We start from the raw sequence: 144,179 nt of genomic DNA, 5'->3' as shown, positions 1-144,179 counted from the left end.
TATTTATTTATTTATTTATTTATTTATTTATTTATTTATTTATTTATGATAGACATAGAGAGAGAGGCAGAGACACAGGAGGAGGGAGAAGCAGGCTCCATGCCGGGAGCCTGACGTGGGACTCGAGATTCCGGGACTCCAGGATTGGGGCCCTGGGCCAAAGGCAGGTGCCAAACCACTGAGCCACCCAGGGATCGCCTCTTGCTAGAGGTTTATCAATTTTATTGATCTTTTCAAAAAATCATTGTTCCCCTGATTTCTTTTTTTTTTACAATAAATTTATTTTTTATTGGTGTTCAGTGTGCCAACATACAGAATAACACCCAGTGCTCATCCCGTCAAGTGCCCCCCTCAGTGCCCGTCACCCATTCATCCCCACCCCCGCCCTCCTCCCCTTCCACCACCCCTAGTTCGTTTCCCAGAATTAATAGTCTTTATGTTCTGTCTCCCTTTCTGACATTTCCCACACATTTCTTCTCCCTCCTCTTATATTCCCTTTCACTATTATTTATATTCCCCAAATAAATGAGAGACCATATAATGTTTGTCCTTCTCCGACTGACTTACTTCACTCAGCCTAATACCCTCCAGTTCCATCCACGTTGAAGCAAATGGTGGGTATTTGTCGTTTCTAATGGCTGAGTAATATTCCATTGTATACATAGACCACATCTTCTTTATCCATTCATCTTTCAATGGACACCGAGGCTCCTTCCACAGTTTGGCTATTGTGGCCATTGCTGCTAGAAACATCGGGGTGCAGGTGTCCCGGCGTTTCATTGCATCTGAATATTTGGGGTAAATCCCCAGCAGTGCAATTGCTGGGTCGTAGGGCAGGTATATTTTTAACTGTTTGAGGAACCTCCACACAGTTTTCCAGAGTGGCTGCACCAGTTCACATTCCCACCAACAGTGTAAGAGGGTTCCCTTTTCTCCGCATCCTCTCCAACATTTGTGGTTTCCTGCCTTATTAATTTTCCCCATTCTCAGTGGTGTGAGGTGGTATCTCATTGTGGTTTTGATTTGTATTTCCCTGATGGCAAGTGATGCAGAGCATTTTCTCATGTGCATGTTGGCCGTGTCGATGTCTTCCTCTGTGAGATTTCTGTTCATGTCTTTTGCCCATTTCATGATTGGATTGTTTGTTTCTTTGCTGTTGAGTTTAAGAAGTTCTTTATAGATCTTGGAAACTAGCCCTTTATCTGATACATCATTTGCAAATATCTTCTCCCATTCTGTAGGTTGTCTTTCAGTTTTGTTGACTGTATCCTTTGCTGTGCAAAAGCTTCTTATCTTGATGAAGTCCCAATAGTTCATTTTTGCTTTTGTTTCCTTTGCTTTCGTGGGTGTATCTTGCAAGAAGTTACTGTGGCCGAGTTCAAAAAGGGTGTTCTTCTCTAGGATTTTGATGGAATCTTGTCTCACATTTAGATCTTTCATCCATTTTGAGTTTATCTTTGTGTATGGTGCAAGAGAGTGGTCTAGTTTCATTCTTCTGCATGTGGATGTCCAATTTTCCCAGCACCATTTATTGAAGAGACTTTCTTCCAGTGGATAGTCTTTCCTCCATTATTGAATATTAGTTGACCATAAAGTTGAGGGTCCACTTCTGGGTTCTCTATTCTGTTCCATTGATCTATGTGTCTGTTTTTGTGCCAGTACCACACTGTCTTGATGACCACAGCTTTGTAGTACAACCTGAAATCTGGCATTGTGATGCCCCCAGATATGGTTTTCTTTTTTAAAATTCCCTTGGCTATTCGGGGTCTTTTCTGATTCCACACAAATCTTAAAATAATTTGTTCTAACTCTCTGAAGAAAGTCCATGGTATTTTGATAGGGATTGCATTAAACGTGTAAATTGCCCTGGGTAACATTGACATTTTCACATTTTTAAATATGCCAATTCATGAGCATGGAATATTTTTCCATCTCTTTATGTCTTCCTCAACTTCTTTCAGAAGTGTTCTATAGTTTTTAGGGTATAGATCCTTTACCTCTTTGGTGAGGTTTATTCCTAGGTATCTTATGCTTTTGGGTGCAATTGTAAATGGGATTGACTCCTTAATTTCTCTTTCTTCAGTCTCATTGTTAGTGTATAGAAATGCCACTGATTTCTGGGCATTGATTTTGTATCCTGCCACGCTACCCAATTTGCTGTATGAGTTCTAGCAATCTTGGGGTGGAGACTTTTGGGTTTTCTATGTAGAGTATCATGTCATCGGCGAAGAGGGAGAGTTTGACTTCTTCTTTGCCAATTTGAATGCCTTTAATGTCTTTTTGTTGTCTGATTGCTGAGGCTAGGACTTCCAGTACTATGTTGAATAGCAGTGGTGAGAGTGGACATCCCTGTCTTGTTCCTGATCTTAGGGGAAAGGCTCCCAGTGCTTCCCCATTGAGAATGATATTTGCTGTGGGCTTTTCGTAGATGGCTTTTAAGATGTTGAGGAATGTTCCCTCTATCCCTACACTCTGAAGAGTTTTGATCAGGAATGGATGCTGTATTTTGTCAAATGCTTTCTCTGCATCTAATGAGAGGATCCTATGGTTCTTGGTTTTTCTCTTGCTAATATGATGAATCACATTGTTTGTTTTATGAGTGTTGAACCAGCCTTGTCTCCAGGGAATAAATCCTACATGGTCATGGTGAATAATTTTCTTAATGTATTGTTGGATCCTATTGGCTAGTATCTTGTTGAGAATTTTTGCATCCATGTTCATCAGGGATATTGGTCTGTAATTCTCCTTTTTGGTGGGGTCTTTGTCTGGTTTTGGAATTAAGGTGATGCTGGCCTCATAGAACGAATTTGGAAGTACTCCATCTCTTTCTATCTTTCCAAACAGCTTTAGGAGAATAGGTATGGTTTCTTCTTTAAACGTTTGATAGAATTCCCCTGGGAAGCCATCTGGCCCTGGACTCTTGTGTCTTGGGAGGTTTTTGATGACTGCTTCAACTTTCTCCCTGGTTATTGGCCTGTTCAGATTTTCTATTTCTTCCTGTTCCAGTTTTGGTAGTTTGTGGCTCTCCAGGAATGCGTCCATTTCTTCTAGATTGCCTAATTTATTGGCGTATAGCTGTTCATAATATGTTTTTAAAATCGTTTGTATTTCCTTGGTGTTGGTAGTGATCTCTCCTTTCTCATTCATGATTTTATTAATTTGAGTCTTCTCTCTCTTCTTTTTAATAAGGCTGGCTAATGGTTTGTTTATCTATCTTATTAATTCTTTCAAAGAACCAACTCCTGGTTCTGTTGATCTGTTCCACAGTTCTTCTGGTTTCAATTTCATTGAGTTCTGCTCGAATCATTATTAACTCTCTTCTTCTGCTGGGTGTAGGATCTATTTGCTGTTTTTTCTCTAGCTCCTTTATGTGTAAGGTTAGCTTTTGTATTTGAGTTCTTTCCAGTTTTTGAATGGATGCTTGTATTGCGATGTATTTCCCCCTCAGGACTGCTTTTGCTGCATCCCAAAGATTTTGAACGGTTGTATCTTCATTCTCATTAGTTTCCATGAATCTTTTAATTCTTCCTTAATTTCCTGGTTGATCCTTTCATCTTTTAGCAGGATGGTCCTTAACCTCCACGTGTTTGAGGTCCTTCCAAACTTCTTGTTGTGACTTAGTTCTAATTTCAAGGCATTATGGTCTGAGAATATGCAGGGGACGATCCCAATCTTTTGGTAGCGGTTCAGACCCGATTTGTGACCCAGTATGTGGTCTATTCTGGAGAAATTTCCATGTGCACTTGAGAAGAATGTGTATTCAGTTGATTTTGGATGTAAAGTTCTGTAGGTATCTGTGAAATCCATCTGGTCCAGTGTATCATTTAAAGCTCTCGTTTCTTTGGAGATGTTGTGCTTAGAAGACCTATTGAGTGTAGAAAGCACTAGATTGAAGTCACCACGTATAAGTGTATTATTATCTAAGTATTTCTTCACTTTGGTTATTAATTGATTGATATATTTGGCAGCTCCCACATTTGGGGCATATATATTGAGGATTGTTAAGTCCTCTTGTTGGATAGATCCTTTAAGTATGATATAGTGTCCCTCTTCATCTCTCCCTACAGACTTCGGGGTAAATTTTAGTTTATCAGATATGAGGATGGCGACCCCGGCTTTCTTTTGAGGACCATTTGAAGGTAAATGGTTCTCCAACCTTTTATTTTCAGGCTGTAGGTGTCCTTCTGTCTAAAATGAGTCTCTTGTAGACAACAAATAGATGGGTCCCCCAGTAACTCCGGAGCTCTCAGTCTGCAGGGCCTGGAGGCTCCGGGGCGGGGCCGCTGATCTGCTCAGCTCTGGGCAGGAGCGTCCTCGCTGTCCTGGGCCCTCCCGGCCTCTGCCTGTCCCGGGGGAGGCGGGATCCTGGGCTGTGTCCCGGCGCCCTGTGCTCCGGAGCCTGCGCTGGTGGATTCGCGCTCCCGCCCCGCAGCCCCCTCCGCGGAGCCGCCCCCGAGCCCCCCGAGCTGCTCCGGGTCCCGCCGTGCGCGCTGCAGCCCTTAGGGAGCTCGGCGCACTCTCCGGGGCGCGCAGTTGCTCTGTTACTGTCCCGGGGAGCCCGAGGGCACCCCCGCCCTCCTGGGTCCTGCTCCACCTCCCTGCGAGCCCCTTTCCCCCGGGAAGGTTGGTGCAGCTCCTGCTCCTCCGGGTCGGGGCTCTCCTGTCCTGGGGACACTCGCCCCGGCCTCAGCCCGGCTCCTCGCGGGGCCCCTCCCCCTTGGAGGCCTTTTGTTTCTTTATTTCTTTTTCCCCGTCTTCCTACCTTGATAGAAGCGTAAACTCTTCTCACTGTAGCGTTCCATCTGGTCTCTCTTTAAATCTTAGGCCGAATTCGTAGATTTTCAGGATGATTTGAAGGTTGTCTAGGCAATTTGGTGGGGACAGGTGACTTGGGGACCCTGCTCTTCCGCCATCCTGCCCCTCCTCCTGTTCCCCTGATTTCTGTATTATTCTTTTTTATTTCATTAATTTCCTGCTCTTACTTTTAATTTTTTTCCATTCACTTGCTTTGAATTTACTCTGCTCTTCTTTATCCAGGTGAGAGCATATTGATTTGAGACTTTATTTCTTTTCTAATGTATCCATTTAATGTTATAAGTTCCCTTTAGCTATACCCCATACTCTGACATATTTTCATTTTCTTTCAATTCAGTGCATTTTAAAAAATTTCCTTGAGGCTTCCATTTTGAAAAGAACCATGTAGAAATGTGTTGTTTAGTTTTCAAATGTTTGGGGGATTTTCTTGTTTTCTTTCTGCTGTTGATTTTTTAGTTTGTTGCCATAATGGCCAGAAAACATACTCTATATGATTTAAATTTTTTAAAATATTGAAGTTTAATGGCCCAGAATATGATCTTACCACATATTCCATTAGCACTTAAAAATAATGTGGTTTTTTGGTTGGGTGGAGTGTTCTATAAACGTTTATAAGATCTTGTTTGATGGTGCTGTTGACTTCCATATCTTTGCGATTTTCTGTCTAGTTTTTCTATCAATTATTGAAGAAGGGATGTTGAAGTTTCTAGTTATGATTGTAGATTTGTCTTTTTTTTTCCTTTCTTTTCTATTTGTTTTTGCTGCACATATTTTTCAGCTCTGTTATGTGGTGCAAGCACGTTTAGGATTAATATGTCTTCTGCGTGCATAATTTTATCTTTATACTATGTTCCTCCCTAACTCTGGTGAGGTTTCATTTGTTTCTTTTTGGCTCTGTTGTTCACATTATCTGATATTAATATAATCCTTTGTGCTTTTCTTTAATGTTTGTATGATAGAAATGTTTGCATCCTTTTACTTTCAACCCACCTGTATGTCTATATTTGAAATGAGTTCTTTTAGATACATAGTCATATTTTCAAGTCCACTCTGCCAAGATTACTTTTGTTTTTTGGATCATTTACATTTGATGTAATTATTGACATGTCTGCCATTTTTTTGCATTTGTTTTCTATTCTCTCTGTTTTTATTTTTAGTGTTTTATTTTTCTTGTCTTCCTGTGGGTCACTTGAAAGTTTTGTAGAATTCTGTTTTGGTTTATCTATAGTGTTTTTGAGAATATCTCTATGTATAACTTTTTAAGGTTGCTCTAGGTATTATATATACTTAACAGTCTACTGGTGTCTCCATTTAATCAATTCAAATGAATAACAAAAACTTACTCCTCTTTACATTCTTTTTTCTCCCCCATTATAATACAACTGTCTTAAATATTTACTCTATATATATTTAGAATCACATTAGAAAGTGGTATAATTTTTGTTTCAACAATCAAAAATATTTTAGGAAACCCTAGAGAAAAAAGTCTATTGTAGTTACTCATATTTTTGCTTACCATGTTCTTTCTTCCCATGTGATATTTCATGATTCCTTCTATTTTTTTTTAAAGATTTTATTTATTTATTCATGAGAGACACAGAAAGAGAGAGAGAGAGAGGCAGAGACACAGTCAGAAGCAGGCTCCATGCAGGAAACCCAATGTGGGACTCAATCCTGGGTCTCCGGGTTCATGCCCTGAGCCAAAGGCAGATGCTCAACCACTGAGCCACCCAGGTGTCCCCCTTCTATTGTTTTAAGTTTAGAGAACTTCTAGGGTCACTCACTTTTAGAGCAAGTTTGCTGGCGATAAATTCTATTAGTGTTCCTTCCTTAGCTTGATAATGTCTTGAGTTCCTCTTCATTCCTAAAGTGTATTTTTGCTATATCAAGAATTCTGGGTTGTCAGTTCTTTTCTTTCAGCACTTGAAAATTTGCCACTTCTTTCTGGCTTTCATGATTTTTGATGAGAAATGTGCTGTCTTTGGAATTTTCTTCTAAATAAAAGGTGTTATTTCTCCCTCACTGCTTTAAAGAATTTTTGCTTTGAATGTGCGGAAGTCTGACTTTAATGTGCTTTGGTAGGAAATTTTTTTTTTGGGGGGGGTTTATCCTCTTTGAAGTTCACTCAGCTTATTAAACTTAGGTTATGTCTTTTGCCAAATTTGAGAAGTTCCGGACATTATTTCTTTGAATACTTCTTTAGCCCTCCTTTTTCTTTTCCTTTTGGGATTCTAATGACAAGACTGTTGGATCTTTTGCTATATTCCCATAAGTTCCTGGAGCTCTGTTTGTTTTTCTTGGTCTATTGCTTTTCTGTTATTCAGACTGGCCATTTCTTTTGTTCTATCTTCGAGATCACGGATTCCTTCCTTCATCCTCTATATTTTGTGCCTATCCACTGATTTTTTAATTTATGTTAATGTATTTTTAGTTCTAAATTTTACATTTGGTTCTTTTAACAGACCTTATTTTTTAAGAGTAACTTTGGGTTCACAGAAAAATTGAGAAGAAAATACAAAGAGAACCTATATGTCCACAGACCCCCTACCCCACTACATGCATAGCCTTCTCCGTTATCCATATCACACCAGAATGGTACATTTGTTACAAGTGATGAACCTAACTGACACATTATTACTCAAAATCTATTGTTCAAATTAGAGTTCACTCTTGATATTGTACATTCTATAGGTTTGGACAAATGTATAATGACAAATATCCACCAATATAGTATCTTAGAGAATAGTTTCACTGTCTTCAAAGAATCATCTGTGCAGTTCTTTTTTATTTCTTGTATTTCTTTGATGAAGTTTTATTTTTCATTTGTTTCAAGACTATTTATAATTTTACATGAAGTATTGTGATGACTGCTTTAAAATATTGGATGGATGATTCTAATATCTCTATCATTTCAATGTTGGCATCTACTGATTATCTTCTTTTTCATTCAGTCTGAGATTATTCTGGTTCTTGGTAGAATATGATTTTCTCTTGAAATTTGAACGTTTCGGTATTATACTATGAGACTCTGGATTTTATTTAACCGTATGTTTTATCTGGCTTCCTTGAACACCATTCTGGTAGGCAAAGGGAGAGACACAAACTTATTACTGCCCAGTGGTGGTAGAAATCTAGATATTCACTCATACCTTCTGATAGACTGACAAGGGTGGAAATCTGGGCTCCCCACCCAATTTTTCTGTGGTAGGAGTGGGGGTAAGGTTATAGTTTTTTCTGTGATATTTGGTTGGAATGGAGCTGTTATTGCCTAAAAATGTTCTGTCTTGCTAGGCTGCCCTTTCTTTCTTGTTCCAGACTTTTGTTGGTACTTGTTTTGTCTGCACTGTTAGGGTATCCAGTTTGCCAACTCCTTCAGTTCTATATCTGGGATATATAAGCCAAAAATAAACTAAAAACCAAAAACCAAAAACACAGAGAACCCACCACCTGGTTGTTCAATAGATTCTGAATTCCCTTTTTTTTTTTTTTTTCTGAATTCCCTTTTTTAACCTATCTTTTTCTCTTCACCTTTCGGAGTCTTCTTTTGTTTTACATATAATGTCCAAGGTTTTTTGGTGTACCTAGCAGAAGAATAAGGACAAGTACATTCTATCCCATTTCCCTGGAAGTGGAATCTACTATTGAATTTTTGTCTTTAAATTTTCTTCTCTTCCTTTATGCCATGACTAGGGGTTCTCAGATCCTTAGCTCATAGCTTGCCTAGGTGGGAAGGCCAGATAATTTTCCCCCCGTTGGTCAGATAATTTTTATATGATGTTCAATTAACTGAGCAATAAACAAGTAATGACCTGATACGGCAAGGGCTGTTGTCCAATTTTGTGAAGGAAAAAGGAAAGTAGTTAGCCTTAAGTAGTGTTATTGGCCCAGTGCAAAGCTGTTCTGTGTGTATGAAGGTTAAAGGAAAGAAAGGGAATAATAAGGAATTATGCAGGATGCCTGGGTGGCTTGGTGACTGACCATCTGGCTTCTGCTCAGGGTGTGATCCTGGGGTTCGAGGATCGAGGATCGAGGATGGAGTCCCGCATCAGGCTCCCCATAGGGAGCCTGCTTCTCACTCCGCCTCTCTCTTTGTCTCTCATGAATAAATAAATAAATCTTTAAAAAAATAAAGTGTACAATAGATATTTGTCCATATACGTCTCTACATTAAGGAAGGAATGCTTGAACTGTGAACAATGCAAGTAAGTCTCTCATTTTCTCAAGAAATCATATTATTTAATCTAATTTATATATGAAACAGAAAATGAATTTTGTATTAAGAGTGTAATAATAATACAACAACTAGAAGATGAAAGGAAAGACAAGACAACTTCATACTTAAATATCTAAATTTCTGTTAAGTTCTTCCAGAATCAAATTAAGGTAATTAAAAGCTCTGATTTCATAGAAAAATACTTTGTGGAAAGTTACTTAAGTAATTTATATCCAAAATTACTTACTGTTAAAACAACTTAGTCAAGGCAAGAATAAACCCAGCTTAATTTATGTCAAAAAAGATGGATCCATAATTAACAGTTTACTATATTGCAATGAGATACCAATTAGAGGTATCTTAGCTCATGAAAATATTTAATACATAATAAACTGCCACACAGGTAAAACATGTAGCAACAAGTATAACATGGCACACTTTCTTTCTCTTTCTTTTGGCAGCAGAAAAAACTTGAAGAGGATGTGGTAACAGTATATACCATAAAAGATATAAGAGAAAGATTGCTAGATAGAGTCCCAACTGCTGAAAAAAGGCGGGGAAGTGCCAGAATTTTAAAAACAGCCACTAAATTTGATCTCTCTGTTGCTAAAGACACCTATGATGATGGTAAAGTCATTCCCTTTTCCTTCCAGAACCATAATTTGTTCAGGTATTTGTGAACCTGAGCCTCTGAGGAGTCATGGCCCCTCCCCCGGCCCCAGGGGGGTAACTCGTTGATCTACCTGGGGTAGTTCCATTGCCTTTTTTATGATCAGTGTAGGCATGGCCACGTGACATAATTCTGGCCAATGAGATATGTGGGGAGATCTTTTAGGGACCCCTCCAAAGTTTCCTTTGCTCTTAAAGAAGAGTTATGAGGGGAGAAGTGGTCTCTTTCTGCCTCTGGACATAAAGGTGTCCAAGTGAGATACCTGGAGCAGCAGCAGCCATCTCACCAGCCACCTGAGATGAAGCCAGCATGGATGATGCCACTGAGCCACTGGCCTCAGCACCACTATACCTTCATATGTTCTTATGTAAGGTGTTTATTTCATTATATTTAAGACATTTTGAGTTGAGTGTTCTGACCAGTTGACTCAGGCTCCAAAGCTACTTTTTTTAAATACAGGAGACTGTAGTTTATGCAACAAATAAATCAGCTATAGGCAGAGGAACCAGTAGACGATGAAAGAGAGAAGTATGTGATAGCCAGGGAGTATTAACACCAGGAAGCTCTTTCTTGGGGAAGGAATATTGTTTTGTTTTATTGCTTTTCAACTTTTAATTCTTTTAGAATCTCCTCTTCATTTATTCATCCATCCATCCATTCATCCATTCATTTATTGACTCACTCATCCACTATTCACTCAATATACATCAACACCAAGAAAGATCTTAGCTGTCATTCCAACATTCTAAGTGATTCTCAGAATATTCAAACTCTCTTTTTTTCTAAGCCCAGGAAAAAAGGACCATGGATGCATATTTTATTTTCTAAAATGATTTCCCCACATTTTTCTCCAGATCAAAGAAGGATATATTTTCTATTTTAAAAAAAGAATCTTCCTCTTGTTTTAATGGAGTATCTAACAATTTTACCTACATGCAACTGTTTTTGCAAGCTTTTAGCATTTACAGGATTTGCCTGTTAGGATTGCTGATGACCCTCTCATTTAGTTGTGTTCTTATGATGAATCTAATTCACACTCCACATAGCTTAAAAAGAAACACTACTTTGAACTAATATGATACATATTTATAGAAAATATATTTGTATGTAAAAAGTTTATGTTGGTTAAAAGAAGGAAATAAAAACTCTGTAAAATTCTCTAAAATCTTGCCATGAAAGGATGAACACCATTAAGATTTCAGTGTACATCCTAAGATTTTTACATACAGAGACACATATAAATATATACTTTTCTACCAATAGGCAATCTAAATATACATACTGTTTACCTGTTTTTTACTTGGTAAGTTGCAGACATTTAAAAATTATAGGGGCACCTACCTGGCTGGTTCAGTTGGAAAAGCATGCAACTCTTTTTTTTTTTTTTTTTTTTTTACTTATTTGAAAGACAGAATGGAGAGCAAGTGTGTGTGTGTGTGTGTGTGTGTGTGAGAGAGAGAGAGAGAGAGAGAGATTGAGAGAGAGAGAGATCAAGCAAGGGGAAGGGCAGAGGGAGAAGCTGATCAGGGAGCTGATGTGGGGCTGGATCCCAGAACTCTGGGATCATGATTTGAACCAAAGGCAGATGCTTAACCAACTGAGCCACACAGGCACCTTGAGCATGCAACTCTTGATCTCAGGTCATGAATTTGAGCCCCACATTGGGTGTAGAGATTACTTAAATAAAATAAAACTTAAAAAATTTAAAAATAAAAATTTGTGTATATAAGTATATATATGTATATAGTAAATACATATACTTCTTTATCATTTTCAGGGGTTGAGCATTAAATTTTAATTGATTCCCTGTTATTAGAAATTTAGGTTCCAATTTGTCACTATTATATAATTCAGATCCTTTTTATTTTTCTGACCTCATGTGTATACTCCTCCTCCTTGCTATCTGTGTGCCAACCACGATACTTTATTCATTTCTTAAACATTTTCTTTCTTCAACAAAAGTAACTGTAGGAGGGCAGAAACAGTGTTGTTCTCTTTTGTTCATCCCAGTAGCTCTCCATATTTACTAGCAGCATATAAACAGGGACTTCTCCATATGGTGTCATCACATGACAAGTAATGCACCTGAAATGTAGCTGTTAATATACTCTATTACCACACTGAGCTCAACCTTCAAATCACTGCATGAGCCTAAGGTTGCCTTAACTAACAACCCATGCTGCAATTGCTGATGAATATTGTTTTTGCTTTTCATGTGTTTTGCCACAGTTAATTAATTCTTATCTATCTCAGTAGTAAACTTACTTTTTTGGTAATCTACTAATTATGGGGGAAATATAAGCAATATTTTTGTGGATGTTAGTATAGTATCAGTTTATGTGTCACTCAGCTCCAACTAAATTAAGTGTAAGTTTTTGAATGACACCCTTATTTGTTGACTAAAAGTATAGGGAGAAGAAAGGCCACACTGGTTTTAAGTTGGTAACAATTTCACATTAAGTATCAATATAATAAAATTTGAATAATTGTGGAAATTCTCTTCGTAATTCCAATTTCTTCCCTCAATTATATCGGTATTAAATGTGAAATTATTTATATTACCAAGTTAATGTTATATTAAAATCTGGATATAATATTTGGGGTTCAGTGTGCCATCTTTCTTAGATGAGTCTCCAAGAGAATTATAACCCCCATATAGATTTTCATTCCAAAAGTCTGCTCTGTTGGTGATGGAAATATAATTGACAACATATAATGAACCCAAATATACCGTTTAACATGGATCATCCTCCAATTCTGTTTGAATGCAAGAGCCTTTATTACAGATTCATCTGGCTTTTTCAGAGGATCTGGAGTCACTGAAAGTGCTAAGCTGTGAGATTTAGGATCAGTTGATGCAGCCCTTTTAACTTCATTATATTCTAGTTCTTGAATGTAAACCATCTCTCTGAATTGGTGAAAACAGGAAAGATAAGCATACTATGATCCTTCTAGAATTCAAAACATGGATTCATACCTGGGATTTAATGCGGCACAGTTTTCAATTAATCTCCAACTAGAATCATAGCTTCATTTATTTCTTCTTGGCAAAAATCTCTTTGGTTGGTGAGTAATGCAAATTTCACTGAAAAGGCCAAATCCACCATGCACCAGGAAATTAGTCTCTTAATAGGTCAGAATATATGTAACTTTATCAAAGACAGTGGTTTTTTTGAAAAGATCTAGACAGATTCAAGGTGTTGGACTGGGTTACAGCTATCCTAGGAGGCAGTACTAGAGATACTACCAAAATATTAAATATGCAGTGGTAGGGATAATTAATAATTAGAGGAAATTAAAATTCCTTGTAAACAGTTTATAGATAACAATAAAAGGGAAATTTTATATACTTCTGAGTAATTACTACATCACTCTCAAATTATGAATTGCTATGTTTCTCCAAATGGATCTCTTCAGAAAGTTAACAAAGCAATATATGGAAAAAAATAAATAGAAAAAAAATTTTATGATGTCCCTACATCTCAGTCCCACTTGACATAAGAAATTTTAAGTTCTGACTTGTGTGTTGTAAATTGAGAAATATATTGTTTCTTTCACTGCCTCTATGGGTCCTGCATAAATTTCATTCTAACAGTGTATAAGTTATATCAAGATTGCTAACATGTATTATCTACTTTGCAAAACAAAGAAAAAGAGCTCACTGCATGACTAACATAAAGATCTAGGTTCTGCTATTAATTTTGCATGAAGCCACCTGCCATATGCATACAAATGGGAATATCTGCATTCCTCACATTGTTCAAATTGAATATATGTGAAACAGTAAATTTTGTAGCTGAATAGAGTTGACATACCTAGGTTTTATCTAGAGCTGGTACTACATTTTTTTTTAAATCTAGAAAAAGTTATGGTATTTAATTATATGCTATCGGCTGGTTGGATGATTTTGGCTGAATTAATTATTTCAATCAATTACCAGTAAATCTTATTAAATACCCATGTTAATTTGATTCTTTTACCTCAAGGAAGGGTTCTCTTTTAGCAAATTGTAAGATCAACTTAAATATATTAAATGCTCATTTAAGAATAGTGTAAGCAAGGGCACTTGGATGACTCAGTTGGTTAAGTGTCTGCCTTTGGCTTAGATCATGACCCCAGGGTCCTAGGATCAAGCCCCACATTTGGCTGCTGCTCAGCAGGGAGCCTGCTCCTCCCTCTGCCCCTCCCCCTGCTCATGCTTTCTCTCTCTCTGTATCAAATAAGTCAATAAGTAAAATCTAAACAAAACAAAACAAAAAGAATAGTGTGTTTCCATATACCTAGATGATACACATATCAACAAAATTGTCTATAGTGAATTCTTCAAACTATAAGGAGATAAAAACTACTGCTGCATGGATATAAACTGATATAAAAACTTAATGAGTTACTTAGTTATTTTAGAAGCTTAAAGTTTTGATCTTTACCTGGAATTTGTTTGGCCATTCTGAGCAGATGAATACTCAGAATCACAGCTCCATTTATCTGTTTATGACAAATTCTCCTCAGTTGGTGATTGACACAATGTCCACAGTCCATGGGAAACCCAGATCCATGATCCACTAGCGTTTAGTCTCTTTTGGGGTTTGGATATGATTTTAAACATAAATCACTCATGAAAGAACCATTAATAGCTTAGTCAAGAGATATCAAAGGATCATGGATCTTGTTGGGTAGATGTTTTCTCCTGACATAGTATTGGACCTTAAATACCAAAGGATTAGCTAAAGTGAGCTAGACAGAAAAAAAAGCACAAGGTATTGTTGGCAGAATAGAAAGTGACTTTTTTAATGGGAAGTAATGGGGAAAAATTTCCATTTCTTGAAAATTGATATATAAACTATATCTCATTACCTATAGGTCTAGCTAAAATGTACCATTGTTACTATTATAAATTCAAACCAACAATCATCTCCTGGTTCTATACAAATGGCTTTATGCAAAAGAGACTTGATTCCTATAATGATTCATATTTAGGTTCTATTGTCAGAACATGGCTGGGGAGCAATAACAATTTTGATGGTTTTCTACATTGCTTCTGATTCTATCCTACTTATGTATAAGCAAAGAAAGAAAGGTAATGTTTTATGTGATCTTTATTTCTGTTGCTCTCCTTACATATTTATTTTTCTGATCATTAACCACAAATACTAGTACAGAAATGGACTTAAAATTAAAGGTTATTTAACTTAGTCAAATAAAAAATTATGTTATTGAGGTATAAGTTTAATTTTAAAAATACATATTCAATATATTTTGGATTAATTTTCTCCCTAGTATTAAAACCTTTTTGTTGCTGTTGAAAATTGAATTTTTTGGAGTGCCTGGGTGGCTCAGTTAGCTAAGTGCCTGCCTTCAGCTCAGGTCATGATTCCAGGGTCCTGGGATTGAGTTCTGCATCAGGCTCCCTGCTCAGTGGGGAGTTGGCTTTTCCCTCTCCCTTTGCCCCTCCCCTCTGCTTACGCTCTTTCTCTTGTGCATGCTTTCTCTCTCTCAAATAAATAAGTTAAATCTTAAAAAATAATTACTTAAAAAATAAAATCGGATTTTTTCCTTTTATTATACTTTCATTATATGTTCCAACTGATTATTGCTTATATGCAGAAATACATTACACTTTTTTGTATTTTAATTTTTAGCAAGTCACAATATTGAATTATCTTATTGTTTCTAGTGGTTTTTAATTTGATTCCTTTGGTTTTGTAGATTTACAATGACATATCTAAAAAAAAATACTTTTCCTTGAGGAATTTTATGCCTCTAATTTATTTCACTTGACTATTTGCACATAGTAATTTCAGACACCAATCATCACAATTGGTGATTTAAGTAACATTTTTTTGTTTTAATTTTCTTCCTTGTATTTAAACTTTAGACAAAGAGAAAAATTTAAAAGCATCAAGAGAAAAAGAAAATCATCACATACAAGGGAACCCCCAAAAGACCTTCAGACTTCTCAGCAGGAACTTTTCAGGCCAGGAAAGAGTGAGATGATATATTCAAAGTGCTGGAAGAGGGAACCCTGGGTGGCGCAGCGGTTTGGCGCCTGCCTTTGGCCCAGGGTGCGATCCGGGACACCCTGGATCGAATCCCACGTCGGGGTCCCGGTGCATGGAGCCTGCTTCTCCCTCTGCCTGTGTCTCTGCCTCTCTCTCTGTGTGACTATCATAAATAAATAAAAATTAAAAAAAAAAAAAAAACGAAACAAAGTGCTGGAAGAAAAAAAAACTCTCAAAAAAGAATAGCTTACATAGCAAAGTGGTCCTTCAAAACTGAAGAAGAGATAAGACTCTCTGAGACAAACAAAAAAATGGGCATGTTTATGACCACTCAACCAGTTTTACAAGACATGCCAAAAGGAGTCCTAAAGCTGAAATATGAAACATATTGGTAAAGGTACATATAACATCAAATTTAGAATATTTTAATATTGTAATATGATGGTGTATTAATCACTTAACCATAGAATAAGAGTAAAAAAACAAAAATATCAAAAATAACTGCACTACAATAATTTGTTAATTGGACTTGAACTATACTTTAGACCAAATAGACCTAACAGACATAGAAGATTCGATCCAACAACATTCTCCAGGATAGATCATGTTACATCTTAGCAAATTTTAGAAGATTCAAACCATACCAAGTATCTTCTCTAACCACAATAGTATGAAACTAAAAATAACAGAATGAAAAATGGAGAATTCATAAATATATGTAATTTAAACAGCACACTCCTGAGCAACCAATGGCTCAAGAAGAAACTGAAAGGAAAATCATAGATATCTTGAATCAAATGAAAATGGAAACACTACATACCAAAACTTATAGATGCAGCAAAAGCTGATCTAAAAGTGAAGTTTAATATAGGCAATAAGTGCCTATATTAAAAAAGATCTCAAATCAACAACCTAATGTTAAACCTCTAGAAACTAGGAAAATTAGGAAAAGAAAAAGAAACTAAGCCCAAAGTTTGTAGAAGGAAGGTAACAACAAAGATTTTAAAAAAATAGAAAATATCAATGAAACTAAGAGTTTTTTTTAACAGATAAACAAAATAAACAATTTTAGCTGGACTAAGCAGGAAAAGATTAAAATGAAATTACAAAAAGGAGATATTACAACCGATACTGCAGAAATACAAAGGATTGTGAGAGAACATTATACTATGTGTAACTACGAATATTATACACCAACAAATTGGTTAACCTAGAAGAAAAGGAAAAATTACTGGAAACATACAACCTACTAAGACCAAATCAGAAGAAACAGAAAACCTGACCAGACCAATAACAAGTAAGGAGATTGTTATTTTTTGCATTTTTTTAATTGGGGTTCAATTTGCCAACATATAGTATAACACCCAGTGCTCATCCCATCAAATGCCCCCCTCAGTGCCCGTCACCCAGTCACCCCATCCTCCCGCCCACCTCCTTTTCCACTACACCTTGTTCGATTCCCAGAGTTAGGAGTCTCTCATGTTCCGTCACCCTCACTGATATTTCCCACTTATTTTCTCTCCTTTCCCCTATAATCCCTTTCACTATTTTTTTATATTCCCTGTATGAATGAAACCATATGTTTGTCCTTCTCCAATTGACTTCACTCAGCATAATACCCTCAAGTCCCATCCATGTTGAAGCAAATGGTGGGTATTCGTCATTTCTAATGGCTAATATTCCATTGTATATAGAGACCACATCTTCTTTATCCATTCATCTTTTGTTGGACACTGAGGCTCCTTCCACAGTGTGGCTATTGTGGACATTGCTGTTATAAACATTGCGGTGCAGGTGTCTTGGTCTTTCAGTGCTTCTGTATCTTTGGGGTAAGTCCCAGCAGTGCAATTGCTGGGTCATAGGGCAGGTCTATTTTTAACTCTTTGAGGAACCTCCACACAGTTCTCCAGAGTGGCTGCACCGGTTCATATTCCCACAAACAGTGCAAGAGGGTTCCCCTTTCTCCACATCCTCTCCAACATTTGTTGTTTCCTGTCTTGTTAATTTTCACCATTCTCACTGGTGTGAGGTGATATCTCATTGTGGTTTTGATTTGTATTTCCCTGATGGCAAGTGATGCAGAGTATTTTCTCATGTGCTTGTTGGCCATCTCTATGTCTTCTTTGGTGAGATTTCTGTTTGTCTCTTTTGCCCATTTCATGATTGGATTGTTTCTTTGCTGTTGAGTTTAATAAGCTCTTTATAGATCTTCGATACTAGTCCTTTATCTAATAGGTCATTTGCAAATATCTTCTCCCATTCTGTAGGTTGTCTTTTAGTTTTGTTGACTGTTTCTTTTGCTGTGCAGAAGTTTTTTATCATGATGAAGTCCCAATAGTTCATTTTTGCTTTTGTTTCCCTTGCCTTCATGGATGTATCTTGCAAGAAATTGCTGTGGCCAAATTCAAAAAGGGTGTTACCTGTGTTTTCCTCTAGAATTTTGATGAGTTCTTGTCTCAAATTTAGATCTTTCATGCATTTTGAGTTTATCTTTGTGTATGGTGTAAGAGAATGGTCTAGTTTCATTCTTCTGCACATGGCTGTCCAATTTTCCCAGCACCATTTATTGAAGTGGATAGTCTTTCTGCTTTGTCGAATATTAGTTGACCATAGAGATGAGGGCCCATTTCTGGGTTCTCTATTCTGTTCCATTGATCTATGTGTCTGTTTTTGTGCCAGTACCACTGCCTTGATGATCACAGCTTTGTAGTACAACTTGAAATCCGGCATTGTGATGCCCCCCGGCTTTGGTTTTCTTTTTCAATATTCCCCTGGCTATTTGGGGTCTTTTCTGATTCCACACAAATCTTAAGATGATTTGTTCCAACTCTCTGAAGAAAGTCCATGGTATTTTGTTAGGGATTGCACTGAACATGAAGCTTGCCCTGGGTAGCATAGACAAGTAAGGAGATTAAATCAGTAGCCAAAAACCTCCCAAGAAAGAAAAGCCCAAGACCAGATGATTTCACTGGTGAATTCTACCAAACACTTAAAAAAACTACTAATCCTCAAATTCTTCCAGAAAACTGAAGAGAAGGGAAGACTCCCAAATTCATACTACAAAGACAGCATTCCCCTCATATCAAAGCCAGATATGGACACTACAAGAAAAGAAAACCATAGGCTAATATCCCTGCTGAATACAGAAGCAAAAATTTTCACTAAAATACTTACAAAACAACAGTATACTAAAAGAATCATACATCATAATCAAGTGAGATTTATCCCTCTGATGCAAGGATGATTCAACACAGGCAAACCAATAAATATGATATGTTCACTAATAGAATGAAAGATAAGAAATCATCTTATGGTCATCTCAGCAGATGCAGAAAAATCATTTGACAAAATTCAACATCTTTTAAGGATTAAAACTCAACAAATTTAGTACACAAAAAACATATCTCAATGTGATAAAGGTCACATATGACAAGCTTACAAATATCATCATACTCAGTGGTGAAAGTAGAAAGCTGTTCTTCTAAGATTAGGGATAAGACAAAGGTCCTCACTTTCACCACTCTTATTCAACATAGTACTGGAATTCCTAGCCAGAGCAATTAGGTAAGAAACAGAAATAAAAGGCATCCAAGTTGGAAAGGAACCAAGGAATATTTCTGTTTGTGGATGATATGATCTTATATATGAAAGTCCTAAAGACTGCACCAAAAAACTGTCAGAACCTATAAATTCAGTAAAGTTGCAGGATACAGAATTAACATGCAAAAATCAGTTGCATGTCTATACACTAACAAAAAATTATCTTCAAAGGAAATAAAGAATATGATATCATTTATAGTGGCATCAAAAATAATAAAGCACCTAGGAATAAATTTAATCAAGGATGCAAAAGATCTACACAATGAAAACTATAAAACACTGATGAAAGTAATTGAAGATGATACAAATAAGTGAAAAATACTCTGTTCTGATGGATCTAAAGATCCATTAAAATATGCATTATACCAAAAATTATCTATAGATTGAATGAAATAAAAATGTTCTGATGGATCTAAAGATCCATTAAAATATGCATTATACCAAAAATTATCTATAGATTGAATGAAATAAAAATTCCAATGGCATTTTTTCACAAAATTTTTTTAAATACTAAAATATGTATGGAACCCCCAAAAAACCTCCAATAGCAAAAACAATCTTAAGAAAGAAGAACAGGGATCCCTGGGTGGTGCAGCGGTTTGGCGCCTGCCTTTGGCCCAGGGCGCGATCCTGGAGACCCGGGATCGAATCCCACATCGGGCCCCCGGTGCATGGAGCCTGCTTCTCCCTCTGCCTGTGTCTCTGCCTCTCTCTCTCTCTCTCTCTCTGTGACTATCATGAATAAATAAATAAAAATTAAAAAAAAAAAAAAGAAAGAAGAACAAAGCAGGAATCACACTTCCTGATTTGAAACTATATCACAAAACTATTGTAATCCAAACAGTATGGTACTGGAATAAAAACAGATGCACAGGCCATTGAAACAGTTTTGAGAGCCCAGAAAAATTCCATGCATATATGATCAATCAATATTTTGAAAGGGAACCAGGAATATGGCAATTAGGAAAGATTAGTCTCTTCAATAAATGGTGCTAGGAAAACTGGATATTCCCATGAAAGTAATATCTTACACCACACACAAAAATTAAAATTACAATTAAAATTCAATGTAAGATCTGATGTTACAAAACTCCTAGAATAAAACAGAGGGAAAAGCTCCTTGACATTGATCTGGGCAAATGCTTTTTAGATATGACACCAAAAGCACAAGTGAAAATAAGTGAAACTATATCAAACTAAAAGCTTCTGCACAGAAGAAAAATGAAATAAAATCAGTCAGTCAATAAATAAAATGAAACCAAAAGGTAATCCATAGAATGGGAAAAGATATTTACAAAACAGATAACTGATAAAGGATTAATATCCAAAATACATAAAGAACTCCTACAGCTCAATAGCAAAAAAACAAACAAAAAAACTACCAAAACCAAATAATCCAACTGAACAATGGGAGAGAACCTGAATATCTTCTTTTAACCTAAAGAACATATCCAAATGTCTAATAGGTACATGAAAAGATGCTGAACATCATTAATCTTGGGGAAATTAAAACCATAATGAGATATTACCTTATGCCTGTTAGAATGGCTAGTGTCAAAGACAAGAGATAACAAAGGTTGGTGAAGATGTGGAGTAAAGGGCACACTTGTGTTCTGTTGGTTGGTGTGTAAATTGGTGTAGCCACATGAAAAAACAGTATGGAAGTTCCTCAAACTATTAAAAATAGAACTACCATATTGTTGTGACTGTATTAAATTGACATTGTTAAGTAGAGCCCTGGTATGTCAGAATGTAAGCTATGGTTCAACGAAAGACCACAGGGAGTCAAGGTAGAGTAGTTTATTACTCATAGATTCCAGAAAACATACACAGCATGCATCAAGGAGGCCCCTTAGAGGTCAAGGCGCGGTGTAGGCAGATAGTGGTAGAGTCTAAGGCATATGCCTATATTAGGGTACTGGTCTAAGGCCAAATTGGTAAATACAAACCAGAAGAGTGGGGTTTTAGTAAGCTTTGCAGGGTTTTTCTCTAAGGAGCACACAAAGGGAAGGCCTCAGGAGGCAAGAGAGATTTTATCACAAGGGTCATTGAGGAAAGTCACATCAGGAACTTAACATTTATCTGCCAGCTGCTATCTGAGGCAGGCACTTGCATGAGAGACTAATGTCAGGTTAAGGCACTTGCGGTTGGCTTGCCCAAACAAAATGGATGCCCATGCAGTAATATCATGGAGTAGATTAGCTGAACTCTTGATACATGTTATTCAGTGATCCTAGTTCTGGATGGACATCCAAAGGAAATGAAATCACAATACCAAAGAAATCTCTGCACCCTCATGTTCACTGTAGCATTATTCACAATACTCAAGACATAGAAGCAACCTAAGTTACCAATGACGAAAGAATGATAGAGAAAATACCTACAATGGAATATTATTCAGCCATATAAAAGAAGGAAAGTCTGTCATTTGCAACATGGAATGACATTGAGGACAGACATTATGCTAAGTGAAATAAGTCAGGGAGAGAAAGACAAATATTGTTTGATCTCAGTTATATGTAGAGCCTAAGAAAGCCAACTCATAAAAACATACAGTAGAATGGTAGTTGCGAGGGGCTGGGTGTTAGAGAAATGAGATGTTGATCAAAAGGTACAATATTCTAGTTATAAGATGAATAAGTTTTGGGGATCTGCTGCACAGCATGATTATAGTTAGTAGTCTCAGTGCTGGATTACAGACTTGAAAGTTGCTAAGAGAATAACCAAACTTGTTCTCACCATTAAAAAAAAAAAAAAGGTAATTAAGTGAGGCAAAGGTGTGTTAACTAGTCTTTTTGTGATAATCATTTTGCAATGTATACATGTATCAATCACATTGTACATATTAAATTTACACAATGTTATAGGCCAACTCTATCTCAATAAAGCTAGGCTTAAAAAATATTAAAAGTAATTGATTTGTGATAAGGTACCAGGGGATCTGGGTGGGAGGACCACTTACTGTACTATATATCTTTTTATAAAAATTATTTTTTATATATTACATTTTCCAAAAAACCCTACTATATAAACATATAGTAGACAAAACAATGTTTTGTACATGAGTGACTGAAAAATGCTTTAACTCAGTGACTGTAATATTAAAGAAGAAAGTAGCATTTAAGCATATGAATAAAAATATCCTACTATTGTTTACTTTAAAAGTAGAGTTTAACAACAAAAAAAAAAACTTTCACAAGATCAGTGACCCCAAAAATAGATTTAAACATTTTTTCAAAAATAAGTTTCCCTAAATACCTCAGATTTAACTTCTCACAATTACCAGGTGAGTCTCCAATCAGTTGCAGGTTTATCAATCTCCTCCTGATAACAGTCCCTTAGGTTCATAATCACCACTATTTGCAGTCTCCAAAGATCCCAGATCTACCATCTCCTGGGGGTCAGTCTCCAGCCATATTTGAAAAATGGAGCCCTTATCAAAGTCAGTTTCTGGAGACCCCATCCATTGCTTTCTTGAAATCTCAAAGATCTTACAGCACTAGAATTAGTGGCCACCTTCCATTTCAATGGACAGAATCTGAAAAAAAAGAGATAAGCAATATGAGAAGGATGCCATCTAATTGATACCAGGGACTCATTATTTTTATGCAACCCAGTGTTGATGCTAATATTCTGGTATATACCATGAATAACAGGTGAAATAGTTACTTGGACACAACAATTTCTCCCTGAGCTCATTAAATAGGGGACTCATCTCTCTTCCTACCTTATTTTTCCCTTCAGAGAGAACCAATCAAGGAGACCAATGAAATCACTCAACTGCAGTTCACTCTTCTTATGAACTCCATCACTCTAGGTAGAACAAAGTTTCCAAATTGTTACAGGTCAGGTCAGATGCAATGTTTTGTAGGTTTAAGAGACTTCTGAATGGATGTGAAGCTCAAGAAGGGAGAAATAAAAGAAGAGGAATGTAGCAGGCACAAAGGTAAGGCAGTATATAAAAAATACCAAATTTTAGAAAAATAAAATTCAAATGATATCACCCAACATTGTGTTGAATATTAATTGTTTTGGAGAATAATGAAATTGAAAATGTTTCAGAGGAAGAAAGCATATAAACCAATAGAACTTCCTTCTCCATTGGCCCCCTGGGGGAAACTGGCATCTTTAGATCCAGGAACCGAAAAGCTTCTAGTACCTTCTTCCACTAGCCCTGGCACAATTACTTGCACTTCACAAAAAGTCAAAAGTTTTCTTTTCCTCTTAATGGTCACAGTTACATATTGCTCACTCATTCCCCTGGAGGTAAGCCTTTGTTTTACCAGGACCAAGGCAAAAATGGTCATACCTGAAAGGAAAATCATATTATGTTCATCTGTAATGCCCATGTGGTCATTCTGATTTAGGCTTCTTAATTCATGTGAAATAATGGTTGTCTTCCTGCTTTTATCAATATCTTTTTTACTTTGTTTCAATTTATGGGTAACAGAGAAACCATTCAGATTTGCTGTCAATAATATGAATCAATTTAAAAGGCTATCTTTGGGACACCTGGGTGGCTCAGTGGTTGAGCCTCTTCCTTTGACTCAGGTCATGATCCTGGGGTCCAGGGATCAAGTTCTGCATCAGGCTTCCTGCAGGGATCCTGTTTCTCCCTCTGCTCTGCCTCTCAATTTGTATCTCTCATGAATACGTAAAAAAAAATCTTAAAAAAAAAAAAAAAGGCTGTCTTCAAATGTAATTATTGATTGGTCTTTCACAAAGATCCTAAGTCTGTCACAGATTTTTCCAAGACGGTATGCTCATTGCTCATACTCTATTCTTGCTTCCAGTGCTATAAATCCTGTTGTACAAGGCTACACTCATCATCACGAACAAGATGCTTTTACTACTCTGTCTTGTTTACGACTTCCCAAAATGTTACCTACCATTCATCTAACTCATAAATTTTTAATTTTGTTTCAACACCAATTACATATTTTTAAGCCTCGTATACTGCCAGTTTCAGAAAAAGTGGCTATTTCCTTTCTAATATACTTTTGGACTTATTGCTATATATATATATATATATATATATATATATATATATATATATACACACACACACATATATGCACACAATTATATATATATAATTTCCTTCTTCAGGGGTCCCCTGAAGGGGTAGGGAGGATGGCATTCTCAAAACTGAGTTCCAAAGGTCTTCTAGCACCTTCTGCTGACCCGTGACCAATGATCTGCACTTCACAAACATCAGAAGCTTTATTCTCCTATTAATAATCATAGTCACTTGTCTTCCTTCCTTCCACAGCTGAAAGTCTTTGTTTCTCCAAGACTCAGGAAAGAAATGGTTGGCATCTGAAAGTAAAACTGCATTATCAAAAACAAAAACAAAAACAAAAACCCTGCATTATTACCATGGATAATCCTTAAATTTCAATATATTCACAGACCATCTGTCAAAAATACGTTTCAATGCAGAGTACTCTCAAAATACAGTTATTGGTTGTGTTTTTCCAGCAAGTTCATGGATCATCATATATTTTCAAGAAAAGTCTACTCATCTCTAACCCTTTCCTCTCTAACTTATAGATCTGTAAAGACTTCACTGCAAAAGAACTAATTCATAGTCAAATAACTACTTATGAACTTTCTGCACTTTTTTAAAAGAATTTATTTATTTATTCAAGACAGACAGAGAGAGAGAGAGAGGCAGAGACACAGGCAGAGGGAGAAGCAGGCTCCATGCAGGGAGCCCGATGCGGGACTCCATCCCGGGTCTCCAGGATCACGACCCGGGCCAAAATCGTCGCCAAACCGCTGGGCCACCTGGGCTGCCCCAACTTTCTGCACTTTTAATCTTGTTTATTGAGTTTACAGAATCCGTAGCTATTACTCATTTAGTCCTTGAAAGTTTCATCTGTTTTCAAAGCCAGGCATACATTTTTAAACCTCACTGAAAATCAATAACTGATAATATCAGCCACAGCTGTTACCAAACCTTTCTACTGTATACCACTATGACAGTTCTTATACATTTTATATCTTTAATTTTTTACACATTAACTTTATGCCATTAACTAAAGCTAGAGAAAAAGAATGCTTTATTCAGCTTTATAGCTTCTATTACTAGGACAGTATCTTAAACACAAGAGTTCAATAATATTGTAGAGAAAGTATCTATATTAATAAAACATCCAGGGACTGACTTTATTTTTAAAGATTTATTAATTTATTTTAGAGAGGGGTGGCAGAGGGAGAGACTCCTCAAGCAGACTCCCCACTGAGTGTGGAGCCCAATATATGGCTTGATCCCACAACCCTGAGATCACGACCTGAGCCTAAAATAAGAGTGGAACACTCAACTGACTGAGCCACCCAGGCCCCCCCCGAACCAATTTTAAATGTAACTTGAAGAAATTTATTTCTATGTAAACTCTAAAATTCACGTTTTTAGTTTTGCAAAACTCATACGTGTTTGAGTTTTCTGTTTTCATTTAAGATGAATGAATTTCAAGAATAAAATGTCATCTACAGTTGTTAAGATATTCCTTTCCTCTTGTACCAGGTACTTTCCAAGTGGAATCATGGCTTCACTGAGCATCTCATGAGAACAGTTTCTTGACTTGATAATCACCATCATTTCCACTGTCTCTGTGGATCTCAGATCTCCCATCTATCACGGTCAAACTCTCATATTTGAGTACAAGAATCTTTGTCAAAGTAATTTTCTGGAGACCTATCCATTGAATTCTCAAGGGACCCCAAGAGATTCTTGGTTCTAGACTGGTAACTGATTTTGATTTTGGTAGATCTGGATGTAAGCATATAAAAGATAACACAAAAAAAATTTCAGTTAAAAATGCAGACTTTGGGCAGCCTGGGTGGCTCAGCGGTTTAGCGCCGCTTTAGCCCAGGGTGTGATCCTGGAGACCCGGGATTGAGTCCCACGTCAGGCTCCCTGCCTGGAGCCTGCTTCTCCTTCTGCCCGTGTCTCTGCTTCTCTCTCTCTCTCTCTCTCATGAATAAATAAAATCTTTAAAAAATGCAGACTTCATGTCTATATGCCAGAACATAAGTAACGAATGACTCTGGTCACTACATATAGTATGACACTGAATTTGATACTCTGGAAACTGTCAAGAGTTGAACAGTAAGAGATATTCAGGACAGTTAGTTTGCAGGGGAAAGGCTGAGGGATGAACTGATAGCACCATCCAAACAGGTTTAGGGTATTTTTATCAATGGAACTATCTAAAATTAGTATAACAGAAATAGAATTAGAAGAAATGATTTCAATATACAAATATGAAAATTTAGGTCACCATGAAGAAAAATCCATTTTTTAAATTATGAGATCTAGCCTAAAAACATTGCAAATTTACCTTCTCTATACATATTCAAATAGAGGCTAGTGAGTATTTCTTGGAGATGGGGTAGAAAATTTCTTTACATTAGAAAGCCTGTTGAACTAGAACAACTGTAAGTATCCATATAACTTTAAAATTTGAAGATTTTTCAAATTCAGTTTTATTAAGGTTTAAATTTTAAATTGTTTTCAGTTTCTTGTAATATCGGTTATTGTAACTATTAAGTCACAAGTCTTAATTGATTTTTCACGTGAATTGACTGTGTTCTTTAATATGTAATTTTTTAAACAAAAAATCCTTCTGAAATGAAATTCTGAAAACCTTGAGATTCATATACATTATCTTGCTATTTAAAAGTAGGTCAATAAATCTTCAAATAATTTAACAAAAAAAATAGAAAATTCTTTGATGAGACTATATTTTCAAATCTTGGTATTTACCAAATACAAGATTCATTGTAAAACTTTGGTGTGTAGACAGATCCTTCCCTTCGGTATTTGACAAAACATAAACCTATAATCAGTAATGACTGTTTAAAGTTGAGAACTCATCAATAGGTCTATGAACTGGTTAGCTACTGAGGCAGTTACATATTCCATGTACAAGGTTATAGATTTTAATCTTGAAATCACACTGCCATAGTTCAATTCTTGGCTATACTATCATCTATTAATTAGGTGACCTTTGCTAAATTACTGAATCTTTATGTCTCAGGATCATAGATGTAAAATAAATTAATAATACTACCCTCCTCATAAGGTTATAGAGGGGATTAAATAAGTTAATATTTGTAAAGTACTAAGAAGTGTCTTGCACCTAATACAATATTAAGTGTTTTTAAAATAAAAATAAAATTAAAAAATAAAACTTCCTATTTGATACTAATGAAAAATATGTCAGCAGAAATTTTTAATGGGATTGGGATCATAGCAGTTGTTTTGCTCATATAGATCATATTTTACACTATCTTTATTTCACCCCATTAAGAACAGTTAATGAGGAGATCTGCATAAAAGACAGCTACCAATTGGTTGAGCAAGATGCCATAGGACGGTTCCACCTGAATCAAAGTGTTAAGGCTATCAAGTAATCGGTATGTTCCCTAAAATCATCATGTTATTTCTTTATAGAATATGATATGGATTAGGTTTTTAAATATCAAATTGCAAGCAGGCATTGGTGGTGTAGTGGTGAGCATAGCTGCCTTCCAAGCAGTTGACCCGGGTTCGATTCCTGGCCAATGCAGTGCCTCCCATGTACTCCCCCCTCCCCCCCAAAAAAAATCTAATTGCAGAAACTATTAAAACTCTTCAAATTAATTAGACAGAATCTCCACATTTAACTATTCACCTGACTGAAAATGACCTCTTTCCTTGTAAAACTGGCAGTTAGCAACTATCTAAAAGAGACAAATTATAGGGAGAAAATGCATATAATGTCATAATTAATAACAACAAATGCTAATATACTTTAAAACATTTTAACTATAATTTTTAAGGCTGTTTATGACTCACTGTTCATATTCATTGTAGAAAAACTGGAAAATACAGGAAAAATATAAAGAAGTGAAAACTTCACTCTAATACTACTCCTCAGAAAAAATAAACTTTAACATTTGGTAGATTTTTATGTATTTTCTTTCCTATGCATATTTTTCTCAGTTGAGATCATACTTGTGCCCAACTTTCCATAGGGCCTTTGTAATTTGAAATTATAATTATCTAGTTATTAATAATAATGATACAAACTTGTATAACTATTAGGCTACTGTAGTTTAGTCTATGAAGCACTATATTTTATCATCTTCCTTAATGTATCATTTGAATTGTATTTTTTTTTCTTTTTAAAATACTGCTGCAAAAAAATTACACTTGTATGGAAAGTTTTCTACCTGTATTTTGGATCCTTTCCCTACAGCAGATCCCCAGAAGTAGAAAAGTAGAATACTTCAGATTTTCGTTGTTACTCAGCTAAATAAATTTCATGTCACATGATTAATATTTCAATTGTACCTAATAAGAACCTCAAAATACATCTAATAGTTTTTATTATCATTTCAGCTTGCTATGTGAATTTTTTCTTTCTACTTAAGAATTCAGTTTCTCAGGTTGGAAGTAGATATGTTCACAGTCCAGTCAGACTCAATATCTGTTTTTAAATTATGCAGGAGATTAGATTTAATATTTCTACAAGTTTCTATTAATTTTTCAAAGAAAAAAAAGAAGCCTAAATAATGCCAGGCTGTGAAGAGAAGAAGTGAAATGCGTGATTGGGGCTCCCAAATATTTTCATTTGAATTATTTGGATAGATTACAATACTGACAAGGAAGTCAATAATTATAAAGATTAAAGGGAGGATAAACAGCATCATCCTTACCTTTATATTCACAATCAACAAAGCATTTCCTTTTTTTTTCAACATTTATTTATTTTAGAGAGAGAGTGTGTGAGCAGGAATAGGGGCTGAGGGAGAGGGAGAAGGAGAGAAGCAGACTCCTCACTGAGCACAGAGCCCTATTCGAGGCTCGATTGCACCACCCTGAGCCAAAAACATGAGTAAGATGCTGAATCGAGTAAGATGCTGAATCGACTGAGCCACTCAGGCACCCCAAAGCATTTCTTTTCTTTCTCTCTCTTTTTTTTTAAGATTTTATTTATTCATGAAAGACACAGAGAGAGAGAGAGAGAGAGAGAGAGAGGCAGAGACGCAGGCAGAAAGAGAAGCAGGCTCCATACAGGGAGCCTGATGTGGGACTTGATCCCAGGACTCCAGGATCATGCCCTAGGCCGAAGGCAGGCGCTATACCACTGAGCCACCCAGGGATTCCCACCCCAAAGTATTTCTTAAAAGAGCAATGTGCTCTCTTAACTGCAGTAAACAGCTTGGGCTTTAATTACATAAATGATTATATGAATGATTGCATCCACTTTGGCCCTCAAGTGGAATTTATGCAAGATTTCATATTCAACAAAAATGGGAAATGGGAAGAGTAATACATTTTGATCATAAAAATGTGACAATCTGGCTTCTCTTAATCAGTATGAAATCAGAGAATTCACCCATGAGATGGTGTCAGCTGTCATCATCCACTGCTAAGCAACCAATAAAAGCTTTAGAAAGTGTTTCATTCTCATCTCGGATCCTTTGAAAGAAGAGTAAGAACTTGATGTGAAACCTACGAGTGAGGAAACTACTTAACAACTTTCATTAGTTTATATGTAAATTAGCAAAACTGTGGACATCTCTAACTTGATCAAACCTACAAGGTATTTGGGGCAGAAATCAAAACTTCTGATTAGAAGTTTAAAAAAGGTAAAGAGCAAAACAAATTCCTTAAGAATTCAAGAAATTCAGGAAGTAATTGAGATATTTATGGAACATGATTCTTTTGAAAAATGAGGAGTATTGATGTTGCCTAAGGGTACAAACTTGGAATGAGTAGTTTATAAGCCCTAGAAATCTAAGGCAGAGTATAATGAATATGGACAAAAATATTGTGTTATAATAACAAACCTGCTAAGAGATTGGAACTTAAGTATTCCAACCACTAAATAAAAGGATAATTATGGAACATGATTAAGGTGCTAATTATCACAATGGCAACCACATTAGAATATATAAATGTATTAACATATTGTGTGCCTTAAATTTACACAAAATTATGTCAAATATATGTATAAAATGGCATTTTTGAAAAAAGTAAAGAAAATGGAGAGTAACAATTCCATTAGCAGAGGAAGAAAGCAAGTGATAGAGGGAAAGAATAAAGAAGTGGTATAAGGAAGATGCTTTGCCAGCCCCCTAACCAAGAGGTTAAGATCCAAATTCCATCCTTTGAAATGAGCTTTGTTGCTGACTTGAAAATGTTCCTTAATGAATTCCTAAAATTGCAAGCCAAAACAACACTTATATGTGAAACATACTGTGGTAAAGTAATTTCAAAAACAACTAACATTTGAATCACAAGTAATGTCAAGCTGCTCTATAAACTATACATGTTGTCAAAGGTAAACATGAGAAGTGGGATTGCCATTTTTACACAAATTTGCAACATATATTTTTTGAGCTCAAATTATAGTTCTAAGATAGCATTTCTTTTTCAATCTTGATGTAAGTGCAAAAGATATTTCCATATTTCAAATTCCATTTAATTATGCAATTGAGGAGTGTCCATTTATACTTCAATTGGAAGTGATGAATCTGCAATGTAGTGATTTGCTGAAAGGCAAAAAATGCCATCCAAATGATGAGTATGCTCAACTAAAATCATATGCTTGTTAGTTAACAATATGTAGTGGTATCTATGTGAAAAGCAAAGTTTCAAATATGAAATATGTAAAGTCTTAAAACACATTAACAGAGGAGCATTAGCTTGTATTTTGAGGAGAATATTAACTTTGAATCCCAAATAAGAAAAGGGTATCTTCCTTGCTCCAGAATTCCATTTTTCTCCTTACTGAACCTATACTACACCAGAATATTTTATTTTATTTTTTTTAAAAGATTTTATTTATTTATTCATGAGAGACACAGAGAGAGAGAGAGAGAGAGAGAGAGAGAGAGAGAGAGAGAGGCAGAGACACAGGCTAAGGGAGAAGCGGGCTCCATGCAGGGAGCCCAACACGGGACCCAAACCCAGGTCTTCAGGATAATGCCCTGGGCTGAAGGTGGTGCCAAACCGCTGAGCCAGCCGGGCTGCCCTACACCAGATATTTTAGTCAATTATTATTATATTATCTTTTGAATTTCATTAATACAAATTGTGGAAATTTACTTTCTCTCTTTTTATATAAGTATTTACATAGTATTCTTGACTTTGACTCTTATCCAGCTATCATAGCCTGAAATATATACTATCTGGACGTTCCCAGAAGTTTGTCAATCTGTGACATAAAATATTATCATTATATTGTAGTTTCTTATCAAGTATGTGCATTGGAGTATCTGAATGGCTTAGTCTGTAGAGCATGTGACTCTTGATCTCAAGGTTGTGAGTTCAAGTCCCAGGTTGGGCATGGAAACTACTTTAAAAAAAAGTATGTGCATTGATTCTAGTATTAAACACGAACATATTGCCAATCTAGTCATTGTCAAGGGATCGATAAGTTCTAGTGATTATTTTTCATTGTATTTCTTTGTATATTATTTCCCCCATTTTTCCTGATAAACAATAAATATGTTTACAACAAATAAATATGTAAACAACAAATTTTTACATTAAAAATGAAGGCATAATATTGATACAGGATAGAATAGAGATGCAGAAGCTTAAACAACTAGAATAGTAGAGAATAAAAGATACTTGAAGAAAATGTTGCAAATTTTATGATAAGTGGAAATTATATTTTGCTGTGGCAGAGCAATACAAAATATCTATCTTTTGTGTAAAGAAAAATAACATTTAGGGGCATCTAGCTGGCTCAGTCAGTTAAACGTCTGCCTTAGGCTCAGGTCATGATCTCAGGGTCCTGAGATCCAGCCCTGGGTCCAGACTCAGCAAGGAGTCTGCTTCTCTTTCCCTCTCCTTCTGCCCCCTCCCTCTTTCTCATTCTCTCTCTCTCACACACATAAATCTTTTAAAAAATGAAAGAGAAAGAAAAAAGAAAGTTATAATATTAAGAGACAATTTCAGCAAATACATAGTGATTTTGACAAGTTATTCCCTCCCAAAAGTTAAAAAGAATTGATAAAATTCGTCAGCTAGAACTAGAATTAAATGTGCAAAAATATTTTTAAAATAATTTTAAAAGAACCTAAGCTTTTAACTTTAGCCAACAATAAAATAGCTTGGTTCTTACACACACACACAAATAATTTTTAGATGGAGAAATGGGAAATATATTACTATTTCAATTATGAAAATTTGGTAGAAAATTATGAAGAAAGACTTTTAAAAGATATATCACAAAAAGTGAGAGATTTCAGTTAAGCTACAAAACAATCGTACATGAAATGCAAGACCTTTCTGTAACATCAAGGATCAACTGATTCAAACTTGTCTTTAGTCTCTTGTCTGTAGATGAGCAGTGTGATGTAAAACCATTGCCAAAGTAACATTTAATATGTATTTCTCAAAGGATATCCATATTTATGACGAAATATACTCAATTCATGGCCTAACAAATGGAACTAGTACCATAGATATTTTTGAATTTCATGTCAGCCCCAAAATTTTAGATATGAAACATTAGTTTCTGTCACAACAGGTGTTCCAATTTTGTTAAGCCAAAAGTCCTGATTTACTGAAATTTTAAAACAAGAAACATTCATCCCTTTCTGCTTTGTTTCTACCTGTGATACATAATGAAAATACATATGCCCCAGTATTCTAAAGCAAACTATGAACATTGCCATAGCATTTATTGAATTTAAAATCATTCGGGGAATATATGCAATGCAATGAGCCATCAAAAATTTTTGGAATCACTAAAATAAATAGAAAACAATTAATTTAATCATCTCGTGTTCTCTACCAGTGTTTGTTGGTTGAATTGTGGAAGAGTTGTACAAAGATTAACTGCATTGTCAATTCCAATTCAATATTTTCTTGAAAGAAAAGGAATGCTTGGCAAATATTTAAAATCCAAACATAAAACTTGGAAGTCTGATCTATATTTTCTTGCTGTTATATCACATTACATATGAATGAACTAAATTTGAAGCTACAAGAAAGGAAAAGCTTGTCTGTGAACCAGATATGTTCAAGAATATATGTTGCAATTAAGTCTCTGCATAATGAATCAATAATAATGATTTTACATATTATTTAACATGAATCAATATGAAGAAGCTTTAAACTGATTCACAGCATTACACAAATTGACCATAAAAACTACAAGAAATATTTGAAGGATACATTGTTGATATTAGGATATTTAGAGTTGATTTTCAATTTACTCAATATTCCTTTGAATTCAACTTTAATAATCATGGGTTAACAGAAGAGGTAGTGAATTTACTTAACTTGGATGGGAGTTTTGAAACCAATATGCTTCCTTTAAAGTTACATCAGTTTTTTAAAAAGATGAACAAGGGGATCCCTGGGTGGCTCAGCAGTTTGGCGCCTGCCTTTGGCCCAGGGCACGATCCTGGAATCCCGGGATAGAGTCCCATGTCAGGCTCCCGGCATGGAGCCTGCTTCTCCCTCCTCCTGTGTCTCTACCTCTCTCTCTTTCTCTATATCTATCATAAATAAATAAATAAATCTTAAAAAAAAAAGATGAACAAGTTTTGTCAATATAAATGTGCATAATAAAGGAAAAAAATTTGGTACTTGATTCAGTTATTGAAAAGCATTAATGTATATTTGGAACTTGGATTCATTAGCTAAATGAATCTAGCAACTGGTTACTTTGAAAGCCATATTTTCTTTCGTTACAGAAAAGAGCTAATTGAATCCAGAAATAAAACTATTTTGGGTTCCAACTGAGGTTCCTTAATAGCTTTATGTCCTTTGACAAGATTATTAACATCTTGTAAATAATCTAAGCCTATTTTGTAGAGCTGTTGTGGGAACCAAACAAAGTAGAACAGATACCGTGCTTAACACAGTGTTGGGCACATAGTAACCCCTAAATCTGTGGTTAATGATTAAAGCTGGAAATCAATAAGAAGCTAAAGTAAGGGGGTACTTGGGTGGCTCAGTTAAGGACCCAATTCTTGATTTTGGCTTAGGTCATGATCTCTAGGTCCTGGGATGGATCCTGGAATTGGGCTCCAGGTTCAGTAGGGAGTCTGCTTGTCCCTCTGCCCCTCTCCCTACTTACATGTGCACTCTCTCTTTCTCTCTCTCTCTCTCTCTCTCTCTCTCTCAAATAAATAAATAAAATATTTTAAAAAAAGAGAGAGAGAAGCTAAAGTAAGAAGTGATTGGAAGAATAAAAAGGAGGGAATGTATTCTTAGAAAGTTCAACTGGAGATGAGACATGAAGGTGAAGAAAAGAGGGAAAATGAGGATGGCTTAACTCTCAAATGTCTGCCCTGCAGGGAATAAGGACTAAGTTTAAATCTGGGGTGAAAATTCTGAGTTCAGTTTTAAACAGATCAATGATGGAGTGACTGGAAATTTAACAGGAGATGATGATTGGGTAAAAAACCTAGAGACAGAATCATGGTGAGGGGTGGTGGGTAATGTTTGTCTTTCTCTGACTGACTCACTCCTACTCTGCTGTCTTCCCCCAAAGTCTATTCCTCTCATTCTTTAACACATCTCTTTCTCCTGCTCTTTGACATGTCTCATCAATATTTTTTCTCCATGTGCCATCTTAATTCAAATTTTTATCACCTTATGTGGTTTCAAACAGCAGCCTTTGAACTGGTTTGCTAAGTCTCCTAACCTCAGCTTGATTTGTACACAGCTACCTGTACCACTTTTCAAAAACGTAATTAGATTAATCAAAACGAAATGCAATCAATATATATTTGATTTTACTAAAAATTTTTTTAGTGATTAACCGAAAATTTTTTTAGTGATTAACCAAAAACTTTTTTAGTGATTAACCAAAAAACCTGTCTCCTGTGGTATACATTAGAAGTTGTAAAATTCTTCAGCAAATACAATGAAACACTTCATAATATACATAAAAGTTACAGCTGCTCTTTGATAAGTCTCCTTAGATGATATTTAAAATTTGGATAGTTATGGGGTGGGGAGGGGGAGGGGCATGTTTTGAGTCCCACCATGGCTATCACACAGTTTCAGTTATTTAAAGTTTGCACCTGCCTTGCAACAGTATTCTCATTCCTAAAGAGATTAATATGCAGATCTGGCAGAGGACGGCAATATTAAGTGGAGACCAAATAACTTTGCCAACTACAGTTGATTATTCATCAGTTCCTAAACAGACTGATGTTGAAGAGTGGACTTCCTGGGATGAAGATGCCCCCACAAGTGTAAAGATTGAAGGAGGGAATGGGAATGTAGCAACACAACAAAATGCTTTGGAACAACTGGAACCTATTTTAAGGACATGACACCAACTATAAGGAAAACTCAGAAAAGAAGAAGAGAGAACCATTAAATTTTGGCATTCCAGATGGTAGTACAGGTTTCTCTAGTAGATTAGCAGCTACATAAGATATGCCTTTTATTCATCAATCTCCTGAATTAGGTGACTTAGATACTTGGCAGAAAAATACCAATGCATGGGAAGAAGAAGAAGATGCAGCCTGGCAAGTAGAAGAAGTTCTGAGGCAGGAGAAGATAGCAGACAGAGAATAGAGAGCAGCAGAACAACAGAGGAAGAAAATGGAGAAGGAGGCACAGCGGCTAATGAAAAAGGAACAGAACAAAATTGGCGTGAAGCTTTCATAACAGATGTTCTTCACGTGTCATCGTGCCAGTAGGAGAGATGTGAGCTCCACAACTCAAGCAGCATTTATATGGATATAAGAGTATTTTCAGAATACAAATACATTGCTTGATTTTTAATGCATTCATCAGACCATCTAGGACACCAGGATTCTCTCAGAGTACCTTGAGCTCTTAGTGATTGAGACTCAAAAAAAAAAAAAAAAAAAAAAAAAAGACCTACGAGTCAATTTTTTTTCAACATGCTCCAAGTGTAAGACAACTGTTTGCTGTAGAGAAATTATTACAAATGGAATATACCAGTACCTCTTCTAGTTAGTGTTTCTAGCTAAATATATGGGTGTAAATACTTTTATGGTGGGAAAGGACTCTGCTCTCTATAATGCTTTCTTTCATTTTGCATAATGATAAAATAAATAATTTTAAATACTCAAAAAATTTGGATAATCAGGCCACTTTAGTTTAAAATTATTTATGAGGAAAGCAATGAAATGAATGCCCTCAAATGCATACACATATCGTAGTCCCTGCTCTTACTTTTTAGCCCCTAATTGGTAGATCAGGAATCTGAGGAGTGTCACGTTATCAGGTGAAATCATGGGTGGGGGGTAGGGATGACTGGGTGATGGGCACTGAGGTGGACACTTGATGGGATGAGCACTGGGTGTTATTCTATATGTTGGCAAATTGAACACCAATAAAAAATAAATTTATAATAAAAAAATAATAAAATTAAATATAGACTTAAAAAATCAAAAATCAAAAAAAAAAAAAAAAACCCAACAACCTGAATTCCTTAATGGTCACGATAAAGTCTTTTCCTGTGCCTCTAGCACAGTCCCTCAGCTCCCACCATTAGAGACTAGGTTGGAGACAGAACACATATCCTCTAGAATACTTTTCCTCACTCCTCCCAGCAAAATTTATGATTCTTGTGCTTCCAAATACGTGTACTTTTTTCTTATTTCTGGTGTCACATTTATAAAACAGTTCAGTAAGTACTTGTTTTTACAGTATATAATGTTAAAGACACTGAGACCTGTGACTTTGTCTCCCTGGAGTCTAAGATAATGCTTGCCATATATGAGATGCACAATCACACTGTGTACATTACAATGCATTACAAGAATGATGGCCCCATCCCCTCTCCTCTCTTCTGTTCCTGTGAGTCAGTACCTGGGATCTTCTTGGCCGTGAACACTGCAGTGCAGTTTCCAACAATGGCATAGATCAATAAAGTATGATAACAATGACATTACTTTATTACCAAGAACTATTTTCCTTTCCCAAGCAGTGATTACAACAAAAGAGAGATAATAAAAATGATGAGATCCAAACTATAATCACAATTTCTCCCACAATTTTCTAAATAATTTGTTTCTAGATGGATAGACATATATTAAAGATTTATTTTTTAATATTCTATAGTTCTGTCTTTAAATATTCCAAAAGATTAAGTACTTAGATGTGTTGGGAATGTCAGGGATGAATTCCCTAGTGGAATATAAATTTGATAAATCATAGGATGGTCATATAACCTTTATCATCATGTCTTCAGGTATGTTTGTTTGTTTGTTTGTTTGTTTGTTTGTTTTTAGAGAGAGAGAGCACCACAGGGAGTGGGGGAGAGCGGCAAAGGGAGAGAATCTTAAGCAGGCTCTATGCCCAGTACAGAGCTGGACACAGGGCTTGATCTCACAACTCTGAGATCATGATCTGAGCCAAAATCAAGAGTCAGTAGCTTAATGAACTGGGCCACATAGGCACCTCTGCCTTTGACTTTTCAATAAGACTCTCATAATAAATACAGCTTTTTTTTTTTTTAATTTCATGAGAATATGTTTTCTGGGAAAACAGTAACAACAAAAACAAGAAAACAACCCAGCCGTACTGTATTGAGCACCCTCATCCCAGACCTGTGCAGATTTCATGACGTTACTTCTAATTACCCTCAACAACTGCATGGCCATAGTACCTCCACTGACTCCACTGATAAACAACAAGTCATCTTTAAAGATTTCCTATAAATAATCTGTCCATGAACAAACACCTAGTTGTTTTAGAGGAAATTTCCTTTTTTAAAAGATTTTATTTATTCATGAGAGACACAGAGACACAGGCAGAGGAGAACTAGGCTTCCCTGTGGGGAGCCCAATGTGGGACTTGATCCCAGGACCCCAAGATCATGACCTGAGGTGAATGCAGATGCTCAACCACTGAGCCACTGAGGTGCCCCTTAGAGGAAATTTCTTGAGTTAATATGCATCAATAGGATTCTTCATTATTTAGCTATGCCCCATTAAGTTCTGTTTTATCTAGGTGAGAAGATAGATGAGTGTTAAAGAACACTTGATTTTCATAGAGCTTCACTTGAGTAGAAGTGAAGCATACATACATACACACACCTGAATCAAATCAGGAAAGAATGCTATCTCCTGGTCATGAATACCTGTCCTCATTGGACTATCATAATACTAAGAAATTATTTTGTATTGCAAAATAAGCTGCTGAATGTTTGGGATTTGTTCAGTATCAATATTTGTAATGGGAAATGTTATTCACAGTTATGATTTATCATGAGGGTCATTTTGGAGGAAGAAGATATGTGCTAAGTTAGAAAGTACATTTGTGAATAATATTACCTAGGTAAACCAGATAAAAGAAGATAAGGAGAAGATAGAATGCTGAAAAACACTAGAATTTTAGAACAATGAGCAAAGATATAGAGATAGCAAAGGAGATTGCCCAAAAGTAGAGAATACAAACATGGTTATGAAAGGCAAAAGGATAAAGTTTCCAGAAAAAGACAATTGTTAACTATGCAAAATGCTATAGAGAGAGCAAACCAAAACATTCCATTCCCTTGCCCCTCAAGCACACATATCCTTCCTTTTCCCATGATTACATAGCTAAAGAGAAAAATAAGATTTTCGATGTGACTCTCTGAAATGTTCCATCTTTACCTTTATCTATTTTAAAAGATTAAGTATTTACTATGAAACTTGAAGTCAACCACAAGAAAAAATTTGTAAAGACCACAAATACAAGGAGGTTAAAAAACATCCTACTAAAGAATGAATGGGTTAACCAGAAAATTAAAGAAGAATTTAAATATACATGGAAGCAAATGAAAAGAAAAACACAACAGTCCAAAATCTTTGAGATGCAGTAAAGGCAGTCCTAAGAGGGAAGTGTATAACAATATAGGCCTACCTCAAGAAGCAAGAAAAGTCTCAAATACACAACCTAACCTTACACCTATAGGAGATGGAAAAAGAGCAACAAATAAAGCCTAATTCCAGTTGGAGAAAAGAAATAATAAAGATTAGAGAAGAAATAAATGATAAAGAATTTAAAAAAACAACAGAACAGATCAATGAAACTAGGAGCTGATTCTCTGAAAGAATTAACAAAATTGATAAACTTCTAGCCAGTCATATCAAAAAGAAAAGAGAAAGGACCCAAATAAATAAAATCATGAATGAAAAAGGAGAGATCACAACCAACACCCCAGAGATACAAACAATTATAAGACTATATTATGAGCAATTAAATGCCAACAAATTTGGCAATCTGGAAGAAATGGATAAATTCCTAGAAACATATAAACTACCAAAACTGAATCAGGAAGAAATAGAAAATCCAAACAGACTCATAACCTGCAAAGAATTGGAATCAGTAATCAAAACTCTCCCAGCAAATAAGAGTCCAGGGTTGGATGGCTCCTTACGGTAATTCTACCAAACATTTAAATAAGAATTAATACCTATTTTTCTGAAACTTTCCCATAAAATAGAAATGGAAGGATAACTTCCAAACTTATTCTAAAGGCCAGCATTACCTTGATTCCAAAACCAGACAAAGATCCCACTATAAAGGAGAATTACAGACCAATATCCTCTGAAGACTCTAGAACACTTATGAAAGAAATTGAAGAAGACACAAATAAATGGAAAAACAACCCATGCTCACAGATTGGAAGAACAAATACTGTTAAAGTGTCTATAGTACCCAAAGCGACTTACATAGTCAATGCAATCCCTATCAAAATAATACCAGTATTTTCACAGAGCTAGAATAAACAATTCTAACATCTGTATGGAACCAGAAAAGATCCTAAGTAGCCAAAGGAATGTTGAGAAAGAAAACCAAAACTGGAGGCATCACAATTCTGGACTTCAAGCTGTATTACAAAGCTGTAGTCATCAAGACAGTATGGTACTGACACAAAAACAGATACATAGATCAAAGGGACAGAATAGAGAACCCAGAAATGGACCCACAACTATATGGTCAACTAATCTTCAACAAAGCAGGAAATAATATCGAATGGAAAAAAAAAAAAACCTTCTCTTCAACAAATGCTATTGGGAAAATTGGACAACCACATGCAGAAGAATGAAACTGTACCACTTCCTTACACCATACACAAAAATTAATTCAAAATGGATGAAAGACCTAATTGTGAGACAGGAATCCATCAAAAAAATCCTAGAGGAGAACACAGGCAGCAACATCTTTGATCTCAGCCTCAGCAACTTCTTACTAGACACGTCTCTAGAGGCAAGGGAAACAAAAGCAAAAATGAACTACTGGGACTTCATCAGGATAAAAAGCTTCTGCACAGCAATACAAACAATCAACTCAAAGGCAACCAATGGAATGAGAGAAGATATTTGCAAATGACATACAGGATAAAGGGCCACTATGTATAAAGAACTTATCAAACACCCCCAAAATAAAAAATCCAAATAAGAAGTGGGCAGAAGACTTGAACAGACATTTTTCCAAAAAGAACATTCAAATGGCCAACAGACTTATGAAAAAATGTTCAACATCACTCATCATCAGGGAAATACAAATCAAAACCACAATAAGATACCACCTCCCACCAGTCAGAATGGCAAAAATTAACAACTCAGGAAATGACAGATGTTGTCAAGGATGCAAAGAAAGCAGAACCCTTAAGCTGTTGATAGGAATGCAAATTGGTACAGCCACTCTGGAAAAGAGTATGAGGTTCTTCAAAAAGCTAAAAATAGAACTACCCTATGACTCAGCAACTGCACTACTGGGTGTTTATCCAAAGGATACACAAATAGTGGTAAGAGGGGCACTTAAACCCCAATGTTTATATCCATAACAGCCAAAATATGAAAAAAGCCCAGATGTCCATTGAGTGTGAGTGTATATATACCACATCTTCTTTATCCATAATACACACACACACACACACACACATATACACATAAAACGGAATATTACTCAACCATCAAAAAGAATGAAACCTTGCCATTTACAAAGACATGAATAGAAAGAGGGTATTATGCAAAGTGAAATAAGTCAGTCAGAGAAAGACAAATACCATATTATTTCATTCAAATGTGGAATTTAAGAAACAGAGTAACATTGGGAAGGGAAGGAAAAGTAAAATAAGGTAAAAACAGGGAGGCAAAGGATAAAAGACTCAACTATAGTGAACAAACTGAGGGTTGATGGAGGAGAGGTGGGTGGGAGGATGGGGTAACTAACTGGGTGATGGGCATTAAGGAGGGCACTTAATGTAATGAGCACTGAGTGTTATATGCTATTGAGAAATCACTAAATTCTGCCCCTGAAACTAACACTACACTGCATGTTAACTAATTTGAATTTAAATAAAATCTTCAAAAAAATAAACATAAATTTTCAAAGACCTCACATCTACACAAATCAAACATATAATTTGCTATTTGGAGGGGCAAATATTATTATTGAATTCTGAGCTCAGAACATTAACCAATATTTGTTTTCTTATGTTCACATAACTCAATATCATGTGTCAGGTTTTAAGGGTTTTTAGTTAAAATCTGTGCAATTTTTAAATGCTTCTTTCATTAATCAGGAAAACTTCCAAATCATTGTATAAATATGTTCAAGTTTTGGTTTTGCTGAGAACTAAAATAAAAAGGAAAAGGAGAAATTGGGAAAATATAGCTGAAAAAATTGACATACCATTGAACACATTTCTTGTATATGAAATTCATTAAAGCAATTTCAAAAACACTAACATTCTTATTGGAAATACAGTTAAACAATAGAATTCACAAATTCAAAAATTCACAAAAAAGAAAATCTAAATAATCTATCAATATATGAAAGAGTAGCCAATCTTTCAAAATAATTCATTTATTAATCCAACAAATACTTATTGAGACATATTTTTTGTATCTTTTTCACATGAAACAGCAAAATACCATTTTTTATATAAAAATGGTAGTTTTAGAAATATATTATTCTAGGTTGATAAGAGCGTGGAGAAATGAGCACTCCAATATCTAAATGTCTCCGGAGAATTTTTAAAGGGTGCAATATTTCTCTATGGCAGATTAGCCACATATTTCAAAAGTTATGCATTTTCCTTCACTGAGAAATTTAACTCTAGGAATTTATGGTTAAGTAAATAATCAGAGATGTTCACAGGATTTATGTGCAATAATATTTATTGTGGCATTATTTATAATAGCTCCCAGAGGAAACAAGCAAAATGTCAAACAATGAGAAATTGGTTAAATAAATCATTATATGTTTACAATGATTGTAGGAAAATAGTTAATGACATGGAAAATATTCTTGTTATGTTGACATGTTTAAAAAGCAAATATCAAAATAATATTTATACTATCATCTTGATTTTCTGACTGCTTATAAATGTTTGAAAGTTCTCCGAAATATAAACAAATATACAGTTACATGTGAATATAATCCTTGCATATAATACTATAATACAAACTAAAATGTTGACAGTGATTACCTCTGAGGGCAAGACTTAGGAGAGTTTTTAAAAATTTGTTTCCTTGTGCTTTTTCTATATATTCTGTTGCTTCCCTATTAAATAAGCACCGCTTCTACAATAAGAAAAAAAAACTTACAAAATTGGATTTTTAATAATTAGGTCATTGATAACCTACAAGTAGTTTCAGTATGGTATGAGGGTGGAAGATTTTTAAATGTAGGTAAGTAGTGAGTGTGATTTGAGGAAGTAGAGGCAATGAATACAGACTGCACCTCAGAACACTTGGCATTTAAGTGCAAGGAGGAGATCCAAGGATAGGTTTAGGGGGAGGTAGGTCAGGGGCAAAGAAGATGGAGAAGATGGAAGATGGATATATATGTGTGTGTGTGTGTGTGTATATATATATATATATATATATATATATATATATATATCCAGGATAAAGAGAAAAAGTGAAGAAAAATGTTTATACATAAATCAAGGTCATCTAGAGATAGAATATCTTTCCTTGTTCATATAACTTTACCTATAGGTATAACCTAAAAGAAAAAGAAAAATGCAAAATGGTGTGCTAACACATAGTAAAACCTGTAAATATAATGACTGACATATTAGATTGCACTAGTCAAGATTCTCAGAGAAACAGAACCAACAGAATGTATATGTATATACACACATATAAACACACAGATAAATTTTATTTATATATATATTTATTTAAAATTTATTTTAAGAAACTGGCTTTCATGATTTTGCAGGCTGGCAAGTCCAAAATCTGCAGGATGGGCCAGCAGACTGGAGATCCAGAAAGAGCTAATGTTGCAGTGCAAGTTCAAAAACCAGTCTGCCTGCAGAATGGGCAAAAGACACGCACAGAAATCTCACAGAGGAAGACATCGACACGGCCAACAAGCACATGAGAAAATGCTCCGCATCACTTGCCATCAGGCAAATACAAATCAAAACCACAATGAGATACCACCTCACACCACTGAGAATGGGAGAAAATTAACAAGGCAGGAAACCACAAATGTTGGAGAGGATGCGGAGAAAGGGGAACCCTCCTGCACTGTTGGTGGGAATGTGAACTGGTGCAGCCACTCTGGGAAACTGTGTGGAGGTTCCTCAAAGAGTGAAAAATAGACCTGCCCTACGACCCAGCAATTGCACTGCTGGGGATTTACCCCAAATATTCAGATGCAATGAAACGCCGGGACACCTGCACCCCGATGTTTATAGCAGCAATGTCCACAATAGCCAAACTGTGGAAGGAGCCTCGGTGTCCATCGAAGGATGAATGGATAAAGAAGATGTGGTCTATGTATATAATGGAATATTACTCAGCCATTAGAAACGACAAATACCCACCATTTGCTTCGACGTGGATGGAACTGGAGGGTATTATGCTGAGTGAAATAAGTCAATCGGAGAAGGACAAACATATGGTCTCATTCATTTGGGAAATATAAAAAATAGTGAAACGGAATGAAGGGGAAAGGAGAAAAAAATGAGTGGGAAATATCAGAAAGGAGACAGAACATGAAGACTCCTAACTCTGGGAAATGAACTAGGGGTGGTGGAAGGGGAGGTGGGTGCGGGGTGGGGGAGACTGGGTGATGGACACTGAGGGGGATGAGATGATGGGATGAGCACTGGGTGTTACTCTATATGTTGGCAAATTGAACACCAATAAAAAATAAATTTATAAAAAAAAAATCACCCTCAGAGAAACATCTAAAATACCATTTGCCCAAATTCCTTGGCCCCATCAAGTTGACACATAAAATTAATCATCACAAAAGTACTATGAAAAATGAAAGTAGTTCTGCTGGGTAGCAAGATTTCAAGTTTTTCTTAATATTGTCTTTAATTCTGTTAAAGGTTAAGTATAATTTTCTAACAATTAATTCATACATGCTGTTCAAAAGTCAGAAAGGCTTCAACTTATAATGCCTAGTCTTCAACCACATAACAATTATGAGGTAATTATACTACCTATATGTTATCACTGACTCCTAAAATTTTTATCAAGCATCAGTGTGTAATTACATTCCTGATCTAATCTGAATAAGTCCCATCACCATCAACATTCACGGAGTGGAAACATTTAATTACACACATATAAGCATATGGGACACTAGTATAAATATGTGCCATTTGTGTCTTTTCAGAAGCAGAAGTCAAGCAGCATAGGTTGTAGCCATAACGTTACTACTAATTGGCTATGGCAGCTTGAGGATTATTCAAGGGACATGAATCTGACAAACGACAAAACATAAGAGTGATATTTGCACACTATTTTTAATGAAGTGTTAGAAGGAACTGATAATAGATTTTGCTTTGAAAATATAAAGAGGTCCAAGAAGAAATAAATATTTCTCCAATGACTTAGGGATAAAGAGGAATAAAAAAGATGTTAAAGAGGAACAGATTTTGCTTTCAGTCTCTCCGTGCTTGAGTAGTTTATAAGCTAGTCAGAACTCCCAAACTAGAGTCAGTGTTATCTTTTTTAATTGTCATAAAATGCTGAGAGGTAGGGACACCTGGGTGGCTCAGACACCTTGAGGGTCTGCCTTAGGCTCAGGGCATGATCCCAGGGTGCCAGGATCAAGTCCCGCATTGGGATGCCCGCAGGAAGCCTGCTTCTCCTCCTGCCCATGTCTCTGCCTCTCTCTTTCTTTGTGTCTCTCATGAATAAATAAATAAAATCTTAAAAAAAATCCTGAGAGGTATTATTGCCATGTTATAGATGTGGAAAATGAAACTCAGATTTGTTAAGAGACTTACCCAAAGTGAGTATGTGGTGTGATGCTTACTGGAACTTTCTGGTTGCCCCACAACTGGTAACAAGGGGCCCCACTAAATTCCAGGTCTTTTTAAAGTGGGAAGGAAAGGGAAAATACAAACCATCCCATTCCCACTCCAGATCTACTGATCTAGCCTAGCCAGCCATGGAGGAAGGGAAAGTTGTTGTTGTTGGTTTTAAAATTTATTTATTTATTTATTTCAGAGAGAGAGCACACAGATGGGAGAAGCAGAGGGAGAGAATATCAAGCAGATTCCACATTGAGCAAAGAGCCTGGTATAGGTCTCAAACTCACAACCATGAAATCAGGACCTGAGCCAAAACCAAGAGTCAACTGCTCAACTGACTGCACCACCCAGGCACCCTGGAAGGAAAAGTTTTTTATAAAGTAAGACATGGAAGCTTTAAGTAGACTCGACTTTAAATGATTGCGAGTAACCAAAACGTAATGGAATCTTTTCAAGATATGAGGTTAAAAGACAGAGAATGGAAAGCATTTTCACAGTTATCTCCTAAATCAAAAATATTTGATAAACCAATTACATCTGTGGGTGGGAAGTGGAGCAGTTGTCCAGGATCCTTTAAGAATCTCCACACAGAAATAAATATGTGTGCCAGGTTCATCAAACAATTATAAACACAAAACTGGAATGGGAAAGATACTACTTAATAGAGGTAAGAATAACCAATTGAAAATATTCAAAGCTACACATATTATGAACAAAAATTACCTGTGGGTTATAGTATTTTATGAAGATGTCAGAAGATGTTGGGTGAATCTTCTTTTGTTGTCTCAGAATTGATCACTGGGGCCACTAGGAGCTCAGTTGTGGATAAAAAGGCATCAGTACCTCAAATTCCAAAGACATGATTGCGATCAGAGGTTGCCTTTCCAGGCTTACTAAAAGGAGGCCAACTCAGCTCCACCACCAGAAAGCCACTTCTCCATTGGGGAGACAGGAATAATCACAGTTATGAGTTATCAGTCCGGAGAAGCATTTTACAGCTCTTTTCTCCTCCCTCCTTAGAGGATCCTGCAAGAAGAGAATTAATCTCCTATTCTGGACAGACATTTCCACAGGCAATCAACTTACTGTTCTGCCAACAGCTACCAAAGCAGGAGAAAAAAGAAAAGTGTCCACCAATGGTAAGGTTGACGGAAGGGATGGCAGCGGTTATCACCTTTGGGCTACAACCTGAACCTTGACCCGACTACCTTCTTTCTCTGAGAGCTGAATTTAGAAACCACTGCAAAAATCTTATTTTATTATACATTTAAGCAAGATCTGGCATAATTTAAATGCTAATGATTATATTTAGAATGCTTACCTCCCTTCTGGGTCTCCCACTGTAATTCAGGGACTCTTTTTTCAAAGGGACCATTGGCATGTCTACTAAACCCCTTTACACTCTTACCTCTTACATGTGAAATGTAAGCTAGGTAGGAGATACAGACAAAGCTATTTTGATAAAAGTATATATAATCTATAGATGATATCATATATAGTAGAGTCTAGTAGTGTGAAAGATATATTCCTCTCACTTGTAGTCTACACATACACATGTACATGTGTATATGTATCCTTTCCTTATGTAGTATAGAACCTTCCCATTAATTCTCCAGTCATGGGGCACCTGGGTGGCTCAGTTGGTTGAGCAACTGACTCTTGGTTTTTAGCTTAGGTCGTGACCTTGGCGTCATGGGATCAAGCCCTGTGTCGGGCTCCCCATTCAGTGGGGAGTCTGCTACTGCCCCCCCACAACTTTCGGCTCACTCGTGCTCTCTCTCAAATAAATAAGCCTTTTTAGAAAATCCTCTAGTCTTATTATGTTTGCAAAACTTCATTTCAAAATGAAATATTTTTAAAATACTGTTTCAATTATGAAGTATACTTGTAGAAAACATGGGAAATAGAGCAATATTTAAAGATGAAAATTTAAAAAATAAAGATGAAAATTTAAAAACATCATAAACCTCTACCCATTGATAACCACTTAACATGTTGGTAAAGGGAAAGATCGACTGTAGTGTTTTACAATATCAGTAATATGCTAAATGCAGTTTTATATCCCATTTTGAAATTCTTATACACATATTCATGCTTTCTTATTTGTGCTTACAAGTAAAAGACTTGAAAATAAATGTTTCTGAATGTAGAATACTATCTATAGCAGTAATAGCTCTGGGGTTGGTAACAGAAGATGCATGAACAATAACAGATTTCCAGGTTAAGAAAAAGACTTTAGAAATTATCGAATGATATTTAAAATATTTAACAAGTCATTATGATAAAGTCATTGATCAGAATGGACACTAGGCACAAATAATTGGTTTGTCTCCACACTTGTATGTCTGAGTATTACTCCTGAATAAGAGAAGACAAAAGCCTTGAGAAGCCCAATAATCAAAGGTCACACGATATTTGGCAACAAAACCATGACTACCATCTAAGCTCAATTTCCTGACCAGAGTTTTTCCTGCTATATCCAGTTGCCTCCCTATATGAAAGCTTTTTGAAATGTGTAAGGTGCTATTTAAGTGCACATTCTAATTAATATTATTAATATGGTTAAACAAATACATAGAAATTAGTATCCAACCTCTAAGGTGCTATTAGGGAGAGCAGTGAAGTGTTTTTCATAAAGAAATCTGAAAATTCATATGGCTTTTATTATAGATACACCACTTAATATAAATTCTTGCTGAAGGCAATATTCTTTAACTTTTTGTATATATTTAGTATTTCACAGTAATGTGATGTAAAATTTTAATTATAATTGTTCATATCATGAATAAAATACCTTTTTCTAAGTTCTCTGTAAATTCATCTTGACTTAATATTTAAAGAAATAGTTAGCAAAGTGTTTTTTTCTTTCTAATTTTCTTTCTCCAGCTAACTCATTCTTACATGTACCTGTGAATTATTCCACTTGTAAGTATAATAAATATAGCACAGGTTTATTTACTATGTTTCCTGGCTATGTAGTCTGATAGAAGCAAACCTGATACATTTTCAAGAAACAGTTCAAAGATTGTATTCATTGGATGACGTTTATTGAACACCTGCTTTGTACAATGCATTCAGCTAGGTGCTCAGTATAAAGGGGAAACAAAATAAGGTCATCCTTGTCCTGGTGGACCTTAAGGTCTAAAACATCAAAAACAAACAAATAAACAAACGAACAGCAACCACTCTGAAATACTACCATGGAGATCACCTACGGTACCAGAGCTTTGGAGAGCCTACATCACAAACATTCTCCATCAACATCGTTCTGGAAGGAAACATGTTCTGTTCATTTGATCTTATCTGCCAGCCAAATGCATAATAATTATCTCTCTGTGAAACTATTACAACAAATTGTAAAAGAAGTAGGAAGTGCTATCCGGGGGAGTTGAGCTGTTAATACATCCTGTTATCCCTGATGCATTTATCATATGAAAGTGGACATTTGAAACCATAAGCATAATACTGTTGGGAGAGCTCTACAATAGCTGTCACAGGACTTCACTCTTGCCTGTGCCTTTCTGGGGCGGTTCTTGAGCATTCAGATAAATCACGGACACTTCAGTTTTTCACTTGCACAACTACAAATGAGATATTAATATCTACCAATATCTGAAGGATGATGAGCTGTAATAATAAAACTTGTACAGTTTGTCAACTTCCTACTAATCCACACTCGCATTTTTGTGTCGTCCAACTCTGCAACTTCTTCCCCCATCAGTCCTCTAATATACTTAGTCTGTGGCTTACCTTTTGAAATTGAGTTAAAAAAAAAAAAAAAAGAAATCGAGTCAATCTCACCATTGTTTAATGGTATTGAATACAGTAGTATATTTTCTATTAACCAGGGTAATCAGTCAGAAAGAGAGAGCTAATAGCCTCAGATAGCCCTTCGTTATGGTCCCATGACACTATTTCTCCTCTTCATACTATTTGACACATTGCATTATATTTACTTACTTGTTTGTATCTCCCACTAGACTTAAATTCTGTGAAGGCAGCTAATATTTATTTTGTTCACCATTGTGCATCATTATTTCTCTAATGCCTAATGTATCTGGCACAGATAAAGAGCTTGTTCTATATTTACTTAATGAATAGATGGATGGACAATATTGCAGTGGACTCTAGGACTCTAGGACTCCAGGACTCTCTAGGACTGAGTCCTAGAGAATGGGGAGCATACACATATCCCCAGCATCTAGCATGTTGCCTAGAACTTAATAGATATCTGTGAATGTTCTAAATTGAAATGAGGAAGTTGGTCAAGCTCCTTCAGATCAAAGATTTTCAGATTGATGGAACCTTTAACAGTACATGTTATCAGTTTCCAGGTAGTTGAGCACTATCCCATGAAACATAAAAGTCAGACCAAATTGAAGTTAAGGCCTGCAATAATAGTTCTTTGAAACTATCTGTGAGGTAAAGCTATATCTGGTGTTAAAAGTTTAAATCTGCCAGTTTTATTCATTTTATGAAATCTGGATGAAGAAAAACTATTCCCAAAGGCTTATGGTTTTCCATCTAGCATCTTTTTGCGATTTTAAGTGAGGAAATTTCATTTCCCTCAAATATAAATATTCTGTATATTAAATGAATAATAAAAGGCTAATATAATTTTCAGTTGAAGGTCACATTGCAGGATTATTAAAGGAAAACACAACCTTTAATAGTTGTACTAGGAATAATTTTGTATAGAATAGCTCAAGACAAACTTGCATCCATTTAAGGAGTTGCCTTTTCTTATTATAAGGAACTAAATCAGTATAAATTATATTTAAATGAACTCTTCTACCTCTGAGGCCACTTTGCTCCTTGTGCTGCTTAAATTATTGCATATATATATGTTCTTTATCCCCCTCTCCTTTATTTTACTGAGAAGGTAATGGATACCGTAAATTCAAAGCATATAGTACATGCTCACCTTTCTTTCTTTCTTTCTTTCTTTCTTTCTATTTATCAGCTCATTCTGATTACCAAATACTATCTCACTATCATTTTTTCATCCACCCTCTTGTCAGTGTGCATTTGGCTTCTTTGTTTTTGCTACTTTAAATAGTTCTAAGGAAAACTTTTTTTTCCCCTAAGGAAAACTTTAGTGAACATGTGTCCTGATGGATAAGTGCAATAATTTCCCTTAGGTAAACACCGAGGACTGGAACTGCTGGTTTAGCATATATGTGAATGTATCTTTAAGTTCACAAGATAACCTTTTTATTTCAAAAATAGTTGAATGTATATTCCTACTAGCAATATAAGAGATTTTTGTGCAGCACTTGCTGTTGTGACTTAAGTTTTTACCAATCTAGTGAAGGCAAAACTGTATTTCATGGTTTGCCATTTCCTCCTGACTAATCTTCATCCTTAATATTTTTTTTAATTTATATGAGAGGAAAAAGCAAGCACAAGCCAGGTGGGAGGAGGGCCAGAGGGAGAGGGAGAACCAGACTCCAGGCTGAGCAGGGATTCCGGGGTGGGGCCCAATCCCAGGACCCGGGGGCCTGGGTTGCTCAGTGGTTGAGTGTCTGCCTTTGGCTCAGGGTGTGATCCTGGGGTCCAGGAATCCAGTTCTGAATAAGGCTCCCTCCAGGGAGCCTGCTTCTCCCTCTGCCTCTTTCTGCCTCTTTCTGTTTCTCAAGAAAAATAAATAAAATATTAAAAAAAAAATCCCAGGACCCCAAGACTATGACCTGAGCCAAAGTCTGTCCGGCTTAACACACAGAGCCACCCAGGTGCTCCCTTAATAATTTGATTCATGTTAAACTGGAGATTTAATAGGTACATTATCCATCTATCCATCTACTCAAATTCACTTATTCACATTCAACAAATAGAGAGGCACAAAAGTGTGCCAGATTTTGCTGTTTCTTTTTAAAGCATCTGAGTTTTTTCACTTGGATTAAAAGAAAGCAGAGCTTCTGGGACGGTCTCACTGCCCTAGAGAGTTAATTAATACTAGAATCACAAACACACTTTATGGAATGGAGTCTTTATGGAATAGGGGAAAGTACTTGGACGTGAAAGCTCAGCAAAAGGGCCAAGAGGTCTCCATGGCAGAAGCAGTGTCACAGAAGGGCTGCGGTCAAAGGGTGCGGTATCCAACAGGGTTGGGATCAAATCCTGCCTCCAGTTTACACCCCCATGACCAGTTTCTTTGTCTGTAAAGTAGTAATAATACTGCATTAAGTTTGCTAGACAATCAAACGCAGCAATGGAACGTAAAGTGTCCCGGAGTGCCTGACCCCCAGTAAACGGTAGGTCAGCCTCGGCTGAAGGAATGCTAGACATTTCGGAGCTCGGTTCCCGCCTCGCCCGCTGGGGCCCCTGCCGGCAGGCGCCTGGGCAGAGCGCTGGGCAGGACCCGCGACCGCGCAGCTATCTCGCCCACAGCATTTTCGAGTTTCTCCCTCCTACGGCCCCACGGGCAGCTCAGCTGCGACCGGGTCCCACGACACGGTCTCCTGAGCAGCAGCAGGATGCTGCCCCGCGCGGCCGCCGCACCGCGAGCGCGCTCCTGGACCTCCGCGGGCAGGGGTTCGAGCGCCGCCGCCGGGGACTCGTGCGGGTACGCTCCCCCCGCCTGCAGAGGCCGCGCGCTAGGCCCCGCCTTCGACTTCGCCCGCCTTTGCCTCCTTCATTTAGCGTCTGAACTCGGGTCACCTCCTACTCAAATGTCAGCAAAGACAAAATATTCGCGTTCGGCAGCACCCCGGAGCGAACCCCAGTAACTGGGCCAGGACGCGGCACTTTCCGCGCCAGCCCGCTCCCGCCTTCTAAGGGCCCGGGCCACGCGAGGAGCCGCCCCCTCTGACGCGCGACCTTCCCATCCAATCGGAGGCAGCATCTGCTAGTCCTAATTTGCATAGGAGCCCTTATATAGGCTCAGGGACCGAGCCCGCGGCTCCGTGGAAGCCCTGCGCTCCCCACCAGCGCTCGTGGTCTGAATTCCCTCTTACCCCAAATGCAACCCGGAGCCAAGACAGGAGCCCAGTCTGCGTGCGCACAGGGGAGCGTGGTCTCTACGTGGCACCGCACTTTCCAGGCTACGTCCCTGCGAGCGGCGCTGGGTCCCCATTCCGAGTCCTGCCGCTCACACCTCCCCCTGCGGAGCCCCGAGCCCCGAGCCCGCCGCCTGCAGCCTGCAGCCGCCCGCAGCCCGGGGCGGGAGCTTCCACGGCCCAAGGCAGGGCGTGCTCGAGCGCCCCTACCCCCGCCCAGCAACTACAGGTGCCAGCTCTTTCCCTGACGTTCTGGGGGCCCTTAAAAGGGCCTTTAGGAGTCTGGAGGGGAGCGGCAGACGCGGCTCAGCCGCCGAAGCCGTACAGGGTGCGGCCCTGGCGCTTGAGCGCGTAGACCACGTCCATGGCGGTGACCGTCTTGCGCTTGGCGTGCTCCGTGTAGGTCACCGCGTCGCGGATCACGTTCTCCAGGAACACCTTGAGCACCCCGCGGGTCTCCTCGTAGATGAGCCCAGAAATGCGCTTCACCCCGCCTCGGCGGGCAAGCCGGCGGATGGCGGGCTTCGTGATGCCCTGGATGTTGTCCCGCAGGACCTTCCGGTGGCGCTTGGCGCCTCCCTTGCCCAGCCCTTTGCCGCCTTTCCCGCGCCCGGACATTCTGGCAGCTCGGGAGCAGCCGAGGGCCGAGGAGCAGGCAGCTGGCGTTCGGGGCCGTGCAGACCGCGGCTTATATTTCCTGGTAGCGGACCTGTTTGAAAACCTCAAGGAAGTGGGCGGGGCTCGAGGCCCCAGGAGACTTTTGTCCTTCCAATGGCCAGCGAGGGAGCCGTAAGCGGGACAAGACTGATTTTTTTTTTTTTTTTTTTTTTTTTTTTGTGCTTTCTGGGAGAAACTTTTTAATTTTTGCCGTAAAATGGAGGGAAAAGTCACTGGAATGTATATTGCGTTTTGTCAACCCCTAAATCAAAAGAAGCCAGATCCTATGCGCGCTCGTTTCCTCTCTCCCCTCCCTCCCATCGCCTCCCACCCCCATCTCGCGCGCGAATTCTAATTATTTTTCAAAAGGATCGCTTCTCTTCACAATACCATTCCTAGACTAATATGAAAATAAATAGTAACCAGAAATGCGTGACATCTTGTTGGATTTCAAAGCAATTGTTTTACACCTTTTCTTTCATCTGTGGATCTTCAGTCAGTAGTGGGAGGGAGAGGAGATTTTTTAATACATCTCTTTTTCTCTTTTTGTGACCCCCGCAGAGAATTAAAATTATTTTAAAAAGTCTAACCTTACTCCTTCCTCCCTCCCCTCTCCCAGACTTTTTTCCCTTTCAGCGGCTTGTGCGCCATTTGCAGATTATCTGGCCTCCTGTGTGCACCCCCATTCCCCCAAACCCGTGCATATTTGCTTTTCAACCAAGTAACGATTTCTATGGTAATTTAGATGAAATATTGTAAACTTCTTCTCACTGCATTCAAACCCGAGGTTCTCACATCTCCTTACAAATTCAAAGCTCTTAAAATAATAGATGCCTCCACGGTAGCTTTGAAGAGTGATTTGTACTGCAAATCACCCATTAGGAGGCTCTCCATCCTTTTTTAAGAGAACCCCTGAACAAAAATGAAACTTTCAGTAATGTCACCGTTCTAGGTTACAGGACTCTGTCTTCCCAAAAGGGTTTACTGCAATAAAAGGCACCAGTATTTAGAGGATGATTCGTAACTCTTTCTCAGGCACTTAACATCTGAAGGAGGGAATATTACTAAATTCTGCTCCCTGGCAGGAGGCCTGAAAGATAAGCCTTTCCAGAAAAGTTTTATAGTTAATATTTATATGTGTGTAAATGCTTATAATTTACCCATCCTTACCCATCTGCACAACACAGAAAGTACTTCTTTTATTAAAGAGGGGAGCCTGGGTGGCTTATTCCATTTAGTGTCTGCCTTTGGCTCCAGTTGTCATCCCACAGTCCTGGGATCCAGTTCCACATCAGACTCCTCTCTCAGCGGGGAGTCTGCTTGTCCCTCTCCCTCTGCTCTCTCTCAAATAAATAAATAGAGTTTTTAAAAAACAAAGATAAAAGAGTCCTCAGAAGGGTGCTTGGGTGGCTGAGTTGGTTAAGCCTCCCACTCTTGATTTCAGTTAGGTCATAATCTCAGGGAAGTGAGATGGAGACCCAACTTTCACCTTCAGCAGGGAGTCCATCTGTCCCTCTCCAGGCACCCTGCTCCTCCATTCATTTGCCCACCCACATGTGTGCTCTCTAAAATAAGTAACTCTAAAAAAAAAATAATAATAATAAAGCCCCCAGAATACTGTTTGTATGGCTACAAAGAATCCTAAATAGTCATATTGTACTACGTGATTTTTCATCTTTGACTCACAGGGAAGAAGAAAAGTCTATCAGATCTGGAAGAGATCAGAATTCTAATAAAGCGTAAATTGATTATATTTATTAAGACTAAAAAGTCATGGTTAGAACATTTTCTTTTTTTTTTAAAGATTTTTATTTATTTATTCATGAGAGACAGAGAGAGAGCGGCAGAGATATAGGCAGAGGGAGAAGCAGGCTACCTGTGGGAAGCCCCATGCAGGACTCCACCCAGGACCCCGGGATCACCACCTGAGCTAAAGGCCGACGCTCAACCACTGAGCCACCCAGGTGCCCCTAGAACATTTTCAAGTTAGAAATCCTTCTTGTTTACAAAAATAAAAGGAAAAAGTGTCCAAAATAATAGTAAAAATAATTGTTAAAAGTTTTCCTTGATAGTAAAAATTTAAAATTTACAAAGCTCATGTCAGAAACATGTTAATAACTGCATCAGACATTTGTATGTCATTTATTCAGTTTAGCAGTTACTAGATGCTTACTAAAGTATTTAATCTTCAAAATTACATTTTGGGATAGATACAGAGCTTATCCAAGGTCAGCTGGTAAGTGTGGTAGAGCCTGCATTTGGACCAAGGCAATCTGGCTCCAGGATGACTTAATTATGACAATATGCTGTTTCTCAACTCTAAAGACGTTTGTTGAGTTCCTACTATACATAGGCTAATCATTTTTCTAGGCAGTAAGGCATGTACAAAAATCACTGAAAATGTGATTTCATTGAAATGAAGTATTTATTAGGATGGTGGGAGGGTAAATTTTACTTTTTTTTTTTTTTTTTTTAATTTTACTTTTAAACCTGGGCAGCTCAGTGGCTGAGTATCTGCCTTTGGCTTAGGTCGAGATCCTGGGGTACTGGGATCCAGTACCGTATCTGGCTCCCTGCAGGGGACCCTGCTTCTCCCTCTGCCTATGTCTCTGCCTGTCTCTCTGTGTCTCTCTCTTGAATAAATAAATGAATCTTAAAAAACAAAACAAAAACAACCTTACTTTGTTCCAAATGCTCTGGCTCTGCAATTTAGGTAAGGACGGTTGCTACTATTCTTTTGTCTTTTTCATGACCTCTGAGCGCCGCAGGGGCAGTAGAGAGCTGGAAAAAGGGACCACCGAGTGCCACCACAATGTCTTAGGCGACCTTATTTACCTCGGGGCTCCGAGTCTCCGTGGAGAACATGGTCAGCCCCGCAGTGATCAATAAGGAGGAAGCCAAGGCCCAGACTTTGTGTCTCAGAGACTGATCCTGCATCCTCCCCCTGGCATCCAGAGACTTTTCAGGCTCACAACGTCGAACACAAGAGACGTTGAGTTCTGGCTACGCGAGCTTGTTCTGCAGTCTGTGAAGAAAGCATTCGCGTCTAGTGCAGCGCTCTAGTTCCGCAGAAGCGAATACTGGCAACCTGGGAGCGGCAGGGCACGCGGGGAGCCCCGTGTCATTTGGTCTGGTTGAGAAAGTTCAGGTGGCCAGTCCCAGGCACCTTTCGGAGCCAGCTCTCCACACTGCTGGGCAAAGGGAGCATCTGGGCTTGCAGGAGACAGGCGCTGGTTTAGAGAAATGGCAGGCAGAGGGGCACTGTTGCCCCCCCCCCCCCCCAAGCGCGGTGTCTGGAGTCAGGTTAACTAGCTGCTAGGATGCTGCTGTACTGTACGGTGCGAGGAAATCCGCCTCGCGGGCAGGGCACCGTGGGGAAGGAAGTGGGGCTCAACTTGCGGCCTCAGGTGCTTGAGGCTTTGGTCGCTTGAGTGCTTTATACTTGTACGGGGTAGCTCTTCCGGAGTTTGCAGTTTCTTTCTTTTTTTTTTTTTTAATTTTAAGTTTTTTTTATTTATTTATTTATTTATTTATTTATTTATTTATTTATTTATTTATTTATTTATTTGAGTTTGCAGTTTCTTAACCGTGGTTCCTTAATTCTTAAGACGTCCTTTTCCTAGGAGCGAACTTGGACCCTGAAACCTCAGGAGCCGGTGAAGTCAACGGAGGCTCCGGATGCGGGGCGCTGGGGTCCCGGGCATTCATAGGAGAGGCTTTGTAAATGAGGGCTGGGAGTTTGCTCCTTTGACTGGACAGAGCTGGAGAAGGAGGTGCCTCTGCCCGGAGCGCTGGTTGGGAGCGGAGCCTGCTTGTCATTGGTCCCAGAGCCCCAGATGTCGCTGCGTCCAATGGGAAGGCGCTGCCCAGTGTCAGCAAAGTGGCAGAGGCAGTTCCGGCGGGGTACGTTGCAGTGAGCCACTCGCTCAGACCCCGCGGCTGTGTCTCCCGCCCTCGCAGGAGTTGTAGGCGAGGAGGTAACCATGTCTGGTCGCGGAAAGCAGGGCGGCAAAGTGCGGGCAAAGGCCAAGTCCCGGTCCTCCCGCGCGGGCCTGCAGTTCCCGGTGGGCCGAGTGCACAGGCTGCTGCGCAAAGGTAACTACGCGGAGCGAGTGGGCGCCGGGGCGCCCGTGTACCTGGCGGCGGTGCTGGAGTACCTGACGGCTGAGATCCTGGAGTTGGCCGGCAATGCCGCTCGTGACAACAAGAAGACCAGGATCATCCCGCGCCACCTGCAACTCGCCATCCGCAACGACGAGGAGCTCAACAAGCTGCTGGGGAAAGTCACCATCGCGCAGGGCGGCGTCCTGCCCAACATCCAGGCCGTGCTGCTGCCCAAGAAGACCGAGAGTCAAAAGGCGAAGAGCAAGTGACCCTGACGCCGCCACAGGGGAGCTGGCTTCCCCAGCAAGGGCTCTTTTCATGGCCACCCCGCAGTATTCTTTTTTTTTTTTTTTTTCCCCCAATATACTCGATGTCCTGGAAGGCTGGCGCGATCTAGTGGGGAGGTGGGTGGCAGGGGGCCCGCGGAGTCCGAGGCCAATAAAGTCGGTGAAAATCGTGTGGTCGAGAGAGCTATGTAGTGTCGGGGACCCTCCGGATGACCCGGGGGGCGACCAGGAGACCTCTGGAGCAGGTACTGGGGGGTCGGTTTCAGCCGCTTGTGGACTACTTGGGTCCGCACCCCCGAGGTGTTTTGTGGGCGGATGAGCGGGACCGCGGGGGGCGCACGGGCTGGAGGTGGGCAGAGCTGGGATCCCCTCTCGCCTTAAAGCAAAGGAGGGGCAGAGTGGGGTGCGCGTGCGGGGGCGGCAGGGGGGTTGTTTGTACGTCTCATTCCCAGGGCCTTCACTCTCCTGTCCTGTCTGGGCTGCTCCGGAGGACCCAGTTCCGGAGACGCAGTGGGGGGTTAGCTGGTGTCAAGCAGGAAGTTGGCTCCCTGACCGTACTTTTCAAAAGGTGGAGTAACTTTCCGTCTTGGAAAAGTAGACAGTGTCAACAGATTTTTTTTTCTCAGCCTGGTAGCTGTCGTGTTTTCATGTTTTGGATAGCAGGTTATTTTAATATACACGTTTATGTGCACATTTCTTTAAAATGAAGGGAACATCCAGTGATATGTATAATACAGAAGCATGAGTCATGAGTAAATTTGTTCCCCCAACACCCATGTTGCATAACAGTGCAGTGTCTTTAGTCATGAGCTACTTATGCTTAGGAGCTTTTTAAAAACGATTTTCTCATGATGGTCTTGTCCCCATCATACTATACTTCTTTGGAAATGTAATTAGTTTGATTTTGCTTCCTAACAACAAAAAACTTGCTTGAATGCTCTTAGGTTCCCCCACTGGCCTGGAGTAATGACCTCATTCCAACAGTCCGATAGGGGTCGCATTGCTTAGTTGTACCGCAGTGCTTTAGTAAACGTGAAATAAGGATAAATGACCGAAATGCAGGCAGTAACACATTTCAGATCAGGAATCCACTTTTAAAAAGTTAAACACTAGCCATCCTGTTCTGTCCTTAACTGATCCTTCCATTTCACCTTTTCCCACAAGTTTCATTAAAGCCCACAGGGCCCACAAGACAGGTTCCAGTTCTGATCTCACATCTTTGGAGTCATCCTTCCTATGAGTCAGAGTTAAAGTCTTCCTGAAAAACATTATGGTATTTCTTCATCCTTAGTAATGGGTGGCCCTTTTTCCCACACGGGCTTTCTTTATTTCTTCCCCAATATTTATTGAACTTTTAAATATGCCATGTACAATATTAAGGTGATGGGGGAGTACAGCTGTGAATAAGGCCAACTAGATTTCCACTCTTTTGGAGCTCACTTCTTTTTCTTGGTACCTGAAGACAGGCAGAACAATGAACAAATAAATAATATCAGAGAAAGGATTCACCTTCAGCTTCCATTGACACTTGTGTCTCTCTGCTGTTTGTGCAATGAATGTTGGGATTATTTCTCCCACATGGTCATCTTTTTTGAGGTATACAAAGATCAGGCTACACACACTTCTGTTAGGAGTCAGATTATCGCCCCCATATTCTGGAGACAATAGACCCCAAGGGTACCATGGGCAGGTGCCTAGATATCCACAGCTATTTACTCCACTCCTACCTTCCATACAGAAAGCTTCTTCATATGTGAAACAGTCATAACACCAATTTTGAGGACAGATTGTTCGTTTATATACACATTAGGCATATATGTATAGATATATCTATATCTATCTATATCTATCTATCTATCTATCTATCTATCTATCTATCTATCTATCTATAATGGAGATAACCAGTGCTGGTTTTGACGTTTAAGTCTTAATTTCCTATAAGATTTGGGGGGCCTGAAAGATTGATCCCAAAATGGTGACAAAATAAAAACAAGGGCCACCAGACATTTATAAGAAAAAAAAAAGCAATTTTTCCTTTCCCTCTGAAGATCACAGGAGTCTATCTAACTCTGTTAACCTGAAGAGCAAAACAGGCAAAATATTAAGTACAGTGACAGCGCCCTCCCCACGCCATCTCCACTGCCCTAAGGATTCTGTTTCTTCTCAAATACTTTTCCTGCTGCAAGGCTCAATCAGTCTCTCACGATTTCTGTTGCACCATTTCTGTTTTGGATGGTTTTTAAAACCTGAATAATTTATTGGCAGTTAAAAATGCATACCTCCTGCAAGATCAATGCAGCCTGCGATCCTTGATGAACAAACAGTTCTTGCCAACATATGATTGTTAATTTAAAAGGACAGTATTGCTTCAAGCACAGGACCACATAGAAGAAGACTTAGAGCAGAACTGTGTGGGATATGAATTCTGATTTTTTTCTAATGCATTTATAATCCATAGTTGTATTTATAGACACATGTACTCTTTCCTGCCAAGATAGGCCATTCATGTGGCAGGCTGTGACTTGGGCAGGATTTGTGCTTTGCTTTTCCTGTGGGGCCAGTCTTGTCTTTGTGTCTCTGAGAACTGGTCTGTTTAGTTTTGCCTGCCTGGAATCAAAAGGTTTAGTCTGTCCCCATAATTTGTGATGACTGGCTTACTATATGCAAGCTTCACAAATGCCCTTGCAATGTCATATACCATGGTGCCTAAGGACTCCAGCTCTCTGGAACAAGACTTAAGTTCACATCCACTCTGCTCCTCATTAGATGATTTGGGAAATGTTACTCAATTTCTTTAAACCTCAGTTTTATTTATTAAGTGGGCATAATAGTAGAGTTTATATCAGTGGATTTTGCAGAGGATTCATTGAGTTAATGTGAATTAGGGCATTAGAGTTTCCCATGTAGAAACATGCTCAGCAAATAGTAATTATTCTTATTTCCATGTTCAACTGGATTTTGAGTGAGTTGCAATAATTATGGGACCTACCGAAATAGAAAAGCATGGCATTCTAGCAATCCTATGGCTTTTCTGATAGCAAGCCATAAAAAACATTTAGTGGCTTTTTTACCAATGACAAGACTCCACAACTCAATCTATAACAGGAAAGAGAGTAATCAATAGCTAAAGCTTATTAACCATTCAGGTGAAAACCTTGATTTGCATCCCTCCCTCCAGACAACCTAGTTCAAGATTAATGGCTTAGGTACAGCCACGCAAATTTAAAAATGCAACCTTTTTGTTTAACAATTTATTGAGTATATATTATGTGTGAAACCTATTATGATTGCTGACCAGCTGTTCAGAAAAATGACTATAATATAATACAAAGATTATTACAATATAGCAGGCCACATTGTAAAGAAAGGGAGATACCCAGGGCGTTACAGTAACAGGGAATGGAGACACTTGTATTAGCCTCCTGGGGAGAATGGCACCTGAGACAGGTGTAGGTGTGCCAGTTAGCCTACATTACTAGACTGTTCTGGGCAGAGAGGCAGCACACACCAAGGCACAGGAGTCAAAGGATGATGGCTGCAGCTGGATGTGAGAGAATCTAGGGGCTAAGGTCTTTTGGGAGTGGATAAAATCATCCAGGGGGAATATACTTGCATAGAACCTATGTATAGATGTGTAAGCAGATATCGAAAAAAAAAAAGCTCAGCTGAAGAGGGGACATGGGAGATCTAATGGACTGGCAGAGGAAGGGGAGCCATGGACGTGGAGGGAGGACATGGCCTGAAGACTTCTCACAGCTTGGATCCCTGCACTCCTGGACACCCCCTAATTTGCTTATATTTTGCTGTATAATTAGAAAATGTTCTTTAAAAGTTATTACCTTCTATCCAGGCAATGCTGACAGGCTGGCTTAACTTACTAATGGTGATGGAATGGATATACATTTTTACCCTTTGTGCTTTTACTTTACACATACAGAAACCAGGGGCATATACAGTGACAAGAGCATTGTTTTACAAAGCTGAGAACAATGTTGGTAAAGAACCCTTTAAAAATATGTCCTTTATTATCATAACATTTAGTTGAATAGGGTTTTTTTTTAACCTGCTTTAATTTTATTTGAATTTTTGCTATTAATTTAAGTAAGTTTTACTTTTAAAGAAGTTATAGAAACAGTGATGACTTACTAATTCATAAAACGATGTAATTAATTAGGTAATTAATTTACTTTCTTAAGGGAAGGTATATTGCTTATAAGTATCATTTGTAGAAAGTTACAGTAAGTTTTATTGAGGCATAATTGATATAACATTTTCAGGTGTATAACGATGATTTGATATTTGTGTATAAGTAGTTAATATCTGTCACCATTCATAATTACAATTGTTTTTCTTGTGATAAGAACTTTTGAGATTTATTCTTGTAGCAACTTTCAAATATGCAATACAGTATTGTTAACTATAGTTACCATGCTCTACATTACATCTCCGTGACTTAATTATTTTATAGCTAGAAGTTTGTACCTTTGACTCTCTTTACCCATTTTCCCCAACCCTCCCAATACACTCCCCCAGCTCTGGCAACCACCAATTTGTGGTCTGTATTTATGAACCTGGTGTGTATTTTTTTTTAAGTTCCATATATACATGAGATCATACAGTATTTGTCTTTGTCTGGCATATTTCACTTAGCATAATACCCTCTAGGTCCATCCATGTTGTCAAAATGGCAAGATTTCATTATGACTGAATAATGTGTGTGTGTGTGTGTGTATGTACCACGTTTTCTTTATTCTTTCATCTATTGATGGACACTTATGTGTTTTTCATATCTCAGCTATTGGAAATAATACTGCAATGAACATAGGGGTGCACATATCTTTTCCAGTTAGTGTAGTGTAGGTATTTTCAAATGTTTAAAACAAGAGAAATTTGACCAGGACAAATTGAAATTTTTTAAAATTAGCTAATGTTTGTTTCCCAAGGGAGGGAAATGGAGTTAAGAGGAACAAAAACAAAACAAAACAGAACAACAAAAACAAACACAAAGAAAAGAAAAGAAAAGCCAACTGGCTTACTGCAGATACAAAATAACCACTGTAAAGCTTTACTTTGTTTTCTCTAGAAGGAGAGGGAAAAAAGTTTAGGTGTTGAAAAGCAGATTTTAACATATACATACAGAAAAGAGAATGGTAGCACATTTGGATAGTAACTCGGGTCCTTGATAATTTTATCAAGCCATGCAGTTAAAAAGCCAATACTGCTTAACTCCAATGTATGGAAACAAAAGAGCGATAAGCCCTATACTAAGTTACCTATTTTTTAAAGGCAAATCAGACCAATGATCTGCTCATGAGGGTTTATCTGCTTTCAGTTTTAAAGTACTTCTCAAATGAACTATCTTGTTCATGTCAAAAGCCCAGGTGGTACCTGCAACTCTAAAATATCCCTGGCGAAATTGTGTTTTTCAGGGAGAGAGGTGTACAAATTTTTGTTAAAATGAGAAAATATGAAGGAAGCAAATGATTGGCCTGGAAGAGGTGCAGTGTTAGATTGTGATGGCTAGGAAAAATAATATGGTTTATAAAAATGGGTAATTTCTGGTCCCCACAACTTGGAGAGTGGCCAGTCATCACTGATCATAGGCCCAGACAGACAAAACTAAATGGACCAGTCCGCTGAGACACAAAGACAAAATGAAGCCGAACTCTTTACCTGATTTAGAAATGGCGACCCCAAGCAGTTTGTCCTATGGTTTCTGGTCTTAAGAGAATTGAATGCTTCATCTCTCGAGGGTTAGCATGAAAGCAGACTTATCAGACTTATGTCCACTCTCTCCCATGGACTTTGCCTCTTAGGACAACACAAAATACCAAGCAAGCCAACAAGCAATGAAAGCAGAGAACAGAAGACCAAAACCAATTTTATTGAAGAACACTAATGTGAACAATCAAAAAAAAAAAAAATTCCAAGAGCTCTTATTCAAAGGGAAATAAAATTAACTCAACACTGAAGCTTTAACAAAATATAGGAACTCAATTCAGCATGAACTTATCTCCAGGCCCTAAGCAGGTGGCACCTTATCCATAGAGACTCACAAGGGGTCTCAGATGTACACAGTCTTACCAAGTTGAGAGTCTTGGTCCTAGCAGTGGGAGCTTTAGCTGAATCTGTATTTTTGTCTATGCCCTTCAGCCAAACACCACGAGGAACACACTGGTAGTTGAGCAAGTTGGATTTTTGCTTGCAGAATGGGAGACACATACTGTGGGGAAATGTGGGGTGTCTCACTGAGAGGATATTAGGATTTATTATAGGTTTCAGTTTGTGATCATTGGTGTAGGGGCTTTGTATAGGATTGCATGTGGGTTGGGTAAGTCTGTGGGTTGGGTAAGTCTGATTTGGTAACTTAATACATCTAAATAAGATGTAAGGAATGTAGTGAGACTGTAGCTGTCATTGGTGAATCTGGCTAATGTACATTGGGCTGTTTGGTCATTTTTGTGATTTGGATAATGCTAGTGGTTTTGTATTCAGACGTGATTATAGAGTATTCTTGTTTTTGTTTGATTTTTCATGGTCCAGAATGGCCTTGTCTGGTGTTGATGTTCTATGAAGTTATGTTCCACAGAATAGCAAGGTGTAGCTGTCAAGCCAACTCCTAGTAGCACCAAGGCCTGGCTGATAGTCGAGGCCAATTACAAGCTATCATGGGCTGCTTTCCCCTTTCTCAATAGCTAAAGAATGAAATGTGACACCCAGAAGAGAGCTTGCTGCACCATCTAAGTAGATAAGAACATCTCAAGATAAATGTTTGCAGTGTCCAAGCACCATCAAAAGAGGGAGCTACTGACTATGGGTATTTCATTTACATAGTTCAAACATCCAAATCCTCTAACAACATCCCCTTGTTTTCATGTTCGTCAAAGAACTTTTTATCTTGAATTTAACTTTTTGCGTGTGTCTTTGTATAGGTTGTGGTTTCTTTAACATGATAATCCATGTATTGCTAATAATAAATGATGCTTTAAATTTAAATGATATTTGTATATACCTATATATGTTTTTTATGTATTTAAATGTGTATATTAAGTAAATGCCATGACCTCACTTTCTTCCCGTCTTCCAATATCCTGCTCCCCATTGCCCAGCCCAAATACAAATCAGTAAGTTATTCTGATTTGAACTCATGTCAGAAAAAAAACATTAAACTCAATAAAAAAATCTAGACATTTATTTATAAGCTTGCTAAGCCTCTGTTTTCTTATGCATTAAAAATAGGATAATCACATCCATGCCTATCATAAAGCAGTTAGGGAAGAGTGCATGGTAAGGGCTCAGTAAGTTCCTGTGATTGTTATGTTCATCACTTTACATCTTCTATGTGGCTTTTCTCTTTCCCTTTTGTATTACCCTGTCTCTGAGTCAGTGTTTATGATCCATATTACCTACCAGCCTGCTGCACTTCATACTTTCTCTGCCTATTTCAGGTTCCCATAAGGTTTTCTCCCAGGGACCTCAACCTGAGCCTGTTCCAATCTAGACCAGTTCCCTTCCTTCTACTTCCCCCTTCCCTAGGTCTGAATTTCTGTTCTGATCATTGGATACTCTGGGCAAGTTATTTAATCATTCTGTGCCTTGATTGACACATCTGTAAAATGAAGGAAATGACAGTGGCTGCCTCACTCGGATGTAGTAAGGACTGAACAAATTCATGCACAAAAGGCAGAAGGCGTTCCAAGAATGCCTGGCACACAGTAAATGTTCTGTAAGTGTTAGCTGTTGTTATTATATGTTTCCTAATAAACTGGCACCACACCCTTTATAAGTCCCCTGAATATTGTCAGTGCCATGCCACCAAAGCTGTCAGCTAGTGATTCCGTTCTTATTTCTCTTTCTGCCTCATCCCCTATGTCACATGGATTATTCAGGATTGTGCTTTCTGTCTCTGAACTAGATCTTCAACTCCTCTCCTCCACCCTCCTATGCTAGTCTGAGTGGTCTCCTCTTGCGTACCCCAGCTCTGGTCTTTCACCCTGCAGCCAGACTATTCCCTGCCTCACAAAGCAAATGTTATTCTGGCAAGCACATTATATTTCCCATGTGCCAAACGCTACTCTGAGAGTTTTATGATTTAACTCATTTGTTATCTATGTTCAATGACTTTTCCTTCGTTCATATGTTATTTATTTATTCCATAAATCTTATATTTATTCAATAAATCATGAGCTCAATCAGCCAGGGTCTTGCCAGGAAACAGATGGCATGCCCAAATATGGTGATTTGAAAAAAGTGTAATGATGGGATTATTTACCATGATGGGAGGAGGGTGCAGGGCAACTGCATGGAAGAGTTACTGACAGCTGGGCTCCACTATCACTCCTATGCTTGATGGAGTGAAAGGAAGGAGTGCTCACCAGATCTGGTAGGAGGTTGTGTGGAGGGAGCCTGCATGACAGGAAAAATGGAGGGAGTCTAATCTAAGACAGCCAGTAGGGAGGGGCCAAGGGAGTCATTCCCATGGCCTCACTTTCCTTCCTTCCTCAAAGCTCCTGCTTCTCATCAGCCAGCCCAAGTGAAAGCCAAAAGACAAAAAGGACCCCTTGATGCAATCGCTACAATTCAATTGCCTGGGGCCATAGAAGAGTGGAAAAGTGTAAAGTGGAGTTCATGGGGACCAGACCTCTAGGTAATCCAAACACAAAGTGAGCAGGTCCCCACTGCCATAGGGAAGAATGTTAACTGGGCCTTGCCTGGCAGGATGAAGGTCACTCCCTCATAAAACCCTTGACCTGCAGATTGCCAGCAAGAGCAGAGAAGATGAGATCTCTGTGTTCCTGAAACTTTCATAAGAGCAGACCTTGAATGAAGTTATGAAACCTGGAGATTCCAGCCTGTTCTTCCACTTTTCATATATATAAAAAAATAGTGTAGAGTTCACACTACAAATACATATGCATATATATGTATATATAAAAATATATATACACACCACTCACCATCCATATAAAGCTACGTCCCATCTCTTCCAGCAGCAGAGGTAGAGGCAAAGGAACTCACACCCACTCTTCTTTGCTTCAGCCCCTTGAATAGAACTAGCCCCATGTTTAATCTAACTGCAAAGAAGGCTGGAAACTGTAGAAGAGCCATTAGAAAATTTTAGTGAGTACCACTGTCTGTCAGGGTTTCTCAGAGCATTTTTTGCTCACCTCCTAGTTCTGAGCTTTGTTTTATTTAATGTACTCCTGACATGGAGACTGCCAGTCAACCAGGGTTCTCTTGAGATCTTTTAAGAACAAAAATGACTCCCTAAAAAACCTTTTATCATTAGCTAGGGCACATAAGCTAACTGTGCCTAACCGGTTGCCTGGAAGAAGCAGCTTGAGAAATACTCCATTTGTTTTTGTCAGAGAAATCGGTGCTAATAATTTTGTGACTAGGTTGTGACAGAAGGCTGGGTTTTCTTCACACTCAGTGATAGATGTGTCAGTTATGGATTTATTGCCTCTGAGCTCCACATTCTAACTTCAGTACTTGCTCTGTGAAAAGAGGCAGAGTTCTTTGAACAATTTTTCCATTTTGGTAAGTATGCTGGTCTCTCTCAGTAGAAGGTATGGAGCGACTTCATAGGAGAAAGGGATATGTCTTGCTGGCTCAGGCTGCTGGTGGTAGTGGTGGGTAAGCAGTGAGGTGTGAGGACATCAGGTGGCCATCTGTCCCAGCCACGTGTCCACAATGCATGGTCTGTCTGTGACCTGGCAGCCCCAGCTCAGTCTGGGGACTACCTTCTTACAGCCTCCCACCGGGAAAACACTCTCCAGGCCTCTGGATTTTAGCAGTGCCCAGACTCCCTCTCACACCAACCCCCCAGAGCGGATCTATTATGGTCCTTTCCTTGAGGTCAGGGAGTGTGACGGGCCACCTGCCTGCAGTGCAGAGTTCACACTACAAAGGCAGCATTGAGTCAATGTGACAGAGACTCTATGGCTCACAAAGCCCAAAATATTTACCATCTGGCCCTTTATACAAAGTTTGCTGATCCCTGTCCTAGTTGAAAGAAGAAACAAATAGAAATACAAAATAAAAAACCAAATTAACATAAGTCATCTATCTAAATAATTGTTCTAATTTTTCTCCAGAAATGTGGCATTTTCATGTTATTCTTTACTTTTTAATGTTAACCATAAGTTTTTTCTCAAACATGTGTGTTATGAATAAATTCTCAGAGTACAAATATAGATTTTAAAATAGGCCCTCCTGTGATCTGGGTTACTCAGCAGTACAAATGGTTGTAGGAGATGCTGGATTTCTACATTATCTGCACTTTGATTCTCTTTATCACTCAAAAAAGCCAGCAAATATTATTTGAAGGTATGGAGTTTTTTTGTTTGTTTGGGGTTTTGTGTGCAGTATGTTATGCCTAAGTATGGCAACCTTTAATTTTTCTTGAGATTCTATGATATAAATGCTACTGGATCCTAATTTTCCTTCCCAATATTGCTATACAAATCCTTAAAACACTTAAAAAAATTTTTTTCGGGATCCCTGGGTGGCGCAGCGGTTTGGTGCCTGCCTTTGGCCCAGGGCGCGATCCTGGAGACCCGGGATCGAATCCCACATCGGGCTCCCGGTGCATGGAGCCTGCTTCTCCCTCTGCCTGTCTCTCTTTCTCTCCCTCTCTCTGTGACTATCATAAATAAATAAAAAAAATTTAAAAAAAAATTTTTTTCTTAACAGTATTCTTTAAGTGTTAATTCTCCTAGTTATCAGTTCTCCTACTTATTCTCCTAACTTATCAGGTAAATGTGATAGAATTCTTACTAAATAAGGATTCATTATGGTAAATTGCAATAGTAGCTTATTTTTAGGCTTCGATGCCTAATGGTCTGTTTGAATAGGATAATAGGTCAAGGAAAACATGTATTGGGGAAGTGGTGGTCTTTTGTTTGCAAACTTATTTTTTTTTTAAACATAATGTTTCCTCCTTGGTTGCAGCAAGGAGCTAACAATTAAGGTAATTTGTTAACCTTTAGAGAAAACATTTCCATTTTTTTTTTAAGTTTGCACCTTTTTTTTTAAGATTTTATTTATTTATTCATGAGAAACACAGAGAGAGAGAGAGGCAGAGACACAGGCAGAGGGAGGAGCAGGCTCCATGCAGGTAGCCTGATGTGGGACTTGATCCCGGGTCTCCAGGATCACACCCTGCGCCGAAGGCAGACACTAAACCGCTGAGCCACCCAGGGATCCCCAACATTTCCATTTTTTTAAAAGCTTCTTTTAAAGGCTTTTAAAGCATAAAAAGATTATAAAGGTATGATGAATTATATCTTCACTGGCACACAGCATATAATAGCTGTCAGATTTTTTTCCAAGTTTTTCATGAGCACAGGTTAAGTAAAATAAATTCTTTAAAAAAATAGCATTGGTAAATACTGTATTCAAGGTATGAGATGGAAGTATATAGATGTTGAGGCTTATCTCTTGAAATTTCTATGAGGATCCCGAGGATAGGAACATCTGATTTTGCTTGCCACGGGTTTCCCAGCACCTAGCTCACATTAGGAGCTCAGAGACTATCTGCAGAAGTTTATGATGTGCATGCCTCCCCAAACCCTCAGGTAGCTCATTCCATCAATCACTCTTCATTCTCCAACCTGTCCCTCCTTCCTTGATCTTAAGCCTCAGCAAACTTGCACATGCTGATTGAGCAAAACCCCTGTGCTTGCTCAGTCCTTAGCCACCTGCTCCGTCCTATCTACTTTCCTTCACAGCCACACTCATAGGCATTCTTAGAAATAAGAGAACTGTGGTAGGGAGACAGTTATTTTGGTCTCACAGAAGTCCCAGCTCCGACCTTTGCTAAAAGCTCTTAATTCCAGGAATGTAAAGAACAGAAAAACTTCCCCACAGCTCACTTATACCTGAACCCAGGACTCGGTGGATAGAAATTATGTACAGCTCTGCTCAGTGAAGGTTTTAACTCCAGGAGTGCTGCAAGGCCTGTCCTCCAAACCAATCCTGGTGGATGACCATTTCCACGTATTAGACCTGCTGCAGTTGGAATTGAAGACAAAACATGAGTGTGCAGTTCCATATGGGGTGGTGATTGTGGCATCTTGTGGCCTTAAGAATTACTTGAAGTAAAAAAGAGTTTAAGAAAATATTAAAAAATACCTCCCGAATCTGTATAAACAAAGCAATGTTTTATAAGGGGCACAAATTGGAATGTGCAAAAAAATTAGAATCGAAACTAAACTGACCTTTGGATGTCATCTAAGGCTTTATGCTGATTCCATGCCTTGGCAGACTGTTGTGAAAACGACTTTAAGGGGCAATTATTGTATAATAAAATGACACTGAGAAGGAAACAGTATTTATCCATATTATCTGATTAAAGATTTTTACCAAGCTTAACATTGATCCAAGCATTTTTTTGAAATCACATGTGAATTATGATCATGACAAATGCCGACTCAGAACCTATCCAAATTTTGAACGGGTTACCCTTTCCTGCAAATAGAGGTAACATACAAATGTGCCAGATTTTACAGCTGACATTTCAGAAAATAAAACTAGCGATACTAGGAAATGACTTTATGATAAACTGAACAGCCTAATAAATGTGAAAACAGAAATCTCAGAAAAAATATAAACTTCAAGCAAGAACACTAAAAAATATTACAGACCAAATACCAAATAATTGTTTACATTTAAAGTATAATATTGACTTAATGATGATAGAATGGTGTTCCATCCTAGCATCTAAATGATCAAATATTCAATTCACTTACTGGTTATACTAAATGACTATACTGAAAAAAAAAAAAAAAAAAAGCCCAGGGCACCTGGGTGGCTCACTAGGTTAAGCATCTGCCTTCGCCCTGGGATCAAGCCCCAAATCGGGCTCCATGCTCACAAAGGAGCCTGCTTCCCCCTCTCCCTCTGCCACTACCCCTGCTTGTGCTTTCAGGGTCTCAAATAAATTCTTAAAAAAAGAAAAAATCCAAAATGACCTATAGACTGGTTTGACAAGACTTGCTTTAATCTGAAAGAGTAATTTCCAAGAAAAGTTTCATACACAAAGGATCTCAGAAGAGAAATCTAAAAATCCATCAAGGAATCACTTGCAAGAAAATAAAAGCCTTATCATATTATTGTACTATTTTTTTTAGGATACCACCAATTTTTGATGACATGGGATCATGTGACAGGTATTTAAGATACAAAGTAAGAATAGGTATGTCTAGTCTAAACTCAATGCACACATTGTCTCACTGTGCATGTGTATCTTTGTTCATAAAATATTCATACTTTGGGCCACTGGCTAATTCACACAACTCCTTTAGCTTCAATACTCTCATCTATAAGATGGAAAAAATATCTGTGAAAATTATTAGGATTACTGGCTAGCTGAACTAGCTATTAAAGCACTTTTTAAAGAAAATGATATCAATGTAAATTAACAATATTGAGCATTCTTCATTTTGTCTTTTAATAATAAAAGCTCATAAAACTGACAAATTCAATAAAATAATAGTAGTCACCTTCTCTAGCTATCTAATAATTTAGACACGGTTTAAAAGAAGCTTTTCCCATCACTAAGCTCACAAAGCTCTGGAAAAGTAAATAATCCTTGAGAAGATTCATGTTCTATACAATAAATAACCTTTCAATTTCTCCAAAGCCAGTATAATCCCGAAGGAAAATAATTCTTTTCTTTATCCTTAAAATTTAAAACTTAGTTTTAACAATATTTTCAATAAGATTCTTATTCTGTACCAGCAATGGCAGTTCCCTAAAACAGATTTTAAATCCTTGCTTCTTTTCTGCCCCTAACACAGATACCATATTTATATATCATCACTAACACAGAGGATATCTTGGTGTAGAACATTTATTTATTTATTCCACGAAACACTCAAAGTTTAGGTCAGTGGGAAATAATTTTAATCAAAGAATTGTACATTTTCTTCCCACATATCTTGCTTTGTATTAGGAAATGACATTGCGATCCATTTCACTAAAATATTACAAAATATTTACAAGAAAATATTAAAATAACTCAAACACAAAAGGCAAGATGGGGTAAAATAAACTGTTTTTTTTTTTTTTTTTTTCCAGAAATCTCTACTCCAGTGCCCACTGCACACAAGAAGAGAATCAAAACAAATAAGTAACAAGATCCCCTCGATCACAAGTTTCCAAAAAACTGGAGAAGGGGAACAAACCGGATGAAAACGGTGGTATGAAAGGGAATGGATGTTAGCAGCACTGCTTCAATAACCAATTTATTCTGAATGAAATAATCCTCTCTTATATGCAATAAATTCTGAACAAGGCTAAACTTTAGGATATTCCTTGAACTGAAATTTAAAAATACCCTGACAGTGAAAGTCGCTCTTTCACTAAGTTTAGTAAGAGCCTCTTTCCCCACCAACCTCTGGTATGAACAGAAACGCTCTGGCATTAAGAGCTGTCACAGTAGCCCTTCCATCTCTTTCATGAAAGCTTCATAAACATCATCCTTGGTCTGAACGGAGACAGGAACAGATGGACCAGATTTGGGAGCTGCTTTGGCAAGAGGCACAGCAGAATCATCCTCTGACTTTCTTTGGGGAGCAGCAGCAGCCCCTTTATTCTCCCGACGTACCCTTAATGCCGTGGGCACGAATCGAGTAATCTCTGCCTTGGGATTAGTGATCTGTGGCTTGGCACTGATGGTTGCTGTGGCTTTCTTCTCAATGGTGGCTGCGCTTGTATCATCCGCCTTGGGTCGCTGAATCAAGTTGGGTGGAGCACTTAAAACCCCCGGGTTGGGCAAGGGAGCTGGTGGGAAAAGCCCAGGTGGGGCAGGTCCAAGTGGAGGCACCAAAGGTGGGCGCATCATGCCAGGACGAGGTGGAGGGATGCCTAAATGAAGGAGAAAACAGGCAGGTGAACACCATGAGAAACAGAGGCTGACAATTTTTTAAACATGGGCAATTTACAGAAAACAAGCTGAAACTATGATGCTCAGGAATAGATTGTGATAGTAAGGAATATTTTACTGTGAAATAGTATTCACTTTCAGTCTATACCCCTGTACTTAGGTTTTCTTCCTGAGTAATGCACTGTCTTACAATACAAAGTCGACAACACTAACTGGTTTCAAGTATGATTTCAACTCTGAAAGCCCAAGACTCTACTCTAGCTGTATACTAGACATGTTATCAAGGCCAAGGTTGGGAGTTACATTCTCATGCATTATTTACTGATTTCCACACCATTCCTCCGCTGAAAAAGGTAACCCAATGGCCAGGAAATGAAATTTTAAACATCAAAGGACATGAATGTAACTAATCATGGTATGTTACCATCAATGGAAAAGAATTCAAGTCCTTTGATGGTTCAGACACCACCACTGTCATTTACCCAAAATTGCAGATTTGATTTTCTTCAAATGCCACTTTTAAGACTGAATAAAAATGCCAAATTTCGTGGAATCTAAGATACTATTGCTTATATAGACTCATAATTATTCCAGATACCATGGAGAGTCCAAGCTGGGGAGCTTCAAAGGAGGCCTTCACATTAGACTGGGACAGTGTAATAAACCAGAAATACACTGGTACACTATGATAAAAGCACATGGAAATGTGCCTTGTAATTTCAAACTTTAAGTTGGTACATATACTTAAGAAATATATGGAAATACATGGAATGACTTTATAATTGTCCCCCACCCCCACAAAACACACTACTCAAATGGAGAATCCAGTGCAAATACTCTGTGGAAGAACTCAACTTCAACCCAGGCCAAAAGCTGTTAAAAAACATCATTTTAGGATACCCTTTGACTTCAGGATATTGGTATGTGAAAATATGTCTTAGAGCAAATGAAATATATAATAGTTAAATTTTTGTAGTAGAAATTAAAAGCTTCACCTGGAGGTGCAGGGGGAGGTAGCCTTGGTGGGGGTCCCCGAGGAGGAGGGCCAGGAGGCAGACCTGGAGGTGGACCCGGGGGAGGGCCAGGGGGTCGGCCTGGTGGTGGGCCTGGAGGCAAAAGTCGGGGTAAAGGCCCCCGGAGTCCTGGCATTCCAGGGGGCCTCAGGAATGGAGGAGCTCCTGAAAAGAGAAAAATGACAAACTAATGTAAGAGAAATACATACCAAGTCGTAACTGGTATAAAGATAACTCGAATGTGGTCTGACTTAGCATTTTAACTTGAAATCAGGTAACTTCAAAAACTGATCAAAACACAGGTGGAAAAAGAATTCACTCAACAAATATCTGAGCACCAGAGATAGAGTGCTAAACTTGTTATGGATCATTTCTCTTTATTTCCCAGTACTGATAAAAAATACAGCTTTTTTTAAGCACAGCTCTGCTGGGCTAGAAACTGAACAAAGAGGAAAAGATTTTTAAGTGGGTTCAAAATAAGCTGAAAATGGATTATAAAGCAGAATGCTTTAAGCATTCCCCCTGAAACACAGGAAGATATGTAGGCAAGGATGACAGAAGATGACACAGGAGAGGTAATGTGCTTTGCAACACCAATCAAAAAGGGATGAACTCAAGCGAAGAAAGAAGAAAACCTAACTGGCCAACTGTAGGATGAAGGATTATAAAATCATAAATTGCCAAGTTCAAACTTCAAAACAAACTTCTCATTCTTGTATGCCAAAGATTATATTAATACTGATCCCTTTTGTCTCTAAAGACTGACTTCCAACAATTCCCAACCAAGGAAGGATGCCTGATAGTATTTACTGCATCCTAATCTCATTAGCTATCAATTTTGAATTGGGTCAACTTGTCATTAAAAATAACAGTACTAAAGAAACCCCCAGGTTCAATACTCCTGTTTCTGCCTGCTAACCTCAGAGCTACAGAACCCTGCAAAGAGAAGAGCTTTGGAGGAAAAGAGGGCTGTCAGAAGTACTATGAACTGTGAACAGTGGTATAGGAATAAGTAAATTGTACTATCCTTTATCTCCTAGCGACTTATACTAGGAAAAACAAAACATCACTACTAATAGATATTTTCGGAATGACTTCGTCACTCTAATCACAGGTAGACTTAGTTAATTATTCACAATATATCAGTGTTTACTTACCTGGAGGTGGTCCAGGAGGAAGGCCAGTAGGTGGTCCAGGTGGCCGTAAAGGTGGAGCAGGTGGTGGTCCAAGAGGAGGTGGTCCTGGCATAGGAGGTGCTTGTATCTGAGAAGGAGGAACAGACTGTGGGGGAGCTTGCTGCTGTGAAGAAGTAGTAGATGTGCCGTCAGAAAGAGATTCCTCTTTATGCTGTTTCTGTGATTGCTTTTCTGCTTCAGAATCATCAGAATCATCTTCGTCATCATCCTCTGAAAATTCTTCTACTTCTCGTCCTTCCTCAGGGATTTCCTGACCTAGAAGAAATTTTAAACCAGGTGAAATGGAGTTGATTCATTTTTTACAGCCTGCAAAATAGCAATGCCTGCAGACACATGCTCAATTAAGTGCTTTTTAAAAATTAACAAGTAACTACCCTTCTTTAATAAACTAGATGTGAAGGAATCAAGATAGTATTCTACTCATCTATGCTACTGGAGCAGTGAAACAAGCCTGGGCTTTAGAACAAGACAGACCTGGATTTAAATGCCAGTTTAACCACTTACTAGCTGGGTAACTTTGGGCAGCTTAGTCTCCAAATGTCTCCAAACCTTAACTTTTAAAAACAAGGATTTATTACTTACTTCAGAGTTGTTGAGACACTAAATAGGAAAATGTATGTAAAGGAAGTGGCAGGAGGAAATACTCAAAAGGTGATTTCACTCTTCTTTCCCTGTCTTACCTGCCATTCGAAGCATCATGGCTTGAAGAGGAGTCAGCTCCTTCATGTTCTTCTTTTTCTTCCTTGATTTTCCAGGCATATCTGCAAATCTTACACTCAGACCTAAGGGGTAGAGGGAGAGAATAGGGTGGATTAGAACAACAAAACTCAGCAAATATTTCCTATATAATGTGATAAAGCACTAGATAGGATGCTGCTCACTATTTGGCAGAAGTTAAGTATAGAAAACAGCCATATAAAGAAAGTATAAGAAGTGCCAACTGGTGGTAAACATGTTATTGTGATTTAAAATCTATAAATTTCAAAAACTTAAAGAATACCATTAACATCTTTATGCCAGTAAAACTGAACACCCAGATAATAGACATGTCTTTAAAAAAAAAATAAAAATTCTAAAAATTGGCCACAGAAGTGTTAAGACTACAACACATAAAATTGAAATGGTAGTTAAAAATCTATTTTTAACCTGGCCCAAATAATTTTATAAAGAAGTTCAGCCAAACATTAAATTACAGAAATTTCCTATAAAAGGGAACAGAAAAGATGGAATGCAATCCAGAACATATGAAGCTAGCACAACCTTGATACCAAAACTAACCAATTGTAAAATACAATTGACCACTGAACACAGGTTTGAACTGAGTGGGTACTTGCACAGTGGATTTTTTTGTGATACAGTACAGTACTGAGAGTGTATTTTCCTTAAAAATTCTCTACCTTACTTTATTGCAAGAATGTAGTATATAATACATGCAACAACAAAACGTGTTAATTGATTATTCATGTTATCAGTAAAAAATCTGGTCAACAATAGCTATTAGTAGGCTAAACTGTGGGGGACTCAAAGTTATACACAGATTTTTGATTGTGCAGAGGGTCAGTGTTCCTAACCCCCATGTTGTTCAAGGGCCAATTTTCTAACCACATTGAATCCAACAGTGCTTTAAAAGAAACACATCATAAACATATAGGGTTGGCCCCAGAAATGCAAAATAAGGTTGAACATTAGAAAAGCCATGAATAGAATTCATTACAGTACACAACTTAAAATCCATAACATCTCAACAGATGCTTATAAAATATTTATAATAAAAATTATTAGCAAACTTGGAATAGAAAGCACCTTTTTAACCTGACAAATCAGGCTATCCACTAGACACTATTAAATTAAACATCATGCTAAATGGTACGAAATTAGGAGCAGTCTTAGTTGGTAAACATTTACAAAGTTCCACGTGGGCAGGGCTTTAGTTTTATCTATTTTGTATTGTTGGTCTAGGAAAATTCCTTACATATAGTAAAAACTCAAATTTTAGTTGAATGTCAAATCACAGGATAGCCACTTTCAGCACACATCCATTGATAAGTATGTAGAAGTAAAACAAGTTGGCAGAAAAAAAGAAAAATGAGGCAAAGGATCACACGATGCCAGAGAAAAATGAAGCTGCTGTGGCTCTAAGAACTCTGTACTTTCTAGTACTAGCTCCTATATAAGTCGTCTATAATTTTTGTTATGAGCTCCATCCACCCCTTTAAGACAGCTTTTTGGTTTGCAACCACGATTCTTATGAAATATCAGAGCAAAGACTTGTCATCACTTCAAATACAAACATCAGTAGTATTACAAATACATAAATATGCTGTTGTAGACTACAAAAAACAATTTTGCTTTTATTTATTTTTAAAAGATCTTATTTATTTTAGAGAGAGAGCAAGCACATGTGAGCACTTGCATGTGTGAACAGGCGGCTGGCCTTGATCCCACAATCCTGAGATCATGACTTGAGCTGAAATCAAGAGTCAGATGCTTAACCCACTGAGCCATGCAGGTCCTCTGACAAAAATAATTTTAAAAGAAACTCAAAGACTGCAGAGGTGTGGCAGATTATACATTTTGTATTGCTCAGTATCTATCATGATGCTTAAACTTATCTTGATGAATGCCTTAACTACTTTTTAAAAGTACACATAACTCAGTTTGATTTTATAATAATCAAATGGACATATATCATATATTATGGGTACTTCCATTAAATCATGAGTCTACTTGCAGGTGTACCAGAATTATAATTATGGTCTGGTTGATGTGAGACGAAATGAACATAGAAATTTAAATGGCTCCAGATAAAAACATTTAAGTAGGGGGAATCCCTGGATGGCTCAGCGATTTAGCACCTGCCTTTAGCCCAGGGTGTGATCCTGGAGTCCCAGGATCAAGTCCCACATTGGGTTCCCTGCATGGAGCCTGCTTATCTCTCTGCCTGTGTCTCTGCCTCTCTCTCTCTCTCTGTCTCTCATGAATAAATAAATAAAACCTTAAAAAAATATTTAAGCAGACTTACCAAAAAAACCCCAATGATATGGATATGGCTTTCTCAATCAACATAGTTACGTGGTTATTCTTTTGTTCCTATACAGACCCACAAGAGCCCATCTGTATGCTGTTGAATAGCTCTTTTTCTCTCAAAGTGAACTTTATTACATAGACTTCTTTATCACATACTCTGCTTAACTTTTTTCCCCTCACAAATGTCCACTGAGGACTATGTATCAAGAACTTTTGAGTTTTTTGATATAAAGATGAATAAAACTATGACCCTTCTTTTCAAGGTGCTCACAATTACTTTCACAGATACACTAATAAATCAGGACCTTCATCTTGTCTGCTACTATCAATACCATGAACTTTCATTTGCACATACCTGACTTCTTTTCTTCATTGTTGTCTCTCTCGTTATCATCACGGTGCACAAATTCATCCCCTTCACTTTCTCCATCTGACCTGTCAGTGTCACTGTCATCAGTACTGTCATCATGCTTATCTTGATCCATGTCCTCAGGATATCCGTCATCTTCACTGGTGCTGGAAACATCATCATCATGACCCCGTTGAGCTGAAAAGGGAGAAGGGAACAGGAAACAAGATGACTGGATCCTCCACTTCATGGTATACCAAAACACAGAAAACTGCTAACTCAGAATAGCTTCATTATTTAAAATGACTCTGTATGTAATAGTTCTTCATATAATCTGACAATATTTCCGTTTGGTAATAGTTTTAAAATCTTTTTGATAATGTAAAATATTTAAAAAGTTTAAATTTGAAAACAAATTCTACTTAGAAACTGGTATACACACACACACACACACACACACATCAATGACTATATACAATTATGCTCTGGTGTGATAGCAATAAAACTGAAAAGGAAACAGGTATCCAAGGCTTAAGGAATCTCAAAAAAAAAAAAGCCTAATTTAAAACACAATAAATATTTCTGTACTTCCTAATGTGTATTGGTTTTTCTTGGGTAAATTCTATGATTTATCCATCTGTTAGTAAGTATATGTAATCATGATTTATCTCCTAAGTTCTGAGGATGGTGAACAAGATGTTAAACAGGACCAACATAAAAAAATGACAGTGGAAAAGCTGCAAGAGCAAAAGGAACAGTCACTCCTTACCAAGTTCTGGGCTATATAACATGTCTTCATCCCGCCTGCGAGGGGGAAGATCTAGGGCAAAGCCCACTTTACGGCCATACATTTGCAAGACTTGAGGAGGTGGTGGACCAGGGGGAGGACCAGGAGGTTTTCTACCAGGGGGCAAACGTGGCACACCATGTCCAAGAAGAGGAAGTATAGAAACTGCCCGTGTCGGAGGTCTGTAAAGAAAATTTTACAGTAATAACATTAGCAATATTTATTTCTTCTTCTAAAATATGTTCAAGGGATTTCTTACCTCACATTTAATCAAGTAAGGCACTGCTTACATTCCCATTGCCTTTTAATTCCCACTGCAATAATTTTGGCAGTGGACAGTCAAAAGGTACTTTTAATAAATATTATTTAATTATGCTACTGCTTCCTCACCCATAGGCTGAGGTCTTTTTAAGGATGGAGGGTGGCTGGGCACCAGGAAGTGGAATGTCCTGGATCAAGATGTTGGAAGGAGCATGTGGCATATCTGGCAAGGGAATACTCTCCACTTCCACATGCTGAGCATTCTGAAACAGAGAAAAATCTTTCAATAGTATAAGAGCAACCCACAAACTCAACAGTTAAAATTCAGTATCTGCGGTTTCATAACCTGGATTTGCTTTCTACCTAACATTAAGTATCAGGAAAAACAAGAATATCAGTATTTGTCAACATTTCCAAAGTCTGTTGATGAATGGAAAGAATCTCTATCACCTTTAAAAGAAACAAAACTCAGCTGCTTTTCTCCCTTACTATTAACTTATCCTTTTGGGTTATGGTTAACTGTTAAAAGTATCTAGCACCAAAGCCATCCTTTTAAATATTCTGTATGATAAATAAGACTTATCAATTAACTTATAAATACTATATATCCAATGGTAGAGCTTGGATTTCTAAAATTAGTCTTTGTTGGATTTCTGCCACATACTAGCTATATGACTAAGCAAGTTCCTTGGTTTCCTTATCTGTAAAAGGGGACCTATACTACCTGCTTTGCAAAAATTATACCATTTGGTTTTTTTACATTTTTGAGACAAAATTCCCAGTGAAATTAAATTCTGAGTTTTGACAAATGCATCTAGTTCACATTTCTTCTCAATCATCCCTAACACTATCCCAAAGCAACCACTGTTAACAAACACTTTCATTCATAGATTAATTCTGCTGGTCCTACAATTTCATACAAATGGAATCCTAACTATGATAGAAATTCAACATGCTTTGAGATTTATCCATTAAATTTTTTTCTTAATTCCTGTTGTTTTGAGTATCAGAGCATTTCTTTATATTGCTGAGTACATTCAATTTTACAAATATTCTAGGTTGTTTATTCATTTTCCTATTAATGGACATCTGGGCTATTTCCAGTTTTTGGCTATTACTATACTGGCAGATGGATTAATTTCTCTTGTATAAATATACATCACTAAGATTGGTTGGTTCATGAGATAGTTTGACAAGAAATTGCCATGATGAAGTTTATTTGATAGGAAATTGCCAAGAGGAAGAAGTTCATCGTGACCAATTCTCCCATTAACAATTTTAAAAGCAAATCTAAATATAACATTTTAGTTTACCTCTCTAGAGAAACTTGATTACCTTGACAGCATCAAAATATTGGCTAAGTTGAGCCCTCTTCTGTTCATATTCCACTTCTAGCTTTCTCAATTCTTTGTAAATGTCTGGATTCTCTTTTTCATAGAGTCGTAGAATACGTTCAAAGGTTTCACGCAGCTTTTTACGCTTGTCTTTCAGCACCTTCTCATTTAACTGTGGTTGCTGCACTGGGTTAAACTCTGAAAGAAAAGAGCAGATATTGAGATTCAAAACAAAGAGTCACTTCATTTAGGGATCAACTAGCTATATCACTTAATAAAATCTCCTTTACGATTATACTTATTTATTCATGAGAGACACAGAGAGAGAGGCAGAGACACAGGCAGAAAGAGAAGCAGGCTCTATGCAGAGGGCCCAATGTGGGACTCAATCCCAGGTCTCCAGAATCACGTTCTGGGTTGAAGGCGGTGCTAAACCGCTAAGCCACCCAGGCTGCCCCATAAAATCTCCTTATATGATAAAGTTTTTAACAGGGATTTATATCTTAAATTTTATTAAATTAAATTTTATTTAATAAAATTTTAAATTTTATTAAAAAGAAGTGCAATAGGTATTTTTTTAAATTCCACCCCTTTAAGATAGCCATTAATTTTACTTTCTTTTCTAAGTCTAATGTCATCTAATTAGTTGATTTTCATCATTACTGTAAATTTTTATTACATAAAAATTACATAAAAATAAATTTTTATTTATGCTAACAACTTGCTATAGTATAGTGAGGCTTCAGCCAGACAGATTAATTATGTCACTTAATTCTGAGATCTTAGGCACTTGAATTCTCTTATGTTTAGCTTCTTCATCTGGAAAATGTGGACATCAACTACTCACAACAAAGCTTTGATGACTAAGTGATCACAAAATATCCTGTGGTGTTTAGCTTGCAGCTTAATTATTTTTATAACAGACTGATATTGTCTAACTACCATATAATTCTTTCTCTTTCCCTGTGTTCAACAGGGGGCTTAATTTCAGGTCCTTTACCCCAAAAAGGATTATTAGCACAAGACTCCCGAGCTTGCCTGCTCAATTATACGTGCCTCCCTCTGTTCTCCTCACCAGTGACTGACTCAGAGATCAACTGGCACATGATTCAAGTTGAAACCAGATCATTCTCTGAGACTTTGTGAATGTGAGAGTGTGACGCTCCTTTACAGGAGGGATAAAATAAACCTAGAGTTGTAACCTTGTCTCCCACCAGTTCCAAGCACATATTCTTACTTCCCATCCCAAGCAGTTCATTAGCAATATGCTGAATGAAGCTAACAAGAGAGTAGACCAGGCAGATGAACAGTCTCAATAACCATACCTGTGTTTTCTAGGAAGGCTTCCTTCTGGGATTTTCCAATTATGGGAGTCAATATATGTATTTCTTCTGCCTAAACTAGTTTGCACTGAGCCCTGAACAGTATTCCCTTCTCCCTTTTCCTTTTTTTTTTTTTTAAACATCTGGCGTTTATTTTTTTATTACTATTATTTTTTATTTATGATAGTCACAGAGAGAGAGAGAGAGAGAGAGAGAGAGAGAGGCAGAGACACAGGCAGAGGGAGAAAACAGGCTCCATGCACCGAGAGCCCGACGTGGGATTCGATCCTGAGTCTCCAGGATCACACCCTGGGCCAAAGGCAGGCGCTAAACCACTGAGCCACCCAGGGATCCCTCCTTTTTTTTTTTTTTAAACAGATAACAAGTTTAATTATCTTCTTCCCTAAATCCTTTTAACCTAGGTGATTTATTCAGAAGAGGATAGTCTTACATCATACACTATTCTTGGTGTGATTAATGAAAGTGTTGAATGCTTGAGTTTTAATCCCAGTTTGCTACTTCCTAATAGCATGACCTTGAGAAAAGTATACAATCTCTCTGTGCCTGAGTTTCCTCATCCATAAAATAGGTTAATACACCTACCTGAAAGTTGTTTTAAGGATTAAATAGCATATGGAAAAAACGGGTGCATAGCAAAATAAGAGCTCAATAAACCTCCATTACTACTATTATCTCCTTTTAAAACCACATAAATCAATCTGAATTTAACAGGTCATTTAATGTCTTGACACTCTAGGGATAACAATTGCCCACAGTAATATTTATTTATTTATTTATTTTTTAATTTTATTTTTTTTAAATTTATGATAGTCACACAGAGAGAGAGAGAGGCAGAGACACAGGCAGAGGGAGAAGCAGGCTCCATGCACCGGGAGCCCGACGTGGGACGATCCCAGGTCTCCAGGATGGCGCCCTGGGCCAAAGGCAGGCGCCAAACCGCTGCGCCACCCAGGGATCCCGCCCACAGTAATATTTAAACCAGAGGCAACAAATGGGATCAGTTAGAGCTGAACTGGGAAAGATTTGGGATCAAGCAATCTGATCCAGAACTAATTATTAAATAAAATTTAATTTAGCCCAGGCTAAATGCACAAGCTACATTACATTATTAAAAGAACCTCTAACACCATAACCCCACATAACTGGACTTTTTTATTTTTAAAGATTATTTATTTATTTGATGGGGGAGAGGGCACAAGCTGGGGGAGCAGCAGGCAGAGGCAGAGGGAGAAGCAGGCTCCCTGCTGAGCAGAGAGCTCATTATGGGGTCCACTCCCAGGACCCTGGGATCATGACCGGAGCCAAAAGCAGATGCTTAACCGATTGAGCTACTCAGGCGCCCCTGGATTTTTTTTTTCAACCCATTTAATGTATTATTGAGATCCACTGTACCTTTTTCACCTACTATCTGATCTTTGGCAAACCACTTAAACTGAGTACCTTTGAAAACAAATCTTGTCAAGATCGTTTCATTATGCAAAAAAAAAAAAAAAAAAGGAGCAGGATGCAAAACAATTAAAAATCTCATGTTCTAATGTTAAAAATATTAGACAGGTTGCAATAAAATTTCCTATGGGAACATCACACAGAGAATTCTGAAGCAACTTGGAGGCAAGGATTATCTTGTGTGATTCCAGTTATGACAAAAAGTAGTGATACTGAAGATGTATGTGAAGAAACTAAGTAAAATCATTCAAAAAAATGTGAAAAAATGAGATATCCTAACGATATATATGATATTCTATAAAATTAGATTTTAAGTAGTTCACGATTTCTTCTACCACCTTACTTAGTGGGTCAAGTGTCTTATCTTCTCACTGGAAAAAATGGGGAACTGATAAATTCATGGTAGCCTAACATTTAGATTTACATGGTAGTTGCCAACATTAAAAAAATTAAAAACTCCAGATTTCAGTCTTCTCTCAACAACTAGTTCAAGCTAAATAACAGCATCCATCTTACTCTAGAGGAGATCCCCAGTGTGCAACTGCTCCCCATCATTCCATTGTTTTTCTGATGCTAAAACTAAACCCAAAGTGTCAAATGTCGTCATGCTTTTCTGTTTTTCTTATATCTGTGCTGCTTTACTCATTTTACCTGTTTGCCTGCCTCTGTGTATCAGACTATACCTCTGCTCTAAAATCTAGCCTTTTAAAATAAACTCTTACCCATTTCATCCAATTTCTCCATGTCCCGGATAATCTGTTTGGGATCCTTCATCTTCAAAACTGCAGCTCGTACCATCATGCGCTGTTTTTTGTTCTTAGGAAAAAAAAGAGCACTGTGTTAAAAAATTGGACCTTCCTGAACTTCTACTTCAATTTGCATCAAGAATCTATTTAAAATGAGTTGAACTTCTTGATTTCTGGTCACTTGTTTCAACCACCATAACAAAGCCATGTCATTTTTAGCTCTCAAAAAACGTTTCAACTTTAGACAAAAAGATAATCACTATTTAGTACATGTGCTTTCTAAGGCAAAGAGTTCTTTTAATTTTGTGAGATCTTTAGCAATTACTTAAATTAAGATTTTTTTTGGGCTAAATTCTAAAACTATATATACTAGAGAAAAGTTTTACAGGATTTGATGCTAACCAGTGCAATAGGAAAAGTTCAATTATAAACTATTAAAAATCTGTATTCTTTCAGGTATTAAAGAATGACACTAAAAAGTAAATACTGTCTTATTCTGGGAAAACACTTTGCCACAAACTCAATAGGTACACAATAAGGAAAACGAACCCACAAAGCTACTCAGAATCACATTTATTTTCACTCACTAAATCAGTAGCTTTTAACAAAGTAGTATGCTTTAATAGCGCAATAAAAAATCCTTTCAAAGATATCTATTTAACTCAGTGGGAAAGATAACCAAATATACAATATTAGAATATCATGAGCTTATCTGTAAAGTTATTTCAGTTCAGTTTCCAAGTACAGTATTTTGGCTTAGTAAATTTTATTGTTTGTTATAAGAAGCATAAAGTATCTTTTCTGACAAATAATTGTAAATGTTGTTTTAAAATCCACTAACACACTTAGGGGTAATAGGATGCTTCTGAAATCATACCTTCTTTAATTCTCTCTTCCGGGCTTCTTTTCCTTGAGAGAGACAGAGAAAATATAAAACTTTCAAATCCTGAACACTAGCATTTTCTCTAATTTAATACAAATAATAATTAATGGAGGCTATCCTGTGCATTGCAGAGTATTTAGCAGCATCTATGGCCTCTACCCACTAGATGCCAATAGCAGCCTTTAATTATGTCAACCAAAATCTTAGGAGATTTTTGCTTTAAGTTTCTCAACACTAGTCTGTCCAAAATTTCAAATACAAAAAGAAAGTTTCAAGCCAATTATACTTGGCAAGTCAATCAAATTAAAAGTATGAGTATTAATTTTCTTGCATGTTTAAAGCTTTCATCATGCGCCTACAACACTGGATAACTTTATAAAACTAACTGACTCCTAGCAACGCTGATTTTATAATTAAGACATAATAGATTCTCCAGTGCTTGCAATTTTTATCACTCCTCTTCTTTATCATTCCACACCAATGGACACTTACGGGCTTGGTCTGTGGGGTTCATAAATTTTCCACTCTTGGTGGATGATGTAGATCTCCGTCCCATGTTGACAACTTATATGGTTTACCGGGCTCATTAAAAAAACAAAAAACCCTGCAAAGACAAAGACAGAGTTTATTCTTCTGATAATTACAAAATATCTTCCTTCTTATATTACAAAATTTCTTTCTACCAATCTCTTGAAAAGTAACATTCCTTTTGTTTTTTTTTTAAAAAAGGTTTTATTTATTTATTTATCCATGAGAGACACAAAGAGAGAGAGACAGAGACATAGGCAGAGGGAGAAGCAGGCTCCCTGGGGGAGCCTGATGCAGGGACTTGATCCCAGGACCCCGGGGATCACGCCTTGAGCCAAAGGCAGATGCTCAACCATTAAGCCACCTATGTGCCCTAAAGGGTAACATTCCTTTGATTGTTAACTTTTTTTAATGGATCATGGACTAACTCTGAAATTGAAAAAAAAATCACAAACCGCTTTAACAATATAGGATAAACCATGAATATGAAAAGCCATAGTCCTTTTCCTACACCCTCCCCTTGTTTTTATGTAGGGTGAAAGAGGAATAAAAAGGGAATGGGGGGGATCCCTGGGTGGCGCAGCAGTTTAGCGCCTGCCTTTGGCCCAGGGCGCGATCCTGGAGACCCGGGATCGAATCCCACGTCGGGCTCCCGGTGCATGGAGCCTGCTTCTCCCTCTGCCTGTGTCTCTGCCTCTCTCGATCTCTCTGTGTGACTATCATAAACAAATTAAAAAAAAAAAAAGGGGGGATGGGGTAATGATCTGGGTTCAACAACAAATGTCTCCCTTGTCTCTCCCCATGGAGAGAGAGATCTAATCTAATTCAGATTTAGTTCTAATTCACATGTAATTGTTGACTCGCAAGAGCTAACAACGTAACTAAGAGTGCAAATACTAAAAATGAAAGTATTACACGAAGAAGTGTCCAAAAACGTCAAGACATGAACTATTCTACTAGCACCCACTTGACTCCTGACTTCTATTTTTTTTTATGGTAACCGAAAGGGATGACTGTGTTTGAGGGAAAATATCTTGCAAGTCAATATTTTTATTAACCTAAGACACTGCTATTTTACTTCTTTCTCTTATTCCGATTGTTTAACTTTTTAATACTTAACTCTTTTCCAACAATAAAGTTGACAAATTCACCCCCTTTAAAGCAGACTTTTAAAGGGTGTGAAAGGGACGATCATGAGGTCAATTTTTCCAGTAGCCCACACAATTAATTATAATACCCTCCCTTCTTCCTTGAAGATTTTGTCAGAAAAGTTCATTAGTTAACGCCTCTTTCAGCAAGTGCTCAAATGCCTTCATGTCTGCGAAACGCTTCAGAGCTGTTCCAGTGGCAACTAACTGACCCTGTCCAGGGTTTCCTTCTCAGAAAAAGTGGGAGAAGGTGAGAAGGTCGGCGGAAACAAGCGAAATTAATATAAATACAGCCTCTCTTCTTTTTTTTTTTTTGATGGCCTGTGATCTTCCTTGCTGTCCCCTCTCAGTTACCCTCGGGCTCCCGTTCTGACCCTCCTCTCCCACAGGTGAAACAAAAAAACAGGTAGGAATTAGAAGAATTTCTACAGGAGACAATGCAGCCCTAGTCTGCACAAACCGCTTTTTGTCTAAAAGAGAAACGATAAGGAAATCGCGCCACAGAACCGGGGCGGGGCGGGGGGAACCCCTATACTGAACCGAAGAGGCCGGGGTTCAAGCGGGATTGAGCCCAGGTCCACCCAGAGAGACAGCGGCACCAGCAACTGCCAAAACCATAGAGACGGTCGATCCTGACTCGAGGAACATGAAGACGTCAAAGCTAAAGCAACCCGCCAACGGGCCGGCAAGAGGCGGCGCTAACCGACTCGGGCGAGCTGCTGCTTCACCGCTACAAGCCGCACCGCTCCGGGCTCCAAGATCCCCCGGCCCCCGACCCGGGAGACCCACGCCGCGGAGAGGAAGAACGGGGCAGAGGGGCCTGGTGTCCCCGAGGCAGCCGCAGGGCCCGGGGCCCAGACGGGAAAGAAAGATGGAGAAACGGAGTGAGACAACCCTGCACACTCACACTTCTGCTGGGTTCCTGGGACTGCGAGAAGCGGGGAGGGAACGATTCTCGGCCTCTTCTACTTCGTAGGGGCCTTCACCTCAGCCTGCCGGTCAGCCACCCAGCCACCGCCATCTTGAAACCTCGCGCCCCTCCGCCATCCTTACGTCACTTCCTATTCCTAAGGACCCAGGATCTTAGCGTTTCTTGGCCCTGGCACCATAGAGACGAACCAAGACCCCCAGGACCAGAGTCTCTTCCGCTCCACATCATACCGTATTGGTTGATTCAGTGCTAAGGGCCCGCCCCCATGGCGCAGAACCGCAGTAATTGACACTTCTTTAGACCAATAGAAAGAAAAACCTAGCGGGTCGGATAGGTGATTGGCTGATGAGAGGACTACTTTGCCTCTCCGACCGAGACGATTTGACTTAATTTCCGGAAGCTCTTGTTACGGCTGTGCAGGATACCGGCCTTTTCGGGCCAGGGTGCTGTTTTGCGGTCAGTCGGCTGGACTTGTTAGTTTTTGGTTTTTTTTTGTTCTTTGTTTTTTTTCCTGATGTAAGCAAGTGTGGTCTCTTGAGAGTGTCTGTCTGAAAACGGATCCCTGAATAACATTTGCTAGTGTGCCTGTTGCGCTTTGCTACCATCACGGCCGTTCCCAAGTTTATAGGCACAACAGAACGTTTGTAGACCTGAGCGAACGAATCATCAGTGCCCGTGTGAAAGTCCCAGATTGTTCGTAAACTATAGATTAATCTACGGTAATCTACAATAAGGGTTTTTTTTTTTTGTTGTTGTTTGTTTTTTGTTTGTTTTTTGTTTTTTTTTTGAGGTGGAAATGGGATACGTGTGCAAGTTTTAAATTTACGAGTGACGAGGCTGATGGGTACTGGCTTCTGCCTTTCGGATTTTACACCAGCGAGGAGTCCTTTAGGGTATCACTGTACCTATGTGCGGATTATCACTTAGGTGCAGTCTTCGTCCTCTTCCTTATGTCCACGACTCTTACCGCCCCCCGCCCCCCACCTCTTCCCCTTAAGGGTAAGTTTAAACACTTAACAAATTTGACTTCTAAGAGATACCCTTTGTTGTCACTGATCTTAATATCCCTTATAGGAAAATATGGGAGGCAGAGGTCCGTTCTTAACTATCCTTTATAAACACTCCAAACTATCGAAGGAGATAACACGTTGGTTTTTAACAGCAGAATATTTACATGGTGCGCTTAAACGTTTATAATCAGTTCCTTACCTACACTAGCCTTTGTCTTAGCAAATTCTTGATTTGGTTTTAGGCCGAATCTTGAGTCCCAGAAAGAGCAATAACATGGTCTTGTAGTTCAGAAGTTGTAAGTTAGGTAATTAAAAAAAAAAAAAAAAAAAATCAAACTTAATTTTTTTTTTTAATTTTGAAGATGAACTACTTTAGTTTTCCGACTAATTTTGAGAAGCAGTGACAGAAGAGAAAAATGAAGAGTACATCTGAAAAGTTGGTCTTTCATCTAGATTTTTAATTTTTGAGATACACTGAGCTCTTAAAACTTAGAGACATTTCTTGTACCTGGATGCAAGAATCAGCTATAACAAACACATTCTTGCACCAGCAACTTATTAATGATTTTGTAAGTAGAAGCTAAGAGTCACAATGGGAAGTTATTAGTTGGTGAAGGATTTAGAAAACACTTGTGTGTGCAGATATTAGCTGAACCAGTAGGCCTCCTTAGCCTCTGGATTTTTCTGAAATCAGGTAATTAATGAAATGGGCCACCTGAAGTTTTATGAAGCAGAAACAGCTTCCTTCATCCTGCTGTTGTAGAAAATGAAATGTCATTTTTCTGAAAACTCGTGGAGGTAATATATTACGACTCCTTTAAATGGCAAATTCCTAAAAGAGTAACAACTTCTCCCTGTATCCTAAACACATTTTATGCACGTGTAGATGGGATTTGCATGTTTGTTTTTTTTCAATGTCCCAGAGTGTTCAAACATTCATATGAGGGTTATTTAATCATCGCACCACTGTTGGCCAGGGTTGATTGCAATGACAGAAACAGAACCTTTATCTTTTTAGTTTTAGCTTTTATCTCTTAAAAAATCCATTCAAATTTATAAGGTGTAATTAGTAGAAGTTACAGAACCATTGTGTCCTTTTATCACTGAAGTAAATTGTTACAACCCATATGCCAGTGTCTCCCAGTTTATTAAAAATTAGCCTTAAAAACTGAGGGTCAAAATTATGGTAGTATTTCTATTTCACTCAAAGTCCACAGTTAGTGTCTAGGCAGAAGTTACTAAGTACATCCCCTTAGTACTAAATGATGTCTGAAGCTAGTGGTAGAAATAAAACTCTCCTCATTCAACATAAATTTTGATGATTTGGGGAGTTAGAAAAGGGAAAGGTAATCCCCACACCCATAGCATTTAACCTAAAGTTGATCTGGTAGAGCAAAGTAAGAAGCATCCTGGGATATAATCTTTTACCTCTAGCACCAACCAATGTAGGCATTTGTTGTTGATACAAAACTCTGGAGTCTTCTAATTTTAGCATCTCTTAAAACATCTTTCCAAGTTGTTAACTGTATTTCTGTCCATGTTGGAAACATACAGAAAATGAACCTAATCAAAGGAGCAAAACACTATATTGAGAAGTAGAAAACTATTCCAGGGGCACAGTGGCTGTTCATTTCATTTGCTGTTTCACTGTGTTGGTGACCTCAGTAATGGCATGATGATATTTTTCTGAAGCTGACTTGAATTCCACCAGATGCGTCTCATAACTTTTAATGGCTGCTTGAAGCTGTGTTTTCTCCACTGCTCCCAGGATGGCACGGAAGATCATATCTATGCCAAGGCCAAGAACAGCAACTCCTATACTACCAAGGAGAGAAGCACCAATTTGAGCTAACACAGTGACCAACTTGTTAATGATGCCAGTTGTGACATTTGAGCCTACAAGTTTAACAGCGACTGCACTGGCTGCAGAAGTAGCTTCTCCCAGGATGACTGAAATGACCTTTTGTACTATTGCAATTTTCTCTGTTTCCTTTTCTTTAATATCTTGAAGTTTTCTGTAGAGGGTTGGCTCTAGTTTATCTTTTAGGGCTTCATCAACCTTTTGCAATTCCTTTTGGATTTTCATCATGGCTTGGATGATGATATCACAGTTTTCTTTGATGGTCCCATCTCTTTTCATCTCAATGGAGGCCAGCTTGCACCCCAAGTGCATGTTTAAAACCCCAATCAGCTTATTGGTGGCATGGAAGCTATCAGATAGGCAATCAAGTAGCTGCTGGTGAAGACGGTTTACTTCTTGCCTTCTCCGTGGGTTTTCTGGATAGAAGAAGTCACTCTGAGCCATATTTCAGATACAATCTCTGAAAAATAAAGTCGTAAATCCTCACTAAAAATTTTGAAAAATGTCTGCTGTCTGTGTGCATTTGACCATGAATCTTACTTTACAAGTGGAAAAAAGCACTGTGCTAAGGAATTCCTCAGAAAATTCAACAGGTTCTTCAAAACAGTTTTTATGAAACTTAGTTTATATAAATATGGGAAACAATGCAACCTCCTGATGCATTAATTAAGGCACTAATTTTTTGTGGTTGAGAGAAATCCTGGATAGGAAACATGTGTTTATCAAGCATCTGATTAATAATAAATAAATGTGATTATTTCCAAGTCATATTTAATAAGGTTTGACATAGACTGCAGTTTGATATGGTTAGGTCTTGATTACCAATACTCCTTAATTTTCCCAAACCCTAGTCACCATACTGAATAGATCTACCAGATTGATTTCTCTAATATTTGGAGATAAATTAGTAGGGCCAGAAGAATATTAAGATCTCTGAGTTTACAGGGCTATTAATATCTAATTTTGTTTATATACTGTTATCTTAATTTATAATATTCCAGTCACTCTATATGTCTTTACAGGCAAATTATTTGTTCTCTAAGCCTATGGACATTAAAGACAATACACATACTAGAATCTTTACAAAAAATTTTCATGTTAAGCGTATGTATTCAAAATTCTTTAGATTAAAATTCGCTTGGGGAGAGTGAGACCATGGTGCAGGGGACAGTACAGTTATAACTATCTGTGGTCTCCATTTGCAAAGCTTATAACTTAAATTATTTAGACTGGCTTATAATGCACTTGGGCACGATGGAGATTAGTTAGAATTAGCCTTAGTAAGAAGATGATGCCGTTTCACGAAGGTATTAAAAAATAAGTAGCAAGAGTACACCATAGAATGAATAAAATGTATCAGGTAGGAGCCTTGTGTCTGTTCCACTGGCTCAGAGAAAAAAAGCACAAGCATCTTCCGAGTTTATTTGGGTAAAAAAGTTTGAGCCCTGGTAGAACAATGTCACAATATGCATACCTTGAATAGGCTTACTATGTGCCTGGCACTTTTATTTTTAAACTCTTGGGAGAAAAGAGAAAATGAAATCTGTGTGGGAGCTGGCACATTCTCTCGTAAACAACATTCTGATGAATTTGGCCCCTATCTATTCCGAGACCATGGCTGCTAGCCTAGATATGGGGACTCTCATAAGCATGGGATGAAAGAATGAAGATATTTTTCTCTCATGAAACATGAAAATAGCCTATCCTCCAAGTCATAAAAATATAAGTTGGAAATAGAAAGGGGAAACATTTTTTTTTTTAAATGGATTGGAAACATAATCATTTATGTTGTTCAGTTTAGAAAAATGCCTTGGTACCCCTGATAGGATAAACCTTATCATGGTCAGAAATTCATTTTTATCTTTGGTTCAGATCCAGCACACACACACACACACACACACACACATCCACGTGTTACACAAATTTCCACAAAACTGTACTTAGAAAATAATTTCATTTAAAAAAATTGTAGAGGGTTTGTTAAATATTCCCCAGCTCACCTCCTTTGGGTTGCAAACTGCACAAATCTGAACTTTGATTTCTTTGTTTTATCTTCCAGAAATTTTCTATTCAACTTTTTCTCTTTTTTTGACTCCTAGTTCTCAGATATTATCATGAAGTGAAAACTCCAGTTTCTGACTGAGTTTGGAAGACCATCAGCAACATTCCAATTCAGATATTTAGGTGAGAGGAGTCTTTCTTAGCCTGAGAAAGTGTAAAATATCTCTAGCAGCTATCATCTGCTCTTATCTGAAGGCATAGCTTCCAGAAAAGATATGTGGTTCTATTTGCCTAACAAAAGGAGAGATGAGCCTTCCTCCTGAATGAGTAGGTTGAATGCTTCCAAATGGTCAGTTTCTTCCCAGTTAACTCATTGTTTTAACACACCTTGACAAATTAATCATAAAATAAAAAATCAGGATGCTATTTACTTGAAGAGAAAATATACCCAGATCCCACACAGATATAAAAACTCCATTTTCTCTTTCTTTTCTCCCCAGAGTTTAAATAAAATTAAACAAAACTAAATAGGTGAGATTTCTTATTTTTTTAGAAAAGTAATAATGGGACTTTTCTTCCCCAAATATTAAAACATTATAAAAATAATATTTAGTATTGTATAGGTACAAGAGTAGATGGAATCATGGAACAAGATAGTTCTGAAAACAGACCCTTCTATACATTTAATACATAATGAACATAGACTCTCAAATTGATAATAATTGAAATTATTGTTCTATAGATGTTCTTGGCATAATGGGCTAGTTTTGGGGGTGAAAAATTAATTTTAAGAAGTTAGTGTAATGTCTGTAAAAAAATGATAAAACAGCCAGAAGAAAGTGGATAATTTTCAAATGTCTATATGGAGGAGGGCTTTATAAGTTTAAACCCAAAGGAAAAAAAGTCTCTCAAAAATTTGACTAACAAAGATGACCATACCATGTAAAAAGAACTAAAAAGAAATTGGGAAAGGTACACAAAAAATGAAGTATGAATTTCTAAAGACTATTGCTATCAATAAGAAAAACAGTAGTTATCTAATAGCTAAATGAGCAAACAACTCCAGACAATAAAAGAATAGTAGCTAATTAAATTGATGAAAAGAGTTCAATCAAAGATCACAAATCAAACATCCAGCCCTTTTTCAATTATATTTTCTTTCTTTTATATAACCAACCATGGCCCGGCACATGTACTTTTATACTCTTCTTCCCAGTTTCCAGATATCAATCTATAATTCTGTGCCAGTAACAAGTTTGAGTAAGACATCATGATGTGCTCTGAATTACTTTTCAAATCAATGAAAAAGGACTTTTATTTTTCTGAGTTGGACTTACCTTCCTAGCTCCTTTTCTCTTGGTGAAGGGCTTTGGGAAGATTCCTTATGCAAATAGATCTTCAGCAGGCCTGCCAGCTGATACTTTTCCAGTACTGAATACAGTTCAAAATTATTTCCATCGCAAGGATGAGATAAATGTTAGAGAATTAGGTGGGGGAGAGGTAGGATTTGAAGGTGAAACTAATGAATTATTTTTGGACAGGTGAAATTTGAAGAGCCTGGTGAAGGAAACAGTTTAATAATTAAGTAACAATCTATCTAATGGACTAGTCCCTTACTATGTATTAGATAACATGCTGGGCTCTATGGAGCACACAAAAATGAAAAGGACATGGTCCCTGCTTTTATGGCATTTTTATCTAGTTAGGTAGTCGAGACAGACTTAAAACGACATGTTGAGTTGAAAGTAAAATGTCCTTTGAAATTATAAGGTTGGTGGTTGATTTGTGCAAATTCAAATTTCAAACAACCCACAAGTTAACATGTATTAACACTAGGGCCATATGGAAACATTTAGTCATCTGGGAAGGTTAATAACTTGTACCCTTATCAAATTGTTACTCTTAATATGTACTTGATATTTATTTATTTATTTATTTATTTATTTATTTATTTATTTATTTATTTATTTATTGATAGATTTATTTATTTATTCATGACACAGAGAGAGGCAGAGGGAGAAGCAGGCTCCATGCGGGGAGCCCGACGGGGGGAGGGGGGGGGCTTGATCCCAGGTCTCCAGGATCAGGCCCTAGGCTGAAGGCGGTGCTAAACCACCGAACCACCTGGGCTGCCCTGTACTTGATATTTAAATGAGAGGTTATACACCACGTGGAAAAAGTTAGCCTTGTACTGCATTTCCATTATTGCCCATGACAATTTAGCTCTGACTCTCAAATTGCTTACTTCACTCAGCAAAACAAAAGCCTTGCAATTAGTTGGAACCACCTTTCTTGAAGATCATAGCTGTTACCTACGCAAGCCTCAAGTGATGTCTTACCAACAATATATAGTATTCACCTAAGAGGAGTTCTGGGCCATATACTTTTCCCTATCTTACTACATTTTCAGGGATGACCTTTTAAATATCAACTTTAAAATTCAGTCTTTTAAAAATCATTTCTTTTGGGGCACCTGAGTGGCTCAGTTGGTTGAGCATCTGGCTCTTAGTTTTGATTGAGGACATCATCTTCCATTCCTGAGACAGAAGCCTGTGTTGGGCTCCGAGCAGCTGGGAGTCTAACTGTTCCTTTCCCTCTGCTCCCCAGCCCCCTCCATGAATAGATAAAATCTTAAAAACAAACAAACAAAAAACAAAACAAAACAAAACAAAAACAAAAAACAAGAATCTTTTTTCCGTGTCCAACACAGAGCTTGAACTCAAGATCTTGAGGTCAACAAGAGTCATGTGTTCTGCCGACTGCGCTAGCCAGGCACCCCTTACAAGTCACTTCAAAGTCACTTTATAAATGAATTTTAAAGATTGGTGCCTACAGGTAGCTAAATGGTATTCTCAATCCATTTCTTACTACTTGCACCTTTGGGTGGTAAATGTGATTTTTACATTATCACATGATAGTGCTCCCTGTCTGAAAAATTCGCTTTGCACAGTTACCATCCACTTCTGAACTGCAGAGTTTGTACTGTTATTTGAGTATTTTATTGCTATGGTTCATGAAGGCTCTAAAGTGCCCTAGGGCGTGCTGACGGAGAATTGCTGGCCAGCAGGCGGCGCTCCTGTCTCTGGCATGTCTCTTTCACCCCAGCGGTTGCTGAAACAGTTGTGCTTTCTTGTTGCTCTACTTGATTGTGGGTGCGTAAAATTTTCTTTGATGAGAGAGTTCTGTTGCCAAAAGGAAGTTTGGAAATCACATGTATTTTGACTTGTTATTTCAATAAAAAAGAAACTTGTTAATGCCGACACCAGTGGTCAGCCTGGAAATGGAGATTGGAATGGAAACAGAGTAACTTCAAATAGATTCTTAACAAAATTAACCTTGTCAATATTGTTGCAACGAGAAGTCAACATTCTCGAGCGTCTAAGAAATAGTAGAAATATATTGATGATTGTATCTAAAAGTTAAAATTTATGTGATACTATACAGTTATTTTAGATTTTGGGGGGAAAAATGCATTGATTATCACATATTCAAATGAAAAATTCTCAGGATACTTTTGCAAATAACAGTAGCTAAATGTCAAATGTTACAGAAATTTAAAGAGGGAAATACACTTGAGGTGTTTAGAGGAAGCTTCATGGAGAAAGTGACATGTGATCTGTGTTTTGATAGATGATAGAATTATAACATGAAGAAATTGAAAATAAAAGATTTGATTTAAAAAGTACTTTAAAGCACAAGATCAATATAAACACTTGAAAAAAAAAGAAGGAAAAACACCCATAAACCTACCATCTTAATTTTTTTGGTTGTTCCTTTCTAAGGTTTGTTTAAATGTATAATTATTTTTACAAAGTTGTAATAATAGTGTAAATAAAGTTTTCATCTTATATTTATTTACTTAATCATATTTTCAGGTTCCTGATTTTATAATAATTTTATTATACAAAGTATTCTATAAGATATCTACCATAATTTAATAAATACCTAATTGTTTCCCTATCATAATATTGTAGTGGGCCTTTTAATAAACATTTCCCCCCTCCTTTTCAATTATCTGGATTATTTCCTCAAGATAAATTTCCAGAAGAACTATATAATCATTGGGAATTGAAGTTTTTATTACTTTTGATATGTATTGCAAATTGCATTCCAAAAGCTTTTACACCATCATCAAAAATAAATTTTTGTAGAAAGGCACTATGTGTGTTTCAAAGCCAAAGACAGTTCTATTGAATACTGTTATTTTGGGAGGCACAAAGTTACATTTCAAAAAGAAGAGTTTTTGCTTTTGTAGAAATACATAGTGAATAGGTCAATGATGAAATGATACCCATGATCTCTGAGATTTGCTTCCAAAAAATCTGGGAGTGTGGAGTAGGGTTAGGGAGGAAATAAGATCAACCTGTTGTCATAATTTTTGAAGCTGGGTTCTGGGTATATGACAGTTTATTATTTTATGATCTCCACTTTTATGTATTGTTGAGCTTTTCCCATAGTGACAATTAAAGAAAGAGAGACAAAGAAAACATGTCTCAGCCTCTAATGTTTAGTCATTAGTGCTCCCTGAGGTTTTAAGCTATTCTGTGCTGCCACTATCCTCACTATCCATGTTGGGTCCAGCTATCCTGCAAAGTTCACTTTATTTGGGAGTTTGGGGATAAAGAATAGATGAAACCAGAAACTTTTCAAAAGAAAATAACAGCTACTAACTAGTTCGGAGAGTCTTCTTTAATTTAAATAAAAACCCTGGCTTTTTTTTTTTTTTTTAAACCCTGGCTTTTAATTAAAAAAAAAACAAAAACAAAAAGTTGATAATGATGTGATGACACTCTTTCTCATATAAATTCTTCTAAAGAAGATTCCTGACCTTGCCCTCAAGTAGATAACAGTCTATTTGGAGACAGGTGACATTTAAATGTAATTTATAAGGGAGCAGAAACACTATAAATTAGTGAGTATCAGATTGCACATTTCTTTCACTGATGCTGAGTGCTTGTACTGATGTTAGAGACATAAAAAGGAATGTTACAATCCATGTAAACAATACACAGGTGTCATTTTGTCCTTAATCCTTTCTAAATTTGATATCTTTACTGCTTCGTCTTCCCCTCTGACTTAATCAGTCATATAAGCTGTTAATTTTCTTCTTTATCTGGTGTCTTCAGAGAAATAAATAATTACAAGGAAGTGCCAGCACCCCTCCTAAAACAAAGTCATTTTGTGACTTTATCACATTTATGGCTAGGATTGAAGATTAACATGTTACCTCAAATACCCTTTAATCCGGAGAAACAGAATTATCATATCAATACAAGTAGAAATATCCACATTGCTTACCTTGCCGTGTTTCTGAGTTCAGTAGTCCCAGCAGTTGGTTTAGGAGCATTGTTGAAGAGCTTTCTCATCTGGTTTCATCTGGGTGTTTCCATGGAATGTGATGACTTACAGCCTTTGCTAGTCTCTGCTGGGTCCCTCTGCCTGTCTGGTTTATAGCGTACTTCTGCATTCCTAGTTCTCAGAATTCTTCTGTTTCCTGTATTAATATAAAATAAGTATGGGGATCCCTGGGTGGCGCAGCGGTTTGGCGCCTGCCTTTGGCCCAGGGCGCGATCCTGGAGACCGGGGATCGAATCCCACGTCGGGCTCCCGGTGCATGGAGCCTGCTTCTCCCTCTGCCTGTGTCTCTGCCTCTCTCTCTCTCACTGTGTGCCTATCATAAATAAATAAATAAATAAATAAAATAAAATGAAATAAAATAAGTATGTATGAAACAGTCTAATTTGAAAAACTAATAACACAGTAAAACATTTAATTTTCTGTTCTTTCATGGACGTTAATTGTTGAAAAGTGCTGTACAACTGAGCTAATTCAGTTCAGCGGAGAAGATGGCTCTTTGATTGCAGCTCTCAGCTTCTGGCATTCTGTCTTGTTAGCTATTCCAGATATTAAGTTTCCTTCTAGTTTCTATTGCATTTATACTACATCTGTTGCTGATGCCTCTGTTTACGTTCTTGAAAGAGACAGAAATCCAGATTATTTGTAGCCAAATGCAGTTTTTGTGTGTGTGCTCTTCTTTCCTGGCTAGTTCTGCTCTTTATCACCGTCTCTTATTATGTTGGTGAATGCCCTGATAATAGGAATGCCTTATAGATCAACTTCTTTCTCTTAAAGCTTCTCCTTCTAGATTCTCCTTCTAGATTCTCCTTCTAGATTCTGTTCTCATCCTCATTGTTTCATCTACAGTGGGGACATCTCAGAAGCAGGAAGATCACCCAGTCCCCATAAAACTTTAATGGAAAAAAACACAAAGGTTTTAGAATTGGACAGTCCTTATTTTGTGTACCCCCAAAATAATCACTCTCTAGCCATGTAGCCCTGGGAAAGTCTCTTAATCTCATTTTTTAAATCGGTGTGATATATTAGTTTGTAATTTATGGATTGTCATATGGATCAACTGAGATAATGCATGTAAAGCATTTGAGATAGTGCTTAATATATGGCAAAAACTTACTGAATGGTAGCCATTCTTCTTACATTAATAACAATAATTTCTATTGTTAATGGGTGAGTAGAGGATTCAGAACGGGGACATCAGCTAGGAGATGTGTAAAATCTAAAGTTCTGCTCTATAGTTTTATTTTATTTTTTTAAAGAGTTATTTATTTTTATTTATTTATGATAGACATAGAGAGAGAGAGAGAGGCAGAGACACAGGAGGAGGGAGAAGCAGGCTCCATGCCGGGAGCCCAACGCGGGACTCGATCCTGGGACTCCAGGATCGCACCCTGGGCCAAAGGCAGGCGCCAAACCACCGAGCCACCCAGGGATCCCCTGCTCTATAGTTTTAAAGGAGGACCAAGCGGGGTGTTACTTTACTTTGGCCCAGTGTGTCATTTTGCAATTGACATATCTTGGGCTTACTGTATATGGGCACAGAGGAAAAAAGGGAAGAAGGGTGTGTGGATGGATAAGTAGGATTTCAATAGGTGTGTAGGTAGTAGGGCAGGGAGGAGTTAATGCAGGTGGAGGGAATACTGTGAACAAAGGAGCTAATGTTGTAGAGCATTTTCAGGGAACAAAATTAATCCACTATGCTAGTGGCCCAGGATATATGTGAATGCAGTGAAGGGAAGGGAACTAGTGGAAAATTAAGAGCAGTTTGTAGATTACCTTAAATGCCATGTCAGGAAATTGGATTTTATTCTCTAGGCAACACTGAATCTTTGGAGGTTTTGTTTTTCAAACAAAATACATCTGCTGGTCAGACTTTGCCTGCAAATTGCTAGTTTGGGATCCCTGGATCAATGTTCACAATCCTATCTTTTTGTATCTCCCCCAGACTTCTACTTGTGAACATTAGTTAGAGACGTCAACACTCCCCTCTATAGCAGAAGAGGGTGAGTTACAGTGAAAGTACAGATACATTCTTAGGCAAGACAGAAATCTTGGGAGTCTGCATCAGATGGCCTTGATCATCTTGAAGTGTCATATTCTATCCTTTTGGTCTGCTGTTACCCACCCTTCAGAGTTATCTGAGAATTACTTTATATATTCTGTTCAGGATTTTTGGTTGTACTCAGTGTGCTTGCTCTATCTTAACAGGAACCAGAGCCTTTCTATGTAAGTTTTAAGCCTTATACAATCTTTTCCACCAGATTGGATAGTTATTTAGGGTGATACCTAAGAAAATATCAGCATATCCAATTGAGAATCCAGTACCATCCAAAATCTGATATGTGGCTTAAATTCTTTGAAACATCCCTATTCTGTCTTTTAGTTATTTTTGTTGTTATTTTTATTAAAGCACAGGATCATTTCTGCTTTATAGCCTGTGTGGCTTTCCTACCCTTGACAGTAGTTAATTTCACAGTTAGATTATACTGTCAATCTCTTTATGGCTGACAAATATAATTTAAGTTTTCATCTTTATTACTACTTTATTTTGCAGTACTGAAACATTTTTGTTGGAGAAATGTCTTCAGAATCAGAAGAGGATAAAGCGAGCCTGGTTCAAGCTGCCAAAACATTTTTCCTTCACATGCAAGATCTTGCTGCCTTCACTAACATGCTTATTGAATTGTTTAACAGCACTATGAATACTCAGATCCAGTCCATAACTGTGAAAGAAGATGATAATGCCAAGGATGTCTTTGAACAAATGTTCAAAATTTTTAAAGAGATGCAATCTGTAGTGGAGACAAAGTATGACCAAATGCAAAAGGAACCTTTATATTCCAAGATTGCAACAGCTGTTTGCTCTGTGGTTGAGAATACCACCAATGTAAAGGAGTTGCAGCAGTCAGCTAAAGAAGTGTTCAAAACTGTTCAAACACCAGTCATTCTCTCTGCATTGAATAGTAGTAACATCCTTAGGATTTTGGAATCTTCTCTTTCACTCTTGATGAAATATCCCGTCATGAATCTTCAGTTAGGTGACCTCTATAGAAAAGACACCAAAGAGCAATCAGATGCCAACACATCCAAGAAAAACACAAGTCCGGGTCCATCCAAAATTGGTACAATAGACATCTTGAAAAAATTGCAGGATGCGCTAGAAACTGAGGATTCCAAGAATACCATCAAGTCAATTGCAGTTCAGTTGGAGGAGGTTGTCAAAACAATAGCGCCTATCTTAGAAGTCCTCCAAAAAGCCATAAATACTATGGAAACCAAGGTTTCTGTGCCCAAGAAAGCCAATTACTAGTAGGAGTGCAACAGAACTGCTCATTTCTATCAGAAAATCATTTCGTATCCTGTGAATATTTGGAGTATGTTTTAAGACCTTTGATGCCACAAATGAGTTATGTTAGGACAGAAGTACAAAGAGTAGTCACCCAGTAGACCATTTACCTCAAGTTTTGCTTTATTCAAATAAAAATAATCAAAGAAAACCTACTTGAAATGGCAGTTACTAAAAATAACATATTGTTCAGAACATCAAGGAAATGTATTACATTTGAGGATGTCTCTAAACATTACATATCATCTTAAAGCATAATTAAAATAACCCTAAACTAATTTCTACTCTTAGTAGTCCTATTTCTAGATACTACAGTGAGAAGTCCAGGTAAATGTTAGCATTATCATTAGATAATCTGGCAGAAACTACTGTTCAGGCACAGGAAACATATAAAGTAATTTTCTGCATTTTTAAAAAGATTTTATTTAATTGAGAGAGAGAGAAAGAATGAGCAGGGGTAGTGGCATAGGCAGAAGCAGACTCCCTACTGAGCAGGGAGCCTGCTGTGGGGCTCAATCCCAGGACCCTGAGATCATGACCTGAGCTGAAGGCAGATGCTTAACCAACTGAGCCACCCAGGTGCCCCTACCTTCTGCATTTTTGTCACTCATATACCAATCTCTGTATCATCAGTGCCTTACCTATCATAAGCCATCACTAGATTCTTTTGGTATGACTTATCCAGGAGTAAATAAGAACAATCAATGAAGAGTAATAGTTTTCTTACTTGGATAAGACCAGGGCAAATGGTTTATTCTTGTCTGTCTCCTATTGAGGTCTTATAATTAGGAGCTATTGGAGTTTCAAAAATGGAGGTGCTCTAACCTTTCACAAAGAAAAGACTGTAACACTCATAGAAGTAGGATTTCTGAGATGTGCTTGTATTGGGGAAGGAAGGTTAGACAAATCCCTTGCCTACCAGAAAGTCTTTGGCCCTTATCTATGGGAAAGAGTGTATGCTTTCAAGATGGCCCTATTCTACATGATACCTAACAGGAACTTTGTTGAGAATTTTAAAAAAGCAATGAATAACTGTAGTTCTTTCTTGGAATTTTTCTTCTGAGAATACCTAAGGTTTGTCCTCATTCAAACATGTTCTCATCTCAAGTTTGAAATCTCATTTTCTCCTCTACAAATAAAATATATTTCCCTACACTTAAAAACTAGGCTGAAATATGAAAAACTGAAAGAGAAAAAAAAAAAACTGTGAGCATTTGATGGAGTTGGGGAAGAAGACACTCTGTTTATGTACTTTGAAGTCTACGATGCAGTCACATCCACCAAGGTTGCCACCATGACCTCCTCAGTTGTGGATACTTTGAAGTTGCATTTTTGCTAGCCTGAGTTAGGAGCTCAGCTCCCAAAGCCAAGGCTGTCATTGGAATCACCACTGTAATTTTGAATTAGGAATCTCTTCCTTGCCCCCTAAACAGGAAGACCTTCAGAATGTCCTGTGGCAAGAGCCAAGGGGATTTGAAAGTTTCAGAACTTAGAGGGCTTGAGAAAAGGATGAGTTTCAAGACGTGAACTCTACATTATCTCTCAGCTCCAAAGCTGAAACCTTGCACATTTGAAATAGGTATCCATTAGTAGATGGCTTATTATTTTTTTTTAAGATTGTATTTATTTATTCATAAGAGACATGGAGAGAAAGGCAGAGACACAGGCAGACATAGTCCTGATGTAGGACTCGATCCCAGGACCACAGGATCACACTCTGAGCCGAAGGCAGGTGCTCAACCTCTGAGCCACCCAGGTGATCCTCTAGCTGGCTTATTTTGAGGACATTCTTGAACTCTGATTCATTTGCTACTCTGTCCTCAAAAATAAACGTATATAAGTGGGAGAAGGGAGGTGGAGCTCTCGCTTTGTTACTTTCTCTGAACCTGTGTGTGTTCAGGTCCTCACTTGCCTGCTCTTGGTCGTCAGACTGTCCAGGGATATTGCAACAGCTGGGGGAGTCATCTGGAAATGAATGGGACAAGGGCCAGGAATAGTCCTGGGCAGAGTCTTCCTATGAAATGACAGGAAGCATGACTAGTGGCAGTTCAAGTGGGGGGGTCTTCACCACACTTCAATGGGAATGGCAGCTAGTATAGCCCTGTGAGGTTAGGAAGGGCCATACATACTTCAGTCACAGCAGGAGTTTTCAGAGGCAGGTGGCTCCTGTGAAGCTGGCCATCACTGACAGGGCCTCTCAAAGGCCTTGTCTCACCACCAAGGACTTCTAATCTGCCCACTCTGATGACTGCCTGTCTGCTGTTGCTTCCAGCTGGTGGATATACTGAGGGTTTGGGGGGGAATGCACTCTTCTCAAACCTATTACTCTTATTGCATGTGTCTTTCAGATTCTTTATTTTGGGTTCTTCTCGTTGCTGTCAATTCCTTCAGGTTTTGAAAAGCAACCTGGGGGAAGACTCACTAGTTTCTACTTTCTATCTAGTTTCATTCTTCCTCCGCGAGCACAGTGTGACCTCACTGCTTGAATGAAGCATAAGTGAGGAAGAAAAAGTGAACTGCCATAAAGCAAAATAAAAAACACATGGGCATTTACTACAAGAAGATAAGGAAGCCAGTGAGGGAGTCCTGTAATGCTTGTAATACCTTTTTTTCCCATGTTCTATCACTTGCCAATGTTTGGTACATTTTGGCATCTCTGAAAGCATCTAGCTCAATAAATGTTCAATTTTACCAAATGAAGATCTGGTTCATAAACTATAATTCAATTTGATTCAGATCATTGGACAACTCAGGCCAAGAGTCCTGGCTCTCTAAGCAAATCAAGCTCTATAGGAATTTTCTTTCACTGGATTTATTATTTTTTAAAGTGAGAGCAAATAGGGAACTTTGGGACAATCAGATAGGCATATTAGAACACTGAATCAAAGGGACACCTGAGTGGCTCAGTGGTTGAGCATCTGCCTTTGGCTCAGGGCCTGATCCCGGAGTCCTGGAATTGAGTCCCGCATCGGGCTCCCTGCATGGAGCCTGCTTCTCCCTCTGCCTGTGTCTCTGCCTCTCTCTCTGTGTCTCTTATGAATAAATAAATAAAATCTTTTTTTTAAAAAAGAACATTGAATCATAAAGATAAAAATAAAACAAGTGAAGCCAGATTATTTTTTCATGTGCACAAGAAGGGAGAAGCATTAATAAAAGTTACTATAGGAGATGAATACTATGCAACTTTATAGTGTCAGCCCTTTTAGCAATCCATGTGAATTTATCCATTTTATCTTCAAAGATATCTCAGACTAAAAGCAGAAATTACAGTGAATTTTTTTTGAAACTCATCTCCTAAGATTTCATGAACTTTGAATTGATTTAAATAAATGTCCATTTCACTGGCTACTTGCACAAAAATTTAGGACTATAGGGAGAGATTGAGGGAATGTAAAATATGAATATTCATCCTCAACCCACAAATCTATACCACTCAAGAGAATAACTTCGATCTCTGGAGATTTGCCCTATAAAGCAGCAGCGGGAGGAAGAATTAAGTTATCTTTTCAAAAACCTGGTTATTCCTTTATGGATCATAATCCCATAAGTCATAAGCCTGAAGGGCTTCTTAAACACAGGCCCTGGGTTTCTGATTCTACGGATTTGGGATCAGGCTCCAGAGTTCACATTTCTAACAAGTTCTTAAGGGACACTGATGCTGTGGCTGTAAGAGTCATTTATCTAGAATGTCTTACTCAGAAAATGGATTTCTCATGAAGATCCAATGCATTAGGCTGACTTTTTAGCTTGGGTGGCAATTTCCTCTCCAGTCCACATTACAGCTTCACTCTGTCACACCTATTTCCTGACCCTTATATACACTGATCATTCCTATATCCTCTGTTTCCTTTCTACTCAGCTCTCTCTTTTCCCTCTGAAGCCTTCCCTTGAGCCTCATTTCCCATAGAAAGCTGTTTCCAACCATAGGACAGTGGGATCTCACTTTTCTCTGAATTTGAAGTACTTACTATTTGTATGCATTTTGGCTCTAAGCGTTTGACACATACCTACACTCACTGTCTTCTTCCTCTCATCTCTCGCTCCCACCTCAGTGTCCCAAGGCCTTGCTCAAATGCTGCCTCTTCCCTGAAGCCTTATTGGTTCTTCCCTTGCCTCAGGAGTTTCTCTCTTGAACTCTTGTGAACAGAAAACTTGACTTGCCCCTTTCTTTTGGTATTCCTCTGTGACTTGTTTGTGTTCTTAATTTCTCCCAAGAGACTGTAAACTCTTGGAAGATCTGGCATATTACATTCAACATTTAATCCCCAAAGTGTTTTGTACATAGTCTGGCTCAATAAGTGCATCTATATGGCACAGAAACAAAACATGCAAGATGTTGGGAGGCTTTTCTCTGCCTCACTAAAGCTCAGAGCAAAGCTTGTTCCCAGAGCTAGGCCCACAGAATTCTCTACTCAGGAGCCACTAACTTGCCAAGGTCCCTGGGCAATAAATCATGTAAACTGTGTCTATGGAAATTATATGCTTGCCTTATTTGGTGTAGAGGCCAATGTAAGCTAGATGATAGAGATGCCCTTGGCCCTATTCTCAAAATGCCATGTAAATAATGACAGTACTAGATGCTTAAATTCTCTACTGGGTGATTTTATGCAGCTAACTCCCCATTGTGTCTCTTCTGTCAAGACACCATCCCTTTAGACATTCCTACTGGGGTCAGATGAACTGATTTCACTTTCATTGTTTATTACTCAAATCTCAGGGGGGCTAAGTAGCATAGACTTTCATAACTCAAAGGATAGAGCTAGTCTCCCCCTTTACTCCATTTAGCCCAATACTAGGGTCTTTGGAAATCAGGAGAACAACCCCCGTCACCCCCTGAGGGAAGTAAGAGAATATTCCCAGCTGTGAGGTTTGGTGATTTATACTTCCTTTTGTTTAATTGTTGTCACATAGTGGGGACTTGATATATCTTTGATATTTGCTTGGTTATCAGATTTTTTTCTCCCATATCTTCTCCTTTAAAACCACACACATGGGGATCCCTGGGTGGCGCAGCGGTTTGGCGCCTGCCTTTGGCCCAGGGCGCGATCCGGGAGACCCTGGATCGAATCCCACGTCGGGCTCCCGGTGCATGGAGCCTGCTTCTCCCTCTGCCTGTGCCTCTGCCTCTCTCTCTCTCTCTGTGTGACTATCATAGATAAAAAAAATAAAAATAAAAAAAAAAATAAATCCACACACATGCATGTGCTTTCCTAATAAATGTACCTAAAGTTTTGAAGATGACTTAAAATCCAATTTGCCATAAAGTCCCTCTGTAAATTAACATATGAATTTAAATTCTAAATTTTGTAATACTGTAGAAATAGGTGTGGCATCCCATTACTGCCAGTGAATGAGATTTCACTAACATCTTTTATTAACTTTCCCTTTTATTTCTCAAGTTTTCACATTTCCTCCTATTTGAGACTACACTGGCTTGGCTTTGAATGCTGATTAAAAAATCTCTGAAGAAAATTTGCTTTAATTATTTCTCTGGGGTTTAAAGCTTTTCCATTTGATGAAGAATTTGTTCTGTGCTTTCGAACTCAAGCTTCTCGATCTGTTCCCATTTAGGATGGCTAATAAAAGTAATGGAGAATCCTTGTATCCATAACTCCAAAAAGTCCTTTGATCACTTTAGATAGGAGATTTGATTCAAATTACTTATGAAAATATACAATTTATTGATTTATGTAATAAAAAAAGCCCAGGATTCTGACTCAGGCATAGTTGGATCTAGGGGCTCATATATTCTTATCAGAACTGTTTCTTTTCATTTTTTAGTTCTTCCTTCATTGTGTTCACTCTATTCTCAAGGAGATAGAGTTTCCCCTACTGGTGGCAAGATAGCTGCCAGCAACTGTAGACTCATACTCTGCTTTCATTAATCTTCATTCAGTAAAAAGGCCCCCACCCCATTCCCGATCCGAATTCCAAAAAATTACCATGACTGTATCTCACCAGCTTTGATTGGGTCCTTTTCTATCCCAGGATAAATCTGTGTCCATGAAGAAGAAATACACTGAGTTCTAGGTCCACTCACAGGCAGTAGGCTGAGCCAGCGCTACATCAGTTGATAACCAGGCAGAGTGAGTCCCCAAGGGTATTCAGGGTGCCCTGGCTGGCATCAAGCAAAAGGGCACAGCAAAAGCAAAACCACAAGTTTCATTTATACTCCACTTTTGGAAGAGATGACAACACTGGTCAAAAAGGAGAGACAAGCAATAACCATAGGAGCAGGATTGTACTTTTTGCCAGAACCTGTAAAAACAAAACAAAGTTAGAGATCTTTTAGGTAGCAGACTTTTTTGTTTTTGTTTTTTGAAAAACTACCTTGGTGCACCTGGGTTGCTCAGTTGGTGAAGCATCTGACTTCAGCTCAGGTCATGATTCCTCCTGGGACAAGCCCCACATCAGGTTCCCTGATCAGCAGGGGGCTTTGCTTTTCCCTCCTGCCTCCCCCCTCCTCATTCTGTCTCTCATTCTTCCTCTCAAATAAATAAATAAAATCTTAAAAAACTCCAAAAAACTATCTAATTTGTCCTTTGATTCATTTTTTAATGTAGAAGACTCCTAATACAAATATTTGCAGTTAGCTGCTTTAAAAAAAAGTATCCTCTTAGATTGTTTTCTAACTAACAGAACTCAGCTTGTTTATTTTACGGTAATGGAACAGCACCAAGAAGTTCATAGATTTACCCCAGGTGACCCATCTCTTCTTTAGTGTGTGAGATCTCCTGATTTTCCGTCTTTATTGTCAGCAGCAACACCATCATCATCACCAGTATCCCCATTTTAATTACCATCATCTTCATCACCATTATGAAAGCTAACATTGATTAGCAACTTGTTCTGTGCTGTGGTCTGTTTTAAGCAATGCTATCAATTAACTCACTTGATCCTCACAGGATATCTACGAGGTATTTATTCTTATTCTCCTTATTTTCCGCTGATCAAAAGGTGACATTTTGATTTGTGGAGAAACTTAACCAAACATCTCACATCTGGTATGTAGTGAAGGCAGCATTCCAACTCAGGCAGTCTGGCTCAACTCTATCTTTTTAGCCACAGTATTGTTTCTCCATATATGGCATGTCCACACATAGGCTTGCTTGCTTTCTTTCTTTCTTTCTTTCTTTCTCTCTTTTTTTTTTTTTTTTTTTTTTTATTGCAAAGTGGGATGGGATGTCTGGGTGGCTCAGCAGTTGAGTATCTGCCTTTGGCTCAGGACATGATCCCAGGATCCAGATCAAGTCCCACATCGGGCTCCTTGCATGGAGCCTGCTTCTCCCTCTGCCCATGTCTCTGCCTCTTTCTCTCTCTGTGTCTCTCATGAATGAATAAATAAAATCTTAAAAAAAAATTACAAAGTGGGCAAAAAGTATTCATACAATCCTGCTTGGTGTGTGTGTGTGTGTGTGTGTGTGTGTGTGTGTGTGTATGTACTTCCTATACATACATGCTCTTCATGGAAAGATGGAGAAGATTGGCAACCAGTTAGGGTATGGCTGATGAAAGCAAAATAAATACAAGAAACTACTGATTGGCAATATGCTGGGATGAGGATATAGAATGAGATGGAAGATGGAAACCTTTAGAAAATGCTCTAAATAGTGAGTGGGATTTCCTTTTCAACCAGCCTTCAGTGACTATTTAGGGTAGAAAAGATGTTTGATTGAGGAAAACTTCAACTCTGTGATTGCCTCAACATTTGAACATATTGTTCAATAGGATGATGAGATGACAGAGAAGTATTTTTCCATTGTTTTCACATAATAATACATAAAATCCCTTGTGTTTTCTGAAATTTCTTGGAATTCTATATATATAAACAATATTTAAAATCCCATTTTTACCAGTAAGAGTAGACAAGGAAAATTAATAGTGCATACATATTTCTTAGTCTATTTATAAGCTGAATAATCTCACACAAACCATGTAACCTCTCTCAACCTCAGTATTCAAATCAGTGTAGTGGGGTCAATAACCAATGTACAGGGTAATTGTAAGAATTAAACAGATAATGTGTGTGAAAACCTTCTGTGAATGAAATTTGCTACATAAGTATCATTTATTTTTGGTGGATTATAACATAAATTTGGTCATCTCTGCCTTAGGGTATACAGTTTGGGGAGAAATACATAATTATTATACCTTGTATTTCATGAACTCTGAATCTGTGAATTATATTGGATTATTCAGAAAGAAACAGTCAACCCCTTGAAGAAAAGCAGAAGCTAAAATTGATATGCAGTTTATCTAGTTAATCTGATATTTGGAGGGAAATGCTATCTATAGCCTCTTTCTGTTAGAATGTGGAGATTAACAAGTGTTATTTTTTTAGATAGTTATCTATGAAAAAGTTGGCACTTAAACAATGATAAGCATTGTTTCTTCTGTCTCTTCTTTGTTTTTTTCTTGCCTGTCAATACCAGTGAAGCACACATTTGTGCCATGAAACTATTATCCCACTTCCACATGCAAAGTGCTTTCCCAGGGTCTTTCTTTTCTTTTTCTTTCTTTCTTTCTTTCTTTCTTTCTTTCTTTCTTTCTTTCTTTCTTTCTTTCTTTCTTTCTTTCTTTCTTTCTTTCTTTCTTTCTAGATTTATTCATTTATTCATGAGATACAGACTGAGAGAGAGAGAGAGGCAGAAACACAGGCAGAGGGAGAAGCAGGCTCCTCGCAGGGAGCCCGATGCGGAACTCGATCCTGGATCCGTGATCCCTGGATACCGGGATCCCGACCTGAGCCAAAGGCAGGCGCCCAACCAGTGAGCCACCCAGGTGTCCCTCCCAGGGTTTTTCAATTATGTTTGAGAGGGTGGACGCCAAGTACTTGCACAATGTTCTTTTTGCCCCCATTTTATAAATGAAGAAACAGGCTCAGAGGTTGTCATTTACACAAGGTCACATAGCTACTAATATATATGCCCAGCCCTTCCTGGCTCCAAAATCTATTCTCTTTCCACCCTTCCTTCCTCCCTTCCTCCCTCCCCTCCTTCCTTCCTCCCTTCTTCCCTTTTCTCTTTTTTTCCTTCCTTCTTTAAATTTTTTTTTTTTTTTTAATTTGAGAGAGAGGGAGAGCGCGAGCCCGACTGGGGCTCAATCCCAGGACCTCAGGATCATGACCTGAGCTGAAGGCAGATGCTTAACCAAGTGAGCCATCCAGGTGCCCCTCAATTACTCATTCTTTCATCCATGCAGCTCAGATAGACACTCCATTTCAAGGCTAATGTGATGGTACAAATAGGGAAAACTAGTTTGAGATAAAACCCAGAGTAAAAAAAAACAAGAACAGGAAGTTAATAAAGTAAATCATATGTCATAGTAGTAGTAGCTTAGGGAAATTTTGAGTACTTACTAGTGTCAGAATCTGTTCTAAGAGCTTTAACACGCATAGGTCATTTTATACTCACCAGAATCCTATAAGGTAGATTTTCATTAGATTTTTCTCCCTATGTTACACATAATAGAGGCACACGGAGACTAAACCATTTGCCCGTGTTCTCACTGTTAGTAACTGGTAAAGTTAATATGTAAAACCAGGCTTACTACAAAAGTTGACTGTATTTTTTCTAGAAACATGCTTAAGAATTTTGATTATGTGAAACATTTTAACAAATAAATCCTTCTTTGTGAATCCAATGGTACAGAACAGAGTATGTATTTGTGTGTTTATAGATTTTTGGCATGGATTATTTTCCTGAACAAAGCAACATTTAAGGACAAATAACTAAAATAACTTATTTTGAGTCTTTCAATGGGCATGAAAACATCTGTTTCTATGGTAACCACTATAGGCCACAAGAGGGGTGAGAGAAGAATTAGAAGGGAGAGCTGTTAGTTTAGAATGTCTTAATTTTTCTTTTGCAAATGGACTTGCTTAAATATTTTATGCTACCAATTTGACCTTTTGATTCTGAGGTTGACAGATTCCTGAGTACTCTTTGAACTTGAGAACTGTAGTTACAAGTAAACAGAAACAATTTTGAAATAAATCAAAGGACAGGGAAACTGTACTCTTGGATCTATTGTCTTTTCATTGGGAGAATTACGGTATCCTGGCTGACCAATTTTAAAGGTCTTCATGTTGTCTTTTAAGTATGATATTTGTCAGATTAAGAGAGAACAGGAAAGGAAACAAGTCACTGACTCAGAGGGATCTTTTGAGATGTTAAAATAGCTTGTGGCTTTTGCATGGGAAAAAAATTGAAGGGATAAGAGACAGCATCTTAGGGACCATTTGTGAATCTCTAAACTGAGGTTGATGTCGGCGCAATAAGAGTTATCTAGAAAAACAGGTCTGGAAAGAGTCCACTGATCCCAAAGAAGGACTCCCAGAAAAGAAAAACACCACCTCCCTCCTCCCATTTTTCATGTATGGATCAATCCAATACTGCTCCAGGATGGTGGGATAGGTAGAGTGTTACTTGTCAGTTAAGACACTTATTTGCCATTTATTACATGGTAGGTCATGTAGAAGTAATTTAGTATTTTGTTTATTTTTTAAACTTTCACAAGAACCCTGTGGGGCTCTATCATGATGCTCCTTACATCGTCAAAGAAACATAGGGAGTTTAAGCAACTGGACTGAGAACACAGCTAAAAAATGGTACAAGTTGGATAGCAATCCAGAAAGAAGGGATCTGGAGTCAAACTGCCTGGATTCTATGCCAAACCCTTAAATACTATGTAGTCATGTCCCTGCTCATAGAGAGCTTACAGAGCAACAAAAGATTACGGATTCCCTCACGTATGATTTGTGATTTCAAATATCCAGTCAAGACCAACCAAGCTTCCAAGGTCTAGCAATGTGCATGGCTGCTCCAACTAAGCCTTAACTCAAAGTTGTGTTTGAGCAGCTTCCTGACAGGAAAGCAAAGATCATTAGTTTGGTGGGGGAGGGTCTTGAAATAGTTTTCTTTGAGATTTACAGAGTAGAGAATATGGGTAATAGTTTCTATTACATACTCTTTTTTTCCTCCTCTTTGATGTAAATATTCTACAACTTTTTACTTAATGTATTTTACTGTGCTCATTGAATTGACCTAGAGAAAAATTTTTCTCTCTCAACTTCATCATGATGAGAATAAAGCAACAGTACCTTAGTCAAGTGTAGTTCCAGAGAACCCTGGAAAGTAGCTATGATTGTCCTTATTTATTATCAGAATCTCACTGTTTGCTTTATACTCTAGGTTTTCATTCTCCTCTGCAAACACTAATCTCTTGGTTCCATGGAACAGACTGAGTTCGCTCATATTGCTGCCTGTCACACTTCCAAGGGCAGGCAGGAGGAGATAAAAGTGTTGATAGGTCACCTCTTCCCTGGTTTGTGTTTGCAGATAGGCCAGAGTAAGCAAGCCTAAGACCTCAATATGGATGCCTGTTTTAGCATCTTTGTTACACTGCAGCCCCCAAATGCTAAGAAATGCTGATAGCTTGAATTACTAACAGTAGCAACCATGATGGAATAGAGAAAGATTTGGGGATATTTCAAAGGCAGAAACTGCAGTTAAGTGTGAGTGTGAACAAGTGCACATGTGGATAAGGATGATCTTCCTTCTAAATCAAACGGCATAGCACTTGCCACAGAACTACCATTTTGTGCAGGGACTGTGGCTGGCATCATACAGAGATGGAATGGAGTTAGCCACATATTTTTCTAAAAAAGACCTGAACAATATTTTTTTGTTTTGTGATATCTCCAATTTCTCCTGCTTCAGTTCATTTTTCACAATATTGTCAGAACTCTTGCTAAAATACTGATATAATTGATGCTCCACTCCTCCAATGACTTCTCATTACCTCTAGCATGAAGTTAGAAAGCCCTTAGTATAGAATACAATAATTTTAACCATCAGGCCCATCAGAAGTCTCCCCACCCCAATCAATCCCCTATTCCTTTTCCATTCCTAGCCTCTTCCTGCGTCCTATACATCCTATTGTGGAGATTCCCTAAAGACACTGGCTGTTTGAAATCTCTTTGATTCAGCGTATGTTGTTTTCTGCTTAAAATGACTTTTCCTCTCTTCTTTTACAACCCTGTCCCATTCCTTCTTCAAGTCCCATGTGTTCCTCTATCATTAAGACTTTCTCACTTTCTCCAGAGAGAATGAGTAGCTTCCAGCACTGAGAAGCCACAACCATTGCTTAAACATCTGGTGTATTGCTTAGTGCTTTTGCATGTGGACATTTGCTCATATTTCTATGTCTCAGTAGACTTAAAATCCGCCTACGACAGTGATTTTGCTTTATTCATTTCATGTTGCCTGGGGCCTCCCATCCCAGTGCTTTGGAACATTGAAGATGAGTAATAGATAAGAGTGAATGAATAAATCATGCCTCCTGCTTTACTCTTAGCACTGCGTATTCCTGTAGTGACCATGACAAAAACGAAAACAACCCCCCCAAAAACAAAACAAAAAAACCCCCAAAAAACCAAAATGAGTTTGAGGGTGAAGGTAATAATGCTATATTTTTATGTGCTATCTTTTTCAGTAGAGGTTTACTCTCTGTGTCTAGAAGTCTCCACATATTAGTGCCATTGAAGAAGCACAGTTTTTCTAGAGATAGAGAAAGAAGGGGAGGGAAAAGAAATAAGGTTTCTAATCTGTCAGTTCTGCCATTCCTGAAGGTCAATTTTCCCCCACAGACCCACTCAGAAAAATAACTTTTTAAAAAGACTGGTGTTCTGGGATCCTGACACAAGTAGATTTGATTTAGAACGATAACATAATACCTTTTAGCAGCTGACAGTTGTATGTGCTCAGGTTCCCAGCTGACTGCAATTGCAACCAATTTCCTTGAGGGTGGTAGCTCATATTTACAACTTTGAACACCTCATAGGGAGGGACCAGGACTTCCTTCCTGAGAGAGAATTCTTGTACAGGCACTCCCAGGCAGGTAAATATGGTGAGTAGAGTTTGGTTCCCAACCTTCTGTGCCTCTTCTTGTAGGAGGGAAGTGGAGACGAACTGGCCAAATCGGATGGTGGCCCCTCTGTTAGCTTTCAAATAGTTACCCTTCATCTCATGATGTACCTCATAACATGAAGAGCCATTCGTCAGGATCATTTCTTCCCTTAGCAGCTGGACTGCTGAAGTCAGGTAGTAGTGGAGGTATTTGAAATGGAATGAGTGTTTATACTGCTGTGGGGACCTGCCAGCAGAGGCCATGGCTCTAGTAAAATCTGTGCGGACAATGTTGTTTGATGTATAAGCCAGGATGGCCACAGCATGTGTAATATTCATGCTCCTGGGGAGATCTTCTGCTCTGTTCAACCAGGTTAAGTGGGCGTTTGCCCAGATCCTAGAATAATTCCTATGTGCTTTTAGTTCTTTTGCAAAATAATCCCCTTGATTTAGCTTCTCCATGACCTGTGGGCTGCAGCCTTGGTACTGATCATCAAAGGAATCTGGTGTCAAGTCAAAGTCGATGTTAACTGCAACCTATAGGAAAGGAAAAATCTTCATTTTAGCTTTTCAGATCAGATGGTAGGCTGTGGTGGCTTGCTGTCTATTTTCCATAAAGCCGAGTCTTTTCCTCAAAATTTATTTGCTGAAGTTTCACTCATAATCATTACACTGCCCTAATACCTCCTGGATCAGTGACTTGTGCCGGAGATTGAATTTGGTTTGATAAATATTACTAGAAGCTTAAAAAACCCCTCACCTTCCCAGGGAGGGTGTGACCTTCTTGTATAAACAAAAACAGTATTTTTGCATAGTGCTTTGAAGAAAACAAATGATCATCTAGAAGTTTATGTATACTTTCTTTTTCCCTGCTGACCCCCCTTCATATTCTCTCATGGGGGTTAAGAAATATCTCTTTTTTGAATGCCTAAAACCTATATTAAGTCTCTGAACCATATTTAAGAAAAAGCTTCAGTGATGAGTAATGTTGGGTTCTCCCAAGGGGTCCCCAGTAAATAACAGCTCTCTCTTCTGACCTGGATCTGAAAAATTTGGGGGAAAAGAGTATATGTATGAAATTTAAAATATCATCTTTACTACTGAATTGCTGGGGCACACATATTTACGTCTGATGGCAAGATTTGTTAAGAGTAAACCCTGGAACAAGGCAAACTTGCCCACTGAGCTGCAGAACAGTGTTGGATTGTGGCCTGCCCAAAGGTAAGAGTCTTGTCATGAGGAACACAGGGCTCAGGCCCTTTGGCATGTGCCTAACTCCCAGGAGGATGAAGAGCAGAGTCAAAGTCAGAATGCCCAGTTATTGTTCCTGATGTTCCCAGTCAACTAACTGTTCCCAGGCAACTAAACTTGCCAACCACCAGGGGAGTGGTATAGTGGTTAGGAGAGGTGTGCCTAGGACCATCCTTCCTCTTAGAACCCAGGATTGGGAAAAAGACATTTTCCCATGGGTAGTCAATTAAATTCTACTTATCAATATCTAGCCCAGATTAAATTGAAGTTAGAGATTTGAATACAAGCTCATTAAGTATCATCAGTCTATTTTTTAGAGCCATATTTTCAATTATCTAAATTCCAAGATGTTTTCTTCTTGACAAAGAAATAGTGCTTTTCTAATGAACAGCGCTTCTTATATATTAGGAGACAAGATTCCATTCAGTCAATGTCAAAGATGCTGCAGTTGAAACTCAGAAACATACCTTTTTGTGTTTTTACTGTTATTTATGATGAGAAGACATCTAGTTGTGTGTAAAATGGAGATTTTTAAGACTGCTTAAATGATTTTCACCAACTCTTTACAGAAGGTTTACAAATAGTTCTACAAAATCTATTTAAGCCCAAACAAAACAAAATCCATCTCATTATGTGCTGTTAAATCTTGTGAGCTCTAAAAACTTTAATATATTATGAGATCTCAAATATATACTCTATTATCTCTCAACATTTGGTTATTTTTCATTATATAGAACTTTAAATGATAATACTTCTTTTGGAGTTGATCCATATGAAACAATCTAAAGCAAACAGACTATATTTTGCATCATTTGAAATACAGAAGCAGTATTTTACTTAAATTTTATGGAGAATCAAGAAAAGAACATTATAGGGATGCCTGGAGGGCTCAGCGGTTGACCATCTGCCTTCAACTCAGATCCTGATCCCGGGTTTGGGATCGAGTCCCACATCGGGCTCCTGCAGGGAGCCTGCTTCTCTCTTTGTCTTTGTCTCTGCCTCTGTCTCTGTGTCTCTCATGAATAGATAAATAAAATCTTAAAAAAATATATAAGTAACAGTATGCCTCTAGCTTCCATAATGCCAAATGTAGAAACTCCAAAGAATCCCACAATTTTTAACAATTGCTTTCAACACCCTTCACTACTCTTCACTACCACAACACCCTTCATCATCCTTCAACACCCTTCAGCATTATTTGTTAAAATATCTGAATGAAATCAGATCCCAAGTGACCACAGGTCACTTAAAGGTTGTCACCAGGAAAGTACCCTGGGGAGCATGGACAGTGAAGAAATCACCTGAGTTGTGCCCTACCTCAGAACTCCCGGTGGGTGTCTGCAGGGCCGAGAACAGCATCAAGAGAGGAAGCTGCCTGGGAAGAAGCCAGATCCTTAGAGCAGGGGCTGCAGTAGGAGTTGGGAGAAGAATCCTCCTGCTTCTGTTGGGCACTGGACGGTATTCATTTGTGTTAAAAGCACTTCTCTGCTCTTGAAGCTTCATGATGAAATGAGTGCTCAGCGCTCTTCTCTGGGGTTTTCTCTGGGTGGGTCTAGGCAAGAACTTCCCTTGTTCATGTCTTGTTGAATCTTCTGCTGGCCACCCCCAACCAGATTTTCTGCGGAAAGGTATCAGCTCCCGCTCATTGGCAGAGCTGAAATCTCCGTGAAATAGCTAGATCTGTGCACCAAATAAGGGATGGTAAAGTAAACGCCTTAAAATTTCCAATTAAAAATAAATCCCTTATCTAGTCTGTGTCGGGAGGAATTCCAAAGGCTTTTCAAGGGTCAGGCTCAGCAGCTCAACCTCAACTTTCTCAGGAAGACAGGAAAGGCACACGCTGTACAGTGTTTGGGGCCAAGTGACATTATCTGGAGCTGCAGGTTTCCATTGCGATGATATGATTGGCTCCTGCTAGTGGCTGGGAAGATGCCATCTCAGAGGTGGGCCTCTGTCGCGCTCATTTGGTGCTGCTGATAGGCCCTGGCCAGAGGGGGGTGGTAGGAAGCAGCACATCTTTTCTGGATTTCTGTCAAAAAGAAAGCTCTTGTTGCAGCTTTTCCATTGTAACTTTGAAACTCTCCAATTCAGAAATTATACCTTCTGGGTCACAGGTCTTCCCTGTGTTCTCTTCTGAAGGCGACGGACCCACTGTCCGCACTAGTTCAGTCTATAGTGAATCCAACTACTGTCAGAAGACAGCTTCTGAACAGCTGACATCAATCAAAAGTAGGATCCAGTAGGCTAAGTTAATGCCACACATGTGTTCTTTAAACACCCTCCCTCAGGCACTTCCCTTTTAGTTTCAACATCCTTCCTCCATTCCCCATCATTGGGGTAATTGTTTTTCTTGCAAATCTTTCCCATGTATACTTCCTGATTCATTATTTAACTGTGAATGGAAACTAAAGCCTGTTCTTAGAAATTCTGTATTTTTTAGCACCCTAAAATAGTTTTTCATCTAAATTTTCTGATGATCACAGCAGTTCGGTCTCATTACAAAAGTTCAGAATATTCAGAAAAATATGAAAGAGGACGCAAAATTACTCATAATCTATAACCTGGAGAACAGTACTATTTAGATTTAGATACTACACACACACACACACACACACACACACATTTAGACTGAAATGATATAGTATGCAATTCTTCATACTGTCTTTTCCTTAACATTTTATTATTTTATTTTTAAAAAGATTTTATTTATTTATGAGAGACACACAGAGAGAGAGGCAGAAGCAGAGATATAGGCAGAGGGAGAAACAGGCTCCCTAAGGGGAGGCTAATGCGGGACTCAATCCCCGGATCATGCCCTGAGCCAAAGGCAGACGCTCAACCACTGAGCCATGCAGGCGTCCCTACCTTAACACTTTAAATGTAAGCACATGTCCATATAATTTAATAATTATTGAAAACATGATTTTTTTCACTGTTGCACAATATCCCACCATAGGTGTTACCATGCAATGAAATATGGAGTGGATCCCTGGATCTGTCTCAGAAGCAGATTGATCAGTGACTAGAACAGAACAGCACCTACCTCACTGAATGCTTTGATCTGTTCCTAATTGTTACAACAGCATCCGGCACCGAGAAATAAATGCATAAATAAGTAAAAACAGTTGTCATTATTTGTACAAAGGTTTGTTGCATAAATATCTTATGTTTAGCTTGACTTGAACTTTGCACTATTATAGGTAAGGCTCTGTGAACATATTTTGGACACAAATCTGTGCTTCTCACAATTTTAAGACGTAATTCTGGAAGGTATGACCACAAATCATTGAAATGCATATTTTTTTGGATTTAATGGAAAACACAGGTAATGTTGGAAAATATCCCCTTAAGACTTTTAAAATTCTTAAGATTCCTCATTATCAACTGTTAATTTGGGATACTGAGGTGTGAGGATGAACACTAGAGAGTCTGAAAACTTGGATTATGGGCTTAGTTCTGCAGTTCGCTGGCTGAGTTAACTTAAGATGCTAAGTAAGCCATGCTGAGCCTCAGTTTCCTAACCTTATAGAGCTGTCAAAAGCAAATAATATTTACCTTTTAGTGGGAGTGTACTGTGCTTCAAGACCCTTTAGTATATTATCTCAATCCACAAAACAACTGTGAGAAGGAGATAGTTTAACTTCTTGGTCACAGGTGCATTTCCTGAGGCCATGTGACGTTAACTAGTCTGTCTGTGATCACAGGTTCTTTCCTCTCACCCTGTTGGCCCCTGTCTCCAAAAAACTCTAGAGGAGTCTAAAGTGTCATTTTATTACTCTCTGTAAAGTTTTGCTATTTTCCTAAAGTGACTGCCAGGTCCAGAATTTTCTATGGTGACTGCCACTTCCAGACCAATACCACTAGGGGGAAGCAGAAACCTTTGTAACCTTTTTATACAACTGTGTCCAGAATGTCAAGGAGGAAGAAGAGAGAAAGGGAAAGAAGAAAGGGAACTCTGGGAAACGAACTAGGGGTGGTGGAAGGGGAGGTGAGCGGGAGGTGGGGGTGACTGGGTGACGGGCACTGAGGGGGACACTTGACGGGATGAGCACTGGGTGTTATTCTGTATGTTGGCAAATTGAACACCAATAAAAAATAAATTTATAAAAATTAAAAAAAAAGAAGAAGAAGAAAGGGAGGGAGAGACAGAGACAGAGTGCAGAGAAAGAACCAGAGATTGAGAGAGAGAGAGAGAGAGAGAGAGAGAGAGAGAGAGAGAAGGCGGAAAGGAGGGAGGGAGGAAGGGAAGAGAGAACACTGATCATGAAATGGAATAGGGAAAGACAAGAAGTCTGATACGTGAGAGTGTGTACGTTTTTGGATTAAAATGAAAATATTTTCTGACAATGTTTAGAGTCATTAAAAAATCATCTTTTGCCTTGGCGGCTGTTTTAGGGAAGTTCCCATGTGATAATTTAAAATTAGTTAATTTAGACATTTAGAGCTTGGGATTCACTTAGTTATCACTTTCTTGATGATACCCAATTTTTCCAAATGTAATCTATTTCTTGCTGCGTGTGTGTGTGTGTGTGTGTGTGTGTGTTTTAAGATTTTATTTATTTATTCATGAGAGGCAGAGACATAGGCAGAGGGAGGAGAAGCAGGCTCCATTCAAGGAGCCCAACGTGGGATTCTATCCTGGGACTCCAGGATCAGGTCCTGAGCCAAAGGCAGATGCTAAACTGCTGAGCCACCCAGGCATCCCTATTTCTTGCTGTCTTGATGAGTAAAAGGGATATGGGTTTTGAAATCGCACATAACTATGTTGATGTTTTTTGCCTCCATGTCTTCCTCGTTTTTGTGAATTTGAATATGTTAGTTCCCAGTAGCATTTTCTTCACATGTAAAAAGCGAGATGGCATCACTCTTATAGGGCTGTCACCACGATGACATGGAGATACTTCTGTGAAATATCATGGAACGGATCCATGAACCATACTGGCTCAGAAGCAGATTGATTAGTGAATAAACACAGGCTTTTGAGAGAGACACTTTGGTTTAATTCCTAGATCTATCATGTCCTTAATGTTTGATCTTGGGCAAGGTATTTTACCTCTCTCTTCCTCAATTTCCTGTTTCCTAGTGCCACTGACAGCAGCTTCTCAAGGCATGCTGGCTCCTCTGTTGCTCTACAAAGATTTGTGAAGACCAACTCATAGGTATCCAACAAAGTGAAAGTCAATTTTTATTAATTTTTTAAATAAGCAGCTGTTTAAGAAAAGGTTTTGCCCATTTTCTAAACATTCTAGACTAGTTTTCTATTTTTTTAAAAGATTTTATTTATTTATTCATGAGAGACACACAGAGAGGCAGAGACATAGGCCGAGGGAGAAGCAGGCTCCTGTGGGGAGCCTGATGCAGGACTTAATCCCAGGACCCCGGGATTACATCCTGAGCCAAAGACAGACGCTAAACCACTGAGCCACCCAGGTGCCCCTAGACTAGTTTTCTAAAACTACTTTTGGAGCATAGGTTAAAGTAATTGCTAGAAGGTCTTGTCCAGGGGGAACTGTATATTTTGCTGCCAGCCTAAAGGTTTTGAAATGGCACTTAGTATTTCCTGTTTGGATCTTATTAAACTCTTTTGGACCCGTGTCAGTTTAATGGGGATATTTTACTGCCAAAAGTCCTTGTTATTCAAAGGAAGGTAGTTTGATAGAGCCCCCCAAATTTGGTAATTCAGAGTGGCTTTAACATTTTAACTTGTCAGTTCTTTTTTACCCTCAATACTCTTACAAAAGTGAGCAAAATTCCGTTTCAAATTTCTTTAACTTTCATTTAGATAAAAATTTAAACTTACAGAAATGTTGCAAGTCTGTACAAGGAACATGCATATGTCTAAGGAACTCCCATATACTGTATCCATGTTAGGTAACACATATGTTTAGATTTCTAAATTTTGCTGTACTTGATCTATCATTCTTGCTCTTTTTTCTAAACCACTCAAGAACTAATTACAGACATCATGTCCCTGTGAAAAGATGAGGCATATTAAAATTTTAAATAGTTTTTTTGGGCAAAAATAGATTCAAATCAGGCAGCACCAGCACAGAAGTGATTAGGAGAGTTCTACCAACATGAGTTAGGGGCAAGATTTTTATAGAAAAAAAGGGAAGCAAAGCAAGGACATTATTTGATTGGCTACAGATTAAGCATTTGCTTCATTTGGGAAAGCCTCGTTGGCTATTTGTGATTGGTTGCCTTTAGGTTTTGATTTCTTAAATTTGAGGTCTTTACACACTTAGGTTTTGGCTTGCTTACAATAGACTGCTAAGGTATTAGAACCATCTCAGTCAAATGGCCTCCTTGTTTCACTAATTTAACACACTTTACCATCAAATAGCTCAGAATTTATTTCTTAAAAACAAGGGCATTATTTTACATAACTACAATACAATTACCAATATCAAGAGATTTAACATTTATAGAATAAATATATTTATTTATATTTATATATTTATAGAATCTGGGGCACTTGAGTGGCTCAGTGGTTGAGCACCTGCTTTTGGCTCAGGGAGTGATCCCAGGCCCCCCACAGGAAGCCTGTTTCTCCCTCTGCCTATGTCTCTGCCTCTCTCTGTGTCTCTCAAGAATAAGTAAATAAAATCTTAAAAAAAAAGAGAATACTATTATCTTATGCATAGTCCATACACAAATTTCATCAACTATTCCTATAATTTTCTTTCTATTTTCCAGGACCATCATTTGCATTTAGTTGTCATGTTTCTTTAGTCTCTTTAAATTGGAGCATTTCCTCAGTGTCCATATTGCTTTTTGATCTTGGTGTTTTTGAAAATTATAGGCCAGTTATTTTGTAGATGTCTCTTGTTTGGAACTTACCTATTATTTCCTGATGATTAGACTCCGGTCATACACTGTTAGCAGGGAAATTGCAGGAGAGATGTGTATTTGCATCCATTATTTCAATGTATTTGTAATAATAGTTGTTAGATCAATAGCTTCATTATGAAACATGTTATCTAAGCTTTCTCATTTCCACTTTTTTTTTTTTTTTTTTTTTTTTGAGTATAGGACCTCAGTGTTGGGAAAGCTTTGTTTTCATCATCTACCCACTGTGAATTTCCTCCTCAACATTCTGGACAGAACACTTCCATTGTGTGTTCCTAGGGTATTGAGATATTGAAAAATAAATATGTATTTGCTCTTGTCTGTGGTTTATGGCACACACCTCCTAAGACCTTTGTAATTTCTGAAGCACTAAGAGCCTTTAGGGGCATCTTTTCTGGTTCCTGAAATAGATCCAGAGCCAAAAGGCTAAAATGGATGTCTTTTGTTATTCAGAACCAGACTCTTTCAACCACCCCTGAGTTATGTTAATGAGGTGGTGCTTTATTATTATTATTTTTAAAGATTTTATTTCTTTATTCATGAGAGATACACAGAAAGAGGCAGACAGGGGATCCCTGGGTGGCTCAGCGGTTTAGCGCCTGCCTTTGGCCCAGGGCGCGATCCTGGAGTCCCGGGATCGAGTCCCACGTCGGGCTCCCGGGATGGAGCCTGCTTCTCCCTCCTCCTGTGTCTCTGCCTCTCTCTCTCTCTATCTCTCTCTGTCTATCATGAATAAATAAATAATAAATCTTAAAAAAAAAAAAAGAAAGAGGCAGACATAGGCAGAGGGAGAATCAGGCTCCCTGTGGGGACCCTGATGTGGGACTTGATCCCAGGACCCCAGCGGGGATCAGGCCCTGAGCCAAAGGCAGACATTCACCCACTGAGCCACCCAGGCACCCTGAGGTGGTGTTTTAATGCCCTTTAGGAGGTTCTGGATGATGATATAGAAAGACTCTGAACTTACTCCCTTGAGGGCACACACCAAATTATACCTGTTAATAGAACCATTCCTTCTGGAGATGAACTGAGGGCTGACTAAATAGATACAGAGCAACCAAAGGTAGAGAGAATGGCAAACTGAAGCAAGAGAAATAGAGGCACAGTGACGAAGGGAACCTCCACCCTTGTGTAAACACAGTGAGGAGGGACAGTACTGAGGGCCTGGGAACAGATCCCTGTGTCCTGGGGCACAGGAAATAAAAGTCCTGGTTTAAAAGAGCAACTAGCTTATAAAAGAGACAGTGCTAGAATTCTGCTCCGAGAAAGCTTTTCTGGTCAGAGGGACATGGTTTCTGTTCTCACTCCACCTAGATGGGAGCAGGGTCTGGATACTGTCAGGGGCAGGTCCAGCTGTCTCAGTGAGCTTGGGACTTCAGTGAGCCCAGGGTCCACCAGCCCACATCAGCACTAGCCACGCTGGGGCACAGAAAAAGAAGCCAGATTTTAAAAGCGCGAAGACAGTGGAACACTCTCCTTATGCCACTTAAAAAGCCCAGCCTGGGTCTGGACATCATAAGGCCCTGGTTGGGATGCCATAATTAGTAGGTCCCGTCCGGAAACTGGTGGGTCAGATTGGCACAGAAAGTTTGCAACCTCAGAAGCCCAGGGTCCACCAGACTACACCAGCCCTAGCTGTGCTGGGACACAGAAAAAAGCCACAGTTTAGAAGTATTAAGAAATTGCAGGAATTCTCTCTCTATCCACCTTAAAAGCACAGACCAGAGCAGGGTCTGGACACCATCAGGTGTGAGTTTGGTTTCCACCAAAGGCAGATTCAAATTCCATAATTGGAGGGTCTGGAGGAACTAACAGGCCTGTTCAGACACCATAACTGGTGAGTCCAGTCATCACAAGGAGTTTGTAACCTCAGCAAGCCTAGAATCCTTAAGCCCACACCAGCCCTGGTGGCACTGAGGCACAGTAAGATGGCTGAGGTTTAAAAGAGATGGGGGGGGGGGACACTGGGTGGCTCAGTGGTTGAGCATCTGCCTTTAGCTCAGGTTGTGATCCTGGGGTCCTGGGATCAAGTCCCGCATGGGGATCCCCACAAAGAGCCTGCTTCTCTCTCTGCCTATGTCTCTGCTTCTCTCTGTGTCTCTTATGAATAAATAAATAAAGCCTTAAAAAAAAAAAGAGGACTGAGGAAATGTGGGAAAGTTCTCTCTCCTTACCCACCTAAAAAGCCTAGACCAAAGTAAAGACCTTAGTAAGATCTGGGTACACAAGTCTACTTCAGCCACCCTGTTGTGCAAAAACAGACTGTAATTTTTGTGGGCTTTTAAATTTTTTTAAATATTTTAATTTAACTTATTATTTTTTATTTTAAAAATTTGTCTTGTCTTTTTTTGTTTTTATTTTTATTTTTTGGTTTTGTTATTTTCTTATTCTCTTATTTCTTCTTTTTCCCTTTCTTTAAAATTTTTTCTTTCTTTTATTCATTCATCATCATCATTATTGTTATTTTTCTTTATTCTTTCTGTAAGAAGCCATGGTTTTAAAGGGTAATTAGCATATATAACCATAGCTCCAGACACCCAGCAAAAATCATCAAGCACACGTAGGCTGCACAGGGGACACCATACACAAGACCACTCCTTCAACTCGTGATTGTTTTTTTTTTATATATATTTTTCTATCTCTTTAGGTCTCATTGAGTTCTTCCACTTTTTTCTCCAGCCCAGTGAGTGAGTATCTTTACGATTATTACTTTAAATTTTTTATTAGGCATATTATTTATCTCTGTTCCATTTAGTTATTTTTCTGAGCTTTTCCTTATTCTTTCTCTTGGAGCATGTTCCTATGTCTCCCCATTTTGCTTGACTCTCTGTGTTGGTTTCTATGGATTAGGTGAAAAGGCTACATAGGAACATGCTCCAAGAGAAAGAATAAGGAAAAGCTCAGAAAAATAACTAAATGGAACAGAGATAAATAATATGCCTAATAAAAAATTTAAAGTAATAATCGTAAAGATACTCACTCACTGGGCTGGAGAAAAAAGTGGAAGAACTCAATGAGACCTAAAGAGATAGAAAAATATATATAAAAAAAAAACAATCACGAGTTGAAGAATACAATAACCGAAGTAAAAAACACAGTAGAGATAATCAACTGTAGGTTAGAGGATGCAGAGGAATGGATCAATGATCTGGAAGACAAGGTAATGGAAAACACACTAGCTCAACAGCAAAAAGAGAAAAGAATGGAAAAAAATGAGGCTAGAGAGCTTTTGGACAATATTAAGTGAACAAACATTCACATTATAAGGGTCCCAGAAGAGAGGGAGAAAGTTATGGGAAACTTATTTGAAGAAATAATAACTAGAAACTTCTCTAATCTTAGGACAGAAATAGACATTCAACTCTAAGAATCACAGAGAGTTCCAATCCAAGATGAATCCAACAATTACCATGGCACGTAATAATTAAACGTCAACGGTTAAAGATAAAGAGAAAATCATAAAAGCAGCAAGAGAGAAATAAAAAGTTGCCTATAAAGGAAAAACTATAAGGCTGTCAGCTGATTTTTTAGCAAAATTTTGTAAGCCAGAGGGGAGTGTCATGATATATTCAAAATGCTGAAAGGAAAAAATCTACCACCAAGAGTACTCTATCCACCAAGGTTATCATTCAGATTTGAAGGAGAGGTAAAGCGTTTGCCAGACAAAAGATACAGGAGTTCATCACCACAAAACCAGCCTTACAGGAAATGTTAAAGGGACTCCTTTAAGTGGAAAAGAGATGGCCATAATTAGATGTAAGAAAAATATGAATAAAAAGATGAAAAAATATGACAACATATACATAAAATGTGGAGAAGGGAGTTAAAAGGGAGGAGAGGAGAAGAAAAAGATTTCTTCTTTTCAAATTTTAGAATATGTTTATACTTAAATGACCATCAAATTAATATGGACTGCCATTTACTTAAGATGTTGTATATGAACATCATGGTGACCACAACCCCCAAACCTATAACAAATACATAAAAAATAATGATAAAGCCAAACAAAACACTATAAATACTTGTTGACCACTCAGAAAGTGCAAGGGAAGAAGAAAGGAACAAAGAAGAACTATAAAAGCAACCAGAAGACAATTTTTTTAAGTGGTAATAAGTAGGAGCACCTGGGTGGCTCAGTCAGTTAAGCATCTGCCTTTGGCTCAGGTTGTGATCCCAGGGTCCTGGGAATGAGCCTAGCATCAGGCTCCCTGCTTAGTGGGGCATCTGCTTCTCTCTCTCCCTCTGTTCATGCTCTCTCTCGCTCTTTCTCCCTGTCTCAAATAAATAAATAGAATCTTTTAAAAAAATGACAAGTACATATCTATCAACGATTAATTTAAATGTAAATGGCCTAAATGCTCCAATCAAAACACATGGAGTGGTGGAATGGATAAAAAAACAAGACCCATCTGTATGCTACCAAAAGAAACTGACCTCAGACCCAAAGACACATACAGACTGAAAGTGAAAGGATAGAGAAACATTCACCCTGCAAATGGGAGCAGAAAAAAGCTGGGGTAGCAATACTTATATTAGACAAAATAGACTTGGAAATAAAGACTGTAGTAAGAGACAAAGAAGGGCATTCCATAATGATAAAGGGGTCAATCCAATAAGAGGATAAAATGATTGTCAATACCTTTGTACCCAAATACAGGAAGCAAATATTAACAGACATAAAGAGAGAAATTGATGGTAATACAATAATAGTAGGGAACTCCATTTACAACAATAGATAGATCATCCAGACAGAAGATAAACAAAGAAACAATGTCTTTGAATGACACATAGGAACAGATGGGCATAACAGAAATATACAGAACATTTCATCCAAAAACAACAGAATACACATTCTTTTTCAAGTGCACATAGAACATTTTCTAGAATAGATCACATATTAGGCCATAAAACAAGCCTCAAAAATTTAAGAAGACTGAAATCATACCATGCATCTTTTCCCAACCAAACAGTATGAAACTAGAAATAAATCGCAAGAAAATACTGGAAAAAAACACAAACACATGGAGACTAAATGGCACGATACTAAACAACCAATGGCTCAATGAAGCAATGAAAGAAGAAAGCAACAAATACATTGGGACAAATGAAAACGAAAAAAAGAAAAGTCCAAATTCTCTGGGACACAATGAAAGCAGTTCTAAGAAGGAGGTATATAGGAATACAGGCTATATCAAGAAACAGGGAAAACCTCAAATAAAAACACTAAGCTTACACTGAAAGGAACTAGAAAAAGAACAAACGAAACCCAGAGTGAGTAAAAGAAAGAAATAATAAAGATGAGAGCAAAAAGAAATGATATAGAAATAAAAAAAAAAAAACAGAAAAAAATCAGTAAAAGCCTAAGCTGTTCCTTTGAGAAGATAAACAGAATTGACAACCCTTAACTAGATTTATCAAGTAAAAAATAGGTGAAAAGACCCAAATAAACAAAATCAGAAATGAAAGAGAAGTAAGAAGTGATAGCCCAGAAATAGAAAGGATTATAAGAGAATACCAGCAAAAAATTATATACCAATAAACTGGACAACCTAGAAGAAATGCATAAACTCCTTTAGTATATGTGCTGCCAAAGTGAGCATGAAATATACAATCCTTTTTTAAAGATTTTATTTCTTTATTTGAGAGAGATTGAGAGAGAGAGAGAGAGAGAGAGCAGGAGAGTATGAGCAAGGGGCATGGAGAAGCAGGCTCACTGCTAAGCAGGGAGCCTGAAGTGGGGCTTGATCCCAGGACCCTGAGACCATGACCTGAACTGAAGGCAGATGCTTAACTGACTGAGCCACCTAGGTGCCCCTACAATCTTTCAAAATGGAATAAAAAAATAGAAAAGGGGTGCCTGGGTGGCTCAGTGGTTGAGTGTATGCCTTTGGCTCAGGGCATGATCCCAGGATCTGGGATGGCATTCGCATTGGGCTCCTTGCATGGAGCTTGCTTCTCCCTCTGCTTCTCTCTCTGCCTCTCTCTCTGTCTCTCATGAATAAACAAATAAAATCTTAAAAAAATAAAAAGAAATAGAAAATTTGAAGAGATGGATTACAAGTAACAAAATTGAATAGGTAATAAAAAATAGTGCCGAAAAATAAAAGTCCAGGATCAGATGGATTCACAAGTAAATTCTACCAGACACTTAAAGAAGAGTTAATACCTATTCTTTTCAAACTTTTCCGAAAAACAGAAGAGGAAGGAAATAGTTCAAATTCATTCTGTGAGGCCAGTATTATCCTGATACCAAAACAAAAGACGCCACAAAAAAAGAAAACCACAGGTCAATAAATATCTCTGATGAACATAGATGCAAAAATCCTCGACAAAATATTAGCAAACTGCATACAACAATGTATTAAACTCATGAATTGGAAGAATTAATGTCAAAATGTCCATATTACTTACAGCAATCTACAATTCAATGCAAGCCCTATCAAAATATCAACAGCATTTTTCACAAAACTAGAACAAACAATATCAAATCCGTATGGAATCACAGAAGATCCCAAATAATCAAAGCAACCTTGAGAAAGAACAAAGTTGGAGATATCACAATTACAGATTTCAAGATATACTGCAAAGCTGTAGTAATCAAAACAATATGGTCTTGGCACAAATACAGACATAGACCAATAAAACAGAATAGAGACCCCAGAAACAAACACGCTTTTAGATGGCCAATTAATCTATCACAAGAGACAAGAATGTACAATGGGGAAGAGATAGTCTTTTCAATAAATGGTGCTGGAAAACTACATGGGAAACAATAAAACAAAACTACTTTCTAACACCATAGGCGAAAAACCTCAAAATGGATTAAAGACCTACACTTGATGCCTGATACCATGGAAATCCTAGAAGAAAATACAGGTAGCAATTTCTCTGACATCGGCCATAGTAAATTTTTCTAGTTATATCTCCTAAGGCAAGGGAAACAAAAGCAAAAATAAACAATTAAAAAGGTTTTGCTTAGCAAAGGAAACCATCAACAGAACAGAAGGATAACCTACTGAATAAAAGAAGACATTTGAAAATGATATATCTGATAAGGGATTGATATCCAAAATATATAAAGAATTTATACAGCTCAATACCAAAAGACCCTAAATAATCTGAATAAAAGTGACCAGAGGACCTGAATAGACATTTTTCCAAAGAAGACATCCAGATGTCCAACAGACACATGAAAAAATGCTCAACACCACTGATCACCTGGGAAATGCAAATCAAAACCACAATGAGATATCACCTGATACCTGTTAGAGTGGCTAAAGTCAAAAAGATGAGAAACAAGTGTTGGTGAGGATATGGAAAAAAAGGAACCCTTTGTGCACTGTTGGAGGGAATGTAAATTGTTATAGCCACTGTGGAAAACAGTATGGAGGTTCCTCAAAAATTAAAAATAGAAATTCCATATGACCCAATAATTCCATTACTGAGTATTTACACAGGGAAAATGAAAACACGAACTGGGAAGGATATATGCAACTCCCTGTTTATTACAGTATTGTTTAAAAAAGCCAAGACATAGAAGAGACTTAAGTGTCCATCACTAGATGAATGGACAAGGAAAATGTTATATATATATATATATATATATATATATATATATATATATATAAAATGTTATATATATATTACAATATATTACATATATAAAATATATAATGGAATATTACACATCCATAAAAAGGATGAAATTGTGCCAGTTGTGACAACATGGGTGGACCTAGAGGGTTTTATGCTAAGAGAAATAAATCAGACTGACAAAGACAAATATCATATGATTCCACTCATAAATGAAATCTTTAAAAAGAAGAATAGATAAACAAAAAGCAAAAACAGACCTATAAATACAGAGAACAAACTGATGGTTGCCAGAGGGAAAGGGATGGAGGGGTGGGCAAATGTGTGAAAGGAGAGAGGAAGATACAGGTCTCCAGTTATGGAATGAGGAAGTCATGGGAATATATTGAGGGTACTGGAAGTTAATTATATTTCTAAGGAGAGGTCTATAACTCCAGAAAAATCCTGAGATCAAGTTCCTGGATGGGAGAATAGTAAATGAGAAAACCTGCATCCAACACTAGGACCAATGTCCTGTGTTCCTCAAGTTTTCTTTTTCCAGATTCAATATTCTGACTCAACTGTTCCTCAGACTGTCTATCATCCTGGCCATCTTCCTCTTTCAATTCCAGTAACTCAGTGATCCTTGTGAAATGTGGCAACAGGACACCACACATGAGTCTAATCAATGGGACTAAGGCTTCTTTTGTTCTGAACACTCTCCTTCACTGTTGCAACCTAAGACCAAGCAGCTTTTTGGGGCAATTACATCATTTTTTTGGATCACCAAACTTGCACATCAACTTCTACCGTTAAATCAGATATCACCAATGCTATGCACCTGTAAATCTGAGGTAGATTTAGTAAGCTCACTTTTAGGACCTTACATTTATGCATATTTAATCTCTTATTTTAACCTGTCAGTGACTTAATGAATCCTGATTTTGATATGAAGTGTTATAGCAAGAACTTTTTGTTTGATTTTATGCAAAAATTGAAATACTATTCTTTTTATATCTTCATCAAAACATTAATTAAAATATTAAAAGTAGTATAGGACTAAGTAGAGATTCCTGGGCATGCTAGTAGGTACTTCCTTTTAGGTTGAAATTATGCATTTTAAAGTTCTCTTTAGTTATGTATCAACCAGTTCTTAACCAGGTTTGAACACATCTAATTCTACTAACATCACAATTTACCAGGTGAAATAAGATATTTTGGTTTACCATCCATATACTAAAAACTTTTTAAATGGCATTATGTGGGTTTGTATTCTCCATTTAGCCATACTTTATACCTTTTACTCTTAGACTAGTTTAATAACATATGCTATGTACTTGCCTGGACTCTTCAGACATTTAAATTGCCCAGCCCTATGTGAGTCATTTCACTTAGCATGTAGAAACATTAAGCAAATATCACTACCCCCCAACTAAAAAATGAGAAAAAAAAGCCATATAATCTACAAAATCATAAATTTCCTGGAATCCATGAAAGAGCCAAGGTCATATGACAAGCAGGTCAACCGAATGTTAAAGGGTCACAGACCTTCTGAAGGCGGATATGACACATAAGTTGCCTCATCTTTGTCAAAATAGATGAGAAAGAGGCAGATGCTATAAAAGTGGGTAAAAAGTAAATAGCCAAAATTTTAAACAAATCCTTCAAGGTCAAATGTAAGCTCACAACACAATTTAGAATCTGCTACAGTCCCTGACTCAAAGAAAATTGGTACTAATTCTCAAGTTCTCTTCTGAGCCTCCACTTTTTTATTCCCAAGAAAAAATGGGGACAGGACAAGGTCAGAGAGATTCTTCCTTAGTAATGAAAACAGGTTCACAGCATTTCTCATTTAAAAGAAAAGGCCAAAAAATTAAAAATTAAAATTAAAAAAAAAATAAAACAAAAGACCATCTGCCTTTGAGGGACAGGCAAGGAAACCCATCTGACTCAGGTGCCTAAAATGTTAGAAAGCAGAAGTCTACTACCCGTGGGAAGGGGCAGGAAACTGCCCAGGCAAGACCCTTCATAGATCAAGACAGAGTTTGACTGTCACGAGAGGGGGAAGAAGGGAAAGTTAGAGGAGATAGAGGGAGTGCTGAGATAACCCCATCTCAGAGGCCAGGCCAAGAGTCCTTCCTAAGTTTGAGGTCATACCAGGAAGACAGACTTCTCGCCGTACAAGGGCTTAACTGTCTTAATTCTCTTAGAATTTAAGACAATTCTAATTGTCTCTTTCTTAATACCTCTTATGAGGAGGTATTACAGTCTCTTATTAACAGATGATTATGTTGAGAGTCAGGCAATGTGCCTTGCCCAACATTGCTCACTTAGTACAAAGCAAACAAAAGATTTAAACCAGGTCTCCCAAAAACTCCTAGTCACATTAAACTGCGCTATATTAGAAAGCTGATGGTAACTCTCTAAAACAATAAGACCACTACTAACATTTATTCAATACTCTCCATATTTCCAGATATGTTCAATTTCATTTAATTTTCCCAAATGTCCTTGTTGGTAATAATATTATCAGTATTTCAAGTTTGCTTATTGAACTGAGGTTCAAAACAGCTAAAGCAATGTTCAATCTTTTTCCCTAGTTTCTATTACCTGTTGTTTTCTAGATCCATTGTTGGAGTAGGAGGTCAGGACATGTTTGGTACTTTTATCCTCACTCTTCTGACTTGTGTTATTGATCCCTTGTACTCTAAATCTTGCTTTCTTGGGGTGGTGGTACAAGGCTGTTTTTTTCTATGTTTGATTCTTACTTAGCCTTATGAAATGATAGTACCTAGTATTTCCTTTCTGACTCAGCTTGTTTCTCTGAACTTGACAGAGTCAGTCAGTTTCCAAACCGTGATGTGCATGGTTTGTGATTCCCTAATCCAATCTTGATGCATTATAGCCACCATTTTAACATCTCTTGGCCAGACTTAGGGTCTTGATGTCTAAGTTTTCACTGGCCTCATCCCTTTCAAGTTCCTGCAGGATCAAAGGACACAGTGCTTAAGAAACAGGCAGACATAGGCCTCACTCCTGATTCTGCTTTTTCTAGTCTGATGAGACTGAGCAAATTATTTACCCTCTTTGTGTCTCAGTTTACACTTTTGGCAAATGGAGATTATACTATTCATCTCATATGGTCATTATTAGGACTGAATGAACAAAATGTGTGAAGTATTTAGGGCAGTGTTATACAGGGAATGCTCAAGGGACGACGATTACTACTATAGTTTTTATTACTACAATTATTATGGTTTATGAGGAGGTTGGCTAGACCCAAATTTATAACTTCATTGTTCTTAGCACTAAAGGTTAATCATCAGGTCAAACCAGCCAAAATCATCTATCTGTGTAATAGTTTCCTGACAAGTGAACCTCACTTTTCATATATCCATATTTTCATTTGTATTCAGTTGGTTGAATGCTTAGCAAAGACCTTCGAGACAGAGGTGGAGGGAAGAGGATAAGGACCCATTAGGGCTCTTACAAATTTTAAATTATATAATTCCTGTAAGTTGCAACTGCTCAACATTTTATTATGTTCACTCTTCCTTTTCTTTTCTTTCTTTCTTTTTTTTTAAAGTAGGCTCCATGCTCAACACAGAGCTTGAACTCATGACCCTAAGATCAAGGGTCACATGCTCTACTGGTTGAGTCAGACAGGCACCCTTCTCACTCTTCCTTATTTATTTATTTGATTTACTCTTTTAAAAATATTTTATTTACTATTTGAGTGTGAGAGAGACAGACAGAGAGAGAGAGAGAGAGAGAGAGAGAGAGAGAGATTGTGTGTAGGAGGTAGGGTAAAAGGGGAAGGAGAGGGACAAACAGACTGTGCTAAGCCCAGAGCCCAGTGCTGGCATGATCCTACTACCCTGAGACCATGACTGGAACTGAAATCCAGAGTCACATGCTCAAGCAACAGGCCCACCCAAGGGCTCCAACACTCTTCCTTTTTTAAAGAAATTGTGAATGTTATAAAGATTATTATTATCTTTTCATAAAAGAAAATATATGTACATAGTGCAAATATATGCTTTGTAATTTCAATGTAGATTTAATGGCAAAAATGTTAATTGATAGACACCATGTTATTGTTCAAATGTAGAAAGCAGTAAGAATATTTTAACTGACATATAACATAGGTTTTCTGGGCCTGGCATCCCATTTCATTGCTTAATTAATAGTATATTTTTTTCCCTTAATTTAAAAAATATGCTTTTAACTGTTGCTTCGGCCTGGAAGACCTTTGGGTAAAACCCTAATTGCTGTCAAGGAAAACATAATTTTCCGGCCAACTTAATATAACCACACAGTTCTACATTCATGTAAGTTGTGTACAAAAGCAGAACTGTCCTGTAATATTGAGAAGGAAAGTTTTGGTCAAGCTGGTGCCTCTGGATTTTGACTGTAGGTGCACAAACATTGACATTTTGTGACTAATGACCAGGAAAACAGCTACTCACACCAAAAGTTCAAGATTAGTGTTGTTCACTTACTGGCCTAGAAGAATGACTTACTATAATTCTCTCAGTGATTTGAAGTCTGAGGTCCTAGAGCCAGTGGGCCAGAAGGGGTAGACAACTGAGCTCACGAGTTCTACTTGCTTACTTGTACCTGATCTTCCTTAAATTATAGGGGCGAGGCTGGCAGGCTAGAGCTAGGGATACATTGGGAAAGGTAATTATCTATGAAAAGGATGAGGCCTTGGGATCCCTGGGTGGCTCAGTGGTTGAGCTCCTCCCTTCAGCCCAGGACGTGATCCTGGAGTCCGGGGATCGAGTCCCACATCGGACTCCCTGCATGGGGCCTGCTTCTCCCTCTGCCTGTGTCTCTGCCTCTCTCTCTCTCTGTGTCTTTCATGAATAAATAAATAAAATCTTTTTAAAAAATTAAAAAATAAAGGATGAGGCCTTGATTTTCATATACCAAGGTACACATGATTGATTGCAATTACTTCCCAAGGGGAGATTTTGGATTAGAGTATGGGTTAAAGAGGCTGGGACAAGGTAACCCTTTACCTAGAAGTAAGGCGTGGTAGTGGAAGGAAGGGCAAACAAAAGAGAAATGAGAGACAGTGAAGAAAAACAAAAACAAACCTATTTTAGGATTTTACCTTGAATTGGTCCTTTTTTTTTTTTTTTTAATTTTATTTATTCATTCGAGACAGAGAGACAGCACAGCGGGAGAGGGAGAAGCAGAAACCCAGCTGAGCTGGGAGCCTTGATCCCAGGACCTGGAGATCATAATGTAAGCTGAAGGTAGATACTTAACCATCTGAGCCACCCAGGCACCTCTTGAGTTGGTCCCTTGTATAATGAAGTCTTCCATTATCAGATTTAGGTTAGAAGTGTTGAATTATCAGAAAACAGAGATACATAAATTAGTATATTTTCACATTTTTTTCTGCTTATAGCATATAGAAAATGCCAATTTTAAAGACTGGTGTTAGAAATTTTTTAAAAAAGAAAGTGATTTGTGATCTGCTAAAAAGTGCATATTTTTACAAGTTATATATCCAAAAGTATGGAATAGTGTAGATAAAAATCTAACTTGGGTCAAGAATTCTTTTTTTCCACATTTTTCCCCCTTATATACCAAATATACACTTAGCACTTTAAAATGTTCATTATCTGATTTAGTGATAGTAAGTGATAAAGTAGGTAGAACAGACATTATTAGCCTTATTTTCCACAGTGAAGAAACTGTGGGTCAAATAGCCCAAATGCTTCTGTTAGTAACATATAACTACCATTTGTTACCATTAGGCATAAGATCCTCACCTATTGTCTATTGTTCCTTTTTTTTCATTTAAATTCAAGTTATTAAACATTTTTAAAAGATTTTATTTATTTATTCATGAGAGACACACAGAGAGAGGCGGAGACACAGGCAGAGAGAGAAGCAGGCTCCACGGAGGGAACCCGACATGGGACTTGATCCGCGGACTCCAGGATCATGCCTTGGGCTGAAGGGAGTCGCTCAACCACTGAGCCACCCAGGTGTCCCAACATATAGTGTATTATTAGTTTCAGGGTAGAGTTTAGTGACTTATCAGATGCATATAAAACCCGGTGTTCATTACATCATGTGCCCTCCTTAATGCCCACCACCCAGTTACCCCAAGCTCTACCCACAATCCCTCCAGCAACCCTGTTTGTTTCTTACTGTTAAGAGTCTCTTATTGTTTTCCTCTTTCTCTGTTTTTCTTATTTTATTTTTCCTTTCCTTCCCCTATGTTCATCTGTTTTGTTTCTTAAATTCCACATATGAGTGAAATCATATGGTATTTGTCTTTCTCTGAATCATCTACTTCTTAAAATTAGACTAAACCCAGATTCACTTCTGCTATATCACATGGACCATAGCAAAATAAAATGTGTAACACATGTTTATATTAGTTGAATTACATTGAAGATTATCAGACATAAGCTGTTTAGAGAGTAGTAGAAATTCTTTCTTCCCTTCCTTATCAAATTCTTGAATGTTAACCATGTCTGACCGCATTTATTTCACAACTCAGAGCTGTGGTTACAATGAGACCTAAAGAATTAAGTCAGCTATCTGAAAAATAAAATTCAAGCTCCAAATATGCTCACTTCAAACATATGTTATCTGTGCACATTCATGAAGAGTCAAGATATAGGCCTAAGATGCCAAATAGTTACTTTATTTTATTCTGTGACCATTCACCCATCTAATAGCTCAGTTGTAATCATATCCTTTTTTGCCCATTCTCATATGCTTATTCTGTCTGTCCTGAGTACCTCACTTTCTGCAACTTTTTTTTTTGGTATCTTAGAAAATTTTTTTTTAAAAGATTATTTATTTATTTATTTATTTATTTATTTATTTATTTATTCATGAGAGACACACAGAGAGAGAGGCAGGGACATAGTCAGAGGGAAAGCAGGCTCCCTGCAGGGACTGTGGTGAAGGACTCAGTACCAGGACCCTGGGATCATGCCCTGAGCTGAAGGCAGATGCTCAACCACTGAGCCACACTGGCATCCCCTTTTTCTTTTTTTGCATTTTACACTGTATAATCCTCTCCCTATTCTGAGCAGAATGGGGGCTAATAGCTGGTTTTATGGATATAAGTATTGGCTTCATATAGCTTTCCTCTCTGAGCATGATACAAATCAGAGTATTAAGGGGATGTGTCTGACTCTTGATTTTGGCTCCGGACAAGATCTCAGGGTCATGAGGTCAAGCCCTGCGTCATTAAGATTCACCTTCTTCCTCTGCTCCTTCCCTAGCCCCCCCACTCCTCACCCTCACATGCTCTCTCTAAAATAAACAAATGAATTTAAAAAAAAAATCAGTGTATTAAGGTTAGAAGGCTCATTAACAGACAATCCACTCCAGGAATTCCCTTTTCATTGCCCCTGCCAAGTGGTGTTATCCCCATGTTTAAATACAATCTGTGATGAGAAGCTTCCTGCAGTAGCCCTTTTCAAATTTGAGCTTGTCTCTTAGATTTTCTGTTCATTGAAACAAAGTTTTTTCTCCCTTTTTTACCGTTTGTCCATAGTCCTACCATAAGGATAATATGTAAGTCTTTTTCTTTTCCCACATGTTATACCTTTGCATATTTGTACCTGGATGTTATATATATCTTCTCTGCTTTGAACCAAACAGCACTCATTGTATCAACCACTGGTCATATAGCTTGCTTTTAAGTCCCTTTAAGTCCCTTAAGTCCCATATTTATTCTCCTCTAGACATGATGCCCCTGATAGAGCCCATTTCTAGGCTATAAAATAGAACCATAAAATGAGCCAGGACAGAGACAGCAATTCTGATTTAAGGGATATGTACGTCTGAGCTTTATAAGGAGGAGAGATGGGTTATGTAAGATTATGACATGAAGAGAGGTCAAACAAAAGAAGGGGTCTGCTTTTCTAGTTTTGACCCTTTTTGTCTCTAGTGATGAGGGCACAAGAAGGCATGAAAAGGGATAGAGAAAATAAGCCCCAGTTAAGCTTAGAGGAGTATGATTGGGGTGAAGGTGACTTACATTTCATGCCCTCTTATGAAGGAGTATGCTTTTCAATATACCCTTCTCAAAAAGTCACATGCTCAGTAAAACATCAGCCAATGATGAATTATGGAAGGAATGTCACAACCAAATGGGGTGAAGCTCCAAGGCTTCATTTTGGTGTATCCACCCATCTCTTGAATTATTTTGCATTTCATTTGGTGTTGAAGACAGAACGAAGGCATTTCACTAATTTTCTTTGAAAGCCCAGATTTATGTGTACCAGGATTAGCATAGTTATCTGTTAGATAAACTAACTGTACTGTGGGGTCGCCTCTCATGAAAGATCTTAGAAAACTGGAAGCTTAAGAATATGGATACTGAAAAAACTTTGAAGTATACATAGGGCTAATTCTAGAGCTTGAATATCTAAATACCTAACTGATCCAGTCAAGATCTTATTTAGCCTCTGAAGTCATATGTATTTGTTTTTAATATGAAGGTAATAAATCATGTTATTGTTTAAAATTGTAAGGTATGTGTACACCAGGCAGGCACAGAGCTGAATTATGACTTTGAAGCCTTTTAACTGCAACATTTAGAAACCCAGCTCAGCTTGTGAAAAACCATGGACATATTTTGGTTTGGCTCAGAGCCCTCTTTTCATCTTTCAGGTCACTGAGTGCAAAGGGGGAAAAAAAACCCAAGTTGTAAATATTTTTGAAGTACAGGTTTATTTTTCCCTCTTGCAAAACTAAGATTGAATTATTTGATTTTTTCTAAGGGATCTAGTTTGTTCCAAGACAGGGGACTGAATCTTTATTACTGAAAAGAGCTGTTCAGACTGATTTCAAACGTGTGACTTTGTAATTCCCAAGAAATTCTTATCAGAAACTGGAAGATGACTGTGAAGAATCTTTTCATCCTCAACATTTCTTCCTGCATTAGGGTCAGATCTTCTCTTTTCATGCTGTTGAAAGTCTGGTCAGTTTGCATATATTGTCTATTCCTAGTTTTGCTTTTGCAAAAAGAGTCCTTAAGCTTCTCACCTATAGTGAATAAAGGAGTATTAAGACATTGAAAACTGAGTTTCAGTGCTGGTTTTGGTTTTAACTTACTTATGACTTTAACCTAGTAATGTTTTAGTTTTCACATTTCTTGATTATGGATAATAATAACTGCTTTGCTTATAACCTATAGACGCTGTTAATACCAGTGGAAATGGTGTATATGTATGAAAGCATTTAAAAGAAATTCATTTACAAAAATGGAAAATTAATACCATATATCCATGGCTCCTTTGGCAGAAGTAAGGTCAGAGCTCATGTGGAGAAGATCTTGATTGTGTTTGCACTGAGCTGGGGGAGAGGAGGTTATCTGCATTGATATTGCTTCTCTTCTTTTTCTCATGACATACATTCAGGCATACATATGCAAATACCATTTCTAGTTAGGTCTACATCTACACCTGACATTCTAGGTATTAACCCTAGCCTGCTTCTCTTTCAAATCAATTCTGACTTCTTTTATATACTGGGAAAATGTAGGGGCTCTAGAAATGAGTACTTCCCAGGGGTCCAGATAAGCTTCAGGTTCCCCTTCATCTAAAGAATTACTCAGAGACCAGGTTAGTCTGAGCCTCTTCTTTTCCTTACTCTTGAGAGACCTGCCTACCTGTTCAGCTGGCAATGAGCCTCTTTACTTGTCCATAGACTAGGTTGCTACTTTGTCATATGATTTGAGATGTACTCTGGGAGCTCAAAACATCTTTTTCAGGAGCTTGTCTTGCTGTCTTTAAGGTCACTATTTGAGACTAGTGTGTGTGTGTGTGTGTGTGTGTGTGTATAATCCTCTCCAAATTCTATTTTTAAAATGCACACATCTCAGAAAGACAAAGGCAAACTTGTTTGGGCCAGTAGTGGGGAGGGAGTAGATAGAAAAAGAGACAACTGGAAAGGAAAAGTGTGGATGCTTAAGATAATATTTTCCTTCTTTGTCAGAGTTCTAGCTCAGGCTGACCTGGTCTCAGGTCTTCCTATGCCAAAGCACATGTTGGTCCCTTCCCAACACCAACTCAAATCTCTGGGGTGGGGAGGAGTGAGTAAGGCCTACTCTGGGAAATCCTCTAAAAGACATTTCACCTGGGAGACTTTGTCTGACTATAAACTTTTAATGACCTTTCTTTGCATTCTGTCCTTTTGGCCCAATTAGTGGGTTTATAGTGCATTATATGTTAGCCAATCATTATGTAGCACCTAATAACTCCTTCAGGCATTTTGAATGATAAGAGAATAAAGCAAATGGGGTCAAGCGATGACCTCAGATAGCATATGTAATGAATTTATTGGCTCCCTAAATCTGCAATGGGAACTCCAATATAGCAGGTTACATTAATGAGAATACAGTGCCACAGCAGGTGATACGATTAGCTTTGAAGTGAATTTTAGTGCTCACTCTTCTTTCCTCATGCTGCCTTTCCTCACCCTTTTTGGCTCATTCCTTCTGATGAATCTGTTCCTAATCTTTATTGGAGAAGATATTTTATTCAAAGGTATAAATGACTTTCATCAAATTTTCAAGCAAGTCAGATCTCTATAAAGAACTAATAAGTGACAAAATTATCTCAACTATTGAATTTAAGATGACATTTGAAAAACAATAAAATCTACTTTGCATTTAGATTATAGAATGTATTCAAAAGGACAGGATGGGTGAAGATATGGTTTGCTAGCAATTTGTGTCAAAAATACCTGAAGGCTTTAACAGGCCAAGAGAAGCAACCATGAGAGAAATAAATGAAGACTTAGACTCCCAATAAGTGCAATAAGGTTAGGGTCATGAGCAGTCACAGTTAGTTGCACTCTAAAGCCATCAGACAATGTTTTGTGCTTCATATTGGGTCCTAGAGGACAGATACTAATAAACTAGATTGTATTTAGAAAAAGATGAGTTAAGTGTGTGTAACATAAGCAAGATGGTGAAGTGGAAAGCCTTGGACATGCCTTCTCCCCATAAACACCATGCAGCAACAATTTACAAATTCCCTTTGTGAGTAACCCAAAACTAATTGAAAGGCTGCTGTACCCAGAGCAAACACAAAGCCAGACTCACAGAAGCTGGTAGAGAAACTTGGGACCCCCTCACACTGGAGTCCCTGTCCCCAGCACAGCCATATGATCTGGAGAAACTCTTCAGCTCCCAGCTTATCCCAGGGGAGGAAAGTTCTTGGTTTGTAAATTCAGCATCCCAACTTTTCTGAGGGGGCTACCCAGAAGCTTGGTTTCTGTCTTACAAGTCTTGTAAATCTGACAAGTTTGGCACAGCCTAGCCACCTGGGGGAAAATGGAGATGGCAGCTAGGACTGGTAGGTGCAATAGATCCTTCTCCCTGCTCAGCATAGAGTGATTAGGATCTGTAAAAATGCCAGCTCTCAATTATACCTCAGGGAGGAAAAAGTTGATCCATGTGTCTAGTGCCCCAACTTTTCTAAGGCTGACCAAAGAATTAACAACTGTTGGTCTTGCCAGTCTTGGATATCTGATGGGTCTGGCACAGTGTAGCTGCTGAGGGAGGATGAAGATGGTGGGTTAAAGTATGTAGATGTCATAGATATTCTCCCCAGCTTAGCATAGGATAAGCAGATGAAAAAAATCCCAGGTCTCAGCTTCTCCCACAGTAGGAAAAGAGTTGATCCATGCATTTAGCATCCCAAGCTCTCTGGGACTTCCCCTAAAACTGACATCTATTTTGCCAGTCTTAGAGCTTTTATGGGTCCAGCACAGTCTAGCCAATGAGGAAGGACGGAAATAATGGTTTGGCCTGGCAGTCACCATAGTTACACCTCCCTCTGCTTTCCCAACTCAGCACAGAGCAAGAGTATAAAAACCACAGCTGTCTACTTCTTTCTGAGGAGGAAAGGAATTAATAAAGACCCCAGAATCTCTGGCTTGGTTGATAGATGAAGCTGTTCTTCTATATGAGGCCTGTACATGAAGACTGGGACAGGTGCTTGCTTTGTCTAATGTGCAGACACCAACAGAGCATTAAGGGAAATGAATCAGGCAAAGTTGTTTTAAACAAAGAAACAAGATAAATCTCCAGAAACCAACCCTAATGAAATGGAATTATATGATCTACCTGAGAGAGAGTTCAGAATAACTATCATAAAGATGCTCATTGAGGTCAAGAAAACAATGCATGAACAAAGAGAATTGCAACAAAGAGATAGAAAGTATGAAAAAAGTACCAAAACAGAAGTCATGAAGCTGAAGAACACAATTGAACTGAAAAATTCACTAGAGGGGTTCAATAACAGACTAGATCAAGGGGAAGAAAGATGAGTAAACTTCAAGACAGGTCATTTGAAATAATTCATCCAGAGAAGCAAAAAGAATGAAAAATAGTAAAGAAAGCTTTAGGAACTAACTGAGCACCACCAAGAAGACCAATATACACATTATTGGAATCACAAAAGAAGAAGAGAAAAAGAAAGGAACCAAAAGTTTATTTGAGGAAATAATGGCTGAAAATTTTCCAAATCTGGAGAAGGAAGTGGGCATCCAGATTCAAGAAGCCCAACAAAAACCCAAGTAAGATAAACCTTCAAAAAATCTACAGCTCTTCCTCAATTTATGATGGAATTATGCTTTGATAACCCATTATAAGTTGAAAATGTATTTAATACATTTAACTTATTGAATATCATAGCTTAGCATGGCCTACCTTAAATATGTTTAGAACACATACGTTGGCTTATAGTTGGACAAAATCATCTGACACAAAGTGTAACAAGTATTGAATATCTCACTTTAACTTATTGAAATTTATTGTAATTTATTGACTATGTACTGAAAATGAAAAAAGAATGGTTGTATAGGTCCAGAATAGTTGTAAATATACTCTTGTGATTGTGTGGCTGAGTGGGAACTGCAATTTGCCCCACATCATGAGAGAGTATCATACTACATATCACTAACCTGAGAAAAGATTAGAATTCAAAATTCAAAGTGTAGTTTCTACTGAATGTATTGTCTTTGCACCACTGTAAAGTTAAAAAAAAAAAGAAAAGTAAGCCAAACCAATATAACTTGAGGACTGCCTGTATTCTGAGACATCAGAATTTCCAAAAGTCAAAGACAATGAAATTTTCAAAAGTCAAAGACAAGGAGGGAATCTGAAAGCAGAAAAAGAAAAACTTTTCACATAAAAGGGAACCCTCATAGGGGATTTTTCAGCAGAAACTTTACAAGTCAGAAGGGCATGGGAAGATATATTCAAAGTGCTAACGGGAAAAATCTGCCAACTAAGAATAATATATCTGGCAAAATTATCTTCTGAAAATGAAGGAGAAAAAAGGCTGAGACCAAAAAAATGTATACAAAGAAATTCCCACAAAAGACACAGACACACACACAGACACACACACAAGAGTGAGGAAATTCATCACCATTAGACATATTTTATAAGAAATACTAGAAGGGCACTTGGGTGTCTCAATGGTTGAACATCTGCCTTTGGCTCAGATCATGATCCCAGGGTCCTGGGATTGAGTCCCGCATCAGGCTCCTTGCTGGCAACCTGCTTCTCCCTCTGCCTATATCTCTGCCTCTCTTTCTCTCTCTCTCTCTGTGTCTCTCATGAATAAATAAGTAAAATCTTTAAAAAAATACTAGAAAGTTTTTCAAGTTGAAATACAAGGATTCTAAATAGCAAAATGCTGGAATAAGAAAGTTTTAAATTCACTGGTAAAATAAATATATAGACAAATACAGAATACTGTATTACTGTAATTCTGGTTGATAAGTCACTTTTAATTCTAGTTTAAAAGTTAAAAGGGGGGGGGATCCCTGGGTGGCTCAGTGGTTTAGCGCCTGCCTTTGGCCCAGGGTGGGATCCTGGAGTCACAGGATCGAGTCCCACGTCGGGCTCCCAGCATGGAGCCTGCTTCTCCCTCTTCCTGTGTCTCTGCCTCTCTCTTTCTCTCTCTCTCTCCCTTTCTCTCTCTCTCTCTCTCTTTCTCTCTGTGTCTGTCATGAATAAAGAAATAAATAAATCTTTAAAAAAAAGTTAAAAGGAAAAAGTATCAAAAATAACTAAATAAAAACACGTTAAAAGATACATAATATGAACAGATGCAAATCGTGACAACAATAACATAAAATGCATGGAGGGAGAGAAGTTATAGTGTAGGGTTTTTGTATGTGATTTTTTTTCCCCTCACACTGCAGAATCTGAAAGGTGGGTGAGCCAATCCCACCCTTCTGCCCATCTCTGGGCAAACTGGAGCTCAAATGAAATGAGGAGACACTCGGCAGACACGGACTGGGCGCAACCCTGTACTCTGGGATCCTCTTAGGCAGTGAACTCCCGATTTGCTGCCGCCCAGAGAGCCCCAGCCCTGGGGATAGGGTGGGATGGGGGTTGGGGAGGGTCAAGCCCGAATAGAGTCCACTTTTGAGGATTTCTCAGACACCCATAGGAAACCTTACTAGTTTAAAATAGCTAGTTTTAAGCTTACTAGCTTAAAATAGACTATTACAAAGGTAAGATATTTTGTGTAAGCTCCAAAGTAACCATATATATATAT

General features: G+C 38.1%; 6 protein-coding genes, 1 long non-coding RNA gene, 1 other non-coding gene and 1 pseudogene across 30 annotated transcripts; 4 read left to right on the top strand and 5 right to left on the bottom strand.

The window, feature by feature from the left end:
- Positions 1-22,040: 22,040 nt before the first annotated feature.
- On the bottom strand, positions 22,041-24,320 carry LOC118352490 (uncharacterized). Its single transcript, XR_004809679.2, has 2 exons — positions 23,025-24,320; positions 22,041-22,835 (listed from the first exon to the last, which is right to left on the bottom strand). It is a non-coding gene; the product is annotated as an uncharacterized LOC118352490 (long non-coding RNA).
- Positions 24,321-27,801: 3,481 nt separating this feature from the next.
- On the top strand, positions 27,802-27,873 carry TRNAG-UCC (transfer RNA glycine (anticodon UCC)). The gene has a single exon. It is a non-coding gene; the product is annotated as a tRNA-Gly (tRNA).
- A 7,233-nt stretch (positions 27,874-35,106) lies between these two features.
- On the top strand, positions 35,107-36,099 carry LOC112665430 (receptor-binding cancer antigen expressed on SiSo cells-like; annotated as a pseudogene).
- Positions 36,100-43,338: 7,239 nt separating this feature from the next.
- Positions 43,339-53,215, bottom strand: LOC112665655 (histone H4). Its single transcript, XM_049102886.1, has one exon. It carries the CDS (start codon positions 53,142-53,144, stop codon positions 52,833-52,835), a length of 312 nt encoding a protein of 103 aa, XP_048958843.1. The 5' UTR covers positions 53,145-53,215; the 3' UTR covers positions 43,339-52,832.
- A 3,819-nt stretch (positions 53,216-57,034) lies between these two features.
- Positions 57,035-57,746, top strand: LOC112665431 (histone H2A.J). Its single transcript, XM_025455170.3, has one exon. It carries the CDS (start codon positions 57,167-57,169, stop codon positions 57,554-57,556), a length of 390 nt encoding a protein of 129 aa, XP_025310955.1. The 5' UTR covers positions 57,035-57,166; the 3' UTR covers positions 57,557-57,746.
- Positions 57,747-70,556: 12,810 nt separating this feature from the next.
- WBP11 (WW domain binding protein 11) lies at positions 70,557-87,588 on the bottom strand. The gene is made up of 12 exons (XM_025455171.3): positions 87,433-87,588; positions 85,342-85,453; positions 84,844-84,875; positions 83,943-84,036; positions 80,433-80,629; positions 79,227-79,360; positions 78,819-79,018; positions 78,056-78,247; positions 75,354-75,455; positions 74,635-74,928; positions 73,460-73,642; positions 70,557-72,445 (listed from the first exon to the last, which is right to left on the bottom strand). Exons 2-12 carry the CDS (start codon positions 85,403-85,405, stop codon positions 72,012-72,014), a joined length of 1,926 nt encoding a protein of 641 aa, XP_025310956.1. The 5' UTR covers positions 85,406-85,453; positions 87,433-87,588; the 3' UTR covers positions 70,557-72,011.
- A 33-nt stretch (positions 87,589-87,621) lies between these two features.
- C27H12orf60 (chromosome 27 C12orf60 homolog) lies at positions 87,622-118,289 on the top strand. Of its 21 annotated transcripts, none has more exons than XR_007406595.1 (4): positions 87,622-87,929; positions 92,427-92,511; positions 113,983-114,132; positions 118,145-118,289. XR_007406595.1 is itself a non-coding variant. In XM_049102883.1 (4 exons), exon 4 carries the CDS (start codon positions 100,262-100,264, stop codon positions 100,991-100,993), a length of 732 nt encoding a protein of 243 aa, XP_048958840.1. In that variant the 5' UTR covers positions 87,622-87,912; positions 92,427-92,511; positions 98,972-99,085; positions 100,238-100,261; the 3' UTR covers positions 100,994-106,174. The 21 variants fall into 21 exon arrangements, 14 of the variants coding, with proteins under 14 accessions (XP_048958840.1, XP_048958839.1, XP_048958838.1 ...); XR_007406589.1 differs by having other exon boundaries at positions 87,622-88,175; XM_049102883.1 differs by lacking the exons at positions 113,983-114,132; positions 118,145-118,289 and adding exons at positions 98,972-99,085; positions 100,238-106,174 and having other exon boundaries at positions 87,622-87,912.
- On the bottom strand, positions 89,765-98,000 carry SMCO3 (single-pass membrane protein with coiled-coil domains 3). 3 transcript variants are annotated; one of them, XM_035706995.2, is made up of 3 exons: positions 97,627-98,000; positions 93,666-93,885; positions 89,765-90,787 (listed from the first exon to the last, which is right to left on the bottom strand). In XM_035706995.2, the coding sequence occupies exon 3, from the start codon at positions 90,769-90,771 to the stop codon at positions 90,094-90,096; it is 678 nt and encodes a 225-aa protein (XP_035562888.1). In that variant the 5' UTR covers positions 90,772-90,787; positions 93,666-93,885; positions 97,627-98,000; the 3' UTR covers positions 89,765-90,093. The 3 variants fall into 3 exon arrangements, with proteins under 3 accessions (XP_035562888.1, XP_025310970.1, XP_025310971.1); XM_025455185.3 differs by having other exon boundaries at positions 93,666-93,759; XM_025455186.3 differs by lacking the exon at positions 93,666-93,885.
- ART4 (ADP-ribosyltransferase 4 (inactive) (Dombrock blood group)) lies at positions 101,135-117,359 on the bottom strand. The gene is made up of 3 exons (XM_025455172.3): positions 116,506-117,359; positions 113,766-114,474; positions 101,135-107,287 (listed from the first exon to the last, which is right to left on the bottom strand). Exons 1-3 carry the CDS (start codon positions 116,689-116,691, stop codon positions 107,196-107,198), a joined length of 987 nt encoding a protein of 328 aa, XP_025310957.3. The 5' UTR covers positions 116,692-117,359; the 3' UTR covers positions 101,135-107,195.
- Positions 118,290-144,179: the final 25,890 nt, after the last annotated feature.

This window comes from Canis lupus, chromosome 27 (genome assembly GCF_003254725.2).
Source record: "Canis lupus dingo isolate Sandy chromosome 27, ASM325472v2, whole genome shotgun sequence".
Lineage (NCBI taxonomy): Eukaryota > Metazoa > Chordata > Mammalia > Carnivora > Canidae > Canis > Canis lupus.
This window is presented reverse-complemented; position numbering and strand designations above follow the sequence as displayed.

Bases quoted from the DNA above. Each gene is read 5' to 3' on its own strand.
- LOC112665655 (XM_049102886.1), bottom strand. From the start codon at position 53,144: ATGTCCGGGCGCGGGAAAGGCGGCAAAGGGCTGGGCAAGGGAGGCGCC.
- LOC112665431 (XM_025455170.3), top strand. From the start codon at position 57,167: ATGTCTGGTCGCGGAAAGCAGGGCGGCAAAGTGCGGGCAAAGGCCAAG.
- WBP11 (XM_025455171.3), bottom strand. From the start codon at position 85,405: ATGGGACGGAGATCTACATCATCCACCAAGAGTGGAAAATTTATGAAC. The intron at 84,876-85,341 runs GTAAGTGTCCAT...GTCTCTCTCAAG, and splicing joins GAACCCCACAGACCAAGCCC to GAAAAGAAGCCCGGAAGAGA. The intron at 74,929-75,353 runs GTAAGACAGGGA...AATTTCTTCTAG, and splicing joins CATGATGCTTCGAATGGCAG to GTCAGGAAATCCCTGAGGAA.
- SMCO3 (XM_035706995.2), bottom strand. From the start codon at position 90,771: ATGGCTCAGAGTGACTTCTTCTATCCAGAAAACCCACGGAGAAGGCAA.
- C27H12orf60 (XM_025455181.3), top strand. From the start codon at position 100,262: ATGTCTTCAGAATCAGAAGAGGATAAAGCGAGCCTGGTTCAAGCTGCC.
- ART4 (XM_025455172.3), bottom strand. From the start codon at position 116,691: ATGAAGCTTCAAGAGCAGAGAAGTGCTTTTAACACAAATGAATACCGT. The intron at 114,475-116,505 runs GTAGGGCACAAC...CCTTTCCTATAG, and splicing joins CACCCACCGGGAGTTCTGAG to GTTGCAGTTAACATCGACTT. The intron at 107,288-113,765 runs GTATTATGTTAT...TTGTTTTTACAG, and splicing joins CAACTGTCAGCTGCTAAAAG to GTTCTGGCAAAAAGTACAAT.